Source organism: Haliotis rufescens, unplaced genomic scaffold, assembly GCF_023055435.1.
Source record: "Haliotis rufescens isolate VD_foot unplaced genomic scaffold, xgHalRufe1.0.p SCAF_14, whole genome shotgun sequence".
In the NCBI taxonomy this organism is placed as follows: Eukaryota; Metazoa; Mollusca; class Gastropoda; order Lepetellida; family Haliotidae; genus Haliotis; species Haliotis rufescens.
This window is the reverse complement of record NW_025963824.1, coordinates 62421-206599: the sequence shown is the minus strand read 5'-3', so window position 1 is coordinate 206599 and position 144179 is coordinate 62421. Positions and strand designations below refer to the sequence as shown.

The 144179-nt window shown below is 42.1% G+C and overlaps 3 protein-coding genes and 1 long non-coding RNA gene across 5 annotated transcripts; 2 read left to right on the top strand and 2 right to left on the bottom strand.

The window, feature by feature from the left end:
- Window positions 1–22028: 22028 nt before the first annotated feature.
- LOC125379275 lies at window positions 22029–23222 on the bottom strand. Its single transcript, XM_048395541.1, has one exon. It carries the CDS (start codon window positions 23220–23222, stop codon window positions 22029–22031), a length of 1194 nt encoding a protein of 397 aa, XP_048251498.1.
- An 8915-nt stretch (window positions 23223–32137) lies between these two features.
- On the top strand, window positions 32138–95586 carry LOC125379316. Of its 2 annotated transcripts, XM_048395596.1 has the most exons (3): window positions 32138–32861; window positions 47388–47478; window positions 95478–95586. In XM_048395596.1, the coding sequence occupies exons 1-3, from the start codon at window positions 32527–32529 to the stop codon at window positions 95565–95567; spliced, it is 516 nt and encodes a 171-aa protein (XP_048251553.1). In that variant the 5' UTR covers window positions 32138–32526; the 3' UTR covers window positions 95568–95586. The 2 variants fall into 2 exon arrangements, 1 of the variants encoding a protein (XP_048251553.1); XR_007220663.1 differs by lacking the exons at window positions 32138–32861; window positions 95478–95586 and adding an exon at window positions 42396–42460 and having other exon boundaries at window positions 47388–47771.
- LOC124128551 lies at window positions 33351–42384 on the top strand. The gene is made up of 3 exons (XR_007220664.1): window positions 33351–33443; window positions 40622–40809; window positions 42357–42384. It is a non-coding gene; the product is annotated as an uncharacterized LOC124128551 (long non-coding RNA).
- Window positions 95587–103272: 7686 nt separating the features above from the next.
- On the bottom strand, window positions 103273–112408 carry LOC124128374. Its single transcript, XM_046491784.2, has 4 exons — window positions 111468–112408; window positions 104933–104992; window positions 104391–104456; window positions 103273–103811 (listed from the first exon to the last, which is right to left on the bottom strand). The coding sequence occupies exons 1-4, from the start codon at window positions 112348–112350 to the stop codon at window positions 103414–103416; spliced, it is 1407 nt and encodes a 468-aa protein (XP_046347740.2). The 5' UTR covers window positions 112351–112408; the 3' UTR covers window positions 103273–103413.
- Window positions 112409–144179: the final 31771 nt, after the last annotated feature.

The following is a 144179-nucleotide window of genomic DNA, read 5'->3' as shown; positions in this document are numbered from 1 at the left end:
GTGACTAACACAACTTATGCAATTGCTGTGTGGTACGTCTATTTACTTGCTATGAAGGGTGATGTGACTAACACAACTTATGCAATTGCTGTGTGGTACGTCTATTTACTTGCTATGAAGGGTGATGTGACTAACACAACTTATGCAATTGCTGTGTGGTGCGTCTATTTACTTGCTATGAAGGGTGATGTGACTAACACAACTTATGCAATTGCTGTGTGGTGCGTCTATTTACTTGCTATGAAGGGTGATGTGACTAACACAACTTATGCAATTGCTGTGTGGTGCGTCTATTTACTTGCTATGAAGGGTGATGTGACTAACACAACTTATGCAATTGCTGTGTGGTGCGTCTATTTACTTGCTATGAAGGGTGATGTGACTAACACAACTTATGCAATTGCTGTGTGGTGCGTCTATTTACTTGCTATGAAGGGTGATGTGACTAACACAACTTATGCAATTGCTGTGTGGTACGTCTATTTACTTGCTATGAAGGGTGATGTGACTAACACAACTTATGCAATTGCTGTGTGGTACGTCTATTTACTTGCTATGAAGGGTGATGTGACTAACACAACTTATGCAATTGCTGTGTGGTGCGTCTATTTACTTGCTATGAAGGGTGATGTGACTAACACAACTTATGCAATTGCTGTGTGGTGCGTCTATTTACTTGCTATGAAGGGTGATGTGACTAACACAACTTATGCAATTGCTGTGTGGTGCGTCTATTTACTTGCTATGAAGGGTGATGTGACTAACACAACTTATGCAATTGCTGTGTGGTGCGTCTATTTACTTGCTATGAAGGGTGATGTGACTAACACAACTTATGCAATTGCTGTGTGGTACGTCTATTTACTTGCTATGAAGGGTGATGTGACTAACACAACTTATGCAATTGCTGTGTGGTACGTCTATTTACTTGCTATGAAGGGTGATGTGACTAACACAACTTATGCAATTGCTGTGTGGTACGTCTATTTACTTGCTATGAAGGGTGATGTGACTAACACAACTTATGTAATTGCTGTGTGGTACGTCTATTTACTTGCTATGAAGGGTGATGTGACTAACACAACTTATGCAATTGCTGTGTGGTGCGTCTATTTACTTGCTATGAAGGGTGATGTGACTAACACAACTTATGCAATTGCTGTGTGGTGCGTCTATTTACTTGCTATGAAGGGTGATGTGACTAACACAACTTATGTAATTGCTGTGTGGTACGTCTATTTACTTGCTATGAAGGGTGATGTGACTAACACAACTTATGCAATTGCTGTGTGGTACGTCTATTTACTTGCTATGAAGGGTGATGTGACTAACACAACTTATGCAATTGCTGTGTGGTACGTCTATTTACTTGCTATGAAGGGTGATGTGACTAACACAACTTATGCAATTGCTGTGTGGTACGTCTATTTACTTGCTATGAAGGGTGATGTGACTAACACAACTTATGTAATTGCTGTGTGGTACGTCTATTTACTTGCTATGAAGGGTGATGTGACTAACACAACTTATGCAATTGCTGTGTGGTGCGTCTATTTACTTGCTATGAAGGGTGATGTGACTAACACAACTTATGCAATTGCTGTGTGGTGCGTCTATTTACTTGCTATGAAGGGTGATGTGACTAACACAACTTATGCAATTGCTGTGGGGTGCGTCTATTTACTTGCTATGAAGGGTGATGTGACTAACACAACTTATGCAATTGCTGTGTGGTGCGTCTATTTACTTGCTATGAAGGGTGATGTGACTAACACAACTTATGCAATTGCTGTGTGGTGCGTCTATTTACTTGCTATGAAGGGTGATGTGACTAACACAACTTATGCAATTGCTGTGTGGTACGTCTATTTACTTGCTATGAAGGGTGATGTGACTAACACAACTTATGCAATTGCTGTGTGGTGCGTCTATTTACTTGCTATGAAGGGTGATGTGACTAACACAACTTATGCAATTGCTGTCTGGTGCGTCTATTTACTTGCTATGAAGGGTGATGTGACTAACACAACTTATGCAATTGCTGTGTGGTGCGTCTATTTACTTGCTATGAAGGGTGATGTGACTAACACAACTTATGCAATTGCTGTGTGGTGCGTCTATTTACTTGCTATGAAGGGTGATGTGACTAACACAACTTATGCAATTGCTGTGTGGTACGTCTATTTACTTGCTATGAAGGGTGATGTGACTAACACAACTTATGCAATTGCTGTGTGGTGCGTCTATTTACTTGCTATGAAGGGTGATGTGACTAACACAACTTATGCAATTGCTGTGTGGTGCGTCTACTTACTTGCTATGAAGGGTGATGTGACTAACACAACTTATGCAATTGCTGTGTGGTGCGTCTATTTACTTGCTATGAAGGGTGATGTGACTAACACAACTTATGCAATTGCTGTGTGGTACGTCTATTTACTTGCTATGAAGGGTGATGTGACTAACACAACTTATGCAATTGCTGTGTGGTACGTCTATTTACTTGCTATGAAGGGTGATGTGACTAACACAACTTATGCAATTGCTGTGTGGTACGTCTACTTACTTGCTATGAAGGGTGATGTGACTAACACAACTTATGCAATTGCTGTGTGGTGCGTCTATTTACTTGCTATGAAGGGTGATGTGACTAACACAACTTATGCAATTGCTGTGTGGTGCGTCTATTTACTTGCTATGAAGGGTGATGTGACTAACACAACTTATGCAATTGCTGTGTGGTGCGTCTATTTACTTGCTATGAAGGGTGATGTGACTAACACAACTTATGCAATTGCTGTGTGGTACGTCTATTTACTTGCTATGAAGGGTGATGTGACTAACACAACTTATGCAATTGCTGTGTGGTACGTCTATTTACTTGCTATGAAGGGTGATGTGACTAACACAACTTATGCAATTGCTGTGTGGTGCGTCTATTTACTTGCTATGAAGGGTGATGTGACTAACACAACTTATGCAATTGCTGTGTGGTACGTCTATTTACTTGCTATGAAGGGTGATGTGACTAACACAACTTATGCAATTGCTGTGTGGTGCGTCTATTTACTTGCTATGAAGGGTGATGTGACTAACACAACTTATGCAATTGCTGTGTGGTACGTCTATTTACTTGCTATGAAGGGTGATGTGACTAACACAACTTATGCAATTGCTGTGTGGTGCGTCTATTTACTTGCTATGAAGGGTGATGTGACTAACACAACTTATGCAATTGCTGTGTGGTACGTCTATTTACTTGCTATGAAGGGTGATGTGACTAACACAACTTATGCAATTGCTGTGTGGTGCGTCTATTTACTTGCTATGAAGGGTGATGTGACTAACACAACTTATGCAATTGCTGTGTGGTACGTCTATTTACTTGCTATGAAGGGTGATGTGACTAACACAACTTATGCAATTGCTGTGTGGTACGTCTATTTACTTGCTATGAAGGGTGATGTGACTAACACAACTTATGCAATTGCTGTGTGGTACGTCTATTTACTTGCTATGAAGGGTGATGTGACTAACACAACTTATGCAATTGCTGTGTGGTGCGTCTATTTACTTGCTATGAAGGGTGATGTGACTAACACAACTTATGCAATTGCTGTGTGGTGCGTCTATTTACTTGCTATGAAGGGTGATGTGACTAACACAACTTATGCAATTGCTGTGTGGTACGTCTATTTACTTGCTATGAAGGGTGATGTGACTAACACAACTTATGCAATTGCTGTGTGGTACGTCTATTTACTTGCTATGAAGGGTGATGTGACTAACACAACTTATGCAATTGCTGTGTGGTACGTCTATTTACTTGCTATGAAGGGTGATGTGACTAACACAACTTATGCAATTGCTGTGTGGTACGTCTATTTACTTGCTATGAAGGGTGATGTGACTAACACAACTTATGCAATTGCTGTGTGGTACGTCTATTTACTTGCTATGAAGGGTGATGTGACTAACACAACTTATGCAATTGCTGTGTGGTGCGTCTATTTACTTGCTATGAAGGGTGATGTGACTAACACAACTTATGCAATTGCTGTGTGGTGCGTCTATTTACTTGCTATGAAGGGTGATGTGACTAACACAACTTATGCAATTGCTGTGTGGTGCGTCTATTTACTTGCTATGAAGGGTGATGTGACTAACACAACTTATGCAATTGCTGTGTGGTACGTCTATTTACTTGCTATGAAGGGTGATGTGACTAACACAACTTATGCAATTGCTGTGTGGTACGTCTATTTACTTGCTATGAAGGGTGATGTGACTAACACAACTTATGCAATTGCTGTGTGGTGCGTCTATTTACTTGCTATGAAGGGTGATGTGACTAACACAGCTTATGCAATTGCTGTGTGGTGCGTCTATTTACTTGCTATGAAGGGTGATGTGACTAACACAACTTATGCAATTGCTGTGTGGTACGTCTATTTACTTGCTATGAAGGGTGATGTGACTAACACAACTTATGCAATTGCTGTGTGGTGCGTCTATTTACTTGCTATGAAGGGTGATGTGACTAACACAACTTATGCAATTGCTGTGTGGTACGTCTATTTACTTGCTATGAAGGGTGATGTGACTAACACAACTTATGCAATTGCTGTGTGGTACGTCTATTTACTTGCTATGAAGGGTGATGTGACTAACACAACTTATGCAATTGCTGTGTGGTGCGTCTATTTACTTGCTATGAAGGGTGATGTGACTAACACAACTTATGCAATTGCTGTGTGGTGCGTCTATTTACTTGCTATGAAGGGTGATGTGACTAACACAACTTATGCAATTGCTGTGTGGTGCGTCTATTTACTTGCTATGAAGGGTGATGTGACTAACACAACTTATGCAATTGCTGTGTGGTGCGTCTATTTACTTGCTATGAAGGGTGATGTGACTAACACAACTTATGCAATTGCTGTGTGGTGCGTCTATTTACTTGCTATGAAGGGTGATGTGACTAACACAACTTATGCAATTGCTGTGTGGTACGTCTATTTACTTGCTATGAAGGGTGATGTGACTAACACAACTTATGCAATTGCTGTGTGGTACGTCTATTTACTTGCTATGAAGGGTGATGTGACTAACACAACTTATGCAATTGCTGTGTGGTGCGTCTATTTACTTGCTATGAAGGGTGATGTGACTAACACAACTTATGCAATTGCTGTGTGGTGCGTCTATTTACTTGCTATGAAGGGTGATGTGACTAACACAACTTATGCAATTGCTGTGTGGTGCGTCTATTTACTTGCTATGAAGGGTGATGTGACTAACACAACTTATGCAATTGCTGTGTGGTGCGTCTATTTACTTGCTATGAAGGGTGATGTGACTAACACAACTTATGCAATTGCTGTGTGGTACGTCTATTTACTTGCTATGAAGGGTGATGTGACTAACACAACTTATGCAATTGCTGTGTGGTACGTCTATTTACTTGCTATGAAGGGTGATGTGACTAACACAACTTATGCAATTGCTGTGTGGTACGTCTATTTACTTGCTATGAAGGGTGATGTGACTAACACAACTTATGCAATTGCTGTGTGGTACGTCTATTTACTTGCTATGAAGGGTGATGTGACTAACACAACTTATGTAATTGCTGTGTGGTACGTCTATTTACTTGCTATGAAGGGTGATGTGACTAACACAACTTATGCAATTGCTGTGTGGTGCGTCTATTTACTTGCTATGAAGGGTGATGTGACTAACACAACTTATGCAATTGCTGTGTGGTGCGTCTATTTACTTGCTATGAAGGGTGATGTGACTAACACAACTTATGCAATTGCTGTGTGGTACGTCTATTTACTTGCTATGAAGGGTGATGTGACTAACACAACTTATGCAATTGCTGTGTGGTGCGTCTATTTACTTGCTATGAAGGGTGATGTGACTAACACAACTTATGCAATTGCTGTGTGGTGCGTCTATTTACTTGCTATGAAGGGTGATGTGACTAACACAACTTATGCAATTGCTGTGTGGTGCGTCTATTTACTTGCTATGAAGGGTGATGTGACTAACACAACTTATGCAATTGCTGTGTGGTGCGTCTATTTACTTGCTATGAAGGGTGATGTGACTAACACAACTTATGCAATTGCTGTGTGGTGCGTCTATTTACTTGCTATGAAGGGTGATGTGACTAACACAACTTATGCAATTGCTGTGTGGTGCGTCTACTTACTTGCTATGAAGGGTGATGTGACTAACACAACTTATGCAATTGCTGTGTGGTGCGTCTATTTACTTGCTATGAAGGGTGATGTGACTAACACAACTTATGCAATTGCTGTGTGGTGCGTCTATTTACTTGCTATGAAGGGTGATGTGACTAACACAACTTATGCAATTGCTGTGTGGTGCGTCTATTTACTTGCTATGAAGGGTGATGTGACTAACACAACTTATGCAATTGCTGTGTGGTACGTCTATTTACTTGCTATGAAGGGTGATGTGACTAACACAACTTATGCAATTGCTGTGTGGTGCGTCTATTTACTTGCTATGAAGGGTGATGTGACTAACACAACTTATGCAATTGCTGTGTGGTGCGTCTATTTACTTGCTATGAAGGGTGATGTGACCAACACGACTTATGTAATTGCTGTGTGGTGCGTCTATTTACTTGCTATGAAGGGTGATGTGACTAACACAACTTATGCAATTGCTGTGTGGTGCGTCTATTTACTTGCTATGAAGGGTGATGTGACCAACACGACTTATGTAATTGCTGTGTGGTGCGTCTATTTACTTGCTATGAAGGGTGATGTGACTAACACAACTTATGCAATTGCTGTGTGGTGCGTCTACTTACTTGCTATGAAGGGTGATGTGACTAACACAACTTATGCAATTGCTGTGTGGTGCGTCTACTTACTTGCTATGAAGGGTGATGTGACTAACACAACTTATGCAATTGCTGTGTGGTGCGTCTATTTACTTGCTATGAAGGGTGATGTGACTAACACAACTTATGTAATTGCTGTGTGGTGCGTCTATTTACTTGCTATGAAGGGTGATGTGACTAACACAACTTATGCAATTGCTGTGTGGTGCGTCTACTTACTTGCTATGAAGGGTGATGTGACTAACACAACTTATGCAATTGCTGTGTGGTGCGTCTACTTACTTGCTATGAAGGGTGATGTGACTAACACAACTTATGCAATTGCTGTGTGGTGCGTCTATTTACTTGCTATGAAGGGTGATGTGACTAACACAACTTATGCAATTGCTGTGTGGTGCGTCTATTTACTTGCTATGAAGGGTGATGTGACTAACACAACTTATGCAATTGCTGTGTGGTGCGTCTATTTACTTGCTATGAAGGGTGATGTGACTAACACAACTTATGCAATTGCTGTGTGGTGCGTCTATTTACTTGCTATGAAGGGTGATGTGACTAACACAACTTATGCAATTGCTGTGTGGTACGTCTATTTACTTGCTATGAAGGGTGATGTGACTAACACAACTTATGCAATTGCTGTGTGGTGCGTCTATTTACTTGCTATGAAGGGTGATGTGACTAACACAACTTATGCAATTGCTGTGTGGTGCGTCTATTTACTTGCTATGAAGGGTGATGTGACTAACACAACTTATGCAATTGCTGTGTGGTGCGTCTATTTACTTGCTATGAAGGGTGATGTGACTAACACAACTTATGCAATTGCTGTGTGGTGCGTCTATTTACTTGCTATGAAGGGTGATGTGACTAACACAACTTATGCAATTGCTGTGTGGTGCGTCTATTTACTTGCTATGAAGGGTGATGTGACTAACACAACTTATGCAATTGCTGTGTGGTGCGTCTATTTACTTGCTATGAAGGGTGATGTGACTAACACAACTTATGCAATTGCTGTGTGGTGCGTCTATTTACTTGCTATGAAGGGTGATGTGACTAACACAACTTATGCAATTGCTGTGTGGTGCGTCTATTTACTTGCTATGAAGGGTGATGTGACTAACACAACTTATGCAATTGCTGTGTGGTGCGTCTATTTACTTGCTATGAAGGGTGATGTGACTAACACAACTTATGCAATTGCTGTGTGGTGCGTCTATTTACTTGCTATGAAGGGTGATGTGACTAACACAACTTATGCAATTGCTGTGTGGTGCGTCTATTTACTTGCTATGAAGGGTGATGTGACTAACAGAGCAGCTTAAGACTAGAATACACTCCAATGTATTATAGGCCTATACGGGTAGGAAGTTCACTCTGGAAACAAACATGAGAACTATTCGGCACAGTCTTCAACGATGTTCCTAATAGTGTAATACATTGCACATGGTGTACGGACATTGAAACAACAGTGTCTGGATGCAGGTTTATTCTCGTATATGTTCCTGTATAATTTTACAATAAAGGTTTATGCGAGTCTGCAACAGAGTATCCAGTGGTTGACATCATGAACATCTGTATATCAGTAACCATGACATGCATCCACTAAGTCACGGAGCATGATAATTACATCTCGTCAGTCGCCTCGTCCGACAAGCATGGGTTCTTGAGACCAGTTCGAACACTTATCTTTACGAGTTGCTTTGACAACGAGCAATTAGATTGTGTTTGATTTGTTTTTGTTGTTGGCACACTCAGCTGTATTCAAGCTATATTGCGACAATTTGTAAATCATCGAGTCTGGAGCAGACAATCCTGTGATTGTCAACATGAGCATCGATCTACGCAACTGGGATACGATGACATGCATCAACCAAGTCTGCGCGTCTTCGCCTTTTTACGGCAAGCATGGGTTGCTGAAGACCTATTCTTATCCGGAGCAATTAGATTTGCTTCAATTGTCTTTTATTATAAAAATTAATATCCTATATTTCCATCGTCCGTCTGGGCAATTTAAACGTTTTAAAAACTCAACAATATAAAATGCGTTAACGTGCACAAGGGAGGCACAACGAACATATTTGTTGATTTGAAACCATAACACAATAGGTTTATTTCCGGGTAGAACAATGCCTGTTTCGTTCTACTGCGAGTTTAATTTAATCATTTGTTGAAGGTAAACAATACACAGTTCATCCGGTACAAACGCACGATAGTGTCATGAATCATCAACCCAACAACACCATACATTTAAATGAATACCCGGTTTTCATAACCCCTTAATATTTCACCTGGTAAAACAGTGGACACGTAATTCCTAACCCGCTCAGCCAGAAACATATATGTTTAGTCACAAGAATGCTTCTGTTAATAACGAGTGATGTCACTAGAACTGTTCCTGCCAGAGTTGCATTGTTGCTGAAGTTTGGCGTCACCGAGCACGGCGAGTGTAAAACAATAGGACAATGGAAAGCCCGTATCTCAACGTGGCGAGACTTAACGGATAAACTCTGCTTGACCTTCTGCCTTGTGTACAATAGATACAGGCAGTGACACAGCAGGTCACCTGGAGCTGTCCTGACAAGTGGAATGTTGACACCGTGTGTACAATAGATACAGGCAGTGACACAGCAGGTCACCTGGAGCTGTCCTGACAAGTGGAATGTTGACAACGTGTGTACAATAGATACAGGCAGTGACACAGCAGGTCACCTGGAACTGTCCCGACAAGTGGAATGTTGACAACGTGTGTACAATAGATACAGGCAGTGACACAGCAGGTCACTTGGAGCTGTCCTGACAAGTGGAATGTTGACACCGTGTGTACAATAGATACAGGCAGTGACACAGCAGGTCACCGGGAGCTGTCCTGACAAGCGGAATGTTCACAACGAAGCTGCATACGGAGATGGCCTGCAACACGTGGTACTTGCGTTATTGTCGTTGTGGTAAATGCATACAACAGCTACTGCTTCAGACATACCCTAACAACACACGCGCATACTATACCCGGTCCCACAGAGTGAGTGAGTGAGTATGGTTTTACACCGCTTTAAGCAATATTCCTGCAATATCACGTCGGGGGACACCAGAAATGGGCTTCACACATTGTACCCATGTCGGGAATCGAACCCGGGTCTTCGGCGTGACGGGAGAACGTTTTAACCACCCCTCGGCTCCATAGTTACGGTGATAAGATAAAATAGATGCCCAGTTTCTTGTCATGCCTCGTGTACATCAGAACACCTTGAAATATCGACTTGTTTTGAGGGTCGTATATTGTAAGTGGCGTGTTTGGCACACTCATTGTTACTGAGGCAGAGGTCGAATTGAATAAAAGCGATACGGAAATAATTGCAAAACAGGTTGTAAACAACGCCCACTTTACTGCTGTATGATTAGCCCGTCTGCATACCCTTGTGATACACATAATGTTTGCGTGCTGGGTTGAATCTAGGTCGCCATGAATATAACATTGTCCTTCCCTATCAGAGCGGAAACCCAGCCACCCTGTACTTGTAGGGGCTCACTGACACGGTGACTTGAATCATTCATGTAACTTTGCACCACAGAATATTACACGATGTGTATTTGTCGACTGAGGAATCTGTAGCTACAGCAGTCAACCGTTTCTTCCCAGGTACAGCTAATTGCGGCGACTGATGTAAGGTCGTTATTTGTTAACCATCACAATGCGACCCCTGTAAGATGTATTTGTATGATACGTTATTTGTTTATTGACACCTAAAGAAGCATTAACATTCTTAAATATACACATCTCGAGAAACCATTCAAAACTTTACTTGTCCTTGTATCCGAACCGAGGAATCTAAACATCATTGCGTATCTGGCGTTTATTGATATCTTAGATGACATCGATCGATTATCATGTGTTGCATCAAAGTAAAGGAAGTGATATTGCCGACATCCCTGTATAATATATCACCCCAGTGTACGTACGAAGCTACAAAACAGCTGAGTTTGCGCAAATTAAGCAAGTATTGGGTTTTGGTGGAAAGTATAATCACAGGATTGGTTGTTTGGTTGGTTGTTTAACGCCGCCCTCAGCAATATTCCAGCTATACAACGGCGGTCAGGTCTTGACCAGATTATCCAGTTATTGACATCATGAGCATCGATCCACGCAATTGGGACACGATGACAAGCATCAACCAAGTCGGCGAGCCTGACCACCCGATTCCGTTAGTCGCCTCTTACGACAATCATAGTCACCTTTTACGACAATCATAGTCACCTCTTACGACAATCATAGTCACCTTTTACGGCAAGCATGGGTTGCTGAAGACCTCTTCTACCCCGGATCTGCACGGGTCAAGAATGGTATGTACAGTTTAAGGGTATAGTCTGGGACAACGAGATTCTATCGCACGATAAGGCTGTATGGAAGCCTTTCTGTACAAGATCAACAATATACGCCCACCGAACACATCCAGGAACATCCAAGGTTTAGATCGCAAACTCTGCACAATATTGATTCATGAAACACCATCACCTATTCACTGAACTACAGTCACAGCATCCCTGGTGATTCCGGGTAGGAATATAGGTCCCCAGCAACCTTTTCGCAAAAGGTGATTAACGGAATCGGGTAGTTAGGTTCGCTGACTTTGTTGATCTTAATATTCCGTAGATGATCATGAATTCAGTTTCTGAGATGTCTGGTCCAGGCTCCATTATTTACAGGCCGCCGTCATACACCTGGAATGTTGTTTATTGTGGCGGTAAATAACACACAAACAGAACTGTCACAGCCGACCTTTCATACCTCGACATTCGCTCTCAGCTATCAACGAACATCTAAATGCACTTGTTATGTGGGGCATGTGAAGTGACATTAACGCTACTCTGGTGCAGGGAAATGTGACCTGACTCTGCATATCTGTCAGGCTCCAATCACTGTGTGCACGGTCGCTCGCTGACATGTTACCACGTGATCAAGCCGGGCGTGTCATGTCATTTCTCGGAAATATGTACAATGCCCTAAAGGGGCGCAAGGTAGTTGACATTTTCCCCTAACAAAAGAAAACAGAAAAACACAAACAAATCATTCATGTTTCTATAGTCATATTTATATATATTAACTTAGTTCACGCTGTTGGTCAACTAGTTCTGGTAAATAGACACAATATTCCCTGATTGACACATACTAGTTCCCCTACACATAGTAGACTCACCCATGTTGCATTCCCGACGAAGGCGGCTTCACAAGTCTGACCTACCTGACTGGGATTGATTGATTGATTGATTGATTGATTGAATGAATGAATGAATGAATGAATGAATGAATGAATGATTGATTGATTGATTGATTGATTGATTGATTGAATGGTTGAATGGTTGAATGGTTGATTGATTGATTGATTGATCTTCAAAACTGTTGTACAGACATGGCTGTGTGTTTTGTGTACATGTAAGAAGTTTGAAACGTGGTGGGTCAGGAGATGACAAGAGTGGGGTACTAGCGGGGACGACAGATTGAGCTGGTGCTTGGCGGGTACAACGTGTGGAGGTTAATACAGTTTGTAGGTGACTGTTTCGTGGTGTGAAGGAAGAGGGTAGGGAAAAGAGGGTTGTGGGTAGCGGCTTAATCAGGGTGTGAATACGCTGAAACAGGAGAGGACGTCCGCAATTAATAGAGATGCATCAAATGCGTTCAGACACAGCTGAACGTGTTCTACGTGAATGACCACGATGTGTTTCCTGACAGCTGATATGATGGAGTGTGTTTCTTGCACCAGGTCGTTCTGGTCCAAATATCTGTGATAACCAGACTGTGTGATATGTTCAACTTCCAAAGTGACTCACAACCCATGTAAAATATCTCCTCTTCCCTGTGAACTTATAACATGTTTTGTACTCTCCTATGGAAGAATAGTGAGTGAGTGAGTTGGATTTAACACCGCTTTTAACAGTGTTCCTGTTATATCGCGGCGTGTCAGCTTAATGTGGGAGGAAAGCCCGAAGTGATGCGGGTCTGAGACGTTTATCACTTTGGTAATACCCACGAGCACAGGAATGGTGCAGACAAACCTAGAAACATAATTGGGGCGAACTGGGATTCGAACCCACAATCAGAGATTTCTGGCGTGCCCAAGGGACGCAACTCTGCACAGCGAATCGCGGCGCCTTAGACGACTGGGCCATCCGTGGCCCTCTGTGGAGGAATAATAGCATATATATGTCACCTGAAGGACAACGACTTAAAGTGAACAGCACGGCTTAATCCTGCGGTCTGCATGAGACATAGATATCTCCTTAAAAACGCACTACAGTTGACAAGTAGTCACGTCTCAATGTTGTTACGTCCTCTGTCGTCACAACACATCTTAATAAGTAAACAAAACGAAATCTCCGTTCCACGTGATCTGGTTAAGAGTCGAACTAGAGCATGCTGGGACACATCTCGCGACACCAGGACACAGTAGTATGGAGGAAAGCCCTGGGACACATCTCGTGACACCAGGACACAGTAGTATGGAGGACCTGGGACACATCTCGTGACACCAGGACACAGTAGTATGGAGGACCTGGGACACATCTCGTGACACCAGGACACAGTAGTATGGAGGACCTGGGACACATCTCGTGACACCAGGACACAGTAGTATGGAGGAAAGACCTGGGACATATCTCGCGACACCAGGACACAGTAGTATGGAGGAAAGACCTGGGACATATCTCGTGACACCAGGACACAGTAGTATGGAGGAAAGACCTGGGACATATCTCGCGACACCAGGACACAGTAATATGGAGAAAAGACCTGGGACATATCTCGCGACACCAGGACACAGTAGTATGGAGGAAAGCCCTGGGACATATCTCGCGACACCAGGACACCGTAGTATGGAGGAAAGACCTGGGAAATATCTCGTGACACCAGGACACAGTAGTATGGAGGAAAGACCTGGGACATATCTCGCGACTCCAGGACACAGTAGTGTGGAGGAAAGACCTGGGACATATCTCGCGACACCAGGACACAATAGTATGGAGGACCAGGGACATATCTCGCGACACCAGGACACAGTAGTATGGAGGAAAGACCTGGGACATATCTCGTGACACCAGGACACAGTAGTGTGGGGGAAAGACCTGGGACATATCTCGTGACACCAGAACACAGTAGTATGGGGGAAAGACCTGGGACATATCTCGTGACACCAGGACACAGTAGTATGGAGGAAAGACCTGGGACATATCTCGCGACACCAGGACACAGTAGTATGGAGGAAAGCCCTGGGACATATCTCGTGACACCAGGACACAGTAGTGTGGGGGAAAGACCTGGGACACATCTCGTGACACCAGGACACAGTAGTATGGAGGAAAGCCCTGGGACATATCTCGTGACACCAGGACACAGTAGTATGGGGGAAAGACCTGGGACATATCTCGCGACACCAGGACACAGTAGTATGGAGGAAAGACCTGGGACATATCTCGCGACACCAGGACACAGTAGTATGGAGGAAAGACCTGGGACATATCTCGCGACACCAGGACACAGTAGTATGGAGGAAAGACCTGGGACATATCTCGCGACACCAGGACACAGTAGTATGGAGGAAAGACCTGGGACATATCTCGCGACACCAGGACACAGTAGTATGGAGGAAAGACCTGGGACATATCTCGCGACACCAGGACACAGTAGTGTGGAGGAAAGACCTGGGACACATCTCGCGACACCAGGACACAGTAGTATGGAGGAAAGACCTGGGACATATCTCGCGACACCAGGACACAGTAGTATGGAGGAAAGACCTGGGACATATCTCGCGACACCAGGACACAGTAGTATGGGGGAAAGACCTGGGACATATCTCGCGACTCCAGGACACAGTAGTATGGAGGAAAGCCCTGGGACATATCTCGTGACACCAGGACACAGTAGTATGGAGGACCTGGGACATATCTCGCGACACCAGGACACAGTAGTATGGAGGAAAGACCTGGGACATATCTCGCGACACCAGGACACAGTAGTATGGAGGAAAGACCTGGGACATATCTCGCGACACCAGGACACAGTAGTATGGGGGAAAGACCTGGGACATATCTCGCGACTCCAGGACACAGTAGTATGGAGGAAAGCCCTGGGACATATCTCGTGACACCAGGACACAGTAGTATGGAGGACCTGGGACATATCTCGTGACACCAGGACACAGTAGTATGGAGGAAAGACCTGGGACATATCTCGCGACACCAGGACACAGTAGTATGGAGAAAAGACCTGGGACATATCTCGCGACACCAGGACACAGTAGTATGGAGGAAAGACCTGGGACATATCTCGTGACACCAGGACACAGTAGTATGGAGGACCTGGGACATATCTCGCGACACCAGGACACAGTAGTATGGGGGAAAGACCTGGGACATATCTCGTGACACCAGGACACAGTAGTATGGAGGACCTGGGACATATCTCGCGACACCAGAACACAGTAGTATGGAGGAAAGACCTGGGACATATCTCGTGACACCAGGACACAGTAGTATGGAGGACCTGGGACATATCTCGCGACACCAGGACACAGTAGTATGGAGGAAAGACCTGGGACATATCTCGCGACACCAGGACACAGTAGTATGGGGGAAAGACCTGGGACACATCTCGTGACAGTAGGACACAGTAGTATGGAGGACCTGGGACATATCTCGCGACTCCAGGACACAGTAGTATGGAGGGAAGACCTGGGACATATCTCGTGACACCAAGACACAGTAGTATGGAGGACCTGGGACATATCTCGTGACACCAGGACACAGTAGTATGGAGGGAAGACCTGGGACATATCTCGTGACACCAGGACACAGTAGTATGGAGGACCTGGGACATATCTCGCGACACCAGAACACAGTAGTATGGAGGAAAGACCTGGGACATATCTCGTGACACCAGGACACAGTAGTATGGAGGAAAGACCTGGGACATATCTCGTGACACCAGGACACAGTAGTATGGAGGACCTGGGACATATCTCGCGACACCAGGACACAGTAGTATGGAGGAAAGACCTGGGACATATCTCGTGACACCAGGACACAGTAGTATGGAGGGAAGACCTGGGACATATCTCGTGACACCAGGACACAGTAGTATGGAGGAAAGACCTGGGACATATCTGGCGACACCAGGACACAGTAGTATGGAGGAAAGCCCTGGGACATCACGGTGAAAGTTTAAAGGATATATTTCAGCATCACAGTGGTAAGTAAAATCTGCATTAAGTATAATGTACCACACAAGCGATATTTCATCTCAATTCACCTTCTGAAACAGGGATGGGAAGCACAAACACCGGAATGCACTGATTAATATTTACATTCCGAGACGTGGAAAGGATAAATATAGCCTCATAGGTTATGTTATTTGTTTACAATAATGTTATGTTATTCACAGACACCCGACACACAACGTAATATCCACATTTCACGTGTGGTTCTTGGGTATCAGTATTATCGATCGTCATGTCATACACACGACATGTTTGTGTTGTAGACTTTATGTGTAACCCTTAGTCGCAAGAGATTACAGTCCACGGGTTTGTGAGAATATCAGTTTATTCAGTTGAAGGCATAAAGAAGACACTCCTGAAACAATTTAAAATCACAATATATCACATGTTTCAGAATAAATGTACAATAACACATTAAATGTAAAGAATCGATCTGCTTCTTAATAACTGATTACATCATTACAGCAGATACGCAAATATATTTCTGCCTCGATATCTAATCAGTGCAGATGTACCTTCATATACAAAGACAATATAATTACACATTATTAAACGCATAACTGAGGAAATCATTCAATCATCACATAATCATATTATGCATAATGAATGCACAACATGAACATATTATATAGATAAACTATATACAAAACATACCCTGTGTGTGACACGAGAGTGTAACATGCCTTCTGCCAGTCATCTCATTCGACAGTCACATGACCCTAAATACAGATACAATATTTATTATAATATTGTAAATAACATATATAATCACGGCATATACATGCATCACTGAAATACAACTTCAGTCAGTCATTCATACAACTATCAATAAATACATGTATACATCTAGAGAGATATGTACAAAGTCTAGAAATACACCAGATTTACTAAATAATAGCAAATATGCATCAAATACCATAATACACAAAATACCAAATAACCAATGCATTGAAATATAAAATATATGTATAGATAAGCAATACTCATGAATCAGACCCTAATCTCATCACACTCACCTCATTCACTCAACCTATCGTTTGTTTATGTTTACAAGTTATTTCAAACCTATTTTATTATTTATTACTTGATTTATACTAATGATTGAAATTATAATGTTTAGATTGATACAGATTAATTATGATTACTAACCTTTATAACTTGATGCTCAATCCATTGCTGTGCAGTGCAGGCGTGTGTGCAGCATAATATTAGCAATGGCAGGTGAGAAAGGGATTTGAATTGAAAGGTATACTAATTGGCTCACAACAGGTAACCCTAATGACGAGCAAACAATAGAACAAAACACCCTTGGAAGTAAAATAGACTGGACCATTGACCTTTGACCCAGTAGAAAGTTATCAGTAGCAAATACTGATAAGGACACAACTAATGATAGATAGAAACCAGGAAATGACACAACCCTCTGTTGAATCAACAAGCTGAAATAGAAAAGACAAGTTACTTTATCTACACTAAAAATACTAACATATTTACAAGCTGCAGAATTAACACCTACTACATACTTCCTCCCCTCGGCAAAATGATGTCCACATCATTTGTCATGACCGGAAATAAGGGACAAAAGCGTACTCTTGGCTGTGACGTCATTTACTACTCCTGTACCTATCAGTGAAAGTAGATAATCAGCTCGACTTCTCCAGTCCTCTGGAACATCAGTGATAGCAGGCATTACGTAATCTCCAGATTGCATCCACTGAGGCTTTCTCCGTTCTCGGGTAGAGCGTCTAGGAGCTGGTACTGGTCTAGGAGCTACCTGGGGAACTGAGTCACATCCTCTAATCGGTTCTAGATCCTGGTCTTGAACTGCAGGAGTGACATCCTCTGGTACAGAAGCTGTGTCTGAGGTTGCAGATTCTGATGACTGATCCTCAGACTGATCCACATCGGACTCTTGATCCTGTTCCTGAACAGAATCTGCAGGCTCTTCCACATCCTGATCACTTGAAGTAGAAGCTCTATCTTCATCTACTCTAACTTCAGTTGGCCTATCAACTTCTCTAGAAGTTGACACTGACGGCTGTGATGGAGTGGAAACAACTATGAAGTCATCATCCTCATCTTCATCAGAATCTGGGTCTTGTCCTTGGATTCTCCTTGATCTTCTAGGAACTACTGTTTGTCTAGGAACACTAGTTCTGGGAGCAGGCTTAGGTGGTGTGACGTCTTGACGTGGAAGAGAACTCACAGGAAGTAACAAATTTCTATGCAGGGTCCTTTTACGTCCTTGTCCATTTTCCTTCATGACAGTGTAGACAGGTACATCAGGGTTAGGCTGATGGATCACAACATAAATGTCACCTTCCCATTTGTCCTGAATCTTATGACGTCCTTCAAAAGCCACAACTCGTACTAACACCCTATCGCCAACATCCAGAACTGCAGCTCTCACACGTTTGTCGTAGAAATCCTTCTGCTGACTACAAGATTGATCTGCCTTTTGGGATGTTAACTTGTAGGCCTGGTCCAACCTTTCCTTCAAGGATTTTGTATACTGTAAGGTTGTTCTTGGCTTGCTTGGCTGTATGTCAAGACCAAAAGCAACATCAACTGGAAGCCTTGGGTGTCGGCCAAACATAAGATAAAAAGGTGAGTACCCAGTAGACTCATGCCTTGTGCTGTTGTAGGTGTGCACTAATGGCCCAACACGTGTCTTCCAGTCTTTCTTTGCTTCAGGATCTAAAGTACCGAGCATGTTACACAAAGTCCTATTAAATCGTTCGCACATCCCATTACCCATAGGGTGGTATGGGGTAGTGGAAGATTTCTCAATGTGCAAAAGGTGGCACAACTCAGTCATGAGGTTTCCTACAAAGTTGGCACCCTTGTCGGAATGTATTCTCTGTGGAAGACCATAATGTACAACAAAATGGTTGAAGAATAGTTCAGCTGTTGTTCTTGCTGAGGTATTCCGACATGAATAGGCCTGCGCATACCTGGTAAAGTGGTCGGTGACCACTAACACATACTGGTGACCTCCTTTGGATGCCTCGATAGTCAAAAAGTCCATGCATATCAGCTCTAGGGGCTGTGTGGTCACGATGTTAACTAGTGGTGCTTTGTCAGTGGTCGCCTTCCTCTTTACGCATCTGTCACAAGACTCTAGGTGTTTCTGAACATCCTGTGCCATGCCTGGCCAATAGAATCTCTCTCTTAAAAGAGATAAAGTGCGGTCTCTGCCAGGATGTCCCGAGTCATCATGCAAACTACGGAGTGCAGCAAGTCTACATCTTGAAGGCAAAACTAGCTGTTCCTGAGTACCATCTGCTGTCACAGTAACTTTTAGGAGAACACCCTCAATAAGCTTGTAATGATTGTAGTTCTTGAGCAGACCAGTCATAACAGGATTATCTCTGTACATCTTGCGGTCCAATCTCTGTCCTGATTCAAGAGAATCAATAATGTCTAACAAGTCTGGGTCTCTACGCTGAGTCTTACTCCACTCCTTGGCATTGGTTCGACATTGTTCCTCAACAACAGAAACATCATCCTTGGACATGCTATCAACAGACAAACAGATGGTCACGACCAAGCTGGACACCTGCACTTTCCCACAGATGGCGTGAACAACTTCACTGCTGACTTCTTCACAAACTGGCAATCTTGACAAGGAATCTGCATCCGCATTAGACTTTCCAGGTCTGTATTTGATGGTGAAGTTGTACATGGATAAAGCAGCCAACCACCTGTGTCCTGTGGCATCTAACTTTGCAGTAGTTAACACATACGTAAGTGGGTTGTTGTCTGTAAAGACTAAAAACTCGTGTCCATATAAGTAGTCATGGAACTTTTCGGTCACACTCCACTTGAGGCACAAAAATTCCAATTTGTGAGCTGAATAGTTCCGTTCCGAGCGTGTGAGTCCTCTACTGGCGTAGGCTATAACTCTAGATACCCCATCTTGCTCCTGGTATATAACAGCTCCTAATCCCTGAGCACTGGCATCTGTGTGGAGCTAGAAGGGCTTAGAAAAGTCTGGATATCCTAGAACTGGAGGACTTGACAGACAGGACTTCAACTGCTGTGCTTCTTCCCACTGCCAGTCAATTGGAGGTACATGCTTCCGTGACTTGCTCTTCCTCTGTGGTGTGGAGGGCATCAAGGCCGACAAAGGACGTGCAATCCTTGAAAAGTTCTGTACAAATTTCCTGTAATACCCTGCGAAACCCAGGAAACGACGAACATCCTCAGGGTTCTTGGGAACAGGCCAGTTCTTGATCTTGTCGATCTTGTCTGGGTCTGCTTCAATTCCCTCAGCTGACACTATATATCCCACATACCTGACCTTCCGTTTGAAAAACGTGCATTTCTTAGTAGCAAGTTTGAGGCCACACTCCTGGAGACGCTGGAAGACTAGTCTGAGGCGTTCTACATGCTCCTCATAGCTCCTCATAAGTCATCCAGGTAGATGAGACAAATACAGAGATGCAGACCTTCCAAACACTTCTCCATGAGGCGCTGATAGGTGGCGGGAGCATTGGACAGACCGAAAGGCATTCGGTTATACTCGTAGAACCCAAGTGGGCCTACGGTAAATGCTGTGCGCTGTTTGTGTTCTTCCTCAAGCTCCACCTGGTAGTATCCACTCTTCATGTCCAGCACTGAGTAAAATTTCATCCCACCAAGGCTGTCAAGAAGCTCTTCTATACGGGGTAATGCATAACTGTCCTTTATTGTCCTCTGATTTAACTGGCGGTAATCAACACAAAGTCGTAAACGACCATCCTTGCGCTTAACCAGAACAATGTTTGATGCCCAAGGGCTGTGTGAGGGCCTTATCACTCCAGCAGACAATAGGTCATTCAAGTGTTGCTTTACATCTTCAAACATTCCAGGAGGAATACGACGATGCCGTAGTTTGAAAGGTGTGTCGTCTATGAGGTCTATCCTATGTCGGACAAGTGACGAGTGACCAAGATCATCTTCACTTTTGGAGAATATATTACTGAAGCGCTGAATAACTCCAAGTCCTTGATCTATCTCATCTTCAGTAAGTCCATCACGGTCAAACTCTATCTGGTCAAGCAAAGTATCAGGATCTGAAGGCATAGTTGGTGTCATTCCTTCTATGGAGACGGGCTGAAGCTCACATAATAGATCCTTAGGACGTACAACAGCTGTTTGAGTGGTAACATTTGACACAAGTACATCAATGTCATATGGCTTGGTGTGATCATAGGTCAATAGAGTAGGTGCAACATCAAGATCCCTGGGTAACACTGAGTCTTGAGTAGCTTGTATAAGGGCACATACTTGACGGTAGGGTACGCTATGGCATAGTTGTCCCTTAATAGTGACATGAGAGTTGGGTGGAATCATCACTCTGCTTGTCTCTGATGACTTCAAGTAGCCAAGTACTCCTCCATTCCTCGATAGTTCCTTATCTTGAACAACCATACTCCGAAATGTCAAATACCAAGGAGTAAACAGGTCAGCACATTGAAGAAAATGAACACCATAAGCAGACTTACACTCACCCAACAAACGTGAAAGTACATTTGTGCCAAGTAAAATAGGTACCTTATGGTTGTACTTAGTATCAGGTACAACAAGAAGCAAACAAGAAGTGACACAATCACCAAGACCACAACCATCAGAACTGACTCCAACCTCAACAAAACCTATGTAAGGCAAAGAATCACCACCAGCATGTTCGATATTCAACATGCAACCCAAAGGCTCAATTGGTAAATGATTCAAGAAGAAATCATAAAAAGACTGAGACACAAGAGACACTGTCGCTCCAGTTTCAAGTAAAGCTCTGGTTGTGACACCCTCAACCTGTAGCTTGACCTCATTAGAATGACCCACAAGCTTGTCCATGACATGTCGTCCTCTGGGGCGTAGATCTTGGCCTAGGAGTGCCCCCTGCCCATAGGCCTGTTGGAGTTTAAAGGTCTCCGGCGATGATCCTGTCGGACACGACAACCATATGAAAGATGACCAGGATAACCACAATTCCAACAAACAGGGAGTGGTCGTTGCTGTATACTCTCTTGAGATGGAGGAATATCTGATCCAGAGGCACTCTCAGACTGATTCACTGACGTTGATGTGTCCTGTGTGGAACCATAAGCACCTCGATATCCTGATCTACCACGACCTCTGGGCCTAACATCTGGTTGCCCTGACTGAAGCTGATTGATTTGTGTCGTCATTTGAGTTTGATGATCCTTTATGCCAGTAATCTCCGACTTCATTTGCTTCAACATATCTTTAAGTTCAGAATAGTGGTCAGGCTCTGTTGACTTCTCAGAAGACGCTTGTTTCACCATAGCTTGCTTCCCTTTATGTTGAGGAACAGTCCCACGATGCAAGTCCAACTCCAACTCTCTTAGGCATAGACGAAGGTCATCAAAATTCTTGAGAGACTCATATTTGTAGCCTGCTAGTTCCTTAAGAGAAGGATTCAAGCCATCCCACAACCTTGACCTCAACATCTCATCTTGCTCGGCATGAGATATAGACTTCTGACAAACCAACTGGTAGAGTAATCTCTCAAGACGACAGCTCCAAGCAGTGACATCTTCACCATCCTTTTGAGTGGCACTGTAAAACTCGGACATGAGTACAGAAATTCTTCGAAGTGTCCCAAAAGCACTCTTCAACTTGGATAGGTTGTCTATAATTGAAGCTTTGTGACCAAGCTTCATTGCTGAAAGAGCAGCTTCACCCTTGAGGGATTTCCGTATGGCTTGTAGAATCACCTCATTGCTGTGTGTTTTGGCCTCAATCAAGCAGTCGACCTCATATCGCCAAAGGTCATATTCACTATCCTTGCCTGGCTCCCCACTAAATACTGTAAGTTTAGGGAAGCTGTGATATGCGTGAGTACTGACAGTCTTCTGTTGTGTAGTACTATTAGTCGGAGCAACATCATCCACTGAAGCACTAGCTCCAAGATCAACTTCCTGTTTAATTATAACTTCCTGTTCTGAGACAGAAGTGATCCAGTCTTTGAAACCCTCCGCTGTATCAGCTTTAGGTTTCAATCCTGCCTTCTCAAAGGCAACAATCATCTTTTCCATTTCCTCTTTGCTAAATTCCATTTTGTAGATTCACCAGTGAAATTACGAAGACAAACTCCTGTGTGAAAATGTAGCACAAAGTAGAAATGCACAAACAGAAAAAAATATGTTGAATGGTGAACAGCACAAACAACGGAGTTTGTGGTAGAAGTAATAAGTGTTATAGACTAACAGCACAAACTAACTGTTTGTGTGCGAGGGAATATGTGGCAAGCTTACATGCTTGTAAGTGAGTGAAAAATACACTAATACCACGTGGCAACTAATGACTCAGTACTAAACTAAGAATGAAACCGTAATTGAGTACTCAAACTAAACTAAGTAAGTACTTACATCTAAACTAAGTAAACTAAACTAAACTACCTGAAGTGCACATTACTTAACTAATTGAGATCAGGTAATAAACATAATTAAATTCAGAGAATATTGCAAAAGAATAACACAAACACCCAAGTTTTATATTGTATTCAATGTAAAAACACGGAATGCAGCATCAAATTTCGACAGCTCTGCCCGAAAATATCACGTCAAGCTGATGCAACACTGCGTGACAACAACGCGACAACACGAGCACACAACATACGACCAGAGAAATGCGAGAAACGCGACAAAAAATAAACAGAACACCTTGTGACCTGATGCAAAATATAAACCAAAAAACAGAAAACAAGAACCAAAAGCACAAAAGCCCAACTAAATGTCAACGAGGGGATTTGAGATGTTATTAAATTAATTAGTATAGCGCAGCAGCAATAAAGTGCAATGTGCAAATACTGAATTGAATAATATACTAAATTAAGTAAGCTTGTTTAAAGGATGATACTAAGCTTTTTTACTAAGTTTTGATGAAGCAAAATTTAAAAGTAAATTTAATCAAATTTATACACACTCAGACAACTCAAATTCTTCAACTGACAAAAAAACCCAACTAATTAGCGCATCAAAACTAAATGCAAAAAACACTATAAACAGAGCATAATTATTCATAATTGCTGGTGTTTAAACAAGGATAAATGTATGCATATAAATATGTCACACAAATGTAAATATCAAAACATAAATCTTATACAGAATATAAATGCAGAAGTAATGATAGAAATGTATACTATTCTTGGAGATATCTTCAATTCATCTGATGGAAGTAGATATGGACTCAGTCATAGTGGATGGAAAACCGAATCACTGTATCACAAGTCAATCACTTATCCAGTTATTGATAAATGAAAATAAAATCAATTATAGAAACTGCTATCAAATTGATATATCAGTTTGTCTCTATGAAGCACATCACAAAAATATACCTAGCAGCACATCATCAAGTCTATGTTGGTCAATGTTGAGACGCTGGAACACCGCTGAATCCTCACTGGGGGCTCCAATGTTGTAGACCTTATATGTAACCCTTAGTCGCAAGAGATTACAGTCCACGGGTTTGTGAGAATATCAGTTTATTCAGTTGAAGGCATAAAGAAGACACTCCTGAAACAATTTAAAATCACAATATATCACATGTTTCAGAATAAATGTACAATAACACATTAAATGTAAAGAATCGATCTGCTTCTTAATAACTGATTACATCATTACAGCAGATACGCAAATATATTTCTGCCTCGATATCTAAACAGTGCAGATGTACCTTCATATACAAAGACAATATAATTACACATTATTAAACGCATAACTGAGGAAATCATTAAATAATGACATAATCATATTATGCATAATGAATGCACAACATGAACATATTATATAGATAAACTATATACAAAACATACCCTGTGTGTGACACGAGAGTGTAACATGCCTTCTGCCAGTCATCTCATTCGACAGTCACATGACCCTAAATACAGATACAATATTTATTATAATATTGTAAATAACATATACAATCACGGCATATACATGCATCACTGAAATACAACTTCAGTCATTCATTCATACAACTATCAATAAATACATGTATACATCTAGAGAGATATGTACAAAGTCTAGAAATACACCAGATTTACTAAATAATAGCAAATATGCATCAAATACCATAATACACAAAATACCAAATAACCAATGCATTGAAATATAAAATATATGTATAGATAAGCAATACTCATGAATCAGACCCTAATCTCATCACACTCACCTCATTCACTCAACCTATCGTTTGTTTATGTTTACAAGTTATTTCAAACCTATTTTATTATTTATTACTTGATTTATACTAATGATTGAAATTATAATGTTTAGATTGATACAGATTAATTATGATTACTAACCTTTATAACTTGATGCTCAATCCATTGCTGTGCAGTGCAGGTGGGTGTGTGCAGCATAATATTAGCAATGGCAGGTGAGAAAGGGATTTGAATTGAAAGGTATACTAATTGGCTCACAACAGGTAACCCTAATGACGAGCAAACAATAGAACAAAACACCCTTGGAAGTAAAATAGACTGGACCATTGACCTTTGACCCAGTAGAAAGTTATCAGTAGCAAATACTGATAAGGACACAACTAATGATAGATAGAAACCAGGAAATGACACAACCCTCTGTTGAATCAACAAGCTGAAATAGAAAAGACAAGTTACTTTATCTACACTAAAAATACTAACATATTTACAAGCTGCAGAATTAACACCTACTACATTTGTGTACTGCATTTCACTTCCGTCTTAAAGGTGTGTTGTACATTCGGTTTGGTGCACATCAGCCTTTGACTTGTATCTTGATGTATTTTGTCTATGACTCAGTGGCATATAACCTATGACATAAACCACAGACAGAAACCCGACACCCGACCTTACTATAAATAATTCACATAAGGAATTTATACCTGACACAGATCGAAGTTCAGGTCACGCTGCCCTTGGTCGTCGTCGCTGTAGTCGTGTACTGCGTCCCGCGTCCACGTTCAGTGTGTATTGCTCATTCGGTGGCACAGTTCAGTCTCGAACGTGCATTTGGACCTGGAAAATATATTTCGACATATATTATATGACATTATGTGATCACTAGGAACAGATGTTGTCCTCTAGACAAAAACAAATACACAACTCGCATGCCGGACTTCTTACTACTACGTTGATTCAAAGTTGATCAGCAATAATCTTTTTGTCTGGATTCCGATCATAATATTAATGTCACGTGACAGTTAATACAATACAAATACTATGAAGTTATCACATTTGAATTGGAAAAATACATTATTTCATATGAATGCTTGAAAAGAACCCTTGCTTGTCAAAAAGACGAATAAAATGCGGTACATTTACAAAAGGTCGTCATACCCCTTATTATACTGGGGCACGGGTGGCCCTGTCGTCAAAGGCGCCACAATTCGCTGTGCCTAGTCGCCATTTACGGCAAGCATAGGTTGCTGAAGACCTATTCTACCCCGGATGCAGATAGATTATTAGGTGATTTGGGCCTTCCGTTAATTGGTTGGATGGTTGGATGGTTGGTTGGCTGGTTGGTTGGTTGTCGCCACACTCAGCAATATTCCAGTTGTATGACGGCGGCCTGTACATAATCGAATCTGGACCAGACAATCCAGTGATCGATGCTGAGATCTCGCCGTCGAATTACGCTGACACGCAATAAACCAAGTATCCGAGTCTGACCACCCGATCCACTTGGTCGACTGTACGACCACCATGGGTAACTGGAGACCTATTCTAAACCGGAAACCAACGGAGCGTTGAGAGTGCTTGGGTCAAAAGGGGAAGAAACAACTTCAGATGTATGGTGGTTATGGGTTAGCAATGCTACATGCAACAATGTTTGGGTGTTTTTGTGGAAAGATATGGGTGTATATGTATGTATACTGTTGACGACAAGCATATGTTTGCTGCCGGAGTGAAAGTCTTGACAAGAGTTTTTTTCCAAAAAGTTCACACACACGCAACATGTGTGCATGGTGATTATAGTTCACGTAAGAGTGTATAGATAACAGGGTTTGTTTGGTGACTGAAACAGATTGGAATTCTCTTTGAGTTTGAGACGGGATGTCTTTCTCTGAATGCTTCAAAACATACAATTTAAGACTTTGAAAAGGATACTAAACACCATACACGACAAATTTTATATAGGGCATCCACTGAACAATGTAATAGTTAGAATCTATGAAGAGAAATCTTAGTGGCTAATATTTCTCTTCATAGATTCTAACTGACTTAGAACTTCGCCTACATTTTGATTGACAGCTCCCGTGACGTCATTATCAAGGTTGGTCTACGTCATTTGGCGCAGTGACATCAACGAGTATGGACGTGTTCGATGAAAAGGGAACGTTTGATTTGTTTTGTTTTTTAGCGAATGCAGATTTTGAAGTTCCCAGTCTAACCCAGTTGACATCTATTCCAACCCAACGATGGCCGTTTTATGGCGCCCTTTTCCTCTGACGACATCAAACAGGAGCAGAAAGGCGCTATTCCAAAGAAAACTAGACAGAATAACCAGTGGGCCATTAATGTTTGGAAAGACTGGGTACATTATAGAAATCAGCAAAGGACAACTCTGATAGAGTTCGGTGTGATTCCAGAAGATATTTCGGCGTTAAACAATCGAGATTTGGATTTCTGCATGCAGCGTTTCATTCTTGAAATTCGGAGGAAAGACAAGTCGCCGTATCCCTCCAACACACTGACCCAGATTGTGTCAGCAATACAGAGATATCTTCGACAGGATTGTAGCAGACCTGATATAAACATTTTCAAAGATGACGACCCTACGTTTTCCGACTTCCGTAAGACGTTGTACGCTCAGATGAAAACGTTAACGGCAAAAGGCGTCGGTGTGGATAAGAAACGCTGTGATCCCGTCACTGAAGACGATGAGCGTAAAATGTGGGAATCTGGTCTTTTTTTCATTGGATACAGCGGAAGGGCTCGGTAACGCCGTATTTTTCTACAACGGAAAAGCTTTCGCTTTCCGAGGATATCAGGAACATAAAAACTGTGAAGCTGATCAGTTTGAAGTGAAACAATATCCCGACGGAAATAAGTACGTGAAGTATTTACCTCGTGTTTAAAAAAATGTGCAGGGAGGACTTAAACATCGCCGAATTGACATCGGACCTATCATTCATTATGAACAACTAGAAAACCCGAGCTGTCTTGTGAAACTGTATGACAAGTACTTGTCACTGATTCCGAGAAAAGGACCCCTGTACCGGAAACCGCTTGACCCAAAACATGACCTCCCGAGATTCAGTGTTAGTTGTATTCCAAATAATTAACTGTCCGGGTTGTACAAGACATTCTATGACGAAGCAGGGATAAATACAGATGGAAGAAATATCTCGAACCACTCCGGTCGCGTTACATGTAGTACAACATTGTACAACAGTGGATTTACCGACAAGGCCGTTACAAGCGGGAGTAAACATCGCAGTAACGCTGTGAGAATTTACCAACGTGAACAGTTTGGTATCCTAAAAGATATCAGCAACAAGCTCGGTCCCCCGTGTCCTACTGAAAACTTGCAGCCAAACAACAAAAAACAACGAAACTGACACGTCCCGGAGTTTCGACAATAAAAATATCGATGGTCGAATCTCCATGCACTGCTAAAAACTGTTGAAAATACCTCTAGCAATGTTCTCTCAATACCCGAATGTGTTAAAAGTGTGGTTATTTGCAAGGGACAGAAAAAGGTAACCATGCATTGACATTTAAAGAAAGTAAACATGACTTTTTGTGTTCATTTTATCAGGGGCGGTCGGGTAGCCTAGTGGTTAAAGCGTTCGCTCGTCACGCCGAAGACCCGGGTTCGATTTCCGACATGGGTACAATGTGTGAAGCCCATTTCTGGTGTCCCCGCCATGATATTGGTGGAATATTGCTAAAAGCTGCGTAAAACCATACTCACTCACTCACTCATTTATTATCAACAGGCCTAAGTTGTTGTTTCTCTCATATTCGTGTTCGGGAGTCGAGTCATGTGGAGTTGGATGTCAATAAACATATGAAAACATTGTTGTCGTTTTCCTTTGACCAATGAAAGCCTGTGTGGGCGTGTCATGTATAGGCATTTAGCCTTGAGTTCTTAATCATTTAGTGTCTATTTTGTCAGGAAAATCCGAGCGTCTGATTGGTTAAAAATGTAGGTTGAGTTCTAATTACTGTTGGAGATAAAACTTTTGGAAAAATTCTTTTCCCAGGTTTTCGGTCCTCGGATTCATCAGTACACCAAGGAAGGCAAACGTAAGAACGTTCGTTCCAGTTTGGGGACCCAAATACTGCAGTTTACCCCATAATTTCTCATACCAGAATATGCTTACTGAACTATGACTTAGATACACGTATAATGCTTGTTGTTTAACACTGCACTCCAATATTCAAACAATGTGATGGCAGCAAGAAAATGAATAAGTCTGGACCAGACAAACCATTGATTGATATTGTGAGCAATCGTCAGCCATGAAGCCGGGTATGATGACACACATCCATCACGTCAACCAAATCTATTTGGTCACATCCTAAGGCAAGTTCACTTAAAAGGGAAGTGTACACGCAGAAAAAAACTTTCTTTCTTTTTGGCTAAGAAAATATAACTTTCTCACAGTGAAAGTAGGAAACCAACAATAAGTTTGAAAATGCCCTTGTTATGCCTCATAGGCCTTCGTTTTCCGAGCCAAACCATTCGTGACCAACTCGTGTTATCCCGGGACAAGCCGGAAAAGGGCGAGTGGTGACGAATGGAGCCAAACAGGCCTAAGTGGGGGGTATATATCTATATTTACTTACCAATATCGAGTTCCTCATTTGTCACCACTCGCCCCTTTCAGTAACCTGCTATTCGGCTTGTCTCGGAATAACAGGAGTTGGTCACGAATGTCGAGTTCTGTGCTTCGTAGCAGTAGGGCTGCGGTCACGTGACTTTGTAGATAGTTCAAATGATCAACGTAAATAATACAACTCTTTTTCTTACTGTGACTCTTTTAAACAGGCATTCCGTGGCGGTATATTACATGTCAATTAGGAGTTCAATTATGACATTTCTTCAATTCCAAATCTAGTCACACACGTTGATGCATTAGGCAGAAAACCTCTGAATTTCGTCAATTTTCTGGCCGAATCCAACTACAATTTGACCACACAATGCGTCACTGACAGCAGTCACAGAACCAAGGCCACAGAGTTCAAGTACATGTGGTATGCCGTCATCATCGCCAGTTCTGACGTCATACGTTTCAAGACGTCTGTGACGTCAAAGTCCATTGGGCTACGTTTTACTACTTTCTATAGACATATACCTACACAAATAGTATCGTGAATGTGCTTTTTTATTGAACAAATGCCCAAACAAGGTGAGCGCCGACAACAACATGTAGATCATGCATGAACTGACTTACTTGTGTCCCCTTTTATCTGTCGCAAAATCACAAGGAGATTTGAAGACATCCGCAACTCACTGTATCATCCCACAGAGTAAACTCTGCAGCAAGTCTTTTCCCAACACCAGTGGTCACGAATGGACAAGCCACAATTTGTATATTTGCGCCCATAGCCTAGCAACAATTAAATTTACTATGTCCTATTCCTTTCGCGAACATATCACTGTGTTTTACTTAGGATATTTAGGATACAGACCTGTGAAAATCCGGTGGAGAATAGGTCAACCCATGCTTGCCCAAAAAGGCGACAATGCTTGTCGTGAGAGGCGACTAACGGGATCGGGTTGTCAGGCTCGCTGACTTGGTTGATGCATGCCATCGATCCAAACTGCGTGGATCGAGGCTCATGATTTCAATCACTGGATTGTCTAGTCCAAACCTTCCAACATGTTGAGGTTGGTTGGTTGGTTTGTTGTTTTACGCCGCACTCAGCAATATTCCAGCTATATGACGGCGGTCTGTAAATAATCGAGTCTGGACTAGACAATCCAATGATTAATATCATGAGCATCGATCCACGCAATTGGGGTTGATGACATGCATCAACCAAGTCAGCGAGCCTGACCACCCGATCCCATTAGTCGCCTTTTACGACAAGCATGGGTTGCTGAAGTTCTATTCTACCCCTGAATCTTCACGGGTCACACGTTGAGGTAAAACTAGGAAAATTAATAGGGTCCGCTGTCCAATGGTACCTATGTGGTAATGCCAGCTTTCCAAATCCTGAGGCAAAGGAATACAACATTGCTGGAAACTAAGCAGAAACCCTAGACATTCAAAGATGGACTCTCATTCACTCTCTACAGTAAAACTTTTTTTTGTTTTCTCATGGCCAATGACCCAAGAAATATTGACCCGGAAGTAGTCATAATGCCACCCATTCCATTGGTCGACTCCGTCTTCCTGGACCAACATGGCTATACAAAGACGACATGGCATAAAACCATGGCCCACGCTCTTCAACGTGGCACATCATTGCAATCCATCACTCAAGACATCAACACCAAACCCTAGAGGCACCAAGTCTCTGGTATGTATTTTCAAAGGGCAAAAACAACAACAACAACAAAAAACACAAAAAACAACAACAAACAAACAAAAAACAACAACAAACAAACAACAACAAAAACAACACACACGCCCCTCAAACACAAACTCCGCCTAGCGACAGCTTCCTAAACACCACAAAGCGACCAATCGTATTCGTCTGTATCCCCAAGTAGTTAAAACCTTGCGTCCGTCTTCACACGCAGCGCGTTCTTTGTTGCTTTACAAGAAGCTTTCCAAGTCACGTATTCTTTAAACAAATCTGAAAAAAAATAAAACTATCGTCTGCTGTTGACCCTCTCCACTTTCAGCCATAATCAAAGCTTCCTTTTCGAACACAAATTACTTACAAATATCTTAAATTCAGCTTTCTTTCATTCCAGTCTGTTCTTTCTCCTTTTTAATTTTTTTATATTTATTTTGTTACAATTTTGTTTCTCATTGTCATTTTTATTTTCTGCATGTGTGTTGTGTTGTTGTATTTCTTTAAATCTATCTTCACATTTGTTCTCTTTTTCTGTAAAACAAATTAATGCAAACTTGAGTTTGTCTTCTATATTTTCTGTGTGACCGTTATTACTTTTTAGTTGTGACCGTTTTGACTTTACCTTTCGAGGCCGTTTTGACTACAACTCCTTGTAGACTCGCCGATCGTTACGATAGAATTGTTTTTATAAAATCCTTGAACTTATCAGCAGACATAATTCATTACAGCCTTGGAGTCTTGCATCTAAAAATATACCCAAGACACATTTAAATGTGTTCAAACATACTGTATAATCTCGCATGTCTAGGTGTGCTTTGAATTGCATCTGAAATATATATAATATACGGGTAAATATACGTGAACCATTATGCAACGAGTTGACAATTGATTTAGGTATGCCCGTTTGCGCTAAGACGGAACCCGGTCGCAAAAATGGCCACGAGAGGGGCACGAGTCGCTATTCGGCTTGTCCCGGAATAACACGAGTTGGTCACGAATGCGAAACACACTGTTCGGCCATTCGGCACCGCTCGCCCATTTCCGTAACCCGGAAGCAAGGAGCAGGCAGCAAGCACCAATCACAAGCGATTTTACGAATGGAAAAGGTGTTTGCCTCCATCACATGGTCATTGAATATTGTGGCAGGCATCACCACACACACGCGTGCTCGCTCGGTCTTGTCGCATCTCCATCGCAGGTCAGGACTGTTAGGCACATCATGCATCTGCAGGTTAGTCCATTTATATCTTTCACTCGACATTCTTTTTTCTTGCTCACGCCAGAGACCATATAATGGTCTCTCAGCAATTCTCATGGCAAGAGGAGGTAACTCTTCCTGCACTTATTCTCAAAGCTAGTTTACCACACCTCGGAGGGTCGGTTCAAAATCCCATCTCTTAATTCCTCGATTAACGCAGAAAGCGGGAAAATCAGCGTCCATCACAAACTAGGGTAAAGGTTGCGTGCGTATTTCATAAGCTGCTATTTTTAGAATTTTCTTGGAAGTTTTGATTTCATTGATTAAGTCAACAGTTATTCTTGAAACTATCAATTCAGCCGAATATGCGGTTTTAAATGGGTGTATTCTCTTCAGCAATCATTTGTTATAATTTCCAGTATATTTTAGATTTAAGTTATAAGGGACAATATATAAAAAAAAATTATAAATCGGACCCCACCCTATTTCTATTAGCGGTATGCAGTTTTTACATAACTACGCAGTTACTTCCCTTCGGACAAACACGATCGAATTTACGACTACAGTATTTTTTTAACAATCCAGCAACAATTCTCGCAATTTGAAGCAGTATATGTAAGTATGTTGTAAAGGAGAATATATTTATGATATTGGGGTATTTTGTGCACTGTAAATTTCGCGATGACAAACTATGATATGTGTTTAAAGTTTAACAACAAACTTTGTCCGGCTGAACCATTTCAATTTTTTCACATTGTCAATGTCACGTGTTTGTGACTAAAACATGTTTATTTTCACTAAAGGACATAGTTTCAACGTAGTTAGGAGGATCAATTATGATGTTATGTGTTACAACAAATAACTCAATTTATGTTTTAATTAATGTAAAGTACAGTGTGCTTGTATGAAATATTGTACAGCAATGATTCATGGGGGGTGGGGTCGGGCAGATAGGGTGATCTTCCCACCACACCCACACCCCACCCCATGCTCTATTTAATGTATATAATTGTGTTATATTTAGTGCACAGTCTGTTATATATATATCAAAAATTGTCAATTTATTTGATTGTGGCAATTTTCATTTTAGTAATGGTTTATTACTGAGAGATTGTGAATCTGTAACATGAACCTATTCTCAATGTTTGTCAGAAAATTATAACGTTGCACAGTGGCTTCATGATCATTTTGAGTGTGAACTTTGTGAGCGAAAAAACTTCTTCAAGAGGAACATTGATGTAAAGGTTCCATCCAAAAAAAGATTAAAATATTCACTCATTACGGGATAAATGACTTTGATAGGTGTTGAGAATTAACTGTTACTTGAATGAAAGGGGGGTAACTCTTGTATCTGTCTGTTACAGTTGGCTTATTCACTCACCTTAAAAAAATACAAAATCAGATTTTGGTACCGAAATAATGTAATTAATATTTTCATTAATTATGTTTTCACCTCATTACACAAAAAGAATTAGTTTGAATAATGCTATAGCATTGTTTTAAGAATAATTGAAGGCTCTGCACACACAAGTCCATGGTCCACCACTGTATGGAGCTCAGGGGCGTTTGCTACACCAAAATATGATATTTCCTTACAACTATAAATGAATGACTTGGTCGTCATTACAGGTTCTACTACACTAAATCAGAACCGGTTTGGACAGTGCGTTTTTTCAGCCTTCAGTGCAGATCGAGAGTCATCTGCAGGCTGTGATTGGATGATATTGTGTAAGATTTTTATGTCTTTTAAATGTACATCCATCCAGTAACTGACCATATTTTTCAATATTTGGTGCTGACCTTTTCAACAAGATGACTTGTGCTTTATGTGAGCACAGCTATTTTCAAGTAGGTGAGATTTGGTGCGAAACTGGGGGTGGTGTGTTCACCTTCCTGTACTCGGATAAGGAGCTGGCTAACCTAGCCAAAATTTGTGCTTTTATTGCAGCTTAATACCAGACTGAGCATATACTCAACAACAAAAGTTCCTGTGACACCAATATTTCAGTGTATTTTTCAAACAAGTAAAGTTTGCTTTTCAATATCGTAGTACATGTTTGGAATCAAGTCACAAAATGCAACTGCTACAGAAAAGCATGCATTTCATGAAAAAGTTGACTTTTATGCAAGCCCCATGCCTTTTACTACCCAAGAATGTAGGACTGGGACGAGTCCAGATTTACTACCCGGGTACCCACCCCCCTATTGTATTAAACAATCTAGTCATTCATACAGTGAATTCGATTTAAGTTATATCTTTATTCAACCGTATGAAAAATCAGAAAGAAATAGGTGCATAGTCAGAAAGAAATGCGAACATTAGTGACTTGTAGTCTAACCATACAGTTCTGGATAATTTTTGTCATTAACAATATATCACATGACTAACGACGGGTCCGGGTAGTCCTGTGGGTACCCGGGTCCAACTCAGTACCCACGCGACCCGGGTACCAAAGTTACCCGTCCCATCCCTACAAGAATGGGTATAAAAACATGTGCATAACGGGATTCCATATGCATTGTTTAGCATTGTGCTGACAACAACCACTCAGAAAAACAACAAAATTACGCAATTATTTAACATTACGAAATGCCACGCCTGTTAGAAAATGAGCGTCTGCGAGCCATTGGTTTGCTTGAAGCAGGATCGAGTCAACATGATGTTGCAAGATCAATTTATTGTCCACAGAAACACCATTTGGTGTTTATGGCAATGTTGGCAACATACGAATGCAGTCAGAGACCATCCTCATGGTGGCAGGCCACGCGTAACCAATAATCGATAAGACAACTGGATTCGAACAACGTACCTACGAAATCAATTCCAGCCAGTCAGAGTGACTGCAGGAAGCATCCCTGGCCTTTGACGAATATCTTCACAAACCGTACGTCATTGCCTCAGATGTGCATGGATTGTCGCCAGAAGACGCGCCAGACATCCCATTTTGACAGGAAACCATTGTCAAGTACGTCTACAGTGGTGCAGACAGCATCTACGCTGGACGGCCATGCAGTGGGGACAAGTTCTATTCACTGACTGTCATGGCACAGGCATTACCTTTCAACATGACAACGCCCGGCCTCATATTGCTCGACTTGTTCAGGATTCTCTTCAACAAAACAACCTGAATGTCATGCCCTGGCCGGCTGGCTCCCCTGATCTCTCACCAATCGAGCACATGTGAGATGAGATGGATCTGCGCCTTCGACATCAACCACGTGTTCCACAGACACTCCAGGAACTTCGAAACATGCTCCAGCAGATATGGGCAGATATCCATGAGGACCTTTGTGTGACGCCTGGTCCATTCAATGAGACGAAGATGTGTTGCTTGCATCGCAACCAGAGGTGGACATACATGCTATTGATTTGTAAATTGACATTTTGGCATTATCATGTTTTTTTATGAAATCACGCATTTTCTGAAGTCAGTATGGCAAATTAAACCATTTGAACTCTTACATGAGTCTTTTACCTGTTGCAAACCAAAATTGGTTCAGATTTGGTAAAAAACATAACTTTGCATTCAGTCTTATTCAATGTCACAGGAACTTTTGTTGTTCAGTATAATATGTGGTGAGTTGTCATGACTGCTAATTTTACAAGGCTAATTATTTATAGAATAATAGCCAATAACTTTGTTATATCTGTCAGTTTGTTATAAGCGTGTTCGTTATAAACCTAGTATAATAATAGCCAATAACTTTGTTATATCTGTCAGTTTGTTATAAGCATGTTCGTTATAAACCTAGTATAATAATAGCCAATAACTTTGTTATATCTGTCAGTTCGTTATAAGCATGTTCGTTATAAACCTAGTTTAATAATAGCCAATAACTTTGTTATATCTGTCAGTTCATTATAAGCGTGTTCGTCATAAACCTAGTATAATAATAGGCAATAACTTTGTTATATCTGTCAGTTTGTTATAAGCGTGTTCGTCATAAACCTAGTATAATAATAGGCAATAACTTTGTTATATCTGTCAGTTCGTTATTAGCGTGTTCGTCATAAACCTAGTATAATAATAGGCAATAACTTTGTTATATCTGTCAGTTTGTTATAAGCGTGTTCGTTATAAACCTAGTATAATAATAGCCAATAACTTTGTTATATCTGTCAGTTCGTTATAAGCGTGTTTCGTCATAAACCTAGTATAATAATAGCCAATAACTTTGTTATATCTGTCAGTTTGTTATAAGCGTGTTCGTCATAAACCTAGTATAATAATAGCCAATAACTTTGTTATATCTGTCAGTTTGTTATAAGCGTGTTCGTCATAAACCTAGTATAATAATAGCCAATAACTTTGTTATATCTGTCAGTTCGTTATAAGGGTGTTCGTTATAAACCTAGTATAATTGTAACCTTAGGTTCCGGGTACTTTACCCTTCTACGTATGGTCACTTCTACCTATCAACTACTCCTTGGTTCTAGGGATGATGTAGCTCTCTCTCAAAATCACAAGTCAGATGGTTTGCTCCAGTCCTTTTTATTTATGATAGAGTTAATCATAAATACACACACATGGTCCTCAGATTAGTTCTTGTTGTTGCCTGATATAAATACAACACATACCTAGGTGATGGTTGAAGAGCCTGATGGTTTTTTCTGATGAACGTTAACTCTACTTCTTTTCTGACTCGGGGTCCCAAAACCACAGTGAACCTTTCTATTCAGCTGTCTGCTCCCGACTCCCCGCACCACTCTCGGACAACTCAGAAAATACATTCGATGATAATTTTAGCTCCTCCCTCCAAAATCATATTTGACATCATGAAAAATGAGTCATAATGGTCATTCCTCTAATGAACCCTAATTTCCATTGTAATTAGTTTTACCATCAAATACTCTTCTCGACTGACCACCTTGATTACTTCCCTAGGGTCATTGGTCAACTCGGACATACTCATATAATCAAATACCATCAAATACTCTGTCAGGCTGGAAGGCACCGAATAGATACTTATTCATGTTATTTTGACATTCTAATCCAGCAGTAATACTCAGAACTATTTGACCACCACAAGACTAACAATTTTGTTCCATCCATTTATCTCCCGTCTGACATTTTTATTGCAAGACCAATTCTACTAATTCATTGTACTAATGAAAGGTAAACTCTATCACTTAAGAGAAGCAAAACCAATCATCACTTGCCCCAGGAGTGTTGCCCTGACCCTGTACAATCACTTCTCTCATATGCGTCTATATTTTACCCAAAAGCTTAGTTTAGTAAACTACATTTTAAGTAAATACCAAAAACTCTTTTTCTAAAATACCCTGGTTATATAATAATAGCCAAAAACTTTGTTATATCTGTCAGTTCGTTAAAAGGGTGTTCGTCATAAACCTAGTATAATAATAGCCAATAACTTTGTTATATCTGTCAGTTCGTTATAAGCGTGTTCGTCATAAACCTAGTATAATAATAGCCAATAACTTTGTTATATCTGTCAGTTCGTTATAAGCGTGTTCGTCATAAACCTAGTATAATAATAGCCAATAACTTTGTTATATCTGTCAGTTCGTTATAAGCGTGTTCGTTATAAACCTAGTATAATAATAGCCAATAACTTTGTTATATCTGTCAGTTCGTTATAAGCGTGTTCGTTATAAACCTAGTATAATAATAGCCAATAACTTTGTTATATCTGTCAGTTCGTTATAAGCGTGTTCGTCATAAACCTAGTATAATAATAGCCAATAACTTTGTTATATCTGTCAGTTCGTTATAAGCGTGTTCGTTATAAACCTAGTATAATAATAGCCAATAACTTTGTTATATCTGTCAGTTCGTTATAAGCGTGTTCGTCATAAACCTAGTATAATAATAGCCAATAACTTTGTTATATCTGTCAGTTCGTTATAAGCGTGTTCGTTATAAACCTAGTATAATAATAGCCAATAACTCTGTTATATCTGTCAGTTCGTTATAAGGGTGTTCGTCATAAACCTAGTATAATAATAGCCAATAACTCTGTTATATCTGTCAGTTCGTTATAAGCGTGCTCGTCATAAACCTAGTATAATAATAGCCAATAACTTTGTTATATCTGTCAGTTTGTTATAAGCGTGTTCGTTATAAACCTAGTATAATAATAGCCAATAACTCTGTTATATCTGTCAGTTCGTTATAAGCGTGTTCGTCATAAACCTAGTATAATAATAGGCAATAACTTTGTTATATCTGTCAGTTCGTTATAAGCGTGTTCGCTATAAACCTAGTTTACTGTATTGCAATACGGTCGTCAGCGAGACACATGTTGCAATACAATCCTTGTGTATCCCTATTTTCCCATACAGCCACAGAAGAATTAATATAATATGATATTAATTCCTGTCTGTTGTCACACTCTGTACCATCAAGGACATCTGTTCTTGTCCGTTGTCAGACTCTGTACCATCAAGGACATTGGTTACTGCCTGTTGTCAGACTCTGTACCATCAAGGACATTGGTTACTGCCTGTTGTCAGACTCTGTAACATCAAGGACATTGGTTACTGCCTGTTGTCAGACTCTGTACCATCAAGGACATTGGTTACTGCCTGTTGTCAGACTCTGTACCATCAAGGACATTGGTTACTGCCTGTTGTCAGACTCTGTACCATCAAGGACATTGGTTACTGCCTGTTGTCAGACTCTGTACCATCAAGGACATTGGTTCCTGCCTGTTGTCAGACTCTGTACCATCAAGGACATTGGTTCCTGCCTGTTGTCAGACTTTGTAGGTTCTACTACACCATATCAGAACCAGTTTGGACAGTGCGGTTTTCGTAGGGAGCCTTCAGTGCAGATCGAGAGATATCTGCAGGCTGTGATTGGAGGATATTCTGTAAGATAATTATGTCTTTCAAATGTACATCCATCCAGTTATTAAAACTGACCATGTTTTTCTATATTTAGTACTGTCTTTTTCAACCTTATGACTTATGCACATGTGAGCACAGCTATTTTCAAGTAGGTGACATTTGGTGCGAAACTGGGGGTGGTGTGTTTAGCTTCCTGTACTCAGAAAAGGAGCTGGCTAAGCTGGTCATTTCTTATGTTTTTATTGCTACACTAAGGCCAAACTGTGCACACACTTACAGGTCATAGCTGTTGAATTCTTAGTTATTTTTAAAAGAAATATAACTTTACTATAGAAGTCAATGGAAAACATTTGGTTATGTGTAACCTGTAGGGTGAGTGCACATTTCAGTAATTCCTACTTTACATGCTTTCCTGTTTATATTTCACCATGGATACACCATGGAGGCAAATTCAAAAATAATGACAGTGAAGTTGGGGACATTTTGGGTTGAATGGAGCATTTGGATGGCCTGGAAATGAATGTTGCTTCGTATTGTGGTCGAACTCAGGACGAACCCCCCAGGGTACCTCTGTCCAACAAGCCCTCCTCCTGCCTTCTGAATTTGTTGAAACTGATGAATTTGACAACAAATTAGGATAAAGTCACCACTGCCATAACAATTTCTGCCTTGTGTCAATCGCTTGCCAGTCAAGTTACGCAATGCCGTTATCTTGAGTATGAAGCATGTACACTGCTGACAGCAGAATATGTCACACATCCCCTTATTTATAGTAAACAATGTAGCATACCAATATATCTTTCTGTTAGATGCTTTTGTGTGAATGAATGATGCTATTTTTCTGTTAAGTTTCTTAAAACAGACTTATTTTTCACTCATATGAGTTTCAAATATTTATTTTGTCCCCTCAAGAACTAACTCCTGGCTGTTATATCCAAACTGGTTTGCCATTTGATATTGTCTGTACACTTTTTTTCAGCTTTTAGCATGCCTGATGTTGACTGGGGAGGTATATGTGCACTCATGCAGAAGAAGTAGAAGTTTTCACATCCAATTTGGCATTTAGAGAAGCTGATCCGAAGTCCGGTGTTGGCAGTGTGTGATCGACAACCCTTGTTTTGCCTCGCTGCGCTCTATTACCTTGTAGACATTGTGGAATTTGGACATGTAGGTACATTAAGTACATTTAAGAACCCCAGTCCACTTGAGGCCCCTCTGTTGCTCACTATCAAGTCTGTAATAAGATCACCCTCATGCTCTAGACATTTCTGACAGTGATCCCTTAATGCCTCACTGTGCATAGAGTAAGGGCTATACACCAGTCCCAGAACCTGCTTAGAAGAAAATAATATCCACTGGCTCTTTTGGAATGTAACATTATGGTTCTGAAATCATCTGTAAAGAATGTGATAGTGTTCGACAATACTAAATTATCTCCCCTGTTTAGTAAAATGCATTGTATCTTTCATTCCCCTATAAACCCATAAATTATTGGAGAGAAACACTATTTTAAGCTGGTATTGCATGACACTGTTAATTGTGAATAAAAAGAATTACATTTATGTCAGGGTAAGCTGTACATTTTCAAAATTATATGGACTTTTAACTTTGTTTCATTGAAACTGGCAAATAACTGAAATTAGCAAGTTAAGCCACCTTGAAACATTAAACAGTAAGTATGTTTGATGTCCTGTGAGTATTTTAAAGTCTTAACTAAATAAATCAATAGAGTTAAGTGTAATTTCCTTCCATGTTGTGGTTTCAAAGAGCTTTCTTCTACTTGAGCGTCCATTTCCATTTCTTGGCTTTAATAGGCGGTATGGTTCACTGGTCAGCCTTTGAGATTGCTGGCAACAATGCACCCCTTTACTTCCTATTTTCTGGTAAAGTTCATTATCCAGCCTTACATATATGATGTCTTTAAAGCTGCTTAATGTGTCCCTTGCTTATTGTTGGCCTGAATTCCATGCTCTCTGTCCAAGTTTGAGATTTTTTTTCTGATTCCTTTCCATGTGTACTTATGTCACCAGCCTTTATCGTAGGTGATTGTACTTTTGATTTTTGGAGTAAATGAAATCACAAACATTTGTGATAGCCCCTCCATAGATGATTTACCAAATGCTGACAGCCATTTGAGTGTTTAACTATATAAACAATGGTTGGTGTAAGTTCGAGCAATCTCAAACAATATCAATCGCATCAAAAACCAGTGTCAAAACCATATTCCATGAATGTAGCAGACTCTGCTATGTTCTGATGATGTCAGCAAAGGAAGGCAAACAACAGACCACTACTCAATTTAAATATGTATTGTTACTGGTTTTGAGGTTTAAAGATTTGTTCAATTTTTTTAGTCGAAAAAATATTTTAGGGTGATATGATCTATGCAGCCTGAATCATTTATAGAATTGACCCTTGACCCCTTTCTTTTATGAAATATGAATTAACTCCCATGGTCAGTGCATGGAGGAAGAAACTTCTTTATTAATACAGAAATACCTTTTGTAAAACATTGATGAAGTGTACATCCTTAAACTCTCACAACTCTTACTGTGCATCAAAACTATGTATTCTGGTGCCATATAGACATGCTGGATAGGAACAAGTGGTAGAGTTTAATCCAATTTCCATTTTTTTTTCTGAGAAGCTACATATATATACAATACATAAATCACAGATTTGACAAGTGCAAATGTATTCTGATTTGTCTACAGGTTCTACTACACCAAATCAGAACCAGTTGGGACAGTGCGGTTTTCGTAGGGAGCCTTCAGTGCAGATCGAGAGATATCTGCAGGCTGTGATTGGAGGATTTTCTGTAAGATTTTTATGTCTTTCAAATCTACATCCATCCAGTTATAAAAACTGACCATGTTTTTCTATATTTAGTACTGTCTTTTCCAACATGATGAGTAGGTAGGTGACATTTGGTGCGAAACTGGGGGTGGTGTGTTTAGCTTCCTGTACTCGGAAAAGGAACTGGCTAAGCTGGTCATTTTTTATGTTTTTATTGCTACTCTAAGGCCAAGCTGTGCACACACGTACAGGTTAAAGCTGTTGAATGCTTAGTTATTTTTAACAAAAGTTTAACGTTACTACAGAAGTCTATGGGAAAACATTTGGAAGTGTGTAACCTGTACCATCAAGGATATGTGTTCCTGCCTGTTGTCAGACTCTGTACCATCAAGGACATCTGTTCCTGCCTGTTGTCAGACTCTGTACCATCAAGGACATTTGTTCCTGCCTGTTGTCAGACTCTGTACCATCAAAAACATCTGTTCCTGCCTGTTGTCAGACTCTGTACCATCAAGGATATGTGTTCCTGTCTGTTGTCAGACTCTGTACCATCAAGGACATTTGTTCCTGTCTGTTGTCAGACTCTGTACCATCATAGACATCTGTTCCTGCCTGTTGTCAGACTCTGTACCATCAAGGATATGTGTTCCTGCCTGTTGTCAGACTCTGTACCATCAAGGACATCTGTTCCTGCCTGTTGTCAGACTCTGTACCATCAAGGATATGTGTTCCTGCCTTTTGTCAGACTCTGTACCATCATAGATATCTGTTCCTTCCTGTTGTCAGACTCTGTACCATCATGGATATGTGTTCCTGCCTGTTGTCAGACTCTGTACCATCAAGGATATGTGTTCCTGTCTGTTGTCAGACCCTGTACCATCAAGGACATTTGTTCCTGTCTGTTGTCAGACTCTGTACCATCATAGACATCTGTTCCTGCCTGTTGTCAGACTCTGTACCATCAAGGATATGTGTTCCTGCCTGTTGTCAGACTCTGTACCATCAAAGACATTTGTTCCTGTCTGTTGTCAGACTCTGTACCATCATAGACATCTGTTCATGCCTGTTGTCAGATTCTGTACCATCAAGGAAATCTGTTCCTGCCTGTTGTCAGACTCTGTACCATCAAGGATATGTGTTCCTGCCTGTTGTCAGACTCTGTACCATCATAGACATCTGTTCCTTCGTGTTGTCAGACTCTGTACCATCAAGGACATCTGTTCCTGCCTGTTGTCAGACTCTGTACCATCAAGGATATGTGTTCCTGCCTGTTGTCAGACTCTGTACCATCAAGGACATCTGTTCCTTCCTGTTTTCAGACTCTGTACCATCATGGACATCTGTTCCTGCCTGTTCTCAGTCTCTGTACCATCAAGGATATGTGTTCCTGTCTGTTGTCAGACCCTGTACCATCAAGGACATTTGTTCCTGTCTGTTGTCAGACTCTGTACCATCATAGACATCTGTTCCTGCCTGTTGTCAGACTCTGTACCATCAAGGATATGTGTTCCTGCCTGTTGTCAGACTCTGTACCATCAAGGACATTTGTTCCTGTCTGTTGTCAGACTCTGTACCATCATAGACATCTGTTCCTGCCTGTTGTCAGATTCTGTACCATCAAGGAAATCTGTTCCTGCCTGTTGTCAGACTCTGTACCATCAAGGATATGTGTTCCTGCCTGTTGTCAGACTCTGTACCATCATAGACATCTGTTCCTTCGTGTTGTCAGACTCTGTACCATCAAGGACATCTGTTCCTGCCTGTTGTCAGACTCTGTACCATCAAGGATATGTGTTCCTGCCTGTTGTCAGACTCTGTACCATCAAGGACATCTGTTCCTTCCTGTTTTCAGACTCTGTACCATCATGGACATCTGTTCCTGCCTGTTCTCAGTCTCTGTACCATCAAGGACATCTATTCCTGCCTGTTGTCAGACTCTGTACCATCAAGGACATGTTTTCCTACCTGTTGTCAGACTCTGTACCATCAAGGACATTTGCTACTGCCTGTTGTCAGATTCTGTACCATCAAGGACATCTGTTCCTGCCTGTTGTCAGACTCTGTACCATCAAGGACATGTTTTCCTACCTGTTGTAAGACCCTGTACCATCAAGGACATTTGTTCCTGCCTGTTGTCAGACTCTGTACCATCAAAAACATCTGTTCCTGCCTGTTGTCAGACTCTGTACCATCAAGGATATGTGTTCCTGTCTGTTGTCAGACTCTGTACCATCAAGGACATTTGTTCCTGTCTGTTGTCAGACTCTGTACCATCATAGACATCTGTTCCTGCCTGTTGTCAGACTCTGTACCATCAAGGATATGTGTTCCTGCCTGTTGTTAGACTCTGTACCATCAAGGACATCTGTTCCTGCCTGTTGTCAGACTCTGTACCATCAAGGATATGTGTTCCTGCCTTTTGTCAGACTCTGTACCATCATAGATATCTGTTCCTTCCTGTTGTCAGACTCTGTACCATCATGGATATGTGTTCCTGCCTGTTGTCAGACTCTGTACCATCAAGGATATGTGTTCCTGCCTGTTGTCAGACTCTGTACCATCATAGATATCTGTTCCTTCCTGTTGTCAGACTCTGTACCATCATGGATATGTGTTCCTGCCTGTTGTCAGACTCTGTACCATCAAGGATATGTGTTCCTGTCTGTTGTCAGACCCTGTACCATCACGGACATTTGTTCCTGTCTGTTGTCAGACTCTGTACCATCATAGACATCTGTTCTTGCCTGTTGTCAGACTCTGTACCATCAAGGATATGTGTTCCTGCCTGTTGTCAGACTCTGTACCATCAAGGACATTTGTTCCTGTCTGTTGTCAGACTCTGTACCATCATAGACATCTGTTCCTGCCTGTTGTCAGATTCTGTACCATCAAGGACATCTGTTCCTGCCTGTTGTCAGACTCTGTACCATCAAGGATATGTGTTCCTGCCTGTTGTCAGACTCTGTACCATCATAGACATCTGTTCCTTCGTGTTGTCAGACTCTGTACCATCAAGGACATCTGTTCCTGCCTGTTGTCAGACTCTGTACCATCAAGGATATGTGTTCCTGCCTGTTGTCAGACTCTGTACCATCAAGGACATCTGTTCCTTCCTGTTTTCATACTCTGTACCATTATGGACATCTGTTCCTGCCTGTTCTCAGTCTCTGTACCATCAAGGACATCTATTCCTGCCTGTTGTCAGACTCTGTACCATCAAGGACATGTTTTCCTACCTGTTGTCAGACTCTGTACCATCAAGGACATTTGCTACTGCCTGTTGTCAGACTCTGTACCATCATGGACATCTGTTCCTGCCTGTTGTCAGACTCTGTACCATCAAGGACATGTTTTCCTACCTGTTGTCAGACCCTGTACCATCAAGGACATTGGTTACTGCCTGTTGTCAGACTCTGTACCATCAAGGACATCTGTTCCTACCTGTTGTCAGACTCTGTACCATCAAGGACATCTGTTCCTACCTGTTGTCAGACTTTGTACCATCAAGGACATTGGTTACTGCCTGTTGTCAGACTCTGTACCATCAAGGACATTGGTTACTGCCTGTTGTCAGACTCTGTACCATCAAGGACATTGGTTAGTCGCCTCTTACGACAAGCATAGTCGCCTTTTACAGCATGGGTTGCTGAAGACCTAGTCTACACCGGGTAGCCTAGTGGTTAAAGCGTTCGCCCGTCACGCCGAAGACCAAGGTTCGATTCCCAACATGGGTTCAATGTGTGAAGCCCATTTCTGGTGTCCCCCGCCGTGATATTGCTGGAATATTGCTAAAAGCGGGGTAAAAGCATCCTCACTCACTCACTCACATTAACAAGACTCTCAGGTTCAAACTTTGCTCATTTCTCTCATGTTGTTGACCACAGTAAATATTGATTGCGGCACCACGCAACACCATATCCAACTTTAATTAGAAGAATATTGGGGGTTTAAATCCAAGATATGACCAGTTTGTATGGATGTCGCAGTACAGGCGTTACACGATGTGATACATATCTTGATACAGAAGCCACCATGTGATTTGTATCTCAATACTGTATCTATGACATTTTATGAGGAAATCCCAGTCATTAGACTGAGAATAGAGTTTCATAGAAGGACAACTGACTAATTCCCATCAAACATGACAATGAATCAAGCCAACCATTCTGTATGAGAATAGGATAAGAAACAAACAGTTTATGTATTGTATTATGACAGTCAGCAAGGAAAAGCTGGTCAGTTTTGTTATTGGGCCGGTTTCGTATCCGTAGGACGGCCAAAAAGTTATAAGGAATTTAAAAAATAGTTTGTACTTGCTTATTCATCATGGACAATGGATACAGGGATAAATGGGAATCGATGCCAAATTAAATGTATCGGGTATCGTATCGTGCAAAGTTTGCTGACGATGCGCCTGTGTACCGATGAATTGCAATAACACTACCAGTTTTGGCTTGCTCTTTGTTGAGTAAAACATGACTGGCACATGTCTAAGGCAGGTAAAGGTTAGACTTGGCATAGTCTGCTTTTGAACTGAGTTTCAGCCATGGTAATCTTGTTAATCCAATGTAGTTTTTCTCAAGATTAATTTGTGTTTTGCTGACTACGCAATTTCAGTGTGGTCCTGTGCTCCCCATTGTCGTATTGTTCAGGGTAAGATGGTCATGGCTTGGGACCATCTACACTACAAATGTTTGGCAGCAGGCAGAGATTTCCAAGTTGGAACAGTCACTGTTTCAAACCTGTGTGACTTTCATGGTCCTCTATTCATGTCTGTCCATAATAGTGGGCAAGTCTAGATTACTGCAATATCAGGAAATGAAGAGTCTCTGGGCTCCTTTTCATCATTTCTTAATTGAGATGATTTACCAACAATTTTTCTGTAAGATAAGTTTATTTCAGAGATTGGTCTAGGTCCTCTAGTCATGTGATGGTTTTGTTATTTTCAGATGGTATTCAGAAATGCCTAAAAGGAATGGGTGCTGTCGCCAGGCTATGCCAAATGAACATTTCTTGTCCGACAAGGGGAGGCATCGCCAGGTAAACATGGCTTATGTCACAGTTCACCATTGGACAGTGATGAATATGGTCATCGATGAAGACTGATGTGATGGTTATTGTAGGCCTGGATGATTGTTTGAAAAGTTTAGTGTGAACCTAAAGAAATAATCCAAAAGCAAAGTTTTTGTAAAGACTTGTACACGAAAATGTTTGTGAAGATATTCTAAATGAGTTGTTAAGTGTATTCAATTTCTGATATCTGGGATTCTGGCGAAAGAATTACGTACCATAAAATGAAACAACTCAGATTGAATAAAATGATTATTCTGAAAGGCTCTGATGCAAGTTATTTAAGTGGTTTAAACCATTCAACCTGTCTCTATTCTTAAAGTTAAAAATAGAAAAAATAAAAAGATTGTTCTTGATTCATATTTGGATATTGTAACAAACAAGCATGTTATTGAGTGGTAAAACTATTCATTGTCAGCTAAGTGTATTGACAGATTTAATAACGTAGGCTAGCTGTCTGTCAACGTAGTCATTGATTTCGCTGGCAACATATTTGTTTTGTAGGATTTCCCTTGTCACAACGTGTGTTTCTATCATGTTGGCATGTATTGATAGTATCAAGTATTCTCTTTGGGTAGATGGATAGTTCTGTAATTTGACATTGAAGGTAATGTATTCTGTTACAAGTGATTGAATGATCCTCTGTAGTGTGAATGATCCTCTGTGGTCTGAATGGATCTCTGTGGTGTGAATGAATCTCTGTAGCGTGAATGATCCTCTGTGGTGTGAATGATCCTCTGTTGTGTGAATGATCCTCTGTAGTGTGAATGATCCTCTGTCGTGCGAATGATCCTCTGTCGTGCGAATGATCCTCTGTCGTGTGAATGATCCTCTGTAGTGTGAATGATCCTCTGTGGTCTGAATGATCCTCTGTAGTGTGAATGATCCTCTGCAGTATGAATGATCCTCTGTGGTGTGAATGAATCTCTGTAGCGTGAATGATCCTCTGTGGTCTGAATGATCCTCTGTTGTGCGAATGATCCTCTGTAGTGTGAATGATCCTCTGTGGTCTGAATGATCCTCTGTAGTGTGAATGATCCTCTGTGGTCTGAATGGATCTCTGTGGTGTGAATGATCCTCTGTGGTCTGAATGGATCTCTGTGGTGTGAATGATCCTCTGTCGTGTGAATGATCCTCTGTAGTGTGAATGATCCTCTGTCGTGCGAATGATCCTCTGTCGTGTGAAAGATCCTCTGTCGTGCGAATGATCCTCTGTAGTGTCAATGATCCTCTGTAGTGTGAATGATCCTCTGTGGTCTGAATGATCCTCTGTAGTGTCAATGATCCTCTGTAGTGTGAATGATCCTCTGTGGTCTGAATGATCCTCTGTAGTGTGAATGATCCTCTGTGGTCTGAATGAATCTCTGTAGCATGAATGATCCTCTGTAGTGTGAATGATCCTCTGTCGTGCTAATGATCTTCTGTTGTGTGAATGATCCTCTGTCGTGTGAATGATCCTCTGTAGTGTGAATGATCCTCTGTCGTGCGAATGATCCTCTGTCGTGTGAAAGATCCTCTGTCGTGCGAATGATCCTCTGTAGTGTCAATGATCCTCTGTAGTGTGAATGATCCTCTGTGGTCTGAATGATCCTCTGTAGTGTGAATGATCCTCTGTGGTGTGAATGAATCTCTGTAGCATGAATGATCCTCTGTAGTGTGAATGATCCTCTGTCGTGTGAATGATCCTCTGTCGTGTGAATGATCCTCTGTGGTCTGAATGATCCTCTGTAGTGTCAATGATCCTCTGTGGTCTGAATGATCCTCTGTTGTGTGAATGATCCTCTGTAGTGTGAATGATCCTCTGTGGTCTGAATGATCCTCTGTAGTGTGAATGATCCTCTGTAGTATGAATGATCCTCTGTGGTCTGAATGGATCTCTGTGGTGTGAATGAATCTCTGTAGCGTGAATGATCCTCTGTAGTATGAATGATCCTCTGTCGTGTGAATGATCCTCTGTAGTGTGAATGATCCTCTGTGGTCTGAATATCCTCTGTAGTGTGAATGATCCTCTGTGGTGTGAATGATCCTCTGTGGTCTGTATGATCCTCTGTAGTGTGAATGATCCTCTGTCGTGCGAATGATCCTCTGTAGTGTGAATGATCCTCTTTAGTGTGAATGATCCTCTGTGGTCTGTATGATCCTCTGTAGTGTGAATGATCCTCTGTGGTCTGAATGATCCTCTGTCGTGTATGATCCTCTGGTGTGTGAATGATCCTCTGTGGTGTGAATGAATCTCTGTAGCGTGAATGATCCTCTGTGGTGTGAATGATCCTCTGTGGTGTGAATGATCCTCTGTCTTGTGAATGATCCTCTGTCGTGCGAATGATCCTCTGTAGTGTGAATGATCCTCTGTGGTCTGTATGATCCTCTGTCGTGCGAATGATCCTCTGTGGTCTGAATGATCCTCTGTCGTGTATGATCCTCTGGTGTGTGAATGATCCTCTGTGGTCTGAATGATCCTCTGTAGTGTGGATGATCCTCTGTAGTATGAATGATCCTCTGTGGTCTGAATGATTCTCTGTGGTGTGAATGATCCTCTGTGGTCTGAATGACCCACTGTGGTCTGAATGATCCTCTGTAATATGAATGATCCTCTGTAGTGTGAATGATCCTCTGTGGTGTGAATGATCATTTGTGGTGCGAATGATTCTCTGAGGTGCGAATGATACTCTGTAGTGTGAATGATCCTCTGTAGTGTGAATGATCCGCTCTTGTGTGAATGATCCTCTGTGGTGTGAATGATCTCATGTGGTGTGATTTTTCCTCTGTAGGGTGAATGATCCTCTGTGGTTAGAATGATCCTCTGTGGTGTGAATGATCCTCTGTAGTGTGAATGATCCGCTCTAGTGTGAATGATCCTCTGTGGTGTGAATGATCTCATGTGGTGTGATTTTTCCTCTGTATGGTGAATGATCCTCTGTGGTTAGAATGATCCTCTGTGGTGTGAATCATCATATGTGGTGTGGAAGATCTTCTGGTGTGAATTATCCCTTTATAGTGTGAAGAGTCCTCTGTAGTGTGAATTATTCAAATGTTGTTTGAATGATCCTCTTTAGTGTGAATGATCCTCTGTGGGCTGAATAATCCTATATGGAGTGAATCATCCTCTGTAGTGTGAATGATCCTCTGTGGTGTGAATTATCATATGTGGTGTGAATGATCCTCTGTGGTGTGAATGATCCTCTGTAGTACGAATGATCCTCTGTAGTGTGAATGATCCTCTTTGGCCTGAATGATCCACTGTGGTGTACATGATCCTCTGTGGTCTGAAAGATCCTCTGTGGTCTGAATGATCCAAGTGGTCCGAATGATCTATGTGGTCTGAATGAACCTCTGATAACCACTCCCCATCACTGGCCCACCACTCTCCATCATTGACCCACGACTCCCCATGACTGACCAACCACTCCCCATCATTGGCCCACCACTCCCCATCACTGGCCCACCACTCCCCATCAATGACCCACTACTCACCATCACGGACCAACCACTCCCCATCACTGACCCACTACTCCCCATGACTGACCAACCACTCCCCATCATTGGCCCACCACTCCCCATCACTGGCCCACCACTCCCCATCAATGACCCACGACTCCCCATGACTGACCAACCACTCCCCATCACTGACCCACCACTCCCCATCAATGACCCACCACTCCCCATCACTGACCCACCACTCCCCATCACTGACCCACCACTCCCCATCACTGACCCACCACTCCCCATCACTGACCCACCACTCCCCATCAATGACCCACCACTCCCCATCACTGACCCACCTCTCCCCATCACTGACCCACCACTCCCCATCACTGACCCACCACTCCCCATCACTGACCCACCACTCCCCATCACTGACCCACCACTCCCCATCAATGACCCATCACTCCCCATCACTGACCCACCACTCCCCATCAATGGCCCACCACTCCCCATCACTGACCCACCACTCCCCATCAATGACCCATCACTCCCCATCACTGACCCACCATTCCCCATCAATGACCCATCACTCCCCATCACTGACCCACCACTCCCCATCAATGGCCCACCACTCCCCATCACTGACCCACCACTCCCCATCAATGACCCATCACTCCCCATCACTGACCCACCACTCCCCATCAATGACCCGCCACTCCCCATCACTGACCCACCACTCCCCATCACTGACCCACCACTCCCCATCACTGACCCACCACTCCCCATCACTGACCCACCACTCCCCATCACTGACCCACCACTCCCAATCAATGACCCATCACTCCCCATCACTGACCCACCACTCCCCATCAATGGCCCACCGCTCCCCATCACTGACCCACCACTCCCCATCAATGACCCATCACTCCCCATCACTGACCCACCACTCCCCATCAATGACCCATCACTCCCCATCACTGACCCACCACTCCCCATCAATGGCCCACCACTCCCCATCACTGACCCACCACTCCCCATCAATGACCCACCACTCCCCATCACTGACCCACCACTCCCCATCACTGACCCACCACTCCCCATCACTGACCCACCACTCCCCATCACTGACCCACCACTCCCCATCAATGGCCCACCACTCCCCATCACTGACCCACCACTCCCCATCACTGACCCACTACTCCCCATCACTGACCCACTACTCCCAATCACTGACCCACAACTCCCCATCACTGACCACTACTCCCCATTACTGACCCACCACTCCCCATCCCTGACCCTCCACTGACCCACAACTCCCCATCACTCCCCATCACTGATATTTGGTTGGAAGTATTTTCAGTCCATCACTGACCCACCACTCCCAATCACTGACCCACCACTTCCAATCACTGACCCACCACTCCACATGACTGACTCACCACTCCCCATCACTGACCCACCACTCCCTATCACTGGCCCACCACTCCCTATCACTGGCCCATCACTGACCCACCACTCCTCATCACTGACCCACCACTCCCCATCAATGACCCATCACTCCCCATCACTGACCCACCACTCCCCATCAATGGCCCACCACTCCCCATCACTGACCCACCACTCCCCATCAATGACCCATCACTCCCCATCACTGACCCACCACTCCCCATCAATGACCCACCACTCCCCATCACTGACCCACCACTCCCCATCACTGACCCACCACTCCCCATCACTGACCCACCACTCCCCATCACTGACCCACCACTCCCCATCACTGACCCACCACTCCCCATCACTGACCCACCACTCCCCATCAATGACCCATCACTCCCCATCACTGACCCACTACTCCCCATCACTGACCCACCACTCCCCATCAATGACTCATCACTCCCCATCACTGACCCACCACTCCCCATCAATGGCCCACCACTCCCCATCACTGACCCACCACTCCCCATCAATGACCCACCACTCCCCATCACTGACCCACCACTCCCCATCAATGACCCATCACTCCCAATCACTGACCCACCACTCCCCATCAATGACCCATCACTCCCCATCACTGACCCACCACTCCCCATCAATGACTCATCACTCCCCATCACTGACCCACCACTCCCCATCAATGGCCCACCACTCCCCATCACTGACCCACCACTCCCCATCAATGACCCACCACTCCCCATCAATGACCCACCACTCCCCATCACTGACCCACCACTCCCCATCACTGACCCACCACTCCCCATCACTGACCCACCACTCCCCATCACTGACCCACCACTCCCCATCAATGGCCCACCACTCCCCATCACTGACCCACCACTCCCCATCACTGACCCACTACTCCCCATCACTGACCCACTACTCCCAATCACTGACCCACAACTCCCCATCACTGACCACTACTCCCCATTACTGACCCACCACTCCCCATCCCTGACCCTCCACTGACCCACAACTCCCCATCACTGACATTTGGTTGGAAGTATTTTCAGTCCATCACTGACCCACCACTCCCAATCACTGACCCACCACTTCCAATCACTGACCCACCACTCCACATGACTGACTCACCACTCCCCATCACTGACCCACCACTCCCTATCACTGGCCCACCACTCCCTATCACTGGCCCATCACTGACCCACCACTCCTCATCACTGACCCACCACTCCCCATGACTGACTCGCCGCTCCCCATTACTAACCTACCACTCTCCATGACTGACCCACCACTCCCTATCACTGGCCCACCACTCCCTATCACTGGCCCATCACTGACCCACCACTCCTCATCACTGACCCACCACTCCCCATGACTGACCCACCACTCCCCATGACTGACTCACCACTCCCTATCACTGACCCACCACTCCCTATCACTGACCCACCACTCCCCATTACTGACCCACCACTCCTCATCTCTGACCGACCACTCCCAATCACTGACCCACCAATCCCAATCACTAACCCACTTCTTCCCATCACTGACCCACCACCCCCATCACTGACCCACCACTCCCCATCACTGACCCACCACTTCCCATCATTGACCCACCATCCCCCATCACTGACCCACCACTCCCTTTCACTGGCCCACCACTCTCCATCACTGACCCACCACTCCTCATCACTGACCCACCACTCCCCATGACTGGCCAACCACTCCCCATGACTGGCTCACCACTATCCATCACTGACCCACCGCTCCCTATCACTGACCCACCGCTCTCCATCACTGACCCACCACTCCTCATCACTGACCCACCTCTCCCCATCACTGACCCACCACTCCCAATCACTGACCCACCACTTCCAATCATTGACCCACCATTCCCCATCACTGACCCACCACTCCCCATCACTAACCCATCACTTCCCCATCACTGACCCACCATGCCCATTCACTGACCCATCCCTCCCAATCACTGACCTATGACCCACTTCTTCCCATCACTGACCAACCACCCCCCATCACTGACCCACCACTCCAGATCACTGACCCACCACTTCCCATCATTGACCCACGATTCCCCATCACTGACCCACCACTGCCCATCACTGACGTTTGGTTGGAAGTATTCTCAGTCCATCACTGACCAACCACTTCCAATCAATGACCCACCGCTCCGCGTCACTCCCCATCACTGACCCACCACGCCCAATCACTGACCCATCACTCCCAATCACTGACCCACTTCTTCCCATCACTGACCCACCACTCCCAATCACTGACCCACTTCTTCCCATCACTGACCCACCACTCCCTATCACTGACCCACTTCTTCCCATCACTGACCCATCACTCCCAATCACTGACCCACTTCTTCCCATCACTGACCCATCACTCCCAATCACTGACCCACTTCTTCCCATCACTGACCCACCACTCCCAATCACTGACCCACTTCTTCCCATCACTGACCCACCTCTCCCCATCACTCCCCACCACTCCCAATCACTGACCCACCACTCCCCACCACTCCCAATCACTGACCCACTTCTTCCCATCACTGACCCATCACTCCCCACCACTCCCAATCACTGACCAACCACTTCCCATCACTGACCCACCACTCCCAATCACTGACCCACCACTCCCTATCACTGACCCACCACTCCCTGTCACTGACCAACCACTCCCCATCACTGACCCAGCACTCCTCATCACTGACCCACCACTCCCCATCACTGACCCACTTCTTCCCAATACTGACCCACCACTCCCCATCACTGACCCACCACTCCCTATCACTGACCCACCACTCCCCATCACTGACCCACCACTCCCTATCACTGACCCACCACTCCCCATCACTGACCCAGCACTCCTCATCACTGACCCACCACTCCCTATCACTGACCCACCACTCCCCATCACTGACCCACCACTCCCTATCACTGACCAACCACTCCCCATCACTGACCCAGCACTCCTCATCACTGACCCACCACTCCCAATCACTGACCCACTTCTTCCCAATACTGACCCACCACGCCCAATCACTGACCCATCACTCCCCATCACTGACCCATCACTCCCCATCACTGACCCACCACTCCCAATCACTGACCAACCACTTCCCATCACTGACCCACCACTCCCTGTCACTGACCAACCACTCCCCATCACTGACCCACCAATCCCAAGCACCGACCCACCTCTCCCCATCACTGACCCACCACTCCCCATCAATGGCCCACCACTCCCCATCACTGACCCGCTACTCCCCATCACTGACCCACCACTCCCCATCACTGGCCCACCACTCCCCATCACTGACCCGCTACTCCCCATCACTGACCCACCACTCCCCATCACTGACCCGCTACTCCCCATCACTGACCCACCACTCCCCATCACTGACCCATCACTCCCCATCAATGGCCCACCACTCCCCATCACTGACCCACTACTCCCAATCACTGACCCACAACTCCCCATCACTGACCACTACTCCCCATTACTGACCCACCACTCCCCATCCCTGACCCTCCACTGACCCACAACTCCCCATCACTCCCCATCACTGACATTTGGTTGGAAGTATTCTCAGTCCATCACTGACCCACCACTCCCAATCACTGACCCACCACTTCCAATCACTGACCCACCACTCCACATGACTGACTCACCACTCCCCATCACTAACCCACCACTCCCTATCACTGGCCCATCACTGACCCACCACTCCTCATCACTGACCCACCACTCCCCATGACTGACTCGCCGCTCCCCATCACTAACCCACTACTCCCAATCACTGACCCACAACTCCCCATCACTGACCACTACTCCCCATTACTGACCCACCACTCCCCATCCCTGACCCTCCACTGACCCACAACTCCCCATCACTCCCCATCACTGACATTTAGTTGGAAGTATTTTCAGTCCATCACTGACCCACCACTCCCAATCACTGACCCACCACTTCCAATCACTGACCCACCACTCCACATGACTGACTCACCACTCCCCATCACTGACCCACCACTCCCTATCACTGGCCCACCACTGACCCACCACTCCTCATCACTGACCCACCACTCCCCATGACTGACTCGCCGCTCCCCATTACTAACCCACCACTCTCCATGACTGACCAACCACTCCTCATCACTGACCCACCACTCCCCATGACTGACCCACCACTCCCCATGACTGACTCACCACTCCCTATCACTGACCCACCACTCCCTATCACTGACCCATCACTCCCCATTACTGACCCACCACTCCTCATCTCTGACCGACCACTCCCAATCACTGACCCACCAATCCCAATCACTAACCCACTTCTTCCCATCACTGACCCACCACCCCCATCACTGACCCACCACTTCCCATCATTGACCCACCATCCCCCATCACTGACCCACCACTCCCTTTCACTGGCCCACCACTCTCCATCACTGACCCACCACTCCTCATCATTGACCCACCACTCCCCATCACTGGCCCACCACTCCCCATGACTGGCTCACCACTCTCCATCACTGACCCACCGCTCCCTATCACTGACTCACCGCTCTCCATCACTGACCCACCACTCCTCATCACTGACCCACCTCTCCCCATCACTGACCCACCACTCCCAATCACTGACCCACCATTTCCAATCATTGACCCACCATTCCCCATCACTGACCCACCACTCCCCATCACTAACCCATCACTTCCCCATCACTGACCCACCATGCCCATTCACTGACCCATCACTCCCAATCACTGACCTATGACCCACTTCTTCCCATCACTGACCAACCAACCCCCATCACTGACCCACCACTCCAGATCACTGACCCACCACTTCCCATCATTGACCCACGATTCCCCATCACTGACCCACCACTGCCCATCACTGACGTTTGGTTGGAAGTATTCTCAGTCCATCACTGACCAACCACTTCCAATCAATGACCCACCGCTCCGCGTCACTCCCCATCACTGACCCACCACGCCCAATCACTGACCCATCACTCCCAATCACTGACCCACTTCTTCCCATCACTGACCCACCACTCCCAATCACTGACCCACTTCTTCCCATCACTGACCCACCACTCCCTATCACTGACCCACCACTCCCCACCACTCCCCATCGATCCCAATCACTGACCAACCACTTTCCATCACTGGCCCACCACTCCCCATCACTGACCCACCACTCCCCATCACTCCCCACCACTTCCCATCACTGACCCACCACTCCCTGTCACTGACCAACCACTCCCCATCACTGACCCAGCACTCCCCATCACTGACCCACCACTCCCAATCACTGACCCACTTCTTCCCAATACTGACCCACCACGCCCAATCACTGACCCATCACTCCCCATCACTGACCCACCACTCCCAATCACTGACCAACCACTTCCCATCACTGACCCACCAATCCCAAGCACCGACCCACCACTCCCCATCACTGACCCACCACTCCCCATCACTGGCCCACCACTCCCCATCACTGACCCACCAGTCCCCATCACTGGCCCACCACTCCCCATCACTGACCCGCTACTCCCCATCACTGACCCGCTACTTCCCATCACTGACCCACCACTCCCCATCACTGACCCACCACTCCCCATCAATGGCCCACCACTCCCCATCACTGACCCACTACTCCTAATCACTGACCCACAACTCCCCATCACTGACCACTACTCCCCATCCCTGACCCTCCACTGACCCACAACTCCCCATCACTCCCCATCACTGACATTTGGTTGGAAGTATTCTCAGTCCATCACTGACCCACCACTCCCAATCACTGACCCACCACTTCCAATCACTGACCCACCACTCCACATGACTGACTCACCACTCCCCATCACGAACCCACCACTCCCTATCACTGGCCCACCACTCCCTATCACTGGCCCATCACTGACCCACCACTCCTCATCACTGACCCACCACTCCCCATGACTGACTCGCCGCTCCCCATCACTAACCCACCACTCCCTATCACTGACCCACCACTCCACATGACTGACTCACCACTCCCCATCACTGACCCACCACTCCTCATCACTGACCCACCACTCCCCATGACTGACTCACCACTCCCCATCACTAACCCACCACTCCCTATCACTGACCCACCACTCCCCATGACTGACTCACCGCTCCCTATCACTGACCCACCACTCCCCATTACTGACCCACCACTCCTCATCTCTGACCGACCACTCCCTATCACTGACCCACTTCTTCCCATCACTGACCCACCACCCCCATCACTGACCCACCACTCCCCATCACTGACCCACCACTTCCCATCATTGACCCACCATCCCCCATCACTGACCCACCACTCCCTTTCACTGGCCCACCACTCTCCATCACTGACCCACCACTCCCCATGACTGGCCCACCACTCCCCATGACTGGCTCACCACTCTCCATCACTGACCCACCGCTTCCTATCACTGACCCACCGCTCTCCATCACTGACCCACCACTCCTCATCACTGACCCACCTCTCCCCATCACTGACCCCCACTCCCAATCACTGACCCACCACTCCCAATCATTGACCCACCATTCCCCATCACTGACCCACCACTCCCAATCACTAACCCATCACTTCCCCATCACTGACCCATCATGCCCATTCACTGACCCATCACTCCCAATCACTGACAGTAGTATAGGTAATGGGGGTTCTGGACCACTTCCACTGGAGCAGGATTCATATACCTATACTGCTACTACAGGAGGAATTTTTTATGCCAAAATGATTATGCGATTTAATGATAGTCATGAGATTAAGTTAAATCGACTCTAGCTTACCACCACCTGGAGCCAATGATATAAATTTTTATAGGTAATGGGGGTTCTGGACCACTTCCACTGGAGCCAGATTTATTACCTATACTGCTACTACAGGGGGGATTTTTTATGCCAAAATGATTATGCGATTCAACAATAGTCATGAGTTGTATTAAACGAAACATCAATATTAATTAATAATGGATAAAATTTACTATAGCCCACGAGGATATTGGAAAGGTGTAGGAGTAATAAAAAAATTAGCCACCACGGCTAAGGTATCTAAAGATGTGGCAAAGGATTGGTTAAAGAAACAAGCGATGTGGCAGATATATTTACCGGCACCGCGTTAAATACCGAGGAAGAAGTTTGATATTTTTACGACGAATGAAGTTCATCAGGCTGACCTCTTGTTTCTTCCCCACGATAAGGTAAAACGCAAAACGTATAAATACGCTTTAACAGTAGTGGATGCGGCTAGTCGATACAAAGAGGCTGAGCCATTAACCTCGAAAGAATCAACAGAGGTAGCTAATGCACTGAGTCGCATATATAAACGCGGACCGCTAAAATGGCCTAAGCTATTTCAAGTAGATCCCGGTCGCGAGTTTATGGGATCGGTAACTAAACTGTTAACAGAGAACGATGTCAAAATCGTCCGTGGTGAAAGAGAGGCCCACCGCAGTCAAGCTATCGTCGAAAGATTTAACAGGACATTAGCGGAACGTTTGTTTGGCTATCAGTATGGGATTGAAATGAAATCCGAGCGATTGAGATCAACCGAATGGGTGACATTATTATCAGCCGTTGTATCAGCGCTGAATAATGAAGTGACGAGATTAATAGGGAAGAAACCATCCGATGCTATTAAAATGAAATCCGTGACTTCCGAATCTTTAGCACCGAGAAGAGGCAAAGAACGAAAACTTCCGGACAGAGTAAGGGTAAGATATTTATACCAGGCCGGTGAACTCGAAGGAGGCCTACGTCGCGCAACCGATCCAATATGGTCCCTTAAGACGTATAACATTAGTAGATTGGTTTCGAAAGAAGGAGAGCCTATTCTTTATTATCTTCAAGATGGACCGGGTAGGGCATTTGTACGAGAAGAGTTGTTCATAGTTCCCGACGGTACGGTATTACCACCATAACCATAAGCGTAGGTAGTTACACCATCCTTATCAATCCATCTCTTTGTATCTAAGGGGGATAATGATATCTTGTTCATTCTTAATCCATATATCCTATGATCGTAACTTCTTAAAGAGTTCATCTCGTGTTTGAACGTTCTACCGTTAAATAATGATTCTTTATACTGTTCGTGTTTGATATGCTTTTTTACAACATACTTCTTAACACCCTTAGCTTTTCTTATCTCCCCATTATCGGACTTCTTTATAGAATACATCTTAGGTCTTAATCCTACATACCCCGCTATAGGGGTCCCAGCACATTCATCCTTCATCTTACCTAACACCTTTTTATTTACAACGCTGTGCAGTGGATTATCTTTTGGGTAATCGCTCGTGTCGTACATATCTATTTTTTCTGCCATATCTTTATACACATCCTCGGTTTGTATTTCCATCAACAAAGAATCTGTGTCGGTATATAACACCTCGCATCTATCGTCGTATTGCTTCTTAAGTTCGTTGTAATAAAAGTCATACATTAAGTGTTTTGACAAGTCGAGAATACTCATACCGACGTACACCGGTCTGTTGAATTTTATATTACTCTTCTGCATATGCAACGCGGCTAAGTCGTTATCGAATATCTTGCTTCTGTTAAAAGCCGGACTGGCTATAAGTTTCCTGAGTCTTTCTTCCTCATTAGATCTGACTAATTTAACATCAACACGCTTCCTTAGATTCTCCATGGTTTTACCAAATACCGAGTTATTCATGAGCTTATATAGATTCTTTTCGAAATCGCTGGTTGCTATCTTTCTTAAATCTGTGTTCAACCTTATATAGGGCTCCATCCAAGGGCTTTGATCGAACTTTAGAACTCTGTGTATTTTCTTAAGTTTCATACCTAACGATAAGATACAACTGGAGATTTCTGTAGTGAACTATATATTTTGTCTTATCCATCAAATTTGGTACGAGTTTTTCTACGTTAGCTAACCTACTATTACCCATCAAGGAGCGTTGATATTCCGACATCCAGTCTTTATTAACCATTAATCTTTCGGGAGCTAGCGGATAACTGTTATGATCTTTATGTAACGAACTTGGATATTCCAAGTCAACTTCTAGTATGTACCCTTTATTCGCATTATTATCGATATCATTAACTTCAATATCATTGACCCATTCAAAACCACCCGTGGGTAAAGGTTGACTCATAGCCCATCCGTACAAATTGTTAGCGTTGAGATATAATATGTGCGTGTCGGGTTTACTCGGATCGTATCCTTCCACTAATTTATTATTAGCCTTAGAATACCTTTTAGCTGCCATCGATATACCACCTCTTAATCCTTTCTCAATAAACAAGTGCATATCGTAATCTGTGAGTAGTTTTAGTTCTACGCCTGTCTTCTTCAACAATGCATCCCACGATAGTCCGGGACTGGAATAGTACCATGCCGGATCCAAGCCGTATTGTTTGAAGCATGTCTTTCTAAATATCTCGAATATATCGGCGAGTAACAGTACATCGGTTTTTAAGTAAAGATCGTGATAATCACCTAAATTCTTACAACCTAATTTATCCCAGACTGTCAGAGCGTGTTCATAATCGGCATCTGTTATTCTAGATTCTGTTAAGTTACTATAGAATGATTCGAGGGGTGGTAATTCAGTTTCTTCGAATCTAGACCAATCATCCATATATTCGTAAGGATATACACCTTTTCTCAGCAACAAATGACGAGTTATCTTATCGGTATATTTATTTGTTATCGCGAAGTCATCGGGATTGTTCGCATTAGCTAAATTGTCCAGGGAAGATAACAGAAACTGTACGGAGTCTATGAATCTAAGCCCATTACTTTGCTTTATTCTAGATTTCCCATCCTTGTCCCTATAATGTATAGGTTTAGTCAACGAGAACGATATGTATTTTTCCATATTATTAGGAATGCACGTTAAACCGCCGTCGGTCTTTGAGATAGCTTGCATAATGAGATGTGAATCGTATCCTCTAAGGTTATGAAACACAACGGGGATGGGTATTGTTTGAGCATTCATTTTTAGTTTCAAGTTACACTCGTTATGAGCGGCTCCCCGATAATTACCCGTGACGTGACAATGATCTCTTACGGAATCCCCATCCAGGGGTTTATTACAAACGTGACAACTCGTTGACTTCTTATCGACCCTCCAATCATCCCTCGTCATACGCATGGGTATCGTACACGATAATTTTTCCCTGATTATTCTCTCTTCATTTTGTAGATATTCTAGGAACTTTCCCGCTGCATCGGGACCTCTGTAAATCACGGGAGTGTTTGTTTTCCCATCATACCTTACAACTACATATCCAAACCCACAAGGAATATGTTCTTGAGTTTTGTACGTAAAACTACTATCTTGATTATTGCGTTCAGTATTTTCTATGGGTTTGATAAGCGCTTCGAAGTCGGCGTAAATTACGTACGGTACTGGCATTTGATTACAATAATGTTCAAATTTTAATATATTTTTTCCCTCTTTAGGCATATCAATCCTGATAGCATTCTGTCCAACACCTCTACAGTCTTCTTTATGCGCTTCTAATAGATCTTGTCTGCTGTACCCATGCAGGCATCTTTCGCAGAAATATTTCTTTTCTTTATGTTTTGTTTGATCGTATAATAGCCTGTTTAAACTCTTTATCCGGGTATAATGATATTTACCATCTTTTTCGATCAGAAATGAATTGATTCTGGGGATATTTTCCGGAGCGGAGCTTATCCTGTGTACAACAATTCCTTTAGAATGTCCGAAAACATTTATAGCTAAGTTATTTTGCTTTTCCACCTTATCAATTTGTGATATTGGTGTAGGTTCGTCTATACCATCGAAGTTGACTCCATCGTTTTGAGGATAGCTAGAAGGTCTATCCGGATGCTTATCTACGGGGAACAATGCAGATCTTATCATCATTCTTAAACAGTCATCGGATTTATTTTTTACGTTAATTATGGCTTTTTTCTTCTTATAATACGGGGGTAAATCTATATAAGATCCACCTTTGAAGGGCATATAATTCGCTATATCTAAATATAAACTATCGATTTTATCCACACCCCAACCTGAACCTCTATTAGTCCAGCGTTCTAAAGTTTCCTGTATCCTCTGAATTGATGTATCTAATGATGAGTTTATAGTATCGGATTCGGTTATAACTTCTTGATTGCTACGGAAATATGGTTCGGTATATTCGGTGCTATCGTCTGTGTTACTTTTACTCAATGTCATTTTAATCGTCAGCTGGTATTTTATACTATGTAAATCATCTAATTCCTCGTTAATTTTACTCGATATGATGGGCTTAATATCGTTAACATCTATGTTGGAATTAATATCCATCTTCCAACCTCTTAGATATTTACCAACGCCGGCGGATGTGGGTACAAATATTAATTCTTGTTGTTGTTGTTGAATATCATCATCATTATTATGTTGAATATCATCATTAGGTTGATTATTATCTAGTAAAGCGATCAATTCAGCTCTTCTCATTCGAGAATAACCTCTCAGCCCACTATTTCTCGCTCGAACTTTGAGTTCTCTAACAGTCTCGGGTCTGTTGTATTCCAAACCGAGTAAATCCATCAATTCAGCTTTTCTCATACGAGAATATCCACGCAGTCCACTTTGCTTTGCCATAGCTTTTAATTCTCTGACAAAAACCATTATGGTTGAATGGTATATACAAAATGATTCATTTGTCTAAATGGTTGTTTTTCATATATAAATACGTATTCTCCCCAACCTATTCCTCTCATTGATGTAATCTCTCTTCCTAGCATAAATAATCTGCTTCCTGACCTTATCAGCACCGTGACTCTTACATAAACTGTAACTACATTTGACTCCAATCCCACATACAGAACAAACGTAATTTTTAAAACCCTTTCTGATGTTATAAGCGTGAGTGCCACAGTAAATACCCACCGATGGCTTCTGACATTGAATAGATTTTCCCATGAGTGTATATTTGCATAGATTCATGGTGGTTATACACATATCATATCATTTGTCTAAAAGGTAAAACACATCTACACTATTGATTAGGCAGTCAGCCAACGCTATTTATAGATCGCTCTAAACTAGGTCATAGCCACAGCTGTCACTCTGACTTATGCATGGTATAGCTGAAAATCAATACACCAGTCAATCCAATAATCATAAATGCGACCTCGAGGTTTTTTTGAGCCTCTGACGGTGTATAAAACTGACTCATTGTTGGTCTCAGTATTGGGTCTAGTTTTTTCCCATAAACGAGGAAGTATTCGTGCATGGCAGATTCAACATCCTTAAACGTTTGAATTGAATGTCCTTCCTTAATCAGTTGTTCATGAATAAAGTCTAATCTCTTCATTCTCTGCTGTGTATATTGTAACTGAGCTGCTTGGTATTGTTCTAAAGCTTCATTATGTCGTTTACGCTCCTCTTCAACTTCTTTAGCGTTTGATTCCCTCATACTAGAAAATAAAAAATTACTCCCCGAAAAAGCTAGAGCATTAACAACAGCTCCACCGACCATCATCGCAATTGTTGCCATGTTTAATAATATTAAATATTCAAATGTTTAATTAATTACTTCATTATGTCTTCAGGGATAAGCCCTTGTTTGATGAGCATATCCTTCGTTGCCATAGCTAATCCAATATCCAAAACCATCATTGGTATGTCAAAACTATTAAAATCTAGCTTGGGAGGTGTGGCTTTAGTAATCATTTTAGCCATACGGGCATAGCCAATGGCCAAGCCGGTGACCACCGCTGAATGATATGTCGCGTTTACCAACATTTTACCGTCTGTAGCTGGAGTAGTCATGCTTCTTATAGCATTATATGGGGACTAACCTCTAATTGAACTTGTTTTATCTTCTCCGGTCTTATAAAAGAACCATACAACCGCTATACCAGCAACTCCTACTAGTGCCCATGTTTTAATCGGATTTGAATTATTTATTAATTTCGCTTTGCGCGCCAGCCCACCCTTTCTTCCTGCGGCTATTTTCAAAGGATTCTTTGTCACTCTGGGTTGTTTTTTTGTATTCACATGTGGTGCAATCGCTGGTGGTGGTTCCTCATTCAGTTGTTGTGTGTTCACTTGTTGTTCCATAATCTGTTGTGGTTCCTCGTTCACAATCTCTTGTGGTGTCACCTGTTGTGATTGTGCCTCCATTTATATTATTAAGTGGGCACGTATGTTTAACTTGACAATACCTAGCCGTTATTAAAGCGGTGGTGAGCGGAGCTAAGTACATTCCGAATCTATGATAAAACTCACAGCTCACCGCGCTTATAGCGTGTTCGATGAATGGGTCTTTCTCTAGAGATTCGCATAAATACAGGCGATGTTCTGCTGGGATGGGGAGAAACGTACTAGCTACGGCTGTGTATAGTTGTAATATTGAAGACCCTATCGTTTTAGTCATGGTAGCTCCCAGTCTAGACTCGTAACGCGTGTACAGTTTTTTAATCTCTTCGTCGGTCATGTTATCAATTTTTTTGATGGTATAATTTTCCCCCAAATATTGGGAACATTTTCCACCGGCTACCAAAGCCGCGAGTCTTTCTCTATGTTTATCTAAAGATTTATCTACATTTTGATCCGCATGTTGATGTGTATGTTGATCAGCATCAGATTCTTTGAGCATTTGTTCGATGAGTTCGTCGCATTCCATAATGTAATACCTAAGGAGATATTAAAGTCTAACATAATATAATATGACATATCCAATACAACCCGTAATAATGAACTGTTGTGAAAGAATGAGGATTTCGAACCACATTTTATGTAATATTAACCACTAATGTTCAATTTGCTACATTTTGCTACATTTTGCTACATTTTGCTATAATTTTGCTACAATTTGCTACATTTTGCTAAGCAATTGCATAAGCAGCTGGTTGATCGGTTTTTAATACGAGTTTACAGTGCTTCGTTGCCGCTAACACTTTTCTGACTTTATCTTGTTCGCCCTTGGTATAAATGACGTCATTTTCGCGTAAACATTCCTCGAATGAATCTCGGTCTTTGCAATGAAACAGTGCTACCCATTTGGTCTGCTCTCTGAGATCTTTCAGGACAGAGTTGTATTTTTGAGTAAGTACCCAAACGCTATGTTGAGTATGCCGACCGGAGAATGCTAAATACGAAAGCATATCTTTCTTTTTTGTGAGTTCTTTACTCGCGCTGCAGTCGTCTATTACGAAAAGGGTCGATTCTCCTTTGTAATTTTCGTGACATACTCGGAGGCAGTCTTGTAATCGATCGCCCGGATCGACTCTGTGTACCCCGTCGTCATTCATTACCCAATCTCTGGATAGGTAGGTTTTATTAACGCTTATAGTCGGGCACAGAATAATGATATGATCGAAAACGTCCCGATAATGACTTTCTAAAATATCTAGAATAAAGGCTGTTTTTCCGCAGCCCGTTTGCCCGCATATGATAGCGCAGTGCGGATCTTTAGGTAAAAGATTATCAATAGATTGCTTGCACGAATCTCCCATTCTGTATATTAAGTTGCGCATCCATAATCACGTACAAATATATGTTTAATTTACCAGCTGCTTCCTGAAGCTTCGTTATCTGTATGGTGGCACCCTCGCTAGCATTTTCTATTCTCCTCCCACTGCCGTGTAATTGATCATCGTCCGTTGTTCGCATGTCGAGCCATAGCGCGTACTTCGTGGTGAGGTATTCACCCATCGATACACTCCCGAGAGACAGATCTTTCACGACCGCGTTAACTTCTGGAGAACGTTTTATAGAAGGAAGTTTTTTAATCTCATCCCACTGGTGATACGCTAGCATTCCTTGGCTATATAGTTGATTAGGAACGCCCTCGATAGTCAATTCTACTTTTGTAATCTTGGGATTGTAGAACTTCTCGGTATTTCTTTTAAACGCATCGGAGGGGTCCTCGAACAACATTAAAATACCCTTCAACGACCTCGTGGGAACGTTTAGATTGATATTCCACATCGTATCTTTTTTGTCCCTCGTGATCTTTCGGTGTCGCAGCACGCGATCGTACAAAATGGCTAAACTTCCCGTATACTGGTTACGAATTTGTCTGGCTAATTCGGGATCCGTTATCATATCGTACTCCAGCGATATATTGTCAATGGAATATCTAGCATCTTCATTAGCAGATCTGATTACTCTACCGTAGTCATTAAAAGTGAGTTCATATTCTAACCTATCGCCTAGGGATGCTTGATAAAAGGGCATGTTGGAATCTAGTAATTCAAAGTCTAGGGGAACATAGAATCTGTTACCTAATGCGTCGGCAACGGCCTTATCTTTAACGATGGTATTATCACCATTATCAGAACCCACGCGCAGTCTCAATGTGTTCTTATTACAAATACCTTGGTACTGTAAGTTTTCCCGCTCTTTATCCGTTCTCCAGAGATCCATGTAACAATAGTATACATCGCTATCGTCGATACTCAAAACCTCATTACCGCTAATTTTAATCGCGATTTTCTTAACGATAGCACGACCTATGTTCTGAACGGGCTCCCTGTTAATGTCGGTAGAAGTCAAACTAATCGTAAATGCTAGTCGGACAGTTCCCGGAACTAACACATCGTGTGCGCCGAGATTAGGAAACCGAACCAGAAGCGTTTGATTCTGATCGATGGTACTAGGGTTATTAGTTATAGTTACAGACTGACGAATTGCTTTGACCCCTAATGGATCTCGAAGTCTACGTTGTGGGTTTAACTTGCGTCCGTATTGCGAAGACATTGTTTATATTGAAATTATGTACCCTATGTTTAATATAAAAATGACTGATTTTGATATTAATGACTTTGATCTAAGTACCTTTGATGATCTGAATCCAATCGAAGAGGGTACTGATGAAACCAGGTTTAGTAGTCTTAACGATGAACTTTTACAATCGTCCGTCAATGATTATTACGATGCATTAAAAGATGATACCCCAATAGGTCGTGACTATTCAAAGTTTGAGATAGATAGTAAAGGAATATTGCGACTGCGTGACTCTCCGGATATTGATCTTATGCATTCTCGTACTCGTAAGCCCCTAGCCTTGTCTACGATAGCTGCTAAACACGGCATCGGCACTGTTCGTGATAAATTAGGTTTTGTGGACTACCGACGACTTTCCGCGAAGACTACTAAGGTTCTTCGAACCGTGCGTGATGAACTCGTTAATACAGATGATTTGGAAGAAGCCTCTAACGTGGCCTCGAACGGACTCGGAGAAATCTTAGATACCTATTACGATAATTCCACGTTACAGGTCTCAGAGTTCAGTATTAGGGAATTACGAGGTCTTGACAAGGCAATGCGAACAATGCGGGGAGAACTCATCAATAATACAGCCAAGATATCCGAAATCGACAAGCATATAGCTCAAGAGAAAACAAAACTCGAACAGGCGGGCGATGAGTTCAGTAGACGCCGCGTAGCGGAAAGATTGCGTAACTTGGAAGACGAAAGATCGGCCCGCCTCGAAGCAGCTTCCAGTAATAGAAAGGCACTTCGTTCGCAAATCAGTCGTATTCGAGAAACTATCGATCAAGTCCTCAACGATGACACTACACTGGCCGATAAAATTAAAACATTGTTCAGAGAACAGGGAATAACAATTGCCAGTATTTTAACCGCATTGGGATTTATTATATCGACTTTGACTCTCTCATTAACAGGTGGTGGTACAGGTGGAGGCGGATCACCTCCTAGCGATAAAAACGGTATAAAAGAGTGGATAAAAAAGCATTTAAAAGCATTAGGTTCAGCACTGGGAAAGCTCGCTGAGAAAGCCGCGGCCGCACTTCCCGGTATAATAGGGAGTGTTGTTTCCTGGCTATTGAATTTATTAGCTAAGACCACCACTTGGCTTAGTCAAAACTTGTGGGGGTTGATCGTAGCAATTGCAGGGCTGTTGTACGTGTTCGCTAAGAACTATTTAACCACCAAATCAGTTCGCTAACCAAATCATGAGTAAACCAACCGAGACTCCACCCACTACGAGCGCTGTTTTTTCATCGATATGTTGTTGATTTTTAGCTTCAATATGCGGTGGCACTTGTGCATTAGTAGATGGTTGATCGATAGTGGGTGTTTGTGGCTTGACTATTCCCTTTTCGCCCGTGATCGTTTGCGTTATTAATTTGACGTTAATATCTGAATTTATACCTGGTTTTTGTTGATCGGTAGCGATAACAATTTTATTATTATAGCCTATCACTTGACCGATCTTAAGTTCCATATTACTCGGAGACATGTATAGTCCCGGCGCATAAACGAAGTCCACTTTGGATTGAGCGTACTGTAATGCATCTTGAAAACGCTTTATAGACGATGGTATGTCAACTGGTGAATTAATGGCGTCCTCCACGTTTGCGACAAACTGTTTTTGCGCATCGAACGCTGTCCCAGTACCGATAATGGATGTTCGTGTTTGCGATTGTGCTCCGAGAATTGCCCACACATAAGTTCTTATCGATTCATTAACTCTTTCAAATCCTGGGTTAGTAAAATTATTTTCCGTTTTATCATTAAGAAATTCATTCCAAGCGTCTGTTGTATCGTTTGGATGCACAAACTTTGTTATAAGATAAGGAATGCCACTCTCAAAGTTCATACGATCTGCTCTAAACTGTTTACTCGAGAGAGCAAAGCCTGAAGGGATCACACCCGCTTTAATTAAATAATCGCTTTTATCTTTAATAGTTCTTTGTCCATTGTACGGAATACCTAGACCATGGCTAGGTCCTTTAATGCGCCAATCTTTACTCGTAGAAACATTAAATTCATTACAAATACGTTCGAAGGCCCTCTTATTATAATGATTATTTGCATGATTCCATGCTGGATCCATCGGTAATGGAGCACTAATTTCTTTAAGTATACGTCTAATCTGATAGTACACGTGAAATAATATAACAGACTTATATAGTTTAAATCCTGGGGCATTAACAGATACGCCACATCCCGTTGTGGCACACCATACGGCAAAGTTTAACTGATTCTGCCAAAATTGCATCGGACGGTTAAACCAATCGTCAATCATTTTATCGTTAGTTGCCGTGAAACTGTATTTTTCAAAGATATCGTGGAATTTAACGGTAAACTCAGCACCAGAGGCAGTTACTATAATCGATTGATTAGTAATGTGAGTTGATTTCATGTTTAAGTTATGATATAGTATCATTGTATATTTAATATGTATGTTACACTACCTGGAATAACAAATGGTCAGTCTATTGAACTGCTTCATACTATCGATAAATCGGATGGACAACTCGAAGTAGCTCTATGCGATGTAACGTATTACCCACTGTGGACCAATATAAGTGCTGCGAGAGGTAATAATGTGATAGATATAATAGGTGTAAACAATGGTATTGAAAAATTCATTACTATACCTGATGGGTATTACAGTATATGTTCACTCAATGATGAAATTTTTAAGCCTAATGGAGCTAGTCTAACACAAAATGAGTCGAATGGGACAGTGAAAGTCGACTCTGGAGAAAACGTTGTAGTTCTTAGGCCATACTTAGAAGTTACACTTGGATTTCATCATAGAATAGGAATTATAAATTATAACAAACCACGACAGGGAATTAAAGTACCCGATTTAGTTCCCTATAAAGAGTTGTTCATCCATCTTGATCAAATAAGCACGACGGATAATATTCAACTAGAAAGTCCTTCAACTCTACTCAGATCTGTTCCGGTCAAAAATGAAAAATATAATAGCGGTAGAACGGAATCTTTCTCACCATTACAATATAAAAAATTAAAGCGGGGTATTATTTCAGACCTCAAAATTTCTGTATTAGATGTAAAACACCAACCAGTACATATAGGATACTTAAGTGTAACACTCCATATTAAAAATAATGGTTGATGCATCAGGCCCTGGAACAGTAAGAAAATGTAATACAATTGCGCTTTCCGATCTCGGAGACACGGAAGGATTTGATAAACCCGGTACCAATGGTAAGTTATACGCTTTACACTTACACGATAATGTATACAATCGGAAAGAAGTCACATTCACGGGTAATCTAGGAGATTTAAGCGATGTCGATGTTAGTAGACTCCTTAAAAACACTTCGTACAATATTACTCGCAACGATGATAAAAAATGGACTATGGTCGAAGCAAACATCGAGTGGCTATTGAATATCGTCATTACCCCACCTTATGTGATGATGGGTAAGGGACATAATTTAACTAAGATAATAAATAGTGGCATCGTACTCGCGGCTTATATCCCGTCAAAACGAAAAAGTGTGTTGGTCACTCCCCTGCCAGAAAACCCAGGTCATATGTTATATAGTCGTCCGGCCTTAAAAAATGTTAGTTTAAATTTGGTTACTGAATTCGAAAAAATTAAACAGAACCTGAGTGCAATACCTAATCTTTCTACGCTTATTATTGAAGTCTTGTTCGGAGAGGCACCGGTAGATGCCTTCGAAATATTACCAGGTCTATCGATTAAATGGCTCAAGAAACACGAGCGTCAACGTTGCAGTATTATTCATATCGGAGCATCGCCCGTTGCAACCCTCGAGGGGGTTCAAATTATTAAAAGTGACAGTATTTCTCTTTCTAAGATATTCTTGCCGAATAATATACATTTGATAAGATTGATGTATAGTCTCAAAACATTTAAGCAAGACCAATTAAAGACTATTATATGATCGTAATATACACTATGAGTTTATATCCGGCGCTCGGTGAAGCATTTGAAAAGATGGAAACTGTTGATGGATTTCGATTACATCAAATAAGCGACATAAAACATCGAATAGGGAAGGATAGGGAGTTGAGACTTGGATTGTATAAAAAGTATCGCAGAGCCGTGAATGCTCTGGACGGAGTTGACACCGCTCTTGTAGTATCTGGCATGGGACTCGGTGTAGCGGGTATCGGTTTACTATCAACTATAATCGCCGCGCCTATCGTGCTCGGCATGGAAATAACCGCTGGAGTCTCGGGACTGGCAGGAATAGCGATAAAATTCATTTCTCGTAGGTTACAAAAGAAAGCATTAAAACACGATAGTATTCGGATACTCGCCGAAGCAAAGTTGAACAGCATCGAGGATCATATTTCGACAGCATTGGCCGATTGTAAGATATCCGAGGATGAGTTTCGTTTAGTGCTGTCGGAACTCACCAAATACAACGAAATGAAGCAGGAGATTCGATCAAAATCTCGTAAGACCAGTGGTATTAGCGAAGACGAGAAAAAAAAGTTCATAGAACAGGGGAGGCAACAAGCGCGTCAATTATTCCGTGCCAAAACCAAAGAACTGGTTGGAGATTAAAAATAGATTGCTTACTATCGTTTGATCACATTTAGACAAATGCTTACATAAATATATATAATAATGGAGAAAGCTATTAAATGGAAAGAATTACCACAAGGTTTTTATTATATCAGTGATGTCAAACCAACCAAATACGGTTATCAATTGTTTCTTATCAATTTACAAAAAGAGTGTAGTTATATAGTCTGGTCTCCTAGTAAAATTAACGAAGAACTTAATAAAAATGTTGAACATCGCTTTATCGATAAAAATAATAAAGAATATTTTTATTACCATTTAGACTCATCTAAAGCAATGATTGGCCCCAGGTATTGGTGAGCTAGAGCCAATTTAACTTAAACTCATGACTATCGTTAAATCGCATAATCATTTTGGCATAAAAAATCCCCCCTGTAGTAGCAGTATAGGTAATAAATCTGGCTCCAGTGGAAGTGGTCCAGAACCCCCATTACCTATACTACTCTGACCCATGACCCACTTCTTCCCATCACTGACCAACCACCCCCCATCACTGACCCACCACTCCAGATCACTGACCCACCACTTCCCATCATTGACCCACGATTCCCCATCACTGACCCACCACTGCCCATCACTGACGTTTGGTTGGAAGTATTCTCAGTCCATCACTGACCCACCACTTCCAATCAATGACCCACCGCTCCGCGTCACTCCCCATCACTGACCCACCACGCCCAAGCACTGACCCATCACTCCCAATCACTGACCCACTTCTTCCCATCACTGACCCACCACTCCCTATCACTGACCCACCACTCCCCATCACTGACCCATCACTCCCCATCACTGACCCATCACTCCCAATCACTGACCAACCACTTCCCATCACTGACCCACCACTCCCTGTCACTGACCAACCACTCCCCATCACTGACCCAGCACTCCCCATCACTGACCCAGCACTCCCCATCACTGACCCAGCACTCCCCATCACTGACCCACCGCTCCCTATCACTGGCCCACCACTCCCCATCACTGACCCACCACTCCCAATCACTGACCCACTTCCCAATACTGACCCACCACGCCCCCAACCACTCCCCATCACTGACCCAGCACTCCCCATTACTGACCCACCACTCCCTATCACTGGCCCACCACTCTCCATCACTGACCCATCACTGACCCATCACTCCCCATCACTGACCCACCACTCCCCATCACTGACCCACCACTCCCAATCACTGACCCACCACTGCCCATCACTGACCTACTGCTCCCTATCACTGGCCCACCACTCTCCATCACTGACCCACCACTCCTCATCACTGACCCACCACTCCCCATCACTGGCCCACCACTCCCCATGACTGGCTCACCACTCTCCATCACTGACCCACCGCTCCCTATCACTGACCCACCGCTCCCTATCACTGACCCACCGCTCTCCATCACTGACCCACCACTCCCCATCACTGACCCACCTCTCCCCATCACTGACCCACCACTCCCAATCACTGACCCACCACTTCCAATCATTGACCCACCATTCCCCATCACTGACCCACCACTCCCCATCACTGACCCACCACTCCCCATCACTGACCCATCACTCCCCATCACTGACCCATCACTTCCCCATCACTGACCCACCATGCCCATTCACTGACCCACCACTCCCCATCACTGACCAACTTCTTCCAACCACTGACCCACCATCCCCCATCACTGACCAACTTTTTCCCATCACTGACCCACCACTCCCAATCACTGACCCACCACTCCCCATCACTGACCCACCGCTCCCCATCACTGACCCACCGCTCCCTATCACTGGCCCACCACTCCCTATCACTGACCCACCACTCCCTATCACTGACCCACCACTCCCCATCACTGACCCATCACTGACCCACTTCTTCCCATCACTGACCCACCACTCCCAATCACTGACCCACCACTTCCCATCACTGACCCACCACTCCCAATCACTGGCCCACCACTCCCCATCACTCCCCATCACTGACCCAGCACTCCCCATCACTGACCCACCACTCCCCATCACTGGCCCATCACTCCCCATCACTGGCCCACCACTCCCCATCACTGACATTTGGTTGGAAGTATTCTCAGGTGATAGGAATTCACAGTTGTACAAATGGACTGATTGTGTAAATATCCCGGTGAGCGATACAGGCCCTATGGACCTCTTGTTTTGTTATTGGAATGCAATTTCTCTTCGCTGTCGCTGGCACCAGTCAAAGCTCCCCACTGTGATGGGCGACCACAACCATGCTTGGAGTACAACTCGCAACCGACTGACTATTTTGTTTATAATCAAGTGATGACTTCCGTGACGCCGAATATACACTTACCTCAGCTAATAATTATTGCTTTGTCAATTTGAATACAGTTTCGTATCAACTATCATATAATTGGTAGAGTAGGAATGTAAGGGGGAAGTTGGGTGATTTTATTAAACTGGTTCCATTGTTGGTGCGCCACGCAAGGTTAGCGTGATTTAGTTTAGGTAGACAGGAACCCAGTCTAGTGATTTCATGTTAGTCTGCAATCTCGATCCAGAGATCCAAAGAAAAAGGTAAATTCCAGAGCTCAAGATAAGCTGTGTATTTGCGTAAAATCACATTAAATAAACTGAACTACGCAGATTAATCAAATCCTAGCGTATCAAATACGCAACAAAAACTAAAATTTTTGCTCTTTAAATAAAAATTATGCCTATATTATAACTATTAGATAAAACGATTGCATATATTACAACTGTTAAATAACATGATTGTGTATCAGCCCATCGCCAAATTCACTTAACGTCCGTTACATTCGGAAAAGGGTTTGCGACAAACGGATAGATGCCAAATGAAAAGCACATCGTGCCTCGTCAGTATACATTATACATATTGTATCTTAAATCATGGGAAACGCAATCAAAATTAACCCGCTGGATGCTTAGGTTTTTTTCTGACGCACATTTTCCTAAGATCGGAAAAGTGCAGGTTGTGCGACAATTGCGCTCATGCGGGACTGGATCTACCTCCGGCTATAAGATTACGCAGAGTATTAAATTTCCTATCTGATGGTTTAACTGTAACTGCAGATATTCATCCGTTTGAACAAAAGATACTGCTAAGTGTTGTCTTAAAATTTATTCAGGAAATTTCGCCGCTTTTTATCATCCACTGGTAAAAGTACTGTGAGACAATTTTTGTTATTTAGCAGCTTTACGGAAACTGTGAGCAAACAAAATTCTGCCTAATATCTGAACGACATAACTATATATCAAATGGAGTTATATGCGTACGTATAACGCCATACATTCATATAACAGTGTTCGGGTATAAAATAAGAAGTTTGGTAGATACAGTGGTGGTGTGACAATTTATGTTTGAGAATCGTGGGTCATTGATGGATATTTAACAAAGATATATGAACATTTTGAAAATACAGTAGTTTTCTTATTTAACACATCAAGATTAGGTATGACAAGGATACAATCTTGATTCTGACATATCTATCACCCGGGAACTCGCCTGTCTATGAGGATAAAGATAGAGATGGTATGTCAGTATTGGAGGACTATTTGACAGAGATTGTACATGATCACCCAGAAAAGGAACTCTTTCTTGCTGGTGATTTGAATGCTGGGACCAAAATCTTCCTTGATTACATACCTGAAGATAACATTGATTTTATCCAAAAGGTAATTGATGATTACCCAACTGACAGCTTTGAAGTACCAAGGAACAATAAAGATTCTGAAAACTGCAACAATTTTGGTAAGAGACTTGTTGAATTGTGCAAATTATTCAGTATACATATATTGAATGGAAGATCTCACAGAGACAAGCAAGGTGAATATACATGCATTACACACAATGGTGCCAGTATTGTGGACTATATGATAGCTTCCCCTAGCCTCATTCCATGTATATCTGACTTTGGAGTAGGTGAGCGAGATGAGTCAAATCACTTCCCAGTGTTTTGCAGGCTAATTTTGCTCATAATGATTGCAGTAATGTACAAGTCAACAAGAACAATGATGATTCTCTGCTAAGTGAACTTGAAGTTAATCCCTGGTACAAATACCCATGGAAGGAAGATAATAAAGATGTCTTTAAATCCAAGTTAAAGACTTGTATGACCTCCTCAAAGATGAAATTGAACAGATAATTTCAACAGATGTTGATACTGCACTCTGTGGACTTGTGAATGTCTACCAAGAAGCAGCATCTATAAACAAGAGACTTTACTGTTTTCCTTCAACCAATAATAAATCTAGTAGTATAGGTAATGGGGGTTCTGGACCACTTCCACTGGAGCAGGATTCATATACCTATACTGCTACTACAGGAGGAATTTTTTATGCCAAAATGATTATGTGATTTAATGATAGTCATGAGATTAAGTTAAATCGACTCTAGCTTACCACCACCTGGAGCCAATGATATAAATTTTTATAGGTAATGGGGGTTCTGGACCACTTCCACTGGAGCCAGATTTATTACCTATACTGCTACTACAGGGGGGATTTTTTATGCCAAAATGATTATGCGATTTAACGATAGTCATGAGTTGTATTAAACAAAAAATATTAATTAATAATGGATAAAATTTACTATAGCCCACGAGGATATTGGAAAGGTGTAGGAGCAATAAAAAAATTAGCCACCACGGCTAAGGTATCTAAAGATGTGGCAAAGGATTGGTTAAAGAAACAAGCGATGTGGCAGATATATTTACCGGCACCGCGTTATATACCGAGGAAGAAGTTTGATATTTTTACGACGAATGAAGTTCATCAGGCTGACCTCTTGTTTCTTCCCCACGATAAGGTAAAACGCAAAACGTATAAATACGCTTTAACAGTAGTGGATGTGGCTAGTCGATACAAAGAGGCTGAGCCATTAACCTCGAAAGAATCAACAGAGGTAGCTAATGCACTGAGTCGCATATATAAACGCGGACCACTAAAATGGCCCAAGCAATTTCAAGTAGATCCCGGTCGCGAGTTTATGGGATCGGTAACTAAACTGTTAACAAAGAACGATGTCAAAATCGTCCGTGGTGAAAGAGAGGCCCACCGCAGTCAAGCTATCGTCGAAAGATTTAACAGGACATTAGCGGAACGTTTGTTTGGCTATCAGTATGGGATTGAAATGAAATCCGAGCGATTGAGATCAACCGAATGGGTGACACGATTATCAGCCGTTGTATCAGCGCTGAATAATGAAGTGACTAGATTAATAGGGAAGAAACCATCCAATGCCATTAAAATGAAATCCGTGACTTCCGAATCTTCAGCACCGAGGAGAGGCAAAGAACGAAAACTTCCAGATAGAGTAAGGGTAAGATATTTATACCAGGCCGGTGAACTCGAAGGAGGCCTACGTCGCGCAACCGATCCCATATGGTCCCTTAAGACGTATAACATTAGTAGATTGGTTTCGAAAGAAGGAGAGCCTATTCTTTATTATCTTCAAGATGGACCGGGTAGGGCATTTGTGCGAGAAGAGTTGTTCATAGTTCCCGACGGTACGGTATTACCACCATAACCATAAGCGTAGGTAGTTACACCATCCTTATCAATCCATCTCTTTGTATCTAAGGGGGATAATGATATCTTGTTCATTCTTAATCCATATATCCTATGATCGTAACTTCTTAAAGAGTTCATCTCGTGTTTGAATGTTCTACCGTTGAATAATGATTCTTTATACTGTTCGTGTTTGATATGCTTTTTTACAACATACTTCTTAACACCCTTAGCTTTTCTTATCTCTCCATTATCGGACTTCTTTATAGAATACATCTTAGGTCTTAATCCCACATACTCCGCTATTGGGGTCCCAGCACATTCATCCTTCATCTTACCTAACACTTTTTTATTTACAACGCTGTGCAGTGGATTATCTTTTGGGTAATCGCTCATGTCGTACATATCTATTTTTTCTGCCATATCTTTATACACATCCTCGGTTTGTATTTCCATCAACAAAGAATCTGTGTCGGTATATAACACCTCGCATCTATCGTCGTATTGCTTCTTAAGTTCGTTGTAATAAAAGTCATACATTAAGTGTTTTGACAAGTCGAGAATACTCATACCGACGTACACCGGTCTGTTGAATTTTATATTACTCTTCTGCATATGCAACGCGGCTAAGTCGTTATCGAATATCTTGCTTCTGTTAAAAGCCGGACTGGCTATAAGTTTCCTGAGTCTTTCTTCCTCATTAGATCTGACTAATTTAACATCAACACGCTTCCTCAGATTCTCCATGGTTTTACCAAATACCGAGTTATTCATGAGCTTATATAGATTCTTTTCGAAATCGCTGGTAGCTATCTTTCTTAAATCTGTGTTCAACCTTATATAGGGCTCCATCCAAGGGCTTTGATCGAACTTTAGAACTCTGTGTATTTTCTTAAGTTTCATACCTAACGATAGATACAACTGGAGATTTCTGTAGTGAACTATATATTTTGTCTTATCCATCAAATTTGGTACGAGTTTTTCTACGTTAGCTAACCTACTATTACCCATCAAGGAGCGTTGATATTCCGACATCCAGTCTTTATTAACCATTAATCTTTCGGGAGCTAGCGGATAACTGTTATGATCTTTATGTAACGAACTTGGATATTCCAAGTCAACTTCTAGTATGTACCCTTTATTCGCATTATTATCGATATCATTAACTTCAATATCATTGACCCATTCAAAACCACCCGTGGGTAAAGGTTGACTCATAGCCCATCCGTACAAATTATTGGCATCGAGATATAATATGTGAGTGTCGGGTTTACTGGGATCGTATCCTTCCACTAATTTATTATTAGCCTTAGAATACCTTTTAGCTGCCATCGATATACCACCTCTTAATCCTTTCTCAATAAACAAGTGCATATCGTAATCTGTTAGTAATTTTAGTTCTACGCCGGTCTTCTTCAATAATGCATCCCACGATAGTCCGGGACTGGAATAGTACCATGCCGGGTCCAAGCCGTATTGTTTGAAGCATGTCTTTCTAAATATCTCGAATATATCGGCGAGTAACAGTACATCGGTTTTTAAGTACAGATCGTGATAATCGCCTAAATTCTTACAACCTAATTTATCCCAGACCGTCAGAGCGTGTTCATAATCGGCATCTGTTATTCTAGATTCTGTTAAGTTACTATAGAATGATTCGAGGGGTGGTAATTCAGTTTCTTCGAATCTAGACCAATCATCCATATATTCGTAAGGATATACACCTTTTCTCAGCAACAAATGACGAGTTATCTTATCGGTATATTTATTTGTTATCGCGAAGTCATCGGGATTGTTCGCATTAGCTAAATTGTCCAGGGAAGATAACAGAAACTGTACGGAGTCTATGAATCTAAGCCCATTACTTTGCTTTGTTCTAGATTTCCCGTCCTTGTCCCTATAATGTATAGGTTTAGTCAACGAGAACGATATGTATTTTTCCATATTATTAGGAATGCACGTTAAACCGCCGTCGGTCTTTGAGATAGCTTGCATAATGAGATGTGAATCGTATCCTCTAAGGTTATGAAACACAACGGGGATGGGTATTGTTTGAGCATTCATTTTTAGTTTCAAGTTACACTCGTTATGAGCGGCTCCCCGATAATTACCCGTGACGTGACAATGATCTCTTACGGAATCCCCATCCAGGGGTTTATTACAAACGTGACAACTCGTTGACTTCTTATCGACCCTCCAATCATCCCTCGTCATACGCATGGGTATCGTACACGATAATGTTTCCCTGATTATTCTCTCTTCATTTTGTAGATATTCTAGGAACTTTCCCGCTGCATCGGGACCTCTGTAAATCACGGGAGTGTTTGTTTTCCCATCATACCTTACAACTACATATCCAAACCCACAAGGAATATGTTCTTGAGTTTTGTACGTAAAACTACTATCTTGATTATTGCGTTCAGTATTTTCTATGGGTTTGATAAGGGCTTCGAAGTCGGCGTAAATTACATACGGTACTGGCATTTGATTACAATAATGTTCAAATTTTAATATATTTTTTCCCTCTTTAGGCATATCGATCCTGATAGCATTCTGTCCAACACCTCTACAGTCTTCTTTATGCGCTTCTAATAGATCTTGTCTGCTGTACCCATGCAGGCATCTTTCACAGAAATATTTCTTTTCTTTATGTTTTGTTTGATCGTATAATAGCCTGTTTAAACTCTTTATCCACGTATAATGATATTTACCATCTTTTTTGATCAGAAATGAATTGATTCTGGGGATATTTTCCGGAGCGGAGCTTATCCTGTGTACAACAATTCCTTTAGAATGTCCGAAAACATTTATAGCTAAATTATTTTGCTTTTCCACCTTATCAATTTGTGATATTGGTGTAGGTTCGTCTATACCATCGAAGTTGAGTCCATCGTTTTGGGGATAGCTAGAAGGTCTATCCGGATGCTTATCTACGGGGAACAATGCAGATCTTATCATCATTCTTAAACAGTCATCGGATTTATTTTTTACGTTAATTATGGCTTTTTTCTTCTTATAATACGGGGGTAAATCTATATAAGATCCACCTTTGAAGGGCATATAATTTGCTATATCTAAATATAAACTATCGATTTTATCCACACCCCAACCTGAACCTCTATTAGTCCAGCGTTCTAAAGTTTCCTGTATCCTCTGAATTGATGTATCTAATGATGAGTTTATAGTATCGGATTCGGTTATAACTTCTTGATTGCTACGGAAATATGGTTCGGTATATTCGGTGCTATCGTCTGTGTTACTTTTACTCAATGTCATTTTAATCGTCAGCTGGTATTTTATACTATGTAAGTCATCTAATTCCTCGTTAATTTTACTCGATATGATGGGCTTAATATCGTTAACATCCATGTTGGAATTAATATCCATCTTCCAACCTCTTAGATATTTACCAACGCCGGCGGATGTGGGTACAAATATTAATTCTTGTTGTTGTTGTTGAATATCATCAACATTATTATGTTGAATATCATCATTATTAGGTTGATTATTATCTAGTAAAGCGATCAATTCAGCTCTTCTCATTCGAGAATAACCTCTCAGCCCACTGTTTCTCGCTCGAGCTTTGAGTTCTCTAACAGTCTCGGGTTTGTTGTATTCCAAACCGAGTAAATCAATCAATTCAGCTTTTCTCATACGAGAATATCCACGCAGTCCACTTTGCTTTGCCATAGCTTTTAATTCTCTGACAAAAACCATTGTGGTTGAATGGTATATACAAAATGATTCATTTGTCTAATTGGTTGTTTTCATATATCTAAATACGTATTCTCCCCAACCTATTCCTCTCATTGATGTAATCTCTCTTCCTAGCATAAATAATCGGGTTCCTGACCCTATCAGCACCGTGTTCCTTGCATAAACAATAACGACCTTTGACCCCTATCCCGCATACAGAACACGTATAGTTGATGTTTCCGCGCCTGATGTAATAGTTGTGTATCCCGCAGTAGAAAAAATCAACACAGCGTCGGTTACAAAGGGTAGTCTTTCCCATGAGTGTAAACTTGCAGTTATTCATGGTATATACATCTATCATATCATTTGTCTAAATGCAAATCACAGCTACACTGTGAGATATTGATTTTGCATAGCCACAGCTGTCACTCTGACTTATGCATGGTATAGCTGAAAATCAATAGAGAAGTCAATCCAATAATCATAAATGTCATCTCTCGGGTTTTTTGAGCCTCTGACGGTGTATAAAACTGACTCATTGTTGGTCTCAGTATTGGGTCTAGTTTTTTCCCAAAAACGAGGAAGTATTCGTGCATGGCAGATTCAACATCCTTAAACGTTTGAATTGAATGTCCTTCCTTAATCAGTTGTTCATGAATAAAGTCTAATCTCTTCATTCTCTGCTGTGTATATTGTAACTGGGCTGCTTGGTATTGTTCTAAAGCTTTGTTATGTCGTTTACGCTCCTCTTCAACTTCTTTAGCGTTTGATTCCCTCATACTAGAAAATAAAAAATTACTCCCCGAAAAAGCTAGAGCATTAACAACAGCTCCACCGACCATCATCGCAATTGTTGCCATGTTTAATAATATTAAATATTCAAATGTTTAATTAATTACTTCATTATGTCTTCAGGGATAAGCCCTTGTTTGATGAGCATATCCTTCGTTGCCATAGCTAATCCAATATCCAAAACCATCATTGGTATGTCAAAACTATTAAAATCTAGCTTGGGAGGTGTGGCTTTAGTAATCATTTTAGCCATACGGGCATAGCCAATGGCCAAGCCGGTGACCACCGCTGAATGATACGTCGCGTTTACCAACATTTTACCGTCTGTAGCTGGAGTAGTCATGCTTCTTATAGCATTATATGAGGACTAACCTCTAATTGAACTTGTTGTTGCGGCGGGGGTGATGTTTTATCTTCTCCGGTCTTATAAAAGAACCATACAACCGCTATACCAGCAACTCCTACTAGTGTCCATGTTTTAATCGGATTTGAATTATTTATTAATTTCGCTTTGCGCGCCAGCCCACCCTTTCTTCCTGCGGCTATTTTCAAAGGATTCTTTGTCACTCTGGGTTGTTTTTTTGTATTCACATGTGGTGCAATCGCTGGTGGTTCCTCATTCACTTGTTGTGTGTTCACTTGTTGTTCCGCAATCTGTGGTTCCTCGTTCACAATCTGTTGTGGTGTCACCTGTTGTGATTGTGTCTCCATTTATATTATTAAGTGGGCACGTATGTTTAAATTGACAATACCTAGCCGTTATTAAAGCGGTGGTGAGCGGAGCTAAGTACATTCCGAATCTATGATAAAACTCACAGCTCACCGCGCTTATAGCGTGTTCGATGAATGGGTCTTTCTCTAGAGATTCGCATAAATACAGGCGATGTTCTGCCGGGATGGGGAGAAACGTACTAGCTACGGCTGTGTATAGTTGTAATGTAGAAGACCCTATCGTTTTAGTCATGGTAGCTCCCAGTCTAGACTCGTAACGCGTGTACAGTTTTTTAATCTCTTCGTCGGTCATGTTATCAATTTTTTCGATGGTATAATTTTCCCCCAAATATTGGGAACATTTTCCACCGGCTACCAAAGCGGTAAGTCTTTCTCTATGTTTATCTAAAGATTTATCTGTAACATTTTGATCTACATCAGATTCTTTGAGCATTTGTTCGATGAGTTCGTCGCATTCCATAATGTAATACCTAAGGAGATATTTAAGTCTAACATAATATAATATGACATATCCAATACAACCCGTAATAATGAACTGTTGTGAAAGAATGAGGATTTCGAACCACATTTTATGTAATATTAACCACTAATGTTCAATTTTGCTACATTTTGCTACATTTTGCTATAATTTTTGCTACAGTTTTGCTACATTTTGCTACAATTTGCTACATTTTGCTAAGCAATTGCATAAGCAGCTGGTTGATCGGTTTTTAATACGAGTTTACAGTGCTTCGTTGCCGCTAACACTTTTCTGACTTTATCTCGTTCGCCCTTGGTATAAATGACATCATTTTCGCGTAAACATTCCTCGAACGAATCTCTGTCTTTGCAATGAAACAGCGCTACCCATTTGGTTTGCTCTCTGAGATCTTTCAGGACAGAGTTGTATTTTTGAGTAAGTACCCAAACGCTATGTTGAGTATGCCGACCGGAGAATGCTAAATACGAAAGCATATCTTTCTTTTTTGTGAGTTCTTTACTCGCGCTGCAGTCGTCTATTACGAAAAGGGTCGATTCTCCTTTGTATGTTTCGTGACATACTCGGAGGCAGTCTTGTAATCGATCGCCCGGATCGACTCTGTGTACCCCGTCGTCATTCATTACCCAATCTCTGGATAGGTAGGTTTTATTAACGCTTATAGTCGGGCACAGAATAATAATATGATCGAAAACGTCCCGATAATGACTTTCTAAAATATCTAGAATAAAGGCTGTTTTTCCGCAGCCCGTTTGCCCGCATATGATAGCGCAGTGCGGATCTTTAGGTAAAAGATTATCAATAGATTGCTTGCACGAATCTCCCATTCTGTATATTAAGTTGCGCATCCATAATCACGTACAAATGTATGTTTAATTTACCAGCCGCTTCCTGGAGCTTCGTTATCTGTATGGTGGCACCCTCGCTAGCATTTTCTATTCTCCTCCCACTGCCGTGTAATTGGTCATCGTCCGTTGTTCGCATGTCGAGCCATAGCGCGTACTTCGTGGTGAGGTATTCACCCATCGATACACTCCCGAGAGACAGATCTTTCACGACCGCGTTTACTTCCGGAGAACGTTTTATAGAAGGAAGTTTTTTAATCTCATCCCACTGGTGATACGCTAGCATTCCTTGGCTATATAGTTGATTAGGAACGCCCTCGATAGTCAATTCTACTTTTGTAATCTTGGGATTGTAGAACTTCTCGGTATTTCTTTTAAACGCATCGGAGGGGTCCTCGAACAACATTAAAATACCCTTCAACGACCTCGTAGGAACGTTTAGATTGATATTCCACATCGTATCTTTTTTGTCCCTCGTGATCTTTCGGTGTCGCAGCACGCGATCGTACAAAATGGCTAAACTTCCCGTATACTGGTTACGAATTTGTCTGGCTAATTCGGGATCCGTTATCATATCGTACTCCAGCGATATATTGTCAATGGAATATCTAGCATCTTCATTAGCAGATCTGATTACTCCACCGTAGTCATTAAAAGTGAGTTCATATTCTAACCTATCGCCTAGGGATGCTTGATAAAAGGGCATGTGGGAATCTAGTAATTCAAAGTCTAGGGGAACATAGAATCTGTTACCTAATGCGTCGGCAACGGCCTTATCTTTAACGATGGTATTATCACCATTATCAGAACCCACGCGCAGTCTCAATGTGTTCTTATTACAAATACCTTGGTACTGTAAGTTTTCCCGCTCTTTATTCGTTCTCCAGAGATCCATTTAACAATAGTATACATCGCTATCGTCGATACTCAAAACCTCATTACCGCTAATTTTAATCGCGATTTTCTTAACGATAGCACGACCTATGTTCTGAACGGGCTCCCTGTTAACGTCGGTAGAAGTCAAACTAATCGTAAATGCTAGTCGGACAGTTCCCGGAACTAACACATCGTGTGCGCCGAGATTAGGAAAGCGAACCAGAAGCGTTTGATTCTGATCTATGGTACTAGGGTTATTAGTTATAGCTACAGACTGACGAATTGCTTTGACCCCTAATGGATCTCGAAGTCTACGTTGTGGGTTTAACTTGCGTCCGTATTGCGAAGACATTGTTTATATTGAAATTATGTACCCTATGTTTAATATAAAAATGACTAATTTTGATATTAATGACTATGATCTAAGTACCATTGATGATCTGAATCCAATCGAAGAGGGTACTGATGAAACCAACTTTGGTGGCACGAATCTTAACGATGAACTTTTACAATCGTCCGTCAATGATTATTACGATGCATTAAAAGATGATACCCCAATAGGTCGTGACTATTCAAAGTTTGAGATAGATAGTAAAGGAATATTGCGACTGCGTGACTCTCCGGATATTGATCTTATGCATTCTCGTACTCGTAAGCCCCTAGCCTTGTCTACGATAGCCACTAAACACGGCATCAGCACTGTTCGTGATAAATTAGGTTTTGTGGACTACCGACGACTTTCCGCGAAGACTACTAAGGTTCTTCGAACCGTGCGTGATGAACTCGTTAATACAGATGATTTGGAAGCAGCCTCTAACGTGGCCTCGAACGGACTCGGAGAAATCTTAGATACCTATTACGATAATTCCACAGTCAGTGTATCATCATATTCAGAGTTCAGTATTAGGGAATTACGAGGTCTTGACAAGGCAATGCGAACAATGTGGGGAGAACTCATCAATAATACAGCCAAGATATACGAAATCGACAAGCATATAGCTAAAGAGAAAACATTCCTCGAACGAATCTCTGTCTTTGCAATGAAACAGCGCTACCCATTTGGTTTGCTCTCTGAGATCTTTCAGGACAGAGTTGTATTTTTGAGTAAGTACCCAAACGCTATGTTGAGTATGCCGACCGGAGAATGCTAAATACGAAAGCATATCTTTCTTTTTTGTGAGTTCTTTACTCGCGCTGCAGTCGTCTATTACGAAAAGGGTCGATTCTCCTTTGTATGTTTCGTGACATACTCGGAGGCAGTCTTGTAATCGATCGCCCGGATCGACTCTGTGTACCCCGTCGTCATTCATTACCCAATCTCTGGATAGGTAGGTTTTATTAACGCTTATAGTCGGGCACAGAATAATAATATGATCGAAAACGTCCCGATAATGACTTTCTAAAATATCTAGAATAAAGGCTGTTTTTCCGCAGCCCGTTTGCCCGCATATGATAGCGCAGTGCGGATCTTTAGGTAAAAGATTATCAATAGATTGCTTGCACGAATCTCCCATTCTGTATATTAAGTTGCGCATCCATAATCACGTACAAATATATGTTTAATTTACCAGCCGCTTCCTGGAGCTTCGTTATCTGTATGGTGGCACCCTCGCTAGCATTTTCTATTCTCCTCCCACTGCCGTGTAATTGGTCATCGTCCGTTGTTCGCATGTCGAGCCATAGCGCGTACTTCGTGGTGAGGTATTCACCCATCGATACACTCCCGAGAGACAGATCTTTCACGACCACGTTAACTTCCGGAGAACGTTTTATAGAAGGAAGTTTTTTAATCTCATCCCACTGGTGATACGCTAGCATTCCTTGGCTATATAGTTGATTAGGAACGCCCTCGATAGTCAATTCTACTTTTGTAATCTTGGGATTGTAGAACTTCTCGGTATTTCTTTTAAACGCATCGGAGGGGTCCTCGAACAACATTAAAATACCCTTCAACGACCTCGTAGGAACGTTTAGATTGATATTCCACATCGTATCTTTTTTGTCCCTCGTGATCTTTCAGTGTCGCAGCACGCGATCGTACAAAATGGCTAAACTTCCCGTATACTGGTTACGAATTTGTCTGGCTAATTTGGGATCCGTTATCATATCGTACTCCAGCGATATACTGTCAATGGAATATCTAGCATCTTCATTAGCAGATCTGATTACTCTACCGTAGTCATTAAAAGTGAGTTCATATTCTAACCTATCGCCTAGGGATGCTTGATAAAAGGGCATGTGGGAATCTAGTAATTCAAAGTCTAGGGGAACATAGAATCTGTTACCTAATGCGTCGGCAACGGCCTTATCTTTAACGATGGTATTATCACCATTATCAGAACCCACGCGCAGTCTCAATGTGTTCTTATTACAAATACCTTGGTACTGTAAGTTTTCCCGCTCTTTATCCGTTCTCCAGAGATCCATGTAACAATAGTATACATCGCTATCGTCGATACTCAAAACCTCATTACCGCTAATTTTAATCGCGATTTTCTTAACGATAGCACGACCTATGTTCTGAACGGGCTCCCTGTTAACGTCGGTAGAAGTCAAACTAATCGTAAATGCTAGTCGGACAGTTCCCGGAACTAACACATCGTGTGCGCCGAGATTAGGAAAGCGAACCAGAAGCGTTTGATTCTGATCTATGGTACTAGGGTTATTAGTTATAGTTACAGACTGACGAATTGCTTTGACCCCTAATGGATCTCGAAGTCTACGTTGTGGGTTTAACTTGCGTCCGTATTGCGAAGACATTGTTTATATTGAAATTATGTACCCTATGTTTAATATAAAAATGACTAATTTTGATATTAATGACTATGATCTAAGTACCATTGATGATCTGAATCCAATCGAAGAGGGTACTGATGAAACCAACTTTGGTGGCACGAATCTTAACGATGAACTTTTACAATCGTCCGTCAATGATTATTACGATGCATTAAAAGATGATACCCCAATAGGTCGTGACTATTCAAAGTTTGAGATAGATAGTAAAGGAATATTGCGACTGCGTGACTCTCCGGATATTGATCTTATGCATTCTCGTACTCGTAAGCCCCTAGCCTTGTCTACGATAGCCACTAAACACGGCATCAGCACTGTTCGTGATAAATTAGGTTTTGTGGACTACCGACGACTTTCCGCGAAGACTACTAAGGTTCTTCGAACCGTGCGTGATGAACTCGTTAATACAGATGATTTGGAAGCAGCCTCTAACGTGGCCTCGAACGGACTCGGAGAAATCTTAGATACCTATTACGATAATTCCACGGTCAGTGTATCATCATATTCAGAGTTCAGTATTAGGGAATTACGAGGTCTTGACAAGGCAATGCGAACAATGTGGGGAGAACTCATCAATAATACAGCCAAGATATACGAAATCGACAAGCATATAGCTAAAGAGAAAACAAAACTCGAACAGGCGGGCGATGAGTTCAGTAGACGCCGTGTAGCGGAAAGATTGCGTAGCTTAGAAGACGAAAGATTGGCCCGCATCGAAGCATCTTCCAGTAATAGAAAGGCACTTCGTTCGCAAATCAGTCGTATTCGAGAAACTATCGATCAAGTCCTCAATGATGACACCACACTGGCCGATAAAATTAAAACATTGTTCAGAGAACAGGGAATAACAATTGCCAGTATTTTAACCGCGTTGGGTTTTATTATATCGACTTTGACTCTCTCGTTAACAGGTGGTGGTACAGGTGGTGGCGGATCACCGCCCAACGATAAAAATGGTATAAAAGAGTGGATAAAAAAGCATTTAAAAGCATTAGGTTCAGCACTGGGAAAGCTCGCTGAGAAAGCCGCGGCCGCACTTCCCGGTATAATAGGGAGTATAGTTTCCTGGTTATTGAATTTATTAGCTAAGACCACCACTTGGCTTAGTCAAAACTTGCGGGGGCTGATCGTAGCAATTGCAGGGCTGTTGTACGTATTCGCTAAGAACTATTTAACAACCAAATCAGTTCGCTAAGAACTATTTATCCAAATCATGAGTAAACCAACCGAGACTCCACCCACTACGAGCGCTGTTTTTTCATCGATATGTTGTTGATTTTTAGCCTCAATATGCGGTGGCACTTGTGCGTTAGTAGATGGTTGTGAAACATGTGGTGTTTGTGGCTTGATTATTCCCTTTTCACCCGTGATCGTTTGCGTTATTAATTCGACGTTAATATCTGAATTTATACCTGGTTTTTGTTGATCGGTAGCGATAACAATTTTATTATTATAGCCTATCACTTGACCGATCTTAAGTTCCATATTACTCGGAGACATGTATAGTCCCAGCGCATAAACGAAGTCCACTTTGGATTGAGCGTACTGTAATGCATCTTGAAAACGCTTTATAGACGATGGTATGTCAACTGGTGAATTAATGGCGTCCTCCACGTTTGAGACAAACTGTTTTTGCGCATCGAACGCCGTCCCAGTACCGATAATGGATGTTCGTGTTTGCGATTGTGCTCCGAGAATTGCCCACACATAAGTTCTTATCGATTCATTAACTCTTTCAAATCCTGGGTTAGTAAAATTATTTTCCGTTTTATCATTAAGAAATTCATTCCAAGCATCTGTTGTATCGTTTGGATGCACAAACTTTGTTATAAGATAAGGAATGCCACTCTCAAAGTTCATACGATCTTCTCTAAACTGTTTACTCGAGAGAGCAATGCCTGAAGGGATCACACCCGCTTTAATTAAATAATCGCTTTTATCTTTAATAGTTCTTTGTCCATTGTACGGAATACCTAGACCATGGCTAGGTCCTTTAATGCGCCAATCTTTACTCGTAGAAACATTAAATTCATTACAAATACGTTCGAAGGCCCTCTTATTATAATGATTATTTGCATGATTCCATGCTGGATCCATCGGTAATGGAGCACTAATTTCTTTAAGTATACGTCTAATCTGATAGTACACATGAAATAATATAACAGACTTATATAGTTTAAATCCTGGGGCATTAACAGATACGCCACATCCCGTTGTGGCACACCATACGGCAAAGTTTAACTGATTCTGCCAAAATTGCATAGGATTGTGAAACCAATCGTCAATCATTTTATCGTTAGTTGCCGTGAAACTGTATTTTTCAAAGATATCGTGGAATTTAACGAAAAATTCAGCACCAGAGGCAGTTACTATAATCGATTGATTAGTAATGTGAGTCGATTTCATGTTTAAGTTATGATATAGTATCATTGTATATTTAATATGTATGTTACACTCCCGGGAATAACAAATGGTCAGTCTATTGAACTGCTTCATACTATCGATAACTCGGATGGACAACTCGAAGTAGCTCTATGCGATGTAACGTATTACCCGCGGTGGACCAATATAAATGCTGCAAGAGGTAATAATGAGTTTCATATAACAGATAAACAAAATATTATTGAAAAAAAAATTAATATACCTGATGGGTATTACAGTATATGTTCACTCAATGATAATTTTTTTAAGCCTAATGGAATTAGTATCACACAAAATGAGTCGAATGGGATAGTGAAAATCGGCACTGGAGAAAAAGGTATGTGGATTCATGAGAACTTAGCAATTACACTTGGATTTACACAGGTAGAAAGATCAAGAGACTTTATATTATCAATATTCAGGACAACATCTGATGGAGATGCATTACCCGATTTAGTTCCCTATAAAGAGTTGTTCATCCATCTTGATCAAATAAGCACGACGGATAATATTCAACTAGAAAGTCCTTCAACTCTGCTCAGAAGTGTTCCAGTGAAAAATGAAAAATATAATAGCGTAGAACGGAATCTTTCTCGTCATTACAATATAAAAAATTGAAGCGTGGTATTATTTCAGACCTCAAAATTTCTATATTAGATGTAAAACACCAACCTGTACATATAGGATACTTAAGTGTAACACTCCATATTAAAAATAATGGTTGATGCATCAGGCCCTGGAACAGTAAGAAAATGTAATACAAATGCGCTTTCCGATCTCGGAGACACGGAAGGATTTGATAAACCCGGTACCAATGGTAAGTTATACGCTTTACACTTACACGATAATGTATACAATCGGAAAGAAGTCACATTCACGGGTAATCTAGGAGATTTAAGCGATGTCGATGTTAGTAGACTCCTTAAAAACACTTCATACAATATTACTCGCAACGACGATAAAAAATGGACTATGGTCGAAGCAAACATCGAGTGGCTATTGAATATCGTCATTACCCCACCTTATGTGATGATGGGTAAGGGACATAATTTAACTAAGATAATAAATAGTGGCATCGTACTCGCGGCTTATATCCCGTCAAAACGAAAAAGTGTGTTGGTCACTCCCCTGCCAGGAAACCCAGGTCATATGTTATATAGTCGTCTGGACTTAAAAAATGTTACTTTAAATTTGATTACTGAATTCGAAAAAATTAAACAGAACCTGAGTGCAATACCTAATCTTTCTACGCTTATTATTGAAGTCTTGTTCGGAGATGCACCGGAAAATGCCTTCGATATATTACCAGGTCTATCGATTAAATGGCTCAAGAAACACGAGCGTCAACGTTGCAGTATTATTCATATCGGAGCATCGCCCGTTGCAACCCTCGAGGGGGTCCAAATTATTAAAAGGGACAGCATTTCTCTTTCTAAGATATTCTTGCCGAATAATATACATTTGATAAGGTTGATGTATAGTCTCAAAACATTTAAGCAAGACCAATTAAAGACTATTATATGATCGTAATATACACTATGAGTTTATATCCGGCGCTCGGTGAAGCAATTGAAAAGATGGAAACTGTTGATGGATTTCGATTACATCAAATAAGCGACATAAAACATCGAATAGGGAAGGATAGGGAGTTGAGACTTGGATTGTATAAAAAGTATCGCAGAGCCGTGAATGCTCTGGACGGAGTTGACACCGCTCTTGTAGTATCTGGCATGGGACTCGGTGTAGCGGGTATCGGTTTACTATCAACCATAATCGCCGCGCCTATCGTGCTCGGCATGGAAATAACCGCTGGAGTCTCGGGACTGGCAGGAATAGCAATAAAATTCATTTCTCGTAGGTTACAAAAGAAAGCATTAAAACACGATAGTATTCGGATACTCGCCGAAGCAAAGTTGAACAGCATCGAGGATCATATTTCGACAGCATTGGCCGATTGTAAGATATCCGAGGATGAGTTTCGTTTAGTGCTGTCGGAACTCACCAAATACAACGAAATGAAGCAGGAGATTCGATCAAAATCTCGTAAGACCAGTGGTATTAGCGAAGACGAGAAAAAAAAGTTCATAGAACAGGGGAGGCAACAAGCGCGTCAATTATTCCGTGCCAAAACCAAAGAACTGGTTGGAGATTAAAAATAGATTGCTTACTATCGTTTCATCACATTTAGACAAATGCTTACATAAATATATAATAATGGAGAAAGCTATTAAATGGAAAGAATTACCACAAGGTTTTTATTATATCAGTGATGTCAAACCAACCAAATACGGTTATCAATTGTTTCTTATCAATTTACAAGAAGAGTGTAGTTATATAGTCTGGTCTCCTAGTAAAATGAACGAAGAACTTAATAAAAATGTTGAACATCGCTTTATCGATAAAAATAATAAAGAATATTTTTATTACCATTTAGACTCATCTAAAGCAATGATTGGCCCCAGGTATTGGTGAGCTAGGGCCAATCTCATGACTATCGTTAAATCGCATAATCATTTTGACATTAAAAATCCCCCCTGTAGTAGCAGTATAGGTATATGAATCCTGCTCCAGTGGAAGTGAGCCAGAACCCCCATTACCTATAAAAATTTATATCATTGACTCCAGGTGGAGTCAATTCAACTTAATCTCATGACTATCATTAAATCACATAATCATTTTGGCATAAAAAATTCCCCCTGTAGTAACAGTATAGGTATATGAATCCTGCTCCAGTGGAAGTGGTCCAGAACCCCCATTACCTATAAAAATTTATATCATTGGCTCCAGGTGGTGGTGAGCTGGAGTCAATTTAACTTAATGTTATGACTATCATTAAATCGCATGATCATTTTGGCATAAAAAATTCCATCTGTAGTGATGGTATAGGTATATGAATCCTGCTCTAGTGGAAGTGGTCCAGAACCCCCATTACCTATACTACTAAACTAGACAGATCAGTCAACCACCTTGGTGGGACAGTGAACTTGAAAACTTAAAGAATGAAAGATTCTGTGCCCTGAGAGGACATAGAGACTATTGTTTAGATATTAGTGTGTTCAGGGAGTTGCTCTCTAAACTCAAGAAGACTTTTGCACTTAAAAGACAATCTTATCAAAATCAACAGCAACAAAAACTAATTGAATCAAGAGCTAATCCTTAATTGTTCTGGAAATTGTTAAAGCAAGGGAGACAATCACAATTGCTGGTTGGAATTAGAACTGATGAATGGATGAAGCACTTTTTTCTTCCCTCCTCCACTCAGAAAATAAACCCATCTTACCTCCACCAACAGACACAGATAATTATGTAACTGATGATACCCCGGCACATGAAGATTTAAATCAGCCTATAACAAATCAAGAAGTTGAACAACATATCCAAAAGCTTGCAAATAATAAATCACCAGGACCTGATGGTATTGTCTCTGAATATTTCAAGAATACAAAAAATATAATTTTACCTACATTGACTGCTCTCTTTAATGAAATACTTGACAATGGTGTGTTTCCAAATGCTTGGAATAGAAGTATCATTTGCCCTCTTTTTTAAGTCTGGAGACAAGCATGATGTAAACAACTACAGGGGAATATCCTTGATTGATAACCTTTTTTGATAAATATTTACCTCTATCATAAACTGGAGACTTAAGAATTCTTGTGAGAAAAATAACATAATTGATGAACTACAAGCAGGATTTAGGTCCAATTATTCAACTATTGACAACATTTTTAGTCTGCAGGCAATGACTCAAAAATATGCAGGGAGAAGAAAGGGGAGATTTTACTGCCTCTTTGTTGACTTTTCAAAGGCATTTGACACCATATGACATGATAATCTACTGCAAAGCCTACATGATGTTGGGATGAAGGGTAAACTGTTCAATATAATTTCGTCAATGTATCTAAGTCTGTGTGCTTGTGTAAGGGCTTCAACTGTACTAACTGAATATTTTGAATGTAATCTGTATTTTGAGTCCACAACTATTCATATACTATTCATAAACAAGCTTTTAATTCAACTTGAAGACTGCGGAGGAGAGGGTGTTTTTATATCACAAGATTTTAAAAATGTTTCTGCAATAATGTTTGCAGATGATGTTTCATCTGTATCATATTCAGCAGTTCAACTACAAAAGAAAATTGATGCTCTACACTTATTCTGTTTACAAACTGTTATGAAAGTCATTCTGAAGAAGACAAAAGTAATGGTATTTAGAAATGGTGGTCCCCTAAGAAGTTGTGAAAGTTGTGTCATTTTATGGTGAAAGCATTGATGTTGTTCCATTTTACAGATATTTAGGAATTATGTTCACCCCAAAACTTGTGTGGACCAAGGCTCAAACATGTTTAGCTGCTCAGAGTTCAAAGCTGTGTTTGCCATAAATAGATATCAGAAGAAACTTGCAGATATTCCATGCAAAGATTTATTCAAAATTATTGATAGTATTTTAACTCCTATCCTGTGCTATGGCTCTGAAATCTGGGGTGTTAATTACAGCAAAATCATTGAGGATATTCAAGTTAAGGTGTGCAAATCAGTTCTTTAAGTGTCAAGAAATACATGTAATGTGATGGTGCTTGGTGAGTGTGGTAGAGCTCCTTTACAGCTTACATATGACAAGAGCTGTGACCACCTGGACCACCTGGACCACCTGGGCCCGGAGAGACTACCATATATCAGTGTTACAAGATGCTAGCTGTTCTGGATGATTCAAGTCGCACCACCTGGACCATCTGGGCCCGGAGAGACTACCATATATCAGTGTTACAAGATGCTAGCTGTTCTGGATGATTCAGGTCGCACCACCTTGACCACCTGGGCCCGGAGAGCCTACCATATATCAGTGTTACAAGATGCTAGCTGTTCTGGATGATTCAGGTCGCACCACCTGGACCACCTGGACCACCTGGGCCCGGAGAGACTACCATATATCAGTGTTACAAGATGCCAGCTGTTCTGGATGATTCAGGTCGAACCACCTGGACCACCTGGGCCCGGAGAGACTACCATATATCAGTGTTGCAAGATGCCAGCTGTTCTGGACGATTCAGGTCGCAGCACCTGGACCACCTGGACCACCTGGGCCCGGAGAGACTACCATATATCAGTGTTACAAGATGCTAGCTGTTCTGGATGATTCAGGTCGCACCACCTGGACCACCTGGACCACCTGGGCCCGGAGAGACTACCATATATCAGTGTTACAAGATGCTAGCTGTTCTGGATGATTCAGGTCGCACCACCTGGACCACCTGGACCACCTGGGCCCGGAGAGACTACCATATATCAGTGTTACAAGATGCTAGCTGTTCTGGATGATTCAGGTCGCATCACCTGGACCACCTTGGCCCGGAGAGACTACCATATATCAGTGTTACAAGATGCTAGCTGTTCTGGATGAGTCAGGTCGCATCACCTGGACCACCTGGACCACCTGGACCACCTGGGCCCCGAGACTACCATATATCAGTGTTACAAGATGCTAGCTGTTCTGGATGATTCAGGTCGCATCACCTGGACCACCTTGGCCCGGAGAGACTACCATATATCAGTGTTACAAGATGCTAGCTGTTCTGGATGATTCAGGTCGCATCACCTGGACCACCTGGACCACCTGGGCCCCGAGACTACCATATATCAGTGTTACAAGATGCTAGCTGTTCTGGATGATTCAGGTCGCATCACCTGGACCACCTGGACCACCTGGGCCCGGAGAGACTACCATATATCAGTGTTACAAGATGCCAGCTGTTCTGGATGATTCAGGTCGCACCATCTGGACCACCTGGACCACCTGGGCCCGGAGAGACTACCATATATCAGTGTTACAAGATGCTAGCTGTTCTGGATGATTCAGGTCGCATCACCTGGACCACCTTGGCCCGGAGAGACTACCATATATCAGTGTTACAAGATGCCAGCTGTTCTGGATGATTCAGGTCGAACCACCTGGACCACCTGGGCCCGGAGAGACTACCATATATCAGTGTTACAAGATGCTAGCTGTTCTGGATGATTCAGGTCGCACCACCTGGACCACCTGGACCACCTGGGCCCGGAGAGACTACCATATATCAGTGTTACAAGATGCTAGCTGTTCTGGATGATTCAGGTCGCACCACCTGGACCACCTGGACCACCTGGGCCCGGAGAGACTACCATATATCAGTGTTACAAGATGCCAGCTGTTCTGGATGATTCAGGTCGCACCATCTGGACCACCTGGACCACCTGGGCCCGGAGAGACTACCATATATCAGTGTTACAAGATGCTAGCTGTTCTGGATGATTCAGGTCGCATCACCTGGACCACCTGGGCCCGGAGAGACTACCATATATCAGTGTTACAAGATGCTAGCTGTTCTGGATGATTCAGGTCGCACCACCTTGACCACCTGGGCCCGGAGAGACTACCATATATCAGTGTTACAAGATGCTAGCTGTTCTGGATGATTCAGGTCGCACCACCTGGACCACCTGGACCACCTGGGCCCGGAGAGACTACCATATATCAGTGTTACAAGATGCTAGCTGTTCTGGATGATTCAGGTCGCATCACCTGGACCACCTTGGCCCGGAGAGACTACCATATATCAGTGTTACAAGATGCCAGCTGTTCTGGATGATTCAGGTCGAACCACCTGGACCACCTGGGCCCGGAGAGACTACCATATATCAGTGTTACAAGATGCTAGCTGTTCTGGATGATTCAGGTCGCACCACCTGGACCACCTGGACCACCTGGGCCCGGAGAGACTACCATATATCAGTGTTACAAGATGCTAGCTGTTCTGGATGATTCAGGTCGCACCACCTGGACCACCTGGACCACCTGGGCCCGGAGAGACTACCATATATCAGTGTTACAAGATGCCAGCTGTTCTGGATGATTCAGTCGCACCATCTGGACCACCTGGACCACCTGGGCCCGGAGAGACTACCATATATCAGTGTTACAAGATGCTAGCTGTTCTGGATGATTCAGGTCGCATCACCTGGACCACCTGGGCCCGGAGAGACTACCATATATCAGTGTTACAAGATGCTAGCTGTTCTGGATGATTCAGGTCGCACCACCTTGACCACGTGGGCCCGGAGAGACTACCATATATCAGTGTTACAAGATGCTAGCTGTTCTGGATGATTCAGGTCGCATCACCTGGACCACCTGGGCCCGGAGAGACTACCATATATCAGTGTTACAAGATGCCAGCTGTTCTGGATGATTCAGGTCGCATCACCTGGACCACCTGGGCCCGGAGAGACTACCATATATCAGTGTTACAAGATGCCAGCTGTTCTGGATGATTCAGGTCGCACCACCTGGACCACCTGGACCACCTGGGCCCGGAGAGACTACCATATATCAGTGTTACAAGATGCTAGCTGTTCTGGATGATTCAGGTCGCATCACCTGGACCACCTTGGCCCGGCGAGACTACCATATATCAGTGTTACAAGATGCTAGCTGTTCTGGATGATTCAGGTCGCAACACCTGGACCACCTGGGGCCGGAGAGACTACCATATATCAGTGTTACAAGATGCCAGCTGTTCTGGATGATTCAGGTCGCACCACCTTGACCACCTGGGCCCGGAGAGACTACCATATATCAGTGTTACAAGATGCTAGCTGTTCTGGATGATTCAGGTCGCACCACCTGGACCACCTGGACCACCTGGGCCCGGAGAGACTACCATATATCAGTGTTACAAGATGCTAGCTGTTCTGGATGATTCAGGTCGCATCACCTGGACCACCTTGGCCCGGAGAGACTACCATATATCAGTGTTACAAGATGCCAGCTGTTCTGGATGATTCAGGTCGAACCACCTGGACCACCTGGGCCCGGAGAGACTACCATATATCAGTGTTACAAGATGCTAGCTGTTCTGGATGATTCAGGTCGCACCACCTGGACCACCTGGACCACCTGGGCCCGGAGAGACTACCATATATCAGTGTTACAAGATGCTAGCTGTTCTGGATGATTCAGGTCGCACCACCTGGACCACCTGGACCACCTGGGCCCGGAGAGACTACCATATATCAGTGTTACAAGATGCCAGCTGTTCTGGATGATTCAGTCGCACCATCTGGACCACCTGGACCACCTGGGCCCGGAGAGACTACCATATATCAGTGTTACAAGATGCTAGCTGTTCTGGATGATTCAGGTCGCATCACCTGGACCACCTGGGCCCGGAGAGACTACCATATATCAGTGTTACAAGATGCTAGCTGTTCTGGATGATTCAGGTCGCACCACCTTGACCACGTGGGCCCGGAGAGACTACCATATATCAGTGTTACAAGATGCTAGCTGTTCTGGATGATTCAGGTCGCATCACCTGGACCACCTGGGCCCGGAGAGACTACCATATATCAGTGTTACAAGATGCCAGCTGTTCTGGATGATTCAGGTCGCATCACCTGGACCACCTGGGCCCGGAGAGACTACCATATATCAGTGTTACAAGATGCCAGCTGTTCTGGATGATTCAGGTCGCACCACCTGGACCACCTGGACCACCTGGGCCCGGAGAGACTACCATATATCAGTGTTACAAGATGCTAGCTGTTCTGGATGATTCAGGTCGCATCACCTGGACCACCTTGGCCCGGCGAGACTACCATATATCAGTGTTACAAGATGCTAGCTGTTCTGGATGATTCAGGTCGCAACACCTGGACCACCTGGGCCCGGAGAGACTACCATATATCAGTGTTACAAGATGCCAGCTGTTCTGGATGATTCAGGTCGCACCACCTGGACCACCTGGGCCCGGAGAGACTACCATATATCAGTGTTACAAGATGCCAGCTGTTCTGGATGATTCAGGTCGCACCACCTGGACCACCTGGACCACCTGGGCCCGGAGAGACTACCATATATCAGTGTTACAAGATGCTAGCTGTTCTGGATGATTCAGGTCGCATCACCTGGACCACCTTGGCCCGGAGAGACTACCATATATCAGTGTTACAAGATGCCAGCTGTTCTGGATGATTCAGGTCGCACCACCTGGACCACCTGGGCCCGGAGAGACTACCATATATCAGTGTTACAAGATGCCAGCTGTTCTGGATGATTCAGGTCGCACCACCTGGACCACCTGGACCACCTGGGCCCGGAGAGACTACCATATATCAGTGTTACAAGATGCTAGCTGTTCTGGATGATTCAGGTCGCATCACCTGGACCACCTGGGCCCGGAGAGACTACCATATATCAGTGTTACAAGATGCCAGCTGTTCTGGATGATTCAGGTCGCACCATCTGGACCACCTGGACCACCTGGGCCCGGAGAGACTACCATATATCAGTGTTACAAGATGCTAGCTGTTCTGGATGATTCAGGTCGCACCACCTGGGCCGCACACATTAAAACTATAGCACAAGAAGTTGGGGATAAGATTGTTTTTATTTCCATGTTTAAACAGAGACAGCAAACCTGGAATGTAAATGTGAACAGTTTATCTGACTCATTCCTATAAACATTTTAAATCGCTACTAAGTGTTGAATATTACTTAAATTCACCACTTCCATCTCACTTAAAAAGGATTTTAAGTAACTTTCCAATAGCAGTAAATACTGGAAGATACCATGCCTAACTATATGAAGAAAGACTTATTAATAATTTGTGAATCCTACAGCTCCGGTTATGCACGTTTAGATAAATATATTACATACCGTATTCGACGTATTAAGCGCCCGGAAATAGTGGGCTCTTATTAGAATATAATTTTGGTGAGAACAAAAACAGAGTTGAAAAATTGTGAATTTCGTACAGTAGTTTATGCTGACAGCCTGAAATGATTCAAAAGAAAAGTATGTACGTATCATACACGAGAGATATATTTTTCCAGAATTTAATTGCCCACAATTAAGGGTGCATATAACACACGAGTGAGTATTATACACGAATCAATAAGTCTTGTGTACATTGATCAATCGGAAGGGGTGCTAATTAGGAAATATCGCCATGGGCTTATTAGAGCGGGGCGCTTATTACGTCGAATACGGTAACTGTATCTCTATTATTTCCTCAGATGCATATGATACCTTATATAAAATATCTATTTTTCTTAACCAAAGCTCATCAACTTAGGGTAAATAGTAAATAATCCACTGCGAATTTATAAGAATAAAAACAAAAACAAATGTAAATAATGTAAATATCATTTTGCGCAGGCTTTATGTATTCCTGCATATGTATGTATTTTGGGCCAGTGGCTTTTATTGAATAAATTGTCTGTGTGTCTGTGTGTCTGTCTGTCTGCCTGACATACATTTAATGCAAAAAATAGCCTGCCGTAAATGACGAAAACTGATTTTTCTCTATGACGTCAAAAGGCGACAGATAGGTTACACACGAAAAAAGAAAAGGGGGCATAACTCAGCTATGCTTAGTTCCAGTTTATTTTAACTCAGGTCACCTGGTGAGCATTAGATGTGGGACAGTATATTTTCGTGGTATTTTGTTCACGAGTAACCAAACTATTCCAACACAAATATCGATATTGAAAAACTGTATACTCCCTTATATTACCGTAAGAAATGATGAAACTTACTTAATAAAAAAAGAAGTAATAGCGAAATGAATGGCCCTATGTAAGCTGTTAATTAGTCCTCAGATCACAACATTTTTCTGACTGGTCAAGTGTAATTTGGCTTATGTTGCACCATTATTAATGGAGTACTAGTCTTGTGATCAAATGTAATGAAATACTTAAAACATGACACCGTTCTATTTGATGTCATGGCTGGTTGTATGTCTTTGACAGCGTCGGAGAAAGACGACACTGGTAGTTTGATTCATATATATTTACCTCCCCTAATTACTTTTTACAATTCTTGGAGAAATAAAGTAATTAGTTTAATATCCTGTGATCACAATATTTAGAAAAAGATGAACATTTTGGTTGTATAATACAAAACGAGAGGAATAATTCGTAAATCGTTTGTGACAACGCGCACCTGCGAATCGTTAGATATCACTGTTGTGTTTATCAAACGACCTAAAAAAACTATTCCAAGACCAAGACAATTCTCCTGGAAATGTGTGCGTATATTTTAACGCAAAATATCCATTTGGTTAAAGTAATATATTCACTTTAAGTTTTAAAATAAAATGAAACGGCTATTCATGGAAGTTGTTAATATGAACTTATAATATTGACTTTGACACTCCCAAGTAATTTCTGTTGAAAAATATCAAATCATAGCAATGTATCTATTTTTAATTCCTAATTCTTCCTATAATTCTCTTCTCATGCATATTCTGAACGAATAGACGAATGGATAGCTAAAAAAGGGGAAAATGCTGCACTGTAAAATACGTATTTACCTTTGTTTACATTTCAAACAAGTGCAGTTTTTCGAGCACAGCGTTGTTTTCACACCTAACTTATTTTGCTTGATTTGATCTCGGCACTTTGTATTGGTGACAGAGACCATGTGTCATTTGATTCTAAAATGTATGAGGAATTCAAGGATGTATGTATCACAGCTGAGTTTGAAATACGCGTAATGTTACAGGCGTCTTATTACCGGTAGGCTACATGTGAAATGTGATTTTGTAATCACTATCTAATATGGCGGAAAGTTCACAGTATACAAAACTGTGAAGTGTATCTGCGTGTCTGATGTATTTTGAATTTTATTCGACTTCAAAGTGAGGTTTGAAGAGGAGGGAAATATATATCCCTCTGGCATCCTGCCCCTGGGTGAAAAACAACAAATAACCCAAACCCTATCTATAGCTCTGAATTCATCGGGGGAATCTGGTCAGTCGTAAGACGAGAGTGTAAAGAAGGTGTCACCCGCTGGGAAGTAGCTTGATTGAAATGGTGAAATGGGAGAGAGAAAATAAATATCTCGCCAATCAGAAATATTTCTTTTTAAATTTCAGCAGCAATAATATGCAACACATCTCCATTTGTTAATCTATATCGCCCACATGAGGCCTGTGCTGTACTTGCATATGTCGCGAAGCCAGCATTGTGCCGCCCTGTGAATTACCGATATCGTATTTAGCAGAGAAAACAGCCGGCAGCTTTAGTGTTTAGACCTAAGCCGGAATGCCGTGACGTCATCGACAGTGTGACGTCACTGTCATTGTACATTTGGCGCCACGTCAGCTGGGCGAACCTCGCCTCGGTCTGACGTCACCGAGTGCAGCGAGATGTAAACAAACAGGTTTTTTGTGTTTTTCACGATTAATTACAAACTTCTGCCGTAAAACTAACACAGAAATATATGACGACATGCATGAACATATCACGAGGTGCGCTGTTTACATACAAATCACACATCATCTCTATTTACACTCAGATAACAATTTTCTTACCTGATGATGCGAAGTTCCAAACACAACAAATGACAAAATGTCTGACAAAGTTTTTACAAGTTTTATTCATCTCCAAAAACAAGAAACAGTTTCACGTAAATAAAGACATATGTACACACGACGACGTGAACGGCACACAACGTCACTGTCAGGTCTCCCCCACCGTCCACACAAACACGACACTGACGTCACTGAGCGCCGCGGGACACGAGGAGATCCATCACTCGCGTATGTCCCCAGAGTCTCGCCACGTCTGCCGCCGTCCGCCCCCTGTTGTTCCTGGCGTCGATGTCCACCACGTTCAGAGACAGCACATACTTCACCGTCTCCAAGTCTCCTCCATAACAGGCGAAGTGAAGGGTGTTGTAACCGTCCCCGTCCACCAGTGACACATCGGCCCCTTCACTCACCAGGAGCTCCACCACGTCTCTGTGTCCATACCCTGCTGCCCCCATCACCGGTGTCCAGCTCCTCCCCCACCTACAGTCGACGTCCACGCCCTGAGACAGGAGCCGCTTCACCTCCTCCAGGTTCCCGTCGCTGCTGGCGTCAAAGAGGTCCCTGCAGTCTGCTGGTGATGAAGTCGCTGTAACACAAAGTAAACTCTGTACACTTCCAGACATCTTCGTCATACATCTACATGGTTCACACCTCAACGTGGTGACACGTGACACGGTACGTCATCAACCACTTCCAACATGGCTGACAACACAAGGATCAAGGGGAAGGACGACAGCTGGTTCATGTAATCAAGGATTATGTGGTCAATGTTTAAAATCTTTCTGTCACATCCAGTTGTTGTAACATTATTCTGTGTGTGGCTGGCGAGTGTTAACGTTTGATGAACTGAGCTTTATGAGATGATACTGTCAGTACAGTTGCTGTTTGGAAATATTAGATAGATCTTATAAGACATGACATTGGAGTATGTCAGTCTGTGTGTTTGTTGTTTTACGCCGCACTCAGCAGTAGTCCAGCAATAAGATGGCGGAGTCTGGTACAGACAGACAGTCCAGTGGTTGACAACGTGAGCACTGATCGACACAACTGGAATACGGTGACATGCAAGACGCAAGTCAGAACCCCCACGGGTCTATACCCCAGCTTGTTAATTGTTGGAGGGATTAAAGTGTGGGCTTTCTACCTGCTGGGTTCTCCCACCTACCCTGTGTAGCAGGCTTTTTTGTGGTCGTCACTGGTGTCCTCGTGGTCCGGCTCGGGTCGCTCGAGGCTGAAACACAGAACATGCTGTTCAGAAAACAATACAGACCACATATGCATTATACATACAAGATATTCGACAAAGTTTAGGTTTTTAAAATTTTGACTGATGAATACAATTTCAAAACCATTCATCTTAGTAGAGGTATTATTATAAGGTAGTCTAGCGACTAATAAATCACTCAAACGCCTATCATAAATATACAACACATGTACAAAATTTGAGATTGCTGTTCATCTGAGCCGCGCGTCTGTACAGGCTTGTTGGATTGAGTCTTATGGTGGTACTGGCAATACAATCGACTTGTTTCAAATTATTAGAATAATAAGAGACTACATTTATCAATTTGTTATTGTAGAGACTGTTCATATGAAGGTTTGTGGAGTGAACTTTCAGACTTATATTTGTCACATGTTGATGTGACCTCATCTCGTACAAAGTTGGACAGTGACAGTATCTACCACCTGCTGGCTTCTCCCACCTACCATGGGTCGTCACTGTCGTCATCTGTGCAGCCCTTTCTCCCTGACTCGAGTCGTTCGAGGCTGAAACACAAAATATGCTGTTCAGTTGGGTTGGGTGAGTTGGGTTTTACAGGTTCTTAGCAATATTCCAGCAATATCTGGGCGGGGAACACTAGACATGGGCTTTGCACATTGTACCCATGTGGGGGAATCGACCCCAGTTTTTCCGCGCGAAGGGCGAATGCTTTAACCACTAGGCTACCCACCACCCAAAACCCCAATATATGCTGTTCAGAAAACTATATATTGCAGGTAAACATTATAACTACTGGCCTCAGAGAAGCTTTTGCCTTTCAACAAATGTGTGACTTTCAAATTTATTCACTGACGAACTTAACTTATAATACATTTGTTGCAGTAGAGGCTTATTCATATATCATGGCATGGTGACTGACAACTTTTGGAAATCACTTATATTTATTAGATTTAGATTGCTTTTATCACTTCTGAGATATATCTCTTCTCTTGGTTGAAGTTGCAGGAACTGAATAGATTGTTATTTTGTTGTCATAATAATATAATCATACAACATACAACAAAAATGAACATTACTACATCAGCGATAGAAATTGGCACTCGTCCTATATTCCTTGCCAAACATCCCAATAGGCCTAGTTCAGATATCATAACGACTAGGCTAGTAGACATATGATATTCTTTAGGGTTTTATATGTTACCATTATGAGGACTAAGGACTAAACATGTTAGTTTATATTGCTGTACACAGAATATGTGCATTTATTATTTTGGAACTTTACAACATGGTATTACATCAGCTACCTACCCTTAATTCCCAATTATGGAATGATTAGTATTTTAGTCTGACTTCGTTAGTTGTGGGTGGAATCGTTATGACAATGAAATGGTCCCCGCAAGTTGTTGCGTTGTTGCATAATATCTGCATTTGAGTATCAATACTGTGAATAGCAAACCTTCTTCGCTCATACAGGTCAAATACTGAACATTGTTTTCTAATTTTCATTGCCTGCTATGTTATTACTACTGCATATTTAAATAATACTCAGGTATTTGTTGCGAGTGAGAATCGATGCACACCCTTATATATATTTTGACCAGGATATGACGCCCACCAGTGCAATTCTGGAGGAAAATATATTTCTCGTGCATTTCAACGTCTGTGGACAATGGGCATTTTACACAACTGTTACATCGTCAAATCGACAACTGTCTTGATGGTTTCTCTGGGTCCATATTGCCTTTGCCAATTGATGATAACAGGCTACTAAATGTAGAGTGCTGCGACCTATCGTAAATTATTTGTTGTTCCAAGTGACTTTGCTTGATGTTTTAGTCCCCACCCTCCCCAATACAAACACTCTCTTAACTAGACTCTGAAACTGGTGCATTTTACGTCGTTTGGTGTCTCGGGCTACACATTATTACAAACGTCGCTATACGACATGCTACAGATTAATATTTCAGTGATGACATTTTCTTGATGATATACAATGGGGCATACAATGAATGTAAAAGAGCAACAGGTCTACTTCACTACGCGCGTGTGCAACAGAGTAGTAATTCAGTGTCAGGAAAACCATTTGCAACACTGTCATAATTCAGCATTCCGAGCGATGCGGCAGTACATTCATCACAGATCAGCTTACTATCTGAGGCAGAAACTGTCGCCGGCACTACAAGATGTTTGATACGGTGTTTGGTTGTGTAAAGAAGGGAATAAACATGTGGCTCTATAAAGTGATAAGACTGAAATGCCGATTGCCCGTGTGACATTCGCCAAATTGTTTTCGCATTTAACGTCCGTTCTAACTTAGTCATAAAATAATGAGAATCATGCACATTTTCTCTTATATATTCTACATTTCCTTGCAATTCTTCAAAAACAATGCAAAAATACATTTGTTCCTGATAATATTTTCCGGATTCGAAGAACAAAGCTGCAGGCCTTGAGTGTAAAAATAATATGGCTGACACATTTGGCCGTTCTGTGATGCAGGACAACGTTTTAAAAATATGAGCGAAAAAACACATCCGACACTTGACTGAACAGATTGAGAATCATCTCATATAGTCTTCAGTCCCAGTTGTAAATAATTGTTATTAGTTCAGAGATCAAACTTACAAGCATATATTATGCAATATACTGATTAAAATAGAACAAGCTTTTCAGTTGAAACGAAGTATGAATGTTTACATCCAGACGTTTGTTATCCCCGGTGACAGGCTAAACAAACGTCTGGGTGTAAACATTGTGTGAAGCAAGCACCTGATTCCTTCAAAATGTATTCTGTTGTACATCAATCTTAAAATATTTACAATGTTTGTTTCATTTAATTTCCTAACACAATTCTGAAGTACAAGCGGAAAACTTACCCACCGTTTACGTCCTAACACGAGTGACACGTCCCACTGCCAGTCAAGAAACGCAAGAAACGCCTTGACTGGCGAAGGGGCGAGCTATGACGTCAGTGTGACGTGTCTGGTTAGGAGCATGGCATAGTTTGGCGCTCGACTGCTTGTGCCGATCATAGCTCTAAGATAATACAGTGTGGAGTGATACTAGATCTTACTACCGCCTTACCATATTTCGTTTCAGATTGCATGTTGAGGTAAAAAAATAAGCCTACTTCATTTATAGAAGAAATATACCTCATCATCGTGCTTAAAATATTTTTTTTATTTATATTCTATAAGATGCTTTGCTAAAAGATCAAAGGCACCGACTTTACTTTATCCTGCGACAAAGCATTGTGTCGGCGTGAAGATCCGGGGTAGAATAGGTCTTGAGCAACCCATGCTTGCCGTAAATGGTGACTATGCCTGTCGTAAGAGGCGACTAACGGTATCGGGTGGTCAGGCTCGTTTACTTGGTTGATGCATGTCATCGATCCCAATTGCGTGGATCGATGTTCATGATATTAATCACTGGATTGTCTGGTCCAGATTCGATTATTTACAGACCGCCGTCATTTAGCTCGAATATTGCTGAGTGCGGGATGGCCCAGTCGTCTAAGGCGCCGCAATTCGCTGTGCAGAGTTGCGTCCCTTGGGCACGCCAGAAACCTATGATTGTAGGTTCGAATCCCGGTTCGCCCCGATTATGTTTCTAGGTTTGTCAGCACCCACCGTGCTCGTGGGTTTCACCAAAGTGGTAAACTTCTGAGACCTGCATCACTTCGGGCTTTCCTCCCACATTAAGCTGACACGCCGCGATATAACTGGAATACTGTTAAAAGCGGCGTTAAACACAACTCATTGACTGACTGAGTTACGCAGCTTCAGTCTGCGTCGTTCATTATCAAACCTGTTTTCGTATCCTTGCCAAATCCAGTCGCGTGATGTGCGTCCTGGAGGGAATGGTCCGACGACCGTTTATCCTTCCGAAACATTCATGTGCTGGCGCACACTCATACAAGGTTTGATGCTCACATGAACTTTACTAAGCTTTAGTCCATCCACGAATACACCATTAACACCATTAACTGGACAGGACAGGCTCGTCATCGAATGGGCAACTGGAGTGACCGAGGTTCGACTCGATCTATTGACTGTTACGTAACGACTCCATCTATTGACTGTAAGATTGTTTGTATCGGAAAATTACCGATAACAACTGACCAGTTACTTAACCTTATCACAAGCAAACACAGCACCGTAAGCTATCGCGACGATAGCCACCATTTTGAATGTTAAATGTCTGAAACATTTCGGCCACTGACAAAGTGATGAAGTGTTGCCTTGTCGCTGTTACATTTCGTATTGCTTATATTCAAAATCTTTACTGAACATGAAATTTGACCGTAAATGAATGCGCTCGGGTATTTAACTCGGTCACAACAATAACACATGTGCATACTTAAGTCCGTAAAGTAGGAGCTAAATCTGTGGGTTAAAGACTCGTTGGTTATCTGAAGTTTGATGTAGTAAGCATATAAACATCATCCAAACATTATTGGGAAATATGATCTTTATAATTTATCGATAAAGGATCGTCAAAAAGGATATACTGAATGACCATTATTTCGCGCCGCTTTTAACAGTATTTCGGTTATACCACGGTGTGTCAGCTTGATGTAGGAGGAACATCCGCTGGGATTCGGCGATCTCTGCACGGCGAACTGCGCCGCCTAAAACGACTGGGTCAAACGTGCCTACTCATTAATTTGAAAAGTCGTCGGAGACGGGAGTGAAATGAAAACGAATTTTCTGTCTGTCCCTTTGTATAGATAAGATAACTATATTTACGGGACTAAATGTTGTTCAACTGGACTCTCCTAAAAGAGTCAATATTATTCTGCTTGGTCTCTTAGTGGGTAAGCCAGCTAGCTATACAGGTGTACGGAACGGTATCTATACCTGCTATATACCAGTTAACAGAACATTTATCTATGTCTACAGTGCGTTAGAAAACCCTTGACAATGCGGTTCTGACAATTCAATCAGGAAGACGAGTTATTTTAAAATGGAACTCGGAAAGGTGGCAATGTTTCATCTTGTGTAGTTATTCTGCGCCGGAACCTTCGGCGTCTGTGATACAATAGCTATAACTCCTGTATCCATGATGAGAATCTATATTTCTGTAGAGCGTTTGAAACATATAGACAGTGCTGTATAACTTTTTTCTTCCGTCTTATCAGAAAAACAGTTATTTGAAAGGGACTCAGAACGGTGGCAAGTTTGCTTTCAAAATCCTTATCCTTATTCTGAATCAAAATTTATTTAAATTATTGGAATGACCATGTGCATGGGGTTAGGGGGTTGTGGGCTGAAGAAGTCGTGGATGCCGATGATGTGTATGATGATGGAGGCGATGGACATCGATGTTGAAAATGATCAGCCTGCATGTGAAGCGTCTGTTGGTGCACAGTGTTGGGTCAAGTACATGTACGGCGGAAGGATATTTGCTGTTCAGTTTCCGTCTATGACTTGTCACAGTTTTGTGTTACTTCGCGTCCTCCGCCGTGATACTGCTGGAATATTGCTAAAAGCATACTCACTCACTCCGCGTGTCATACAAAGATACCTTTCACAGATATGTCAGGCACTGTTATCACACTGACGTCGGATTTTCATTCATGCTTCAAACTAATTTTCTACACTAATGTTCCCTAATAACTCCTTCACAAACATGAAAACTTGTGTTCCGGGTTGGGGACCCAACTACTGACATCTATACCCCTATGTCTGTATTCCAGTATGGAATTAATTATTCGTACTCTTGGGGCGCTATTAAAGCTGAATGCATGTATTTGGTGATAAATGTCCCCGTTTAGCAAAATGTCTATATAAATGGTTAACCAAATCAATGCCAAATGAAAATGGCAGACAACATTCCATGCAACTAGGCCTAATGTATATAGCACGAAAACCAAACTATTGTGTCTGTATCATAATTCTCCACGGGACATCTGTCAATGTATACTATAGATCACGCTTTTACTTTGTGTTTTTCCACCTGATCAAGGTAAGACCAAGTGATGAAACTAGACCCGTGACTGCAAATGCATAAATTGACAATGCAAGAGATTAACCAATCTAGATTATCCGCCGAAACAGATTCAATTTTGGATATAGAGGGCAAATAGAGGTAAAAAAATGTGAATGACCACTGAAAATCAGTGATGACACCAGGTGTTCGCGAAAAGGATGAGCATGTCCTGACCTACGGTTAGCGTCCGCACTGTATGGTGGCATAAGCCCTTACCGCAATAAAATATTCTCCCTTGAACAGCTTGTTTTTTCAACTATATGAAATAGTATTCTAATAAATCTGTGGGATGCGTGGGTAATGGAAATAATAATAGTTGAAAGTAAACCCTATGTTAACATGCCCAGTTAACTCTTTGCCGACATGCTCTGTAAGCCGTATGCTGACAAGGCCTGTGAAACGTATCTCGACATGCTCTGTAAGGCCTATGTTGACATGTCCTGTAAACCCTATCTCGACATGCTCTGTAAGCCGTATGCTGACATGTCCTGTAAACCCTATCTCGACATGCTCTGTAAGGCCTATGTTGACATGCCCCCTAAGCCCCATGAAAACATACCTGTAAGCCACATGTTGACATGCCAAGCAGACCCTATGTCGACATGCCATGCAAACCCTATGTCGACATGTTGACACGCCCTATAAGCCCAATGATGCCATGCTCTGTAAGCCCCAATGTTGCCATGCCCTGTAAACCTCATGTTGACATGCCCTGTAAACCCTATGTCGATATGCTCTGTACGTCATACGTTAACATACACTGTTAACCCATTTTTTTTAAATGAGCTTAATTCACGGTCTCCACGTTTGAACATAGAATGTTCAGACACATTTTAAAGGCAGAAGGCATATCCTTTGCATGCATTCGATATATTGTTTGAAATTCATGACATACATTTATCTCTTTTTTTCAAAGGAAATAATATTATATTTCATGCATCTATCGCATGGCATGTTAAGAGAGACGGTTGTAAATTCAGCCACACTACCGTTTCCATAATCATAAGAAATCTCTGCTAAAAGTCTCACCTCCTGCAGCACCAGGAAACATAGGGGGCGATGTGGTGAATGGCACTTGCGTCAACGAGGATGTAGACAGCGACGTTTCATTAACATCGTTCTCTTCAATCCCTTCTCTCATCACACAGCTTGTGTTCAGTGCCATCATGTCCTCCGTAAGATCAGTGATTCTTTGCTTTGAGTCATGCAGGTCATCAATGGTCTGATTTAATTGATTGTTTAAACTCTGAATGTCAGTACTGAACTTTTGCTGCATTCGCCGCAAGCCCACCCTGCATGATTGGTTATCATTGTTCAGTCGTTCAAGCGCTTGACCCATCTTCACACAACTTGTATTCAGTGTCATCAGATCCTGTCTGAGAACAGTGTTCACAATCTTTGCATCATGAAGACCAGCTTCCGTCTCATTCAGCTGCAGCTGTAAGCTATGGATGTCGTGGGTCAGCTCGTCACGTAGTTTTATAAAACTCTCTTTGAAAGTGTCTCTCTCCCGTTCAACGTGTCTGAACTGTTGTGTTACTGCCTGAAGTTGTGTCTTTGTGTTGTGTACACTTGCCTTCAGGCTGTTGACTTCGTCCAGAACACGTCCGCTAATCATATCTTCAATGTAACCTTTTTTCAGGATGTCAGTTATCGCTTGTTTCACTAGACCTTCCATCAAGGCAGGAATGAACGTGCTAGTCAGATTCTCTTTCAGTGATGACCCCAAAATGCTAACTTTATAATTCATTTCAGTCTCAAGATTAACAGCTGTATGTTTCCATGCGTTGATCTCTCCCTCTAGTAGGTTCAGTCGGCCATTGAAAGCTCTCAAACTGGTGTCAGCATGTACGACACTGACACCACACAAGCACACAAGACCGATGACTATTACTGTTGATACCGTCTCCATGGCGCAGTTTACTGTATACGGCTGCACTGATGCGGGATATATATACCATGGCCCGACTCAAGTGTTTGGCCGAAAGCCAGCTCAGGGAAACAGATGCTCTGTAAGTACTTCCTGTGTGTACATGTGCCATCGTAACAGCAAACATGACTAACAGCAGGGTATGAAACTCCCAAAATTTTCACCTGAAATACTTGCCAGCCCTGACCAAAACCTACCTGCCCACTATAATCATATGTTTCTCAGGATAAGCTAACGGGGTTTCTTTTTGGTTACATTTTATCATTCATCTTTACATGTGAATTAATGCTTATCATCGGGAAATATTTAGAATATTTTTTACATATAACCCGACCGTCGGGCAGGGGAATTTGAAAATCTGGCAGCCCGAGTTGAAATCAACCCGTCTCGGACGGTCGGGCAGGCAGGTATTTCGAACACTGCTAACAGCTTAATCAGAATATTGCGTTTCATACGCGGAATACTTCTAACGTTTGTGAATTTATATTGAAAAAAGGAGGACGTAAAACGCACTCAAACAATTTAGTGTACTTTAAACAGACAGTACATATTTACATTATCTTACAATACTTTATGGTGGATCCAACAAACACGCCGATTTACTAAAACATCCTAAATAAGAATGTCAGCTTGAACCGTTTGACTTTGCAAGGATTATGATTTAGTTCAGTTTACATGAATTGTAAGTGGAAATATCAGAGCATCAGTGATTGCATAAAGTCCCCGTTTAGGCAAGTTGAGTTATGGCAAGCCTAGCCGATGTCAGTGTGACCTTACACGGGAACCACAGTTCAGGAAGGGGCTGTGGATCTCGAAACTCGGGACAGGATCTGTTTGAAAAAATAACACAGCTCATAATTTTATGAAAATAAAAAAAACTCGACCTCTACGTGCTTGTTAATAAATCTTTTTCAGGTGAATATTTGACATGCCTTTGCATGCGTTTGTGACGGGTTCAACCGGTATGACAGGGTGCGCTCATCGTTTCGCAAACACCTTCGATCATCACTGTTTGATAGTGATTCATAAACACATGCTCGTGATATAGTCTGAATACTACAATCGACTCTGGTTTTGGAAGAGATTTCTTATGAATATGGAAAGGCTTTTGTGGCATTCATGTTCGAGGATTGTAAACGATCATGTGCCTCAATTTGTAAAAGTGTTCTGTGCCTCTACGCCAATCTATTCTTTTCATAAGTGAGACAATTTTAATGTCGAGTCTTGCATCCACCAGCTAAGAAATATAACTTATTTCATCAAGTATAGTATATATTTGCTATTATAGAATTCTCTGAGTATTTTTATTACACAAAAAATATCACAATATTAACAGCAACATTTCTCGCTGTTTGTACCCAGTATGTATGCGGGAGAACACTGTTACCACTTTTCTCAAATATATGTGTCTAGCCTTTGTGAGATATATGTGTGTAGCCTTTGTGAGATACATGTGTGTAGCCTCTATGTATGTGAGACACTGTCCCCACCTTTGTGAGATATATATGTGTGTGGCCTGTATGTGTGCGGGACACTGTTCCAACCTTTGTGAGATATATGTGCGTAGCCTGTAGCCTGTGTGTTTGCGGGACACTGTTCCCACCTTTGTGAGATATATATGTGTATCCTGTATGTATGTGGGACACAGTTCCGACCTTTGTGAAATATATATACTACTCAAAAGAAGTTAAAGAACACCAGATATATAATACACGATTTAGCAAATTGGTCATGGCATTATGTGTTATAACATTACTATCATCTAATGTTTGGCAACATGTTGCACCACGTCGGGGGTATTGCTGATCCTCCTGACACTTTCTGGAAACACTTCTGGTAGTCATGCAAATGAATTGAAAACATGAGCAAAACACAGGAATATTGTCGCCCAAACACAACGCTGCACCTGTCCTTAGCAACAACCAACACAATTTTCATGCTCAGCATATGAAAGTGGTGATGTTCATGGTGCACGTGCATGCTTTCCCTTTAAGAAGGCGATGACGATGATCGTGTTATCACACTTTCCAAAACCATGCCACAGAGACGACATCTGACTGATGTTGATAGAGGACGAGCTATTGGTTGACTCCAGGATGGCCTTTCTTTACGTGAAGTGGGCAGAAGATTGCAGGTGTCCCCCTCTGTCATTCACACCCTTTGGCATCGTTTTGCTGCCACTGGCAGAGTGCAAGAGCGACATCGTTCTGGACGGCCAAGGTGTACCTCACAACGTGATGACCGATACCTGGTTCTCCAAGCACTCAGGCAGCGTACATCAACAGCAAACAACCTCAGGTTACAGTTAAGGGCTGTCAATAACACTGTCGTTAGTGATGAGACGGTGCGAAACCGTTACGAGCTGCGCACTTGAGAAGTCGACGACAAGCAGTGAGACCACCTTGTGAGATATATGTGTGGAGCCTTTGTGAGATATATGTGTGTAGCCTATATGTATGCGGGACACTGCTCCCACCTTTTTGAGATATATATGTGTGTAGCCTGTAAGTATGCGGGACACTGTTCCAACCGTTTTGAGATATGTGTTTTGTAACCTGTATGAATCTTTTAGCACAAGCAGGCACGTTTAAAACTTTTGGCCTGAAGCCAGTTGATCAGACAGAGACCATATACATATGTAGTACAAACAAACTCACTCACTCTATTTCGAGTATTCAGCAGAGAATAAGTATTCCCGAGTATTCAGTAGAGAATATGTATTTACTAGCTGTGGGGTGAGATATCAGATTTTACAAGCAGTCGAACAAGAAGCTCCAACCGAAGGGCCATACTGGACTTGTTCTTGTGTGGTATGAGTTGTGTCCTGTGCTGTTCGTTGTTAATGTTTCATCTCAACAGCGGAACAAGCCCACACATAAATGATGGCTAAAATACATCTTGCCTTGGAATGGTTGTCAAAGTCTTCAATTTGTATGTACATGTAGACATTCAGTCAACGTGATTCAGTGAATTATGTCAAATGTGCTCTTGAATGTGAAATATTGACAGACCCACCAAGGAAGATATCGATGGAAAATTATTATCACATAACACCGCTGATCCAGTTAAATTCCCCATAGAATAGAACTATATAATATTGAATATTAGTAAGTGTGTGATCATGTACATGTTCATTGAAGTAATGTAGATACCACCGTCATATAACTGGAATATTGCTGACATGGAAACATTTGAAACTTGGCACTCTTCTATCTGGGAAGTGTGACATCCTATTTATAGCGTCGGCATGCAAAGACGTCATAATAATGATTTCATGTGGAGTTAAAACGAGTATGTTTCACTTCATTTTCACTTTGGGTCCAGTTAATATTCTACGCAACACATTTCTGGTGTGACCGTGACATTGAACTGAAGAAACAGTAAAACTGTGACATCTAATAACGACCAGGGACCGGGACATCGAATGGTCAGAATCACTGAAGCTACTAAGACCTTTTATCTGCAGACACTTGTAATAGTGGACACGCATGGCTGTTAGAAGCTCTTCGTAGGTGGACAGCGTATACGAGTTTACTGTTTTAGATATCTCTTGGTAGTATAAATCTCTATCAAATCAATTTGTGAGTCAGCGGAGAAGACTACTAATCGTCACCACCGACAGGGGTCTCCAACAGCTACCTAATCTACTGTACTGTATGCGGATGATACATTCTACACATCTCTTAGATCAGATGTATGCCATCCACGGCAATCTACGGGGTCTTGCCTTTGCTTCCATCTACTGTCTACTACCGAAAAGAAGTGATGAAGGGCGTGTATCCAGTTGCTAAATAAAATAGGATTTTACCTCAACCCTTCTGTGTTCAGTTGGTCTTCAATCATGTAGTCCTGCGCCATGACTGTGGCATTTATATATATACAATTTATTTCTGTTACTCAAAGCCTGGGCAAGCCTATATCATACTGAACAAAGACTAGTTTCCTTTATTCGACACCCAGCAGCTTCAATCCACAAACGAAACCAACAGCTCCAACCCACAACTGAAACCCGCAGCTTCAACTCACAACACACAGCTTCAACCCACAACTGAATCCTACAACTGAAACCCACTATCCATAAATACGACCGAAATATCAGAGAAGGAAAAGTTCTTTTGAAAAAAAAAAGTATTTTACAGAAATGTTTTTTTTATGGACGAACTGGTAGTTCATCGAGCACGCAGCCCATTATGCCGTGAGTAGAGTGTTGTCAACACCAACACTCGAGGCCGTTATATCCGCTCCTTGACCCAGAAACGATATGCTGACATCTACGAGGTGGTACGACAGAGTCAGCGACGGATGTGAAGCCTGCACATGTAGTTAAACGGACCCTGCACAGCTCCTCCCGGGAAATACAGATACGTCAACAACGATGCCAGGGTCCGTGTTCAAGGTTGACCTTAGGAATCATCTCACGTCGGCAATTCAGTACACAGACAACATATTCATATACATTCATACATGCCTGCATTCAGACTGCAGTGCACGGTGTCCGTACTGTAGAGGTTTAGTCTTGTTGTAAGTACGATATCCCGGCATCTGGACATCGATTTATTTAAGTATTGGGCCATTTTTCATCCCTACCGCGGTACAGATATTCGATGTCTCGGCCCATGACCCATGTTTACTGCCTCTCATAATATTATACAAAGCCATATCGGTAAACATTCGGTTAATTTACCCACCCACTCAACACATCAGACTGAGCCGATGTATTAAGAATTATTTTCCAAAAGATAAGTAAATGATTATGACATGGTAAACTCAGGAAAACAAGAATGATACTGTATTTTCAAAAAGGAGTTGTGCCGCCTGCTGACTGACAGTGCTACATGTAACACTTAAACCTCACCTTGCATCCTTTGTGCTAAGTTCAGTTTAGTACTGGCAAATCCACAGGTATATATACTGAACCAAATTAAAAACTTCACAATCCTAAAATTTTAACATTTTGACCAGTTATCATTGTGGGCCCTTATTGTGTATTTAAACAGTAATGGCCACGTATTGTCTTCAGATAACACCCGTTTTTGTGCAGGTGAATCGATCAAAATCGATCAAATGTGCACAGCACTATAGTGGCAAAAGTGTTTTTTCACGTGCAACTGGTCACGTGGCCATAATACCGCACGTGTTTTAAGTCATTAACAAAAAAAGAAAAACACAAGAAAACAAAAGTCTTTACGTCCATTTGTCATGCCATGCCTTTCCTATGTGCAAAGTGAACGTGACGTCGGCATGTTGCAGACGGGAACGTCCGTAGCTGAAGTCGCAAGGACGATGGGTTGTAGTCGACGGACTGTTTATGATTTACAGACGCGTCTACAGCAAACGGGTACCACCGCTGATCGCCCTCGGCCAGGTCGACCACGTGTGACGTCACATGCAGAGGATCGTCAGGTTGTCTTACGTCACCTCCGTAACCGATTTTTGACGGCTACATCAACCAGAAATGAACTGTTTAGGGGTAGACTCAGTGCGCAAACTGTTCGAAACCGTTTGAGAACTGCTCACCTTCAAGCACGGCGGCCATACTGCGGGCCGATTCTGACTCAATTACACAGACGTCAACGTCAGTTGTGGGCACAGCGACACTTACGATGGACTCAGAGGAATTGGAATCAAGTCGTCTTCAGTGATGAATCCCGATTTAATCTTCGATTTGCTGATGGTAGGGCGAGGGTGTGGAGGCGCCGTCATGAACGTTACGCCCAGTATTGTGTACAGGAAGTTGACAGATTTCGAGGCGGAAGTGTCATGGTGTGGGATGCTTTCTGTGGCAATGCACGTTCCAGGCTTCTTGTCATCTGTGGCAACATCAACGCTGCTGCTTACCGCGACCAGGTACTGGCACCAGAACTTTTCTGCCTTTTATGGCAGCACATGGACCCGGTTTGATCTTCCAACACGACAATGCCAGACCCCAAACAGCAATTTTGACAAGGAATTTTCTTCAGAATGCAGGAGTCAACGTCATGGACTGGCCGTCAAGGTCTCCCGACCTCAATCCCATCGAACACGTCTGGGATGCTCTTGGCAGATGTCTGCGCACTCTCCAGAACCAACCACAGAATTTGCAAGATCTTGGCACCATTTTGCAGCAACAATGGCGTCGTCTTCCCAAACATGTGTTCACAAGCATCACAAGGTCCATGCGGAGGCGTTGTGTGGCAGTTGGCAATGCACATGGTGGCCATACACGCTACTGAACTTGTGTGCCATCAGATTCCCGTGCTTTGGACTTATGATTTAAATTATTGATGTTGTTACCGAATGTCGTAGGTGCTTGGAACAAATTATGGTTACCACCGTTAATTAAGTCCTTCTTTGGACATTAATGATTAAAAATTACTTTCTCTGATACATTTGTCCGTTGACTGTCATATATGGGATTACTTTTAAAAATGTGAAGTTTTGATTTGACTCAGTATATATGAAGGCAAATTATGTTTATATCCAAATTAGACTGCTGTGAAAGTCTACTGACTGTATCTTCCTAGATCAGGAACATTAGCTGAAACAGTAAATTTATGAAAGCTATTCGAAGCCCGAGTGATATTTAAGCTGCTGAACATGACTTTCAGAACGCATTTTGTAAAAAAGATTATCAATATCAATTATTAATTTTATAATAAAAGGTTTCACATAATATGTAATCTACTGTTTGATGTCAACCCAGTACTTTGATCTGATTCACTCGATACACTGCAGGAATTTCTCTCCGATGTTTGCACTGACTACTTCAATAAAGGACCCCTCACTGATTAGGTTCTTGTTTACTTGAGACACTTAGTTGGCCATGTTAGATGATATAACCAAAAGTCAGCTGATGTGACGGACGGGATCCCGGGCGGGGGCCAAACTGGACTTGTTATTGTGTGACATTTCACCATAGAAAAGAAAGGAGTCCAACTCGAGTTTAGAATCATTTGGAAAGTCTTGATTTCCTCAGCTCTACACTGAAATTAAGAATTGTTCTGGGCTCCTGTTGGATTTTATTTATATTTTGTAGATATAGTTAGACCAACGAGGGAAGATATCGATGGATAATTAATATCACATGTTACGCCTGATCCAGTTAAATTCATCACAAAATAAAATAATAGTATTGGTTGATGCTAAGTGTGTGATCAAATACATGTTCATTGGGGTAATGTACATACTAGTCAAATTGATTATAATAAATAGGTGATAGTATAGCGCGGCATCAACGATGTATTGAAATCGGACAATGGACGGTAATTCGATATTTTTATTTGAGCTATAAATTCAAAATAAAATCCGGTTGAGCCCAGAACAGTGCTTACTTTCAGGGGGTAGAAATAAAGCAATACTGTACTTGCCAAATCGTTCTAGACTTGATTGATATCTATAAATATTTAATAACAGCCAAAGAAAATCTAAGTTTATATCAAACTAGACCAAGTCTGGTTTCCTTGATTCCACAAATGAAAACAGCAGAAGAGGAAAGGTTCTTTTGAAAACAAAAATATTTTAAGAAAAGGTTTTCATGGACTAAGTGTTAGTCAAGGAGAATCCCGCTAGAGCTAGGCTGGGTCAGTGTTATCGGACATGTTGAACTGTTGCTGAAGAGAACAAGAGCACACAAACAAGGGTAAAATGTAGAGATTAAAGCATTACCACCACTCAAGAATCTGTCATATAAGATATATGTTATTGTCATTTGAAACCTCTGAACAATTACGAGTTATTGTATACTATGTCGTCATGGACGGCCACAGTGGTCCAATGATAGAACATCCGCCCGGAAGTGTTGTCCAATAATTTATTCTGCGTTGAAAAACAACAAATTTCGCTGCTTTTTATCGTATACCGATGGAAGTACTGTGCGACGATTTCTTTTTTTATAGCAGCTGTGAGAGAATAAATCCTTCCAAATATCTGAACGACATAAATAAGCTGAGGGTCAAAAGAAACGTTACCAACATTAACTGATTTGCCACTTTGAAACCAAGATGCCAACTTGTTCAAAACACTTCATGTTCTCTGTCGTTCTTTGCGCGTGCTTTGCGGATTTTGGGAGATATTGCTTTTTGTCAGCATTTTTTAAAAACATTCTTTCCCAAATTATCGTGCAATTTCCGTGTATAAATTACGCACGGATCTGTTCCCTATCATTGGTTGCGATGATTAACACCAACGAACATGCCAAGACTGACCGCTGTCCAGAGGGAGAGAGTCATAGGTATGCTGCAGATGGAAGCAGCACAGAGAGCGGTTGCCATTGACATGAACTGCTCCAAGATGACCATTACCAGACTGGTATCACGACCCCGCAGGATGACCGCTTTTTACGGGTACTTCATCTGAGGAACAGATTTCTTACTGTGACGTCATCAGCTGCCAACAGCTTAGGACATCCGGTCAGCAGACAAACAGTGACGAGACGACTACGACATTATGGTCTCCGGGCTTATCGCCCTTTCAAGGGCATTACCTTGACCTGTCAACATCGACTGCCAGATTGACATGGTGCAGGCAAACTCAGTGATGGCAACAAAGGGAATGGCGGCGAGTGCTGTTAAGTGACGAGAGCAGGTTCCAACTCTTCAAACCTGATGGGCCAACGCCAGTTTATCGACGACGTGGTGACGTGGTGTACGTACCTGTCCAGGAGGTGGAACCTTACGGGTTGGTGGGGTGGAAGTGGGGTGGGTGGGAGTGTGATGGTCTGGGGCGGCATTTGTGGGGACGAGAAGATGGAACTTGTCATCATCGAAGGTGACAGCACAACGGTACATTGACAATATCTTACGGCCACTGGTTCTTCCTCTCATCCAGCGTCAACAACGGACGGTGTTCCAACAAGATAACGCCACACCCCATAAAGCCCGTATTACTAGAGACTTCCTCAACGCCAATAACGTGACTGTCCTGCCGTGGCCAGCTCGATCACCAGATCTTTCACCCATAGAACATCTCTGGGACCAGCTTGGGCGTCGTCTTCGGAAACGTCAACATCCTCCCTCCACGAGACAAGCGTTGATCGTTGCCCTCCGTGAGGAATGGAATCGGATACCTGCAGTCGATGTGAGGACGCTTGTCTACTCAGTTCGACGCCTCATTCTTAAGATGACGTTAAACTGAACTATATTTGCTGTTTACATATCAAAGTTTACGAAAATGTTACAAATTGTTTAGCCACAGCAAGGTTTTTCATTCGTGACATGTTTCATCTGATCTGCTGATTTATTTTCAACTATGTCAAATCTCCTTCCTTGTTTCGAGAGAAGTACTGCGCAGTAAGAGTAATCACTCGACCTCCGGACATGGCACATTGAAACTTGGAGGTCAGGCATCACACCTCCCCTTTCTCCCAGGGAGGGGTGGGGATGTATTCGGGATCTGTTAGTCATCAGCCTCGTGAGTGTCAAGAGTTAAGTGTGGAAGATTAAAATGTTTAACAACAGCGACGCAGATGGCACTGAATGCAATGGAAACAAAATCATTGAAACGTTGCCAGAAAACGCCCAAAAGGAAAACTCACCCCTGTTCGTCCATTGTGTTATAAATCCAGTGTGTCGAGACGAGTTCTTAGTACGTTTGTTGCTTGTATTCATTCGGATGTTTGTTGTGTGTTATTGTGAAATATTAAAAATTGAATTTGTGACAACTGTGACACATGTATTCCTGAATATTGACGGAACTCCCGTTGAAACGTAGCTAGTAAACAATCAAAGGGACATTTCACCCTTGCTTTTATGTGGTTGGCGTTTTTCTAAGCCCCCTACAGGACTTAGCCCCCAGCCTATAGACACATCCTTCAAAATGCAATAGTAAAAAAATGGCATGTCCAATTGGATTCCGCTTCTCTTCTCCACAATGACTGTGTAGTATCAAAACTTTCCCCCTCGCTAAATCAGCCTTTTCGCTGGATATTTGAAGAAATGACATTTGGAACCGTTGCTAAGTACACTCGTACGCAACATAATATTTCAATTCGCGTCTTCAATACACCGGGAATAACGGAAAATCATTTCATTGTCTTGTAGATTAATGCACTGTTAACGACGACTGATGGTTGGACACTATTGTATTTGAACATCAATATTACTTAGATTGACCTGATCAAGTTTCTATAAACAGACCGTCGCCATATAGCTGGACTATTGCAGGCAGTGGTTCATAACAAGATTCAATCACTCGCGTATTTCACATATTCAATGGAAGAGGCTACTACGCGGGTGGTGGGTAGAGGGGGAGAGGTAGGGTGGTGGTGGTTGTTGCAAGACTTGGTTGTGTAGTTGGAGGGAGGATGGTGGGTAGAGGGGGAGAGGTAGGGTGGTAGTGGTTGTTGCGAGACTTGGTTGTGTAGCCGGAGGGAGGGTGGTGGGTAGAGGGGGAGAGGTAGGGTGGTGGTGGTTGTTGCGAGACTTGGTTGTGTAGCCGGAGGGAGGGTGGTGGGTAGAGGGGGAGAGGTAGGGTGGTAGTGGTTGTTGCAAGACTTGGTTGTGTAGTTGGAGGGAGGATGGTGGGTAGAGGGGGAGAGATAGTGTGGTAGTGGTTGTTGCGAGACTTGGTTGTGTAGCCGGAGGGAGGGTGGTGGGTAGAGGGGGAGAGGTAGGGTGGTGGTGGTTGTTGCGAGACTTGGTTGTGTAGCCGGAGGGAGGATGGTGGGTAGAGGGGGAGAGGTAGGGTGGTAGTGGTTGTTGTGAGACTTGGTTGTGTAGCTGGAGGGAGGGTGGGGGTAGAAGGGGAGAGGTAGGGTGGTGGTGGTGGTTGTTGCGAGACTTGGTTGTGTAGCCGGAGGGAGGGTGGTGGGTAGAGGGGGAGAGGTAGGGTGGTGGTGATTGTTGCAAGACTTGGTTGTGTAGCTTGAGGGTGGTGGGTAGAGGGGGAGAGGTAGGGTGGTGGTTGTTGTTGCGAGACTTGGTTGTGTAGCCGGAGGGAGGATGGGGAGAGAGGTAGGGTGGTGGTGGTTGTTGCAAGACTTGGTTGTGTAGCCGGAGGGAGGGTGGTGGGTAGGGGGGGAGAGGTAGGGTGGTGGTGGTTGTTGCAAGACTTGGTTGTGTAGCCGGAGGGAGGGTGGTGGGTAGAGGGGGAGAGGTAGGGTGGTGGTGGTTGTTGCAAGACTTGGTTGTGTAGCTTGAGGGTGGTGGGTAGAGGGGGAGAGGTAGGGTGGTGGTGGTTGTTGCGAGACTTGGTTGTGTAGCCGGAGGGAGGGTGGTGGGTAGAGGGGGAGAGGTAGGGTGGTGGTGGTTGTTGCAAGACTTGGTTGTGTAGCCGGAGGGAGGGTGGTGGGTAGAGGGGGAGAGGTAGGGTGGTAGTGGTTGTTGCGAGACTTGGTTGTGTAGCCGGACGGAGGGTTGGGGGAGAGGTAGGGTGTAGGTGGTTGTTGCAAGACTTGGTTGTGTAGCCGGAGGGAGGATGGTGGGTAGAGGGGGAGAGGTAGGGTGGTAGTGGTTGTTGCGAGACTTGGTTGTGTAGCCGGAGGGAGGGTGGTGGGTAGAGGGGGAGAGGTAGGGTGGTGGTGGTTGTTGCGAGTTGTTTCCGGTTAGATCAGCTTGTAAGTTGAAATGGACAAATCTGACTCTTAGTAAAACAACTGATGCATTCTGTTTCGAAGGACATATGAGTGTTGACAGAAAAGTTTTGAGGTGAGGTGAGGTGATGTGATGTGAAATAGGGTTAAATGTCGCGTTAAATTATCGCGTGTTTGTGTGTGTGGCTGTTCGTACAAGTCCTTATAAACTAGTGTCCAAAAGAAACGATACCACCTGTTTACAACGACATAAAAGAAAAACTAAACAATGCAGAAGTTTAGGATTGGTGTTATGCTTTTGAGAAATCCTTTCACAACATCTGTACAAAAATTTCATTTCAATAAAATCTGTACAACCAATATGACAAGCCTTTAATGATGGGTGGGGTCGAAAAATGAACATTTCGTTAGAGCACTGATCACAGAAACAACGGGAAATGTCACACCACACGTCTCAAAGTCAAGTCAGTAGCGGGTATGTCCACCGTGAGCATCACTACATGCCAGAACACGCCTACGGACTGATGACGTCAAACGTCTGATGACGTTGGGAGTGATGCGTTGCCATTCCTCGAGGAGACATCGTTCCAAGTCCTGGACGTTGACTGGAGGCACACGGCGACGTCGGATTTGCCGATCGAGGTGGTCCCATAAGTGCTCGATGGGATTCATGTCCGGTGAACATGCGGGCCATGGCAAAACCTGTACGTTGGCGTTTGCAAGGAAATTCTGCGTCAATCTTGCTGTGTGTGGCCTTGCATTGTCATGTTGGAAAAGGAGTCCACGAGGCTGTTGCTGAATAAAGGGCACCACAACAGGCCGTAGGATGTCATCAAGATAACGCTGTGCATTCAGGTTTCCATGAATTACGACAAGCATCGTTTTGACGTCACCACATATGCCACCCCAAACCATTAACCCTCCACCTCCAAACGGCCGGACCTGTTGGATACAGTTAGGCGCCAAACGTTCACCAAATCGTCGGTATACAAGCTGCCGACCATCGTTTCTGAAGATGAGGAATCTGCTCTCATCAGAGAACATAACACGTGCCTAGTCCCGCCGTTGCCAACGTCGAACTCGCCTGGCCCAGGTCAGTCTGTTGTTCCGGTGTCGAGGCGTCAGGAGCGGTCCGCGGTAGGGATGACGTAGCCGGATACCATACTGCCGTAGTCTCCTGTAGACGGTCTGTCGACTGATCCTGTGTCCCAGTGCTGTAGCCGCCGTGGACGTCGCTGTTACGGTGCGGTTGCTCAGGTGTAATACCCGGATGTAGCGGCTACAGATATAGATCTAAGTAACAAAATTAAGAGTACCATCATAAAAAAACGCCTGATGTAATTTGGTTTCCATATACACCGGTCTGATAAACCGGTCGGGCAAACCAGTGATTGTTATAGTGAGCCATGTCTCACAATCTCTGTCAGAGAACAATGAGTCGGAGCAGTCGACACACAATCATGTTAGTACAAACATGGTTTGTTGGCGACCTTTTCTAAACAGGAATCCAAACGAGAACAGATATATTAGACAGGCATTGTAGTTTATTACGACTCACATCTTCATCGCAGCGCTGTTTATATAGATCTAGCTACAGTACGATTTTGTAGCGCGGCGGTAGAAACAGTTTCAGTCCACTAGTCCTTATAATGATAGCATATAGTTAAACCTTTAAACATGTCAAAATTCGAATAGTCCTTAGGATACCTTTACTATTGGGCAGTTTGGCAAGGACTATAGAACTAGTGCCAATTTCTAACCCTGTAGCGAGCACTGGAACTTACTCGTTCAGTTTTCGATCACCATTTTATTCTCTCTCACTGTAAAAATGTTTCAGAGAACCAAGTATCATATGAAATTTGTTTGTTACTACGTTTATTAACATAATAGAGTTCAATATCGTTAAATATAATTCTGTAGCATGGTAGCCTACGTAGCAACATATGGAGATCGAAAACCGAACGCAAATGGTTGCTATCAATTCCATTGTATATTTTTTTCATTGGTGCACATTGGCCACAACTATCTCACCTTAATAATCAACAAACGATGACCAACTCACTGACAATATATGGTGATATTTAACTTTTGACTATCGACTACTCACTAGCGTATCATCACCAGCGAGGACAATACCGCAAACACCCCGTTATAGCGCGCGACGAGCGATTCGTTTTACATTTGCTCGTTTTCATTAGAAGGGAGTCGGACATAGATCTAGTTAACGGAAAATGATGAATTGATTTTTTTTGGAAATATTAAAAATACACAATGTGACATGATAGGCGCCTTCGCTACTTCCGGTTTGAAAGCGAGACTTGGAGAGCAGAAGGTGAAGGCTGGATAGCACATGAAACACATGGAGATGTCAACAAGGCACGCAATCGGCACAAACTGTGACAATTTTACCATCCCGGTACATTTATCATAAGTATTGAACATTATTCTTATTGACAAACTATTCTACTGTTATCTGGTCTCCTTACCGATATACATTTGAGTCTGGCCGTTCTGTTGTGATTTCAATTTAAAATATCCATGACCACCTGGTAACTCCCAGTGCAGTTTATGGTAGCTGAACAGACTTAATACAAATGCTACTGAAATCTTGTAAAGAATAATTCATTGTTTACGCACCATTAAGCCAAACTATTTATTGTGAGTTTAAATAACTTTGCGGGTTGTATTTGAAGTAGAAATATTGACCTTTTGACGAATTTGACCATATCTAGAAACTAACATGTCAGAAACTAACTAAATTGATATAATGTATCACATTGTAACCTACTGAGAATTTACAATCGTAACAAATCAGAAGTTTGCATCAGTTGCGTATTAGATGTAAATTGTTATGGGCTCAAATGCATTCCAATAAAATGTTAGATCTCTAGATCTACTTGTGCTGTTGTGATTGTGAACAGTTGTTATTTTGATTGTCAATGTTGACAGATTAGATAGCATGAGGTGTAATATTTCAACTGAATTATTACATGAAGGGTGTGTAAATATTTAAAGTAAAGTACAGTTTGATCTGCAATTTTGGTAACAGTTAATACACTCTCCCAAAAAAGAAACGCAACCCCAGTCTGAAAACGTGAGAAAACCCCAAGAAGAAAAATATTAATTGTAAACACAATTTTTCTGATATGCACTTATACCATGTACACTGTTTATTAACGTAAGCGCCCAAACACACCAATTGTCGTGCACAAGGGCATTTTATTGTTACTTTTATCATAGTGAGCAAAATTTTCACGTGGCCCATGCCAAAAGCCTCATGCACGTGCAATTCATGGAAAGAGCAGTAGAAGTATGGGTTTATAAAAGCACGTGTTGATTAGCGATTCACTCTATCATTTTTACCGAAAGACAAGGTCGAATATGCCACGGTTGAGTGCTGCAGATCGAAATATCGCCATTGGTTGTATTGAGGCCGGACAAAGCTTTGGAAACGCTGCCCGGTACCTCAATGTTCATAAAACAACGATTTCCCGACTTTGGAGCCGATAGACCCAGTTTCATGCAACTGAAGATCGCCCCAGAAGTGGTAGGCCAAGGGTTACCACAACACCTCAGGATCGACTCATCCGGGTCACCCACCTACGTAATCGGCTAGCCACACCTACCGTCACTGCAACACAAGTGCCAGGTTTGAGAAGAGTGCCCGCACAAACAATTAGGAACCGTCTACGAGAGGCCGGTCTACGTGCAAGAAGACCACTTATTGGACCTGTTTTACGCCACGAACATCGACGCCAACGACTCAGGTAGTGTACCAACGTTCGGATATGGACCCTCAGAAACTGGAGGCGCGTCTGGTTTAGTGACGAATCACGTTTTCTCTTACAACGCCGTGACGGAAGACAGCGTGTCTATAGAATTGGAAACTAACGTTTTGCCCTGAACTGTGTTCGGCAGGTCGACAGATTTGGAGGTGGGGGCGTCATTGTGTGGGGAGCCATGTCTTACAACCAAAGATCAGACTTGGTGATCATTCGTGGCAATTTGACAGCCCAGCGCTATATCAATGACGTCTTACAGCCTCATCTTCTGCCGATTATCGACCAACAGAGGGAGCTCTATCAACACGACAACGCCCGGCCGCACACTGCTAATGCAACAGTGAATTTTCTCCAGAATTCTAAGGTCAACGTGTTACCATGGCCCTCCCGATCACCAGACATCAACCCAATCGAACATCTTTGGGATTATCTGGACCGACGAGTACTTGCACGTACACCGCCGCCGCAGACGTTGGATGCACTAGCCGTTGCACTGCAGGAGGAGTGGAGAGCAATCCCTCAGGAAAGAATCCGGCGTCTAATCCGTTCTGTTCCTAGGAGGTGTAATGCTGTGATCGCAGCTCGTGGCGCTCATACGAGGTACTGATAAAGACGCCTCCTTTCGTCAAGTCAATCTTAGTGAGAGAACTGTCGAAGCCTGGACTTAAACTTGCATAACTGTACTGCCACCATGCCAAATTTCATATTGTTGTCTTCAATAATAAATGTGTTATAATAATTTAAATATTGAGATAAACATCTTGAAAATATAGGGGTTGCGTTTCTTTTTTGAGAGAGTGTATTTCTACCAAAATGATATTAACTTTACTGTACCGATTTAATTATGTCATGAAAAGAACAAAAACCCAACTAATTTATGTCCAGTAAATGGTCAATCACATGTGATCTTAATACAATTTACAGAAACAGATAACTCTTTAACAGTTTGTATTCAAATATTTCAAATGCATAAATTGATATTGACATTACTAAAAACTTAAAGTATAAAAAGAATTATTTTTAATTCCCATGCGTATTAGCAATCATAACTCATTTATTCCCTTTGTTTAATTGTGAAACCCATCTGGTTTTATGTCCACATGTTTTGAAACATTTAAAACAAAAATATTTCTTTTGTGCAAGCAATTGTCATGTATTATTGATAATGAATCGTATCAATTTTTTATATAAGAATATAGTTATGCTTACTGTGTCATTTTGCAGTAATTATATTGTTATGATGTAATATTTTACTATTGTTAACAATCTTTAGAACTTTAGTTTATTTCAATCAAGTCAAGTGGTGTGATCATTTTGATATTTTTTTATAATTCAATCAAAACGACTAAATTTTTTTACATAAATCCATAGAAGAAATTTAATTTCCTTGTCAAATAACGATGATAGCATTAATTTATCTCGTGCTCCTTGTATAGCATGCTCCTTGAGAAAATTCGTTCCATTTCTTCTTCGAATGTACCTTATATGATGATTTTAGGGAGACAATACTGACAGCTATCGATAATCCTGGAGGACAAATAACTCGACATAGTATTCTTTTTTGGTGATCCAAACTTAGATGTTTTCCTGAATACAAAACTATTCTTGTCTGTACACAAATTTATAGAAACGACTTACAGATTCAGTAGCTGGCATATTATTGTTTCCAAACTGTTAATCATTAATATTGTTAAATCTTTATTCAACACTACAATGTATAATATTAGGATATGTATGAGATGCACACTGTCTTCACTTTCCAGCACATCGTACATATCCTTCATATGAGCACTGTATATATATTGCGCACTATGTTTCCACAATGTGAAGCTTCAACTGTAAATTGTTCATTTTCATTCATTCATTCAATATTATGTATAACTGTATATAGGGAGAAGGCGGTAATAAGTGCTGCCCTTTATCATTTTGGACAATAAAATATGTTTAATAATATTTCATCTTGTGATCTGACAAAGTTAATATTTTCAAGTCAAGATATCAACTTTAGTAAACCACATGAAGAGATAAACATTGCATTTGACAAAATAAATTCAAGTCTTATAATTTCTTTGTGATCTTCATCTTCTCTATTTCAGAAGAATGTTGTTTTCTAAATAAGCAATATTTTGAGAGAAGGTGTATATGCATTGTTTATAAAAAAATGTTATTGAAGTAGGAATATTATTACAATATTATTGAATTATTCATTTTAGGCCAGCGAGTCAACACAATGAAGTACTAGTATCCAATGGACGGATGTCTGGACGAGCTTTCTGCGGACAGTAACACAATGGTTACAATGTGCGCCCTGTCAAAGGACGAGGAAGTGGAAAGCCTTATTCACTCACAAATCAACATGGCCAATTTTTATCAGACACTGAAAAAGCACATTGTACCATTTGTTTACAAGCAAGAAAATTATTTTCTCCTGGAATTTAATTAGGTGCTTTTGACTAACAAAGACACCCAGTCCATGTTAAGTTTTGAAAACGTATATTGTGAGAAATAAAGATATGAAAATTGTGGTTTGTTTTTCTTTGTTAAATATGAGAAATCCAGATTGTTCCATCAACATAATTTGTACCAATACATATATTTTATCTTGGCTTGATTACCAATTGAAGTTGATTCCTTTTTATCTTTTGTTATTTTATCTGTACTCATATCTGACCAAGACATTTTCAAACTATTCAGGATAAATGTATTAGTAGCTTACTTTTGATATACAATTACCTATCATCATACAGGATTGAGGGTGTTCAAGAAGTTGGTAGTTGTATCAATTCTTATACTAGTATTTCTTCAATTTCATGCATTATTTATATTTATCAATTTTTAGTTTCCTTTTAACTTATTATAAACAGTTCACACATTATTACTTTTGTCGTGCACGGTGCAATCTCAATCGGCAATAATCAGTTAAGTAAGTGATGTTTGAAGAACAAGTAAAGTATCATCTGTCATTGTACACACTGAATAGAGTTATCGCCCCTTCTGAATATTTATTTTGACACACGAATTATTTTCATAATTAACATTGTAATATGTTAAAATTAAAATCAGAGGAGAACAAGTGTCTTTTGTCAACTGGACTCGTGGCAAAACGATAGTGCGTTGTGCAGCAAACACCACTATGAAACGTGAAATAAACATGATCTCAATCTTGATCTAGAGTTCGCCAAGCCACGCATTGACTGAGCAATTTTGCAAAAGTACACTGACGTGTTTCATGTTATGCGGTTTATTTACGATACAAAACTTCTGTCATTGAATGTACTGTCATACTGTACCTATATGCCGACGAGGTTATGATAAAACAATCTATTTCTGAAATACGTATCTCGAAATGCACCTTTCGATTCACTTCCGGGATCCTGACAGCAAAATGCTAATTCCAGTGAATTACAGGCATATTTTAGTTGGACCTCATGATTTAATGTGAAATATCTTCTGTATTAGATACGGAGGATACCATTTTTTGTTTGTTCCATCAGTGAAATGCACAACATGCTGTCTGTTCCCTTTGAGCTGATGCGACTCTCACTACATGGAGCTATGCTCTCCAAGCCTCGTTTTCGATCCAAGATGGCGATAGTGCGAAAAAAGGTCAATAGACAGCACCAGCAACCAGATGATCCACATTTAGGCTACTTCAGTCAGTGCTAATTAGGCCTTTTCGGAAACCAGAAATGTGTTTCTGTCTCTTCCCGAAAATACAATTTTTCATAACATCATTGAGCGCTTTAGACTAGGGCTATACATTGTAACTAGCAGCCTACAGAGAGTCGATCTGAAAATACTTCAATTGTTTTGGTTCCCTCTCTTCGCTGTATAAGAGAAGTCTAATCAACCTTTCCCATGGCCTGAATGACCCACATTGTTTCACAAAAATCAGAAGATTAGTACATTTTAACTTTAAAAAGAAATGATTTCAGAAATAACAAGGAAGAAATGTGGATAACTGTCAGTGGTCAGTAGGCGATGCATAAGTTAGGCCTATTTACAGACCCTTTCGCTTACGATCAAAACCGACAGTCACAAAACGCCGCCAGACTGAATTCTGGTCAAACATATACCGCTTGCCCTTGGTAATTACCTTTGGTATCCATAAAATAATAATATGGAAAAAAGTCTTTGGCCTTCTTCATATCTATATACATCATCTTCTGTGTATCAAGTATTTTTAATTTGAAGTTTACACGATATACGTTTTTTCCATTGGACGAGAGGTCGGTCACATGACCGCGAAATTGACGTTCATAAGTGTATGAACGACACAATTTGACGTTCATACGTTTTTCACGAAACCGTGTTCTTGAAATGACGTAAGCACTGACGGACTACTTCCACATTCCTGGGGAAACCCCTGAGATTTCCCTAGCACGAAAACATACATAAGTATTATTTCTGATCATTTAGAACCTTTTATCTTGGTCTCAGTCTTCCAGTATACATTGAGAAACGTAAGAGAGCTTGACTGCATGATTGTTCACGAATTTCCTCGCTACGGCCCATCCTTATAGGAACAAACGAAAAAATGCACATCCAAACTATCGTCAGTATCGACTCGATCTGTGTCTAGGCTGACAGTGACCGTCTCCAGCAATCTACGAATTTACCTTGGTGTCTGTTTGACGCATCTTTAATCACCTTTCAATAATCGGTCAGTTGCATAATGATGAATAACACATGTAACCGCCACAGGTTCATTAAGGACTAAGAAATCCTCCTGTCATGTTTATCGTGTCGGCCATTTGGACGTCTTGTACTTGATGTAAATGTACTACGACGTGCTGTCTTTATGACTGACTTACTGAGGTAGTTCTTTACAGACCTTTCTCATCTAATGGTGTTATTATTTGAACACATGTGTTGCGTAAGATGTTTCTGAAGAGCAAGTTGTGCATCCATACGCCCATGTCACCTCTCTTTTTGAGGAACTACATGTATTTTATTCCGCGATATAGCTGGTTGTTGTATGGCTGTATGCATGTAAACATGAAGTCACACGTACTAAATAAAATCGCAAGCTCCGACGTTCACACAGTTTGGCCCTCACTCTCTGAAGGTTCATACTCCAATGAACTCACACAAAGTGAAGGTCAATTCTTAAATATCAACACTGACGCTCAGTGAAAGTGACCGGCAAACTGCATTCAAAACCCCGCCACTTCTGAATAATACGACACATTTAAATCATTTGACTATCTGCATGTACAGAAACACATCAACAAGCGGAGACTGCTTTTGAAAAATTAACTTACCTCATCCGAATTCACAGATCATCTGTCCAGTTCCAAATGCTGCACAATCACTTGGTTGTAATATGTACAACTAATATGGCTGGTGACAACACATCTTCCGCGACAATGTGACGTCATTCTGACGTCACTTCACGAGGCAACAGGTAAACTTTTCAGCAGTCGCTCTCACGTCGCAAAAAATGCGCGCCAATTGTTTTTAACTGTAATATTGCTTGTGACAACATTTAGTAGAGATGGTAGATCTACAAGTGGTTTCCTAAACATCATTTACAAAAAGTGTTGTAATGTCCAAAGCACAACGTTATCACAACTTTAATTTGCAACGTTGTTGTTACGTTGTGGAATAACGTTACAATGTAACGTAATACTAACGTTGTCATAGAGATACGCAATTACGTTCTGGAAATTTTAGTATTAAGAGATGAAAATTCAAATGCCGAATATAAAGAAAGGTAATGCATTACTGCCTTGGTATTCTGACAAATTCATGTTGATTTTGATAAAGCAGTTCTATTCCTTTATGACTATCGAGAAGCAAACTCCATAACGTTTCACCGACGTTTCAGAAACGTAGTTACAAAACGTTGCGTGATGGCCGATCCACAACGTTTTCACAACGTGAATGTGCAACGTTGTGAAATAACGTTGCACGTTGACGTTATAATAATGTTGTGACAACGTTATATCACGACGTTACCAATCCACAACCTTTCCACAACATTGGGACAACGTCGTGTGTTAGCTGGGTTGATCTGATATTCTACCATAAATTTGGAGATTACTCAAGTTTGATTGATCCATAAGATGTTATCAAATCAAAATAAGCCCCCGCTGTAAGAAACAGGCCTTTCTGCGGCCTTTCATTGTCGATTAACATATTTTTAAAATTATATGTGCAATTATACATTACAAAAGGCAAAGTTGCGGCTACTACACTATTCACAAGATGTATGACTGTACATTGTGTACAGGACTGCGATTCAAATCTACAAAGAGATTGTATTTCAGGTTTTGGTGGCAACAGATGCTTGAAATTTGGCGCTCTTCTATATACGACTGTGACGTCAAACATAAGGCTTTGACGTCATATTGTTGCGTCACAGTTTGCGTCGCATTATAGCGACTTGTGGTGTACGAAGAGAGAAACATTGCAATGTTTGCTTAGTTTTCTTTAGGGGTGTCAACTTCATGTCAGCTTACCAAGTTGCTGTGCTACATGCTTACAGTGTCTGTCATAAGTTCGTGTGAAGCATCAGTGTGAGCGAACTGCTTGAGCACCCTACTTTCGTCTGTGGTGCCGGAATTCGCTGTACAGAGCAGCGTCCCATAGCAGCATTCGTAGTTATTGGGAAATACATTAATTGCAAGTGATTTCTTCGCATTTGATTGGCTAACCAATCAACTTTGGTCAGGCCTATGCCCCCTTCAAGGGCTCAGTCACACATTCAGGTTGTTTACTGCCGTCCTTGATAAGACCATTCCCGATTAAACTTTGTCAATAGGTCTGATCAAGATCCTGTGATTCGTGGCGGGAAATTCACAATCAGATATTATTCAGGTGGCGTCCCGATTCTCCCGTTCTCAATCCGAATCTGATCCGATATGTATCTTCTGCATGGTGAAAAACGACCGAATCTGTCAAGACAGAGTCCTGATTCTCCTGAATGCGATCCGACAGAGATCAGAGAGTGACCGGACAGTGAATCGACAAAGACGGTTCGCATTCGGCAAGATCTGGATGCAATCTGGACTCAATCGACAAGAAACGGCAATGAACAATTCATGCCCGTTCATCACGACAGCTTCCCGATCCACAGGACACCGCCAGACAACACAGGACATTGTTACGATTTTGATCCAATACAGCAGAATCTGTCACGATATAGTCACGATTGTAATCCGACTAGACAAAATCGGCTTAGTTTCCCGAATGTTACGGGACGCACCATACTGTCGGGAGTGCTTGGCCGACATCTCTGGACCTTTCCCGAACCCGTAGGACTCTGTAACGAACGCATACGACTGCGTTCAGACAATGATAGGAACTTCCAGATCATAGAGGACAGTAATCAGACTTTTTCACTTTTTGTGTTGTAGCGCTGTCTGATCTCAAACGGGAGCCATAATCGGCACTTTGTGAACCTGGCCTAACCAAAAGAAAAAATAGGCCACGTCTTTTGCGGTCTCCTGATTGACCGATAATAGGGTGGCGGGACGTTGGACTTGGCCCTGAAAGATGTCTCTGATTTCGTGTTGTTGTCTCTCTGTCTTGTGTAATGATTAGGTAAGTAGTCTTTTGAGAAGTGTATTTATAATAATTGACTAGTTTATTATCTGGCGTCAACGTTTGATATTTAAATATTTTGCATGTATAGAGGTACAAACATAAGCCGATGGAGGTGCTTCGTGAAAATCCGCTATGTAAAACCCATGAGAACACACTGTAATTTTCTAGAAACACTTGCAGCACAATTTGTGTAAATCCATAATATAAAACCGATCTGCACATGTTCCTTAAACCGGGTAGATCAAACCGGTGTGACACTTTGATGTGACAGTCTTCCTAAATCTGCTACATGACACACTTTGTACTGGTTTATACCTCCACAAACACAAAATATATTGAAGTCAATACTTGACACTATTGTGTGGAGCGTTTTTTGTTGACTAACCGTACTATGTGCCAATTTGCAGTCTTGTTTTGTCTGAAAATTGGGCATAAATCTGAAAATTTGTCACTGCTTGGAAACGAGAATAACATGTTTGTATAACGTGATGATATTACACAGGTCACACACTGTCATGTATACGGTACACATCAGTTGTTATGCTATCTTAGTCCGGTTTATCAAAAGTATGTGTTTGTACAGTGTGATGATATTACACAGGTCACACACTGTCATGTATACGGTATACATCAGTAGTATGCTATCTTAGTCAGCTTTATCACAAGTATGTGTTTGTACAGTGTGATGATATTACACAGGTCATATATACGGTATACATGCTTGACCTCTCTGGTCTGCAGTGACAAATACACCAGTGATTGTCAAACACATCAACAAAGTGTCTAAATGCTGAACGGCAGAAGGGAGACTACTCTGTTAGTTCCAGGCACGCACAGCAAGCCGCGCATCGCCGCGTGCGAGCTTCACAGTCACACAGTTAGTCAGTCAACATCATCGCAGCAGTGAGACAGAGTGGGCCCGCTATCAAGACAAGCACTGTACAAGGGAGACAACTCATGCAGTCACACGTTACAGGGCCATGCGACCAAACTGACAACGCATCTGTCTTGCGACATAAAACTTTTCCCTGCAGTGTTTATTGTACAATAAACCACTCCCACTGGTCGTTTATTTCTTAAATAAAGAAATCCAGTCCCGTCTGGTCCAGGCCGATTTAGACAGCTTCTTTTCAATAGTAAATTAGTTGTTGGAACTGTAACTTTAGTCGAGAGTCTAAAAAGTCCGAATAAGAGTTGTAGGTAAATAACAGTAAAGATAATTGTAAGGAACTGAGGGGACCGGATAAATTTATTAATTTATCTATGTCCCATATCATACAAACAAGTATGTAGTGATATTTGCCAGCCAATGTTTACGATAATTACGGACAGTTAATGTATAACTATACTTCATTAACCCACACAACTGTAGTTTGTAATGACAAAGTGCGTTATAATTTGTACATTGCCATTGTCTAGCAGATGGTGCAATAGCAGGGTCACATTATCAAGTCCCATTATACATAGTAATAAAACATTCATCTCAGTCTGCACCAGTAATATTCCTAGTTGAATTGTTACATATGTAAATAAAGCTACAAAGAAAATCGCAAGCAAATGTCTATGAATCACAATCAAACAGTGATGATACCTGGTGTTCGTGTTAATAACAAGTGCTACAAGCGAGAACGCTGAGACACCAGTTACGCACCAGTTACGGCAGATGTAGGTTAGTCGCTGGGTTGGTGCAAAGGTGTTACTGGAGAAAGAAGAATTTTAATAGATTTTATAGTTCAGGAAAATATAGTATGTTACACATGAAAGTTATATATAACCAATGACGGTAAACAGGGCAGTTTCCAACATTGGATCAGCCCATAGAGCTTCCATAATGTAATGGAAATCACTGTCCGTGAATATCAGCACATTTGGAAGCAAAGAGTTGAGCGGATATCCAATGTTCTGGTGCAAGACTTGACGTAATCTGGTATATTCCTGCAGGCGCTGTGCCCTAAATTACCGCGGATGACTTTAGTCTCTGACGTAGTTAGATGAGTCAAGTATGGCCTACATCTATATCGGCCTTTCTTGAAAGCAACCTGCCCTCAACTGCTACAGATGAACCATATTTCACAGAAAAATGTCAAAGAGCTCTTGGCAATTTTCTTTAAACATTTTTTTATCCTCGGGTAGCAGTTCCCTATTGTGATCGCTATATTATGCGTAATCTTGTGTTGGTTTGAAGTGAGTGTCCTTCCATCACACCTTTTTTGGTACAGCGTTCGAGGAAACTGTCTCTTAAGCTTATTGGTAGCTTGCTTATTAGTCTGTCCACGTGATAACCACATTGTAACTCTGCACAATTGTCGCCATCGAGAGATTTCAACTTCCCAACCAGGTAATGTACAGCAAGGGCAAAGTTCTCAAGTGCATCATTATCCCCAAATTGTACAAAAGGGCATCGTCAATATTCTCCTTGAACTAAATGACGAGGCTGGGTAAAGTTTGTATATCTGTTGTTGACAATTGTTCATTTTCACATGTATTCACATATTACTTTCATTGAAGTAAGTGAAAAGTTTATTATCTGAAGTCTAAAGTGGTTTCAGAAAGGGCTTCTCTGCAACTGTGAGAGTGCTAGCGCCAGACTAAAGGATTTCTACTACTACACCAAATGAGAACCAGTCGTTTGGCCACCACCATCATATAGCTCGAATATTGCTGAGTGTCCGGTTAAACAATAAACAAACAGTCGTTCGACCAGCAGCTTTGGTAGAGAAAGATTGTAGATTGAGAGACCTGTGATTGGATGATCTTGGGTGAGATTTGTTGATGTTTTCAAATGTACATCTATCTATTCAGTAAATTAAAAGTGACCCTGTCTTTTTAAAATTTTAAGTGTTGTCTTTTTTAACAGGATGACTAATCCTGTTTGTTACCATGCACGGGGATGCCTTTGCATTCTGTGAAATTTAATATTAGCGTTACCGTCTTATATTCCTCAAAGAGGATCTGGAAGTAAAGCGCAAAGCTCTTAAACTATAGGAGGGGAAGGGGGTGTTGAAATGAACACATGACATACAATATTGCTTTATTTTCTTTATTTTTGCTAAGATTTGTCAGAAAACATGTGCAATGCTGGTAACATTGACGGTCTCCATGGTGCACGGGATAGAGCGTCTGCCCCGAGAGCAGAAGGTCGGTGGTTCAATCCCTAGTCGCGTCAAACCAACATCCTTAACATATGGTACTTGTTGTTTTCCTGCCTGGTGCTCGGCATTAAGAGGCTAAAACAAGGACTGGTCCGCTCAGAGTTACTATACTGTGTCTGAGTGGGGTATTCATGTTACAACTTCGGCATGGTATCTCAGTGGGCTAGCACTATAAAATGTGCATCAGTCCAGACTAGTACAAGCAGACACAGACACTTCCACACCTTATATAAGTGCAATAATCTGGAGTCAAACCCCACACCGATTCACCACCACACTCGGGTACAATGAGTGAGTGAGATGGGTTAAGAACCCCCGCAGTTATACTCAGCTGTGAGAGAAATCACGCAGGCCATATACACACGTTTTTCAACCTGATGAAACCCGAGGACCGTCATTGTGTGGACAGACCAAGTGAGGGAGTGAGTGAGTTGGGTTTAATACCGCTTTTAACAGTACTCAAGCAATATCAAGGCATGTCAGCTTAAGGGATGCAATTAATTGTTAGATTAATTAATTATACAATATACTATATGTTACGTTATATCGCCTTAGGCCAATGAGTTATGCCAGTGTCCTCAAACTGACAAGAGGGTGGCCCAGTCGTCTAAGGCATCCCCGAGCCACTGTCTCACAGGACAAGCACTTATAGGTTTCTGATAACCAGTTCTCAGACAGCTGTACTGTTAGCCCAGGGCTAGTGTAAGTAACCTAACTGTACAAGTGGGAAGTGCACTCTCAGACAGCTGTACTGTTAGCCCAGGCCTAGTGTAAGTAACCTAACTGTACAAGTGGGAAGTGCACTCTCAGACAGCTGTACTGTTAGCCCAGGGCTAGTGTAAGTAACCTAACTGTACAAGTGGGAAGTGCACTCTCAGACAGCTGTACTGTTAGCCCAGGCCTAGTGTAAGTAACCAAACTGTACAAGTGGGAAGTGCACTCTCAGACAGCTGTACTGTTAGCCCAGGCCTAGTGTAAGTAACCTAACTGTTCAAGTGGGAAGTGCACTCTCAGACAGCTGTACTGTTAGCCCCGGCCTAGTGTAGGTAACCTAACTGTACAAGTGGGAAGTGCACTCTCAGACAGCTGTACTGTTAGCCCAGGCCTAGTGTAAGTAACCTAACTGTACAAGTGGGAAGTGCACTCTCAGACAGCTGTACTGTTAGCCCAGGCCTAGTGTAAGTAACCGAACTGTACAAGTGGGAAGTGCACTCTCAGACAGCTGTACTGTTAGCCCAGGCCTAGTGTAAGTAACCTAACGGTACAAGTGGGAAGTGCACTCTCAGACAGCTGTACTGTTAGCCCCGGCCTAGTGTAAGTAACCTAACTGTACAAGTGGGAAGTGCACTCTCAGACAGCTGTACTGTTAGCCCAGGCCTAGTGTAAGTAACCTAACTGTACAAGTGGGAGGTGCACTCTCAGACAGCTGTACTGTTAGCCCAGGCCTAGTGTAAGTAACCTAACTGTTCAAGTGGGAAGTGCACTCTCAGACAGCTGTACTGTTAGCCCAGGCCTAGTGTAAGTAACCTAACTGTACAAGTGGGAAGTGCACTCTCAGACAGCTGTACTGTTAGCCCAGGCCTAGTGTAAGTAACCTAACTGTACAAGTGGGAAGTGCACTCTCAGACAGCTGTACTGTTAGCCCAGGCCTAGTGTAAGTAACCTAACTGTACAAGTTGGTAGTGCACTCTCAGACAGCTGTACTGTTAGCCCCGGCCTAGTGTAAGTAACCTAACTGTACAAGTGGGAAGTGCACTCTCAGACAGCTGTACTGTTAGCCCAGGGCTAGTGTAAGTAACCTAACTGTACAAGTGGGAAGTGCACTCTCAGACAGCTTCCCTTTGTGCTGCTACACAATTATTCGCTGTGACTGTCCCACAGATTAAACACGAACACCACAAAGACATGCTGACAAAGATAGAAGGGTTTAAGAAAAACGAGACTATAGGTTCAAAATTGAAACTGGAGGAAACTTTTGGAGTATCGAATTTGTCACATAACGAATCCATTTGTAATACCCCATTCATTATACGCCGAGTACAGACTATATAGAATATGCTGTATGGTTTTGTGAGTTTGGTTTTCAACTCAGCACTCAGTAAGATTCCTGCTATTTAGCGTCCCTCTGTAAAAACTTGAGTCAGGACAAGGCACTCCAGTGATCGACATCTTGAACAACGACATGCAGTCATCCAGGTCACTGAGCCTAACCACCCGTTCTATGTAGTCGCATCTTACCACAAGCATAGGTCGCTGGGGGCATGTATTCGTACCCGGAATCCCCATGGTTACAGGCAGTTATATCATTGTTATAAAGTTATAACTTTGGGAGAACATTGTCACCGTGATTTGTACTATTTAGCCACAGTTTCATTCATATCAATTAATTGATTATCAGCTTATTCCTTTACAATAAGAATATAGCACAGCTATATTTATCAGCCTTTGTGTGATTTTAATCAAAAGAAATTGTAGCTATTCATATATCTACACATACATTCTTTAAATTCATAGACAACTGTAATTTGGAGTATCAATATGTTTTCAAATGTATAGGGGGAGCAGTCATCTTAGGCAGCCCTTTGGCACGCCAGAAACCTATGATTGTGGGTTCGAATCCCGGTTCGCCCCGATTATGTTTCAGGCTTGTCAGCACTATACCCGGTTTCGCCGAAGTGGTAAACGTCTGATATCTGCATCAGTGCAGGCTTTCCTCCCACATTTAGCTGACACGCCGCGATATAAATGGAATACTGTTAAAAGCGGCGCTTACACAAATCACTCACTCGCTCAAATGTATGCAGTGTTAAACAGGTTCGTAGGATACTGAATACTTTCAGCCTCTTTGAAGCACCACGGTCCACACCCGATGTACATACATGCCGCGTCAAGGTATGGCAGGTGGCAGGCAGCCATCAATCTGGGGAATAGTGTATCCAAGTTTGTAAACATGTCACAAACAATGCTTTTACTTTTTCTAAACTATATAGATTAAGAGATCATAAGAGTGTATGATAGATATTGCTTGCTTCCTCTTGAAATATCACTCTCACTGACTCACTGTAGGAACATGCCATTCTTCAATAATACACTGGATGTGTCGAGGCAATGGCTATCCGCACAGGTACAGTCAGTTCTCACACAATGTTATATAAAATGGGAAAAGTGCTTTACACTGGTTCAAAATAATTTTGTCGTTAACAGAGCCCCAGATAACCAAAATAAATCAAACAAATCACCGTAACCATATTAACAAAACACAACTGAGCGTAATTACCCGAAGCAGCCTTCATTGAGCTTGTATTCATACCTGTAAGTCTTTACATATCTTTATGTACTGGTAGAATGCAAGCACCAGGTACACGTGACCTCTATACCTCAGCGAATAGAGCCATTTATCATATAATGGGTATAGTTTCTCGGCAGGATAAAGCCAACGGATAAAAACAATATCCGTTGGGGTCATATGCGGATAGAGATGCAAATATCAAAGGTCAAGTAGGGACTACTTTCAGTGTTTATATACAAACATGGCGTCGCCCTCGTCATTCGGCGATCGAGTCAGATTTAACCATCGGGAATCTGGATAAACTACAGAGATAATTGCTTTCATTATCAAAAGTACAGTCTAATATACTGAAAATCAGTATCTTACTGTGACGTAGCTAAGGCATTTTATAAGTTTTGGTAACTTTGGAGATATAAATTTCGACACAATTTTGCGAGGGCACGAGGCCTAGCCAAGGCTCGCTAAATACAATGTTTATTTCTAATGCAGGATATTTACCATCCCCAAACACACTTGCGTGATAACCTCTATGTCTTACTCATCGTATCTCATACAGACATATATCACTGTTGTGAGCTTATACCACTAGTGGCACACTTTAGGCAGCTCATGATGCACATTAGAAGTCACGAAATGACAGCATTTTAAGCAGACTTATTGTTTGAAAGGTTTACCCATTGCCTAAAAAATACAAAATAGATTGAACACCCAAGGGAGTAGTGTTGAATACCTAACGAATCTTCAGTGAATAGTAACTTTTGAGTAAAGTCTTCATGGATCACAAACATACACTCAACAACAAAAGTTCCTGTGACACCAATATTTAAGTGTATTTTTCAAACAAGTAAAGTTTGGTTTTCAATATTGTAGTACATGTGTGGAATCAAGTCACAAAAATACAACTGCTACAGAAAAGCATGCATTCTATGCAAAAGCTGACTTTTATGCAAGCCCCATGCATTTCACTCTCCATGTGCGTTAACGGGATTCCATATGCATTGTTTAGCGTCGTGCTGACAACAAACACTCAGAAAAACAACAAAATTATGCAATTATTCTACACTACAAAATGCCACGCCTGTCCGAAAATGAGCGTCTGCGAGCCATTGGTATGCTTGAAGCAGGATCAAGTCAACGTGATGTTGCAAGACAATTTAACGTCCACAGAAACACCATTTGGTGTTTATGACAAAGTTAGTGTAGCAGGGTACCTTATATTCTTCCTATAGTTATATCATTATTCATACATCATCATCATAATCATCTATATGTTCAATGTTTGTCTTGTCTACAGTTAAATATCAGTATCTAACTCTTTAAACAACTCAACACCCTTATTTTCAGTCTCTGGGAATCTCTCACCAGATCTTCCCCTTCAACCTTCTGTCTATCTTTAGACATTTTTTACACCTGTAGGGTTTCCCTCAGTCTATTTATATCTTGCATTAAGCACTTCCTTTGATGCTTAATGCAATCTGTCTTCTAATTGGCCACCCTGGTCCTCTACAGGTAGCTTCCTTCCATACCTGACTTCCTCCTCACTTCATGTGCTGCTGTTGAGGAGGAAGGACATTTTCTTTTCTTCAGGTATGGAATGGCCATATTTCAATCTGTTTTCATCTGCTTCTGTCAGAAAATAATATCTATATTAGGGTGCTGAATTAAATTGAATAATATATATATAATATCATTTAAAGTAATATTAAATTAGTAAATGGAATATTGATATTATAAAACTTGCTTGTAAAATAATTAACCACATGGTCCATTTTGGACCATGTGCTTTCCAAGTATCCTATAATGAACATATAACAGTAATTTAATATTAAAGTTAGTTTTAGTATAGTTTATCAATGGCTTTTGTACTTTTATATTTAAGATAAATAATACCTGTAAACTTGCAAATATATGACTTCATGTGCTGCTGTTGAGGAGGAAGGACATTTTCTTTTCTTCAGGTAGTTCTTCAACAGCAGCCACCCCCCTTGAAATAAATCCATTATCACCATCTGCCTGTGTCTGTGTTTCCCAACGGCCCGAGCCGGATAAATACCACTACCCCGGCTACAAATTTGGCGCCCAACGTGGGGCCGTTGGCTGTCACTCTGGACACAGGCTTCATCAACTTCATCGTGTTCTGGGGGTAATCCTTCATCACTGTTGAAGGATTCTTCATTGAAGATTCAGGATGTTTCTTCCATGCAACTTGTGGAAGTTTTGTGTGTAGCGTTGAGCTATAACTCTGACTAAAATTAAATCTTGATCCTCAATCGTCAGTGATCTACACTTTGTTATGACGTTGAACTTTTCGTCTGCATCAGTGCTAAAATTGAGGTGCTTCCTCCAATTCCTGGAAGTGTGACTTTTATTTTAACTGATTTACATGTATTTGTCATTTTGTTCACACATGAACTTTTGATCTGTGAACTGTGACCATGAACTTTGTTTACATTCTGAACTAAATTTTATCAGAATGTCATTAGTTGACTGTTTCATTGTATATATATATATGCTTGATATGTTCATCACCA

Coding starts and splice junctions, on each gene's coding strand:
- LOC125379275 (XM_048395541.1), bottom strand. CDS start 23,222: ATGGAATTTAGCAAAGAGGAAATGGAAAAGATGATTGTTGCCTTTGAG.
- LOC125379316 (XM_048395596.1), top strand. CDS start 32,527: ATGCCCGTTTGCGCTAAGACGGAACCCGGTCGCAAAAATGGCCACGAG. Junction 32,862..47,387: donor GGCACATCATGCATCTGCAG/GTTAGTCCATTT, acceptor TGTTATTTTCAG/ATGGTATTCAGAAATGCCTA. Junction 47,479..95,477: donor ACAAGGGGAGGCATCGCCAG/GTAAACATGGCT, acceptor GCTCCTTTACAG/CTTACATATGACAAGAGCTG.
- LOC124128374 (XM_046491784.2), bottom strand. CDS start 112,350: ATGGAGACGGTATCAACAGTAATAGTCATCGGTCTTGTGTGCTTGTGT. Junction 104,993..111,467: donor GTTTCCTGGTGCTGCAGGAG/GTGAGACTTTTA, acceptor TTTGTGTTTCAG/CCTCGAACGACTCGAGTCAG. Junction 104,457..104,932: donor GACGACAGTGACGACCCATG/GTAGGTGGGAGA, acceptor TCTGTGTTTCAG/CCTCGAGCGACCCGAGCCGG.